Source organism: Anser anser (assembly GCF_964211835.1).
Source record: "Anser anser genome assembly, chromosome: 11".
In the NCBI taxonomy this organism is placed as follows: domain Eukaryota; kingdom Metazoa; phylum Chordata; class Aves; order Anseriformes; family Anatidae; genus Anser; species Anser anser.
The window spans coordinates 19692054-19836232 of record NC_139732.1 but is presented as its reverse complement, the minus strand read 5'-3'; the positions used below and the strand labels follow the sequence as shown (position 1 = coordinate 19836232).

General features: G+C 41.9%; 1 long non-coding RNA gene across 1 annotated transcript; it reads left to right on the top strand.

The window, feature by feature from the left end:
* The first annotated feature begins 35794 nt into the window (after positions 1-35794).
* LOC310905352 lies at positions 35795-130172 on the top strand. The gene is made up of 9 exons (XR_014588948.1): positions 35795-40755; positions 41620-64311; positions 64803-66877; positions 67078-74438; positions 104028-104170; positions 109059-116452; positions 123111-123214; positions 125184-125288; positions 127421-130172. It is a non-coding gene; the product is annotated as an uncharacterized lncRNA (long non-coding RNA).
* The last annotated feature ends 14007 nt before the right edge of the window (positions 130173-144179 follow it).

Below are 144179 nucleotides of genomic sequence, written 5' to 3'. Positions count from 1 at the left end.
ATTGGCATGTCTCAAGGACAAAAAGGGCACACCGCCAACATGAGAGCATAATACAGTCCAAGACAACTTGATCCTCATATGATCAGAAATTGCCCCTGAGGACAGGTATTGTTGAATTTCTTCTAGGGAAGATGGGTCAAGTACATAGTGGAACAGAAATTCAGTCAAGCAAATGAATTCAAGAGTAAGTTTAGCTGCAGCATATTTGACATTGACCTTATTATTAGGAAAAAACATGCTGGTTAGGGCTTTCTGAAATCCTGCTGGGTTCACTCCAAAAACTGCCAGAGAACAGAAGAAAACAAGCCTGACCTGCTGTGTCCATCAGGTTTGGCACTGCCGTGCCTACAGAGTTGCTACCACTTCCTGAGGCCAAGAAGTTGTAGTAAATATACCTGGCTAGAGCTAGACTCTGTAGCAGAAGTGAAATCCCATCTTGTGCCTGAGGTTCTCCAGCAGCAAGAAATGAAGGAACTGGCAGCAATAATTTATTCTAGAGGACAGAGATTCGGAAGGCTACAACAGAAGTGAATTAATTGAGCAGTTAAGGAATATGTTTCCAGTCACTGTGGTTTTCTGCTTGGCAGTTCTGCCAAAGTAGGTTTGGGTGGCAATCTCAGTCTAAAAGCAGCTGGAGTGTCTTTGAGAAAGCTTCACAAAAACACCAGAAGAGGAGTTTTGCAGTTTGAAAGCGAGCCCACAGCTTTTTATTGTGTACCCAGCCCAGTACCTCCATAATACCTCAAACTTCTACTGCTGTTTCTTACACCAGGGGCTTATTGGCAACAGGAAGTTTGGCATTAATGTAGCTTTCTTTAAAACCTGTGGGGCTGCTGAATGCTTTGTCTGCTGCTGTTTCCTTGCATACCAGCCCAAGCTCTAGAATAGTAAATGAGTTTTGTTTTCATAGATGCTAACAGGCAACTAGAACAGACTGATACTTCAGTGAGAAGAAATAGGGTGTGTTTCATAGTCAGGAGGGGGATAAAAACAGTTGGTGAGTCAGACAGGAATCGCACATTTTAGAGAAATCCTTAAGAGACCAGCACACCCTTTTCTCTCCAAAAATAAATAAAATAATCCCTGTTTATCATGACCATGAGAGCTATTTCTTTAGCTCTTAAAGTAGAAAGTCCTATTATTTTTTCTTTTTGCATTTCTGAGCCATTTAAGCATAAACAAAAAATCCATGTTCAACTTCTAAAATTGAGTTGCTGTAAAATGTTCTAGAGTAATAATTTGCAATGCTGTACTGTAATGCTGTATGCACCTGTAGAATATATGCTTTCATGTCTTAAACCTTTTCTTCTGGAACTAGAATTGAGTATTAAGAACTACCTGCACTGCTACTTACCCAGCTAGTACGTTTCTAACCAGGAACTGCTAGTAAAATGCCTGGTACGCTGAGCTGATAAGGGGTAGGCACATAGTTCTGCACTTTATAAAACCACTACATGAAAATTGTTATACTTCTGATTGCATATGTACATATGTGAATAAATATACATACCCAAAAGCCTTCAGGTTAGCATCCTTCAGGCTTTTCTTTCTCTTCTCTATCCCAGGCCAAAAAGAAAAATCAAATTGCTGACTTTTAAATAAAGAAAAAAATATCTAATCTAACCCTTACTTGAGAAGCAAGCCATTCCTTAATGCACCCTTCATCTGAACTAAGCTGGGTGGGAGTGAGGAGAGCTTTAGGTGTGTGTTGTGTGGGATGTTCCACAGGGTCTGCTTCATGGAAATGACTTTGTTTCTCTCACTTTCTCTCAGCTGGTCTCTGTGGGCCCAACTCACTCCTCAGCTGACATCGAGCATCTAACTCTGGCTTTTGGAGTGGTGGCAGGTATTTTCTCATATCTGATACGGACTTGTGCCTAGCAGCTGAATAATTGCAACTGAGCTTGCACTGTGACTTTGCCCCAACTGTGAAGCTCCCAGGCACTTTGGCTTAGTGGTTGTCCTATATCCATACCTCTGGACAAGTAGTTGAATTATGGCCCCCCTATTTACCTACTTTTCAGAAATAACACATTTGGAACACAACATATAGCAAATTATTCCTGCAATGCTGCTGAAGGAAAACTGAACCATGAGATGTAAAGGGACCTGATTAAGACCATAAAGGTGGTCAAAACTGGGCCACTTCCTAAACGTGTTAGGCACTGGCCATTCCATCTACTGAAAGAACCATTCAGCCTTCCTTTGGGGATCTGGGAGCTTCCTCTGTTATTGTACAAAACCAAAGCTAAAACAATTTAAAGTAAAAGTCTTCACTGGCTGGGCTATTTCCATTCCCCACTTGGGCCTCTCCCTCCTCATTTGACCACCACTCCTTTGCCCTCCCTCTGTAAGCATGTTTGTATCTGGCCTAAATACAGGTGTTCTGGAAGCAATTACAGATCTGTTGGTGCAGAATATGACGCATGGTAGCTCGTCAGTGCTTTGCCCGTACTAAGGGAATGACTCCTTGTTTCCCTTCTGACCTCACCTATTGTCTAGGAAATGAATAGGAGTGAGAAAACTTGTTTTGGCAACGGGATCTGTATTTTCCAAGTCTCTGTTATACTGAATTGTGCTCAGAATTTTTTTTTTTTAAAGGTACAAAGGAGCTTATTCTGTATTCTTTTTAGCAACTATACAAAATCAGTCATTGTTTAAAAATCCACTGTGCAATTTTGTTAGAAAAGTTACTCTTAAACACACACGCACCAAAAAAAAAAAATCCACAGGAAACACAGGAGAAAAAGCAAGTTATCATTGTCAGAGTTCTTCTAAGACATATCCAAACTCAAGATATTCATCATGAGTTATGGGAAAGTTAATATTGTAGGAATAAATTAACCACAGAATTTTAATGGCTTTATTGTGTGACAGTTTCTAAAGCCCAACCAAATATCAGCTAGGAAATTCAAATGTGAGAGATGTGCTCTTAATTCCCACAGTTATGGATTTTTTTTAAATCCCTTCTTATGATATAAGGGTCATTTTAAATATTCTACCATGAATATACGGCTTACTTATGGGTAGCACATTTCACCATTCTCATCCAGGCAGAAGCCAGCTTAATCTTTCATCTTTTCACAGAGGAACAGCAGATGCATAAGTATATTTTAGAGGGAATAATATAGTTGGGAGAGAGAGGGAAGATGTGTAAGTCTGAATATCTCTGTGCACAGGACATCAGCTGACACATAGGCCCAGAGCTGCTAAACCTCCTGACTTTGGGCATACCTGCTTTCATTGTATGTGATAAGAGATGTGCACAGCTCTGGTTCCTGGCTTTTTCAGCTACTCTGCACTGGCCAGTGCTGCTCTGTATTTCACATAACACAGCTGCAAAGCCCCTTCATCAGAATCACAATTGTATCTGCCCTGGGCAGGGCAGCAACCAAAGTGGCTTGAGTTAAAAATGGGGTCAGATACTAGGGTTCTGTGTCCTAACAACTGCTCCAGAAGAAAGACAAGGTTGTAGGAAGAGAGACATGAGCAAAACCTCGCTTATAAAATATAAAGGCATATTTATGAGGACCTCAACCTGAAAGAACACACTGGGCAGCCTGAACAAGCTTAGGGTATGCCAAAGGATATCCTTGTCCCACTGAACTCCAAATGCCAAAGATTTCAGCTGCATCAGGATTTCACCCTCCATCCTTAAACTCTTTCTTCCCCATTTATATTCACAACCTTTTCTTTATGCAACTGTCATGGCTTTTAGGCAGATAAATATCTTACATGCTTCTCAAGGGTGTCATATGCTATTTAGTATTTTCCCTCTGGTATCAGCACCTGTTAAGCATGGAAATAAAGTGATTAGTCTTACATATTTGGCTTCAAAAATCGATTTTGGATATGTCTCCATATTATTGGCAGATTTGCCAATTAAAATAATGATTTTGCCTTCAATAATAAGTTTTCTGTGTTTTGAAGAGTAGGAATTACACCGAGAAGTTTTCTGGGTTTGCCTTTCTCTTGGAATTTTCTAGATCTATCAATCCTTTTGTGACAAAGCTGTCTGATATTATGTAGCCTTAAAGGAAATTTGTAGATCTAGACATGACTTTAAAAAGTCCTTTTGATGCAGGGGAAAAATACATTTGAAAATTGAATGTTCTTTAAATAACCAGAAAGATGTATTTATTTATATATTTATTTTAAGTCTGAAAATGTTCTGTTACTTTAACCAATCTAAGAAGGCCTGATGACCAGGTTGGATAAAAAGTAGCACTATACCACTATGTAATTACTTTAGAATTAAGCTAGTGGCATCTCAAAGAGCAGCTAAAATCAGCTAGGTGCAATTTTAATAGGTCACTAGCGACCTTTAAATCAGTTGAGCGTTACATTGTAATAATGTATACAAATATAATTATTAATATAGTAATACAATTATTAGTGAACATATTAAAATGATCCTCAAGAATGCACGTTGGTCCAGAACTCAACCTAAATCACGGGATCCCTCCTGCCCTCTTGCATCCTGAAGGTGCAATGTGTCTGATGCATCTTTCAACTCCATAAGGAGCAATACCTCCCAGCCAGGCTACTCCATATACACCAAAAACATCTGATTCCTGAGCTGCTTTTTTACATGCCTTTGAAATATTGTATATTATGCATGAGTTCTTGGTTCGCAATGTATCTTGAGATCTCTTTGTATTTTGTTGTTTGTCTTCAATTTTGTATCTTTCTTATGTAAAATTCATTAAGCCTTTGTAAATATGAAGAAAAAAAACGTTCCTTTTGCTTTCCCCCTTGGGATTCTAGAAGGTTACCTTGCTTCATGTGCAGCTATAATTTCTCTCTTGGGCTTAGTTTTTAATACGTTTTTTAGTTTGTAACCCCAAGAAAGGGTCAGTCTATGGTGTTTTGCTAAGTCCAGCCCCAAAGTGAAATGAATAATTTCCTTTGAATTAAGGAATTCTCTAGCACTAGAACAGAATATACTCATATTATTTTGCCTTGGTAAGGTTGTGTCCAGAAATTTACCGTCCTTTTTGCTTAGTAAATCCCTCAAAGGAGGTAAAATTGGGTTGCTGTGGGTCATTCTGGAGATCTGAGGCATCACGCAGCTCTTGTACTGAGGTCTCTTGTCAATTAGAGCATGGGTTGGAAATGTGCTTTGGTTGATACAGGAAGAAAGCACTTAGCATTGAGAAATGGAATGCTGTGAGAATTACCCACATCCGGGTATTTAATTCCCTATTTTTTCCTACGTGTTCAGTCAAAGTAGGACTTTGGTAAATCTAAGAAAACCTACTGGTCATGCTTGATAAAAAATAGCATTACACATTCTCTTGCCTGTCATATAGCCAGTATCCGCAGGTTGACGATCTCCTGGGAGCTGCAATCAACTGGCACATATTAGAGCAGCTCTGGGCATGTTCTGCTCTAAGCTGAACCCAGCACAGACAAGGCAATAGATCAAAGAAGACACAGTCAGCTCCACAATACCTTTTTCCTTATGCTGCAGTTAACATCAGGTCAGGAAATCCCCTGGGCTGCAAATAGTTGGAAGCTGGAAAAGCTCTCAAGGGAAAGATCATATGAGAGTGACTTGTTCCTGCTTTCTTAAGCATCTGTTTATGGCCACTGTTTCCATTGATCTCCTCTGAGACACAAGCGTAAATGCATTCTTAAAAAAAAAAATAAATAAATAACTGTCTAAGAAGGTGAGGGGGCATGGTAAAAAGAAGTGAAATGTTGGGGACACTGGCGTAGTCATCTGCACAGTGATGGTGATTATAGAGGCTGTGGACTCATCATTTTGGGATGGAGAGAAGACAGGATCAGTTCTTACAGGCAGCATTCTGTCCTCATGGAAGAGTCTAGAAGTGCTCTTTAGAAATAGAGGTATTTTATAAGAAGCATTTTTTCCCCATTATGTAGGGAATAAGATATCAATCTTTCTGGCAGCAGTTTCAATCTGGTGAAAACAAAATCACTTCCTGAATGCTTACTTGCAGTGATCGCTGTCTGTTTCCAAAAAATGGCCAACATTAGGCCCCCAAACCCGTGCAACTGTGTAGTCAGTTGGTCTTGCTTCAGCCCTGGGGAAAGGAGCTTCTGTGCACCACGGTTTGGGGATGTAGCAAAGATAAGATGCTGAGAGATGGCAATTTTCCACTGTTCAGAGAGTCTCAAAGAGATTCAACAGCGTCCAGGCAACAAGAGCTCTTATGAGAAAGCTCAGGTGAATGTGTCTCAAGTACAGGAATGGCTCAGGTGGGTGGCTCAGTGTGGAGACAGCCACTGGTCTCTTCCCGGCATCTAAACTTCTCTGGGAACACAGGGAGAAAACTCTTTGTGTCCCACCCTTATTAGGAGCCCAGCATATTCAGGGTGCTGCAAAAAGGACATTTCATAATAACACATATAGCTTAAGGTATTGGCTCCATGCCTAAACACAGCCTACTCCAGAGAGATGCTAAAATTTTGTGCTATGGCAAAGGAGAAGTTGTTTTTTCAAGCTTTTTGCATCTTTTTATATCTTATTTGTATTTCTTTCTTTTAAGTAAAGAGGGATTAAAATAAAACTCCAGGCCAGAATGTACAAACTGAAATACTGCTTTATTTTTGGAAGAGACCTTGTGGGAATGCTGAGTCAGCTATTAGAGCCAGTGCTTCCCTGGTTTCCCTCTCTTTGAGACCAAAATTTAAGTAGTTAAGTGCGATACGGTGAACTGAAGGGGCACAGATGAGTTTGCTAGCCAGTGTCTAAGAGGTGCACCTGGGATAAGACAGTTCAATGTATGCAAATCAGGTTATTAACCCTTTCAATTTATTGAACCCTGATAGCCAGGGATAAAAAATAATAGCAATCAGATGTTATTAAACATGCTAAGTGCTTTAACAGATAATCATATACAGTCAAGCTCCAATAATAAGAAATAAAATTTACCTATGATTACAACCAAGTCAAAACAGTCAAAATAGATGCAAAAGGAGATGATAAACTCAGCAGGGAAAAAAAAAAAAAAAAGAAAAAAAAAGAAAAAAAATCAAATTATCTTCTTATGTCAAGATCGAATGTAGTTTACTAAATAAGTGAATTGACTGACTTTATAAAAAGTGATAAAAGCTGCTTTCTGAAGTGAGCAATCAGATTGTATGCTCTTTGGGAAACATCATTATATATCTACATAACACCTTTTCAAAGCATGTAGTTATAATGTTGCCAGGGTGCCATCAGCCTTAAAGTAGAAAACAATAGTTGTTGAAGAACTTCCAGAAAAACAGCTTTTAAGCATGGAAAGCTGAGAAGATATAGTTTTAATCACAGATCAAGTTAAGAAGGAAGAAAATAATGAAACAGAATTCCAGTGTAGACAGAATGCTGCTTCAACATTTAAAATCAGTTGCAAAGAATAGCTGCAGACAATGTTTCAGCTTTATACTTTATTCAAAAGGTGTCAGTACATAAATTAGAAGGCCTATTCTGCCATGACAGGATAGTGGCTCAGAAATACAGAAAAAGAAAATATCAATACTATTTTCTCCATAATAAACAGAAGTAAACAGAGGGGCACTTGCTGATCACTAACTTATAGCAACTCCAGGTGGGTGTTGTTTTTATGCCTCTATGCAGCCAACTAACAGGGGAGCTGATCCAGGTGTTTTGGAGCTTTGAGCTGAAGTGATGGAGAGAAAGCCATACGTTGACCCAGGCTTCTCAGAAGCCATTATTCCAACCAGTTAAAAAAAAAAAAAAAAGTTTAATTTCTCTCTGCAAACTCTGCCTCACTATGAACTCTTCCACACAATGTCATTATTTGGACTATGGTGGAAAAAGAGAGGCAGGAAAATATGTAATATAATATTTTTCTCTTTCAACGATAGCATGTAGTTCTGACCTAATATTGCTGGTGTACTGGATGGTTATAAAATACTGGGTGAGGGATTTTCCAACAGAGTATTGGCAGAAATTTGCCAATTCTGTGTGAGCTGCTGTGCCAGTGTCCAGAGCCACCGCCCCCTTCAACCATCTTTCACCAGCATAATCCAAAGCTGCAACAGAAAGCAAACTGGCTTTCGACTGCCTGCCCCTGCATTTATGCAAAACACTTGCATACTGTAAACCTATTAAGAACAATAGCCAAACTCTCTTGTACAATGAGAAAAAAGCCCTGGAGGTCTAACCGAGCCTGCTGGTGACACTAACCCTAAAGAGAAACCGTGTTTCTAATGATTAACCATGGAGCAGTCAGGAGGCAGATTGCTAATATGTCCTGAGGGCACTGATTAAAGAAATCAGTGCTGTCACATATTTATGCCAGATTTTGTTTGTTGCCATACCTCTTATTTTATCTGGGGTTTCACAAAAGCCTGCTGAGCCATTGCTGCTTCGAACACCTATTGCTGAACACGAATCTTGCCTGAGTTCATGTGGTATTATGGGTTTTAGCAGCAGTGAGTTCAGTCAAGCTTAGCTCCTTGCTCTGACAGTTTGTAGGGAATTTATCCCAAACCATTTCTTCCACACCAAGAAATGCATTAACCTTAGTCAGCAAGTAAGATACTGTCTGAGACGACAGGTTGCATTGTTTCTTACTCTTTGCAATGAAACGAATAGCATGAAAACACTTTTAGGTTGATTCATTTTTCAGGCCCTTTACAATATGTACGCAGCTGCTTCAGTTGACAGAACTACCCAAGTATTATAAAGCATCTGAACATTGCATCTTTATCTCCATGCTGGTCTAGCAGTCAAAAATATTTTTAGTCCCCACAAGAGAATTCACGCAGGTGTTATTTGTCTACAGTTATGTCACCTACAGAAGTTCCTTCTTACTTTCTGAATTTGCTTAGGCAATTCATAACTTTGGTAGATTTGGTCGGTTCACAGCACCGACCGTTATCCATGTGAGTAATGCAGACCTTCTGGTTTCATGCAATATTTTGTCTCTTTCCGCACAGAAACTGAAAAAGCTCATGGATTTCATTCCTATGAATGTAATTCTTTATCAGGGATGTTCAGGCAAGAGGCAAGCTTTAACAGTGATTTTGGGAGGAACTGTACCACAGCTGATGCTTTGCATTTCATGAGATTCCCTGGATTTCCAGATGAGCAGAACAAGACAGACAATGTACAATAGCACCATCTGGTGACTCCCAGTAATCATACTGTTGCCCCCAACTCCCAAAGACAGGATCCATTACAAAAAGAGAGAAAAATAAGTGTATATACATTTCTAAAAAGGAGCAGAATTCAGTAAGAAATTGTTTTAAGGTAGAGCCAGTCACCTCTGTGTGTTTAATTTTAATATTGCGTGAAAAGATAACAACAAAGATGGTTCCTAATGGATTTGGGGGATCTATTCTTAGTTAAATACTGTGTAATCTTCTATCTCTATTCTAGCAGATTCCAATATTTAACAAAATATTCAAAAATTGACTCAAAACCCAAGAAAAACATGCTTGGCTAGTATTTAATAACCAGGTATTCTGCACTTCCATAATTCAAATAAAGTGGATCATGCTTATAATTTCATTGGAATTTAGTTAGGCAGAGACTGTTTCCTATGCATTAATCTGCAGTCTTTGGATGGAGGAGGCAGATGTGGGAACGTTGTTTTGTGGGGCCTCTGAAAGACAGTGAAATAATCAAAAATATTTGTGAAATAATTACAAAGCTAATTCCTCCTGAGCATCACCAGGAAAGATATCCTTAATGAGTTTAATAGATCTTCCAAATTCTTTAGTTTATTTTCTTTCCTTGCTGGCCTAGCCCAGTCTGTGAGCTGAATTTTGCACTACTCAAACCCCTGGTTTCTGCTATGTGATTAGAGACATGCTATGTGATTAGAGGCTGCATGTGAGTAGAGACAACATCGAGGCAATAAGTTGATGCTTGGGTAACAGTCTGTCTTCAGAAACAGAAAAGACTGAAAGGTTTTCTCTAGAGCACGGGTGAAGCATGAAGAAGTCAAGGTGCTTCTTTGCATAGTTATGTGTTTGGTTATCATTAAAAAAAGCAGTTGCAGGAGAAATGTTGAAGAAAAAGGTTCAACTTGTTGTGACTGCAGCTGTGTTTATCTTTTTCTAACAAATATCTGGAGTAGTCAAGCACAATAAAAATTTCTGCAGAGCTAAAGCCAAAGGAGAAGGATTGGGAATTTAAGTAGCAGTCCTGGAGCTGATGAGAAGTCACTGGAGAGTGAAGACAGTAATTACAGGGTCACTGTATGTCTTATTGGTCCAACTGATACCCTTAATGTGTTTTTCTGCTGCACATGGATCCCAAAAGATTTCCATTTCTCCATTCAAGTCAGCTTGGATGTAAGTTTGGTTCTGTGCCTTGAATTCTTCACTGAAGGCACTGCATGGTTTTACTTTGGCTAGAAATGGTCTCTTCATGTGTGTTTTTCTGTATTCAGTCTTGTTGAAAGATGCATATGAAGGGACGATCTTACTGCAGAATATTTTCCATTTATGCATGTCTCGAAACCGTAAAGAAACCATTTTGAGCTGTCTTATGTGGTTAAGAATAAATTATCGTCCTTTTGATTTGCTGTATATATACCTAGTATTGAAATGACCTGCAGCCTGCAGGAGCTAAGGTTTTTACTATAACATAACATGTACTGCTTTTATTTATTCATGAAGAGGGAACAATCCACTCTCTTACTATATGTGTATGTATATTTTTTTAATGAGGATATAAATTGGAAATGTCCAGAGCATGGGACAGGAAACTATTGACTGAATGCCAAGCGTCTTTCCAAATCAAAATAAATAAGAACTAATAATCCTTGTTGTGCTTGTCAGCTGTAGCCTAGTTAATGATATGATGATAAAAATAAACAAGCTCTTTCACAAATTGGCTGTAGCACACTATGGAACTTATAATGCACCACTTGTGATTGGTCTTTCCAGCTGATTTCTCCATTTCTTGGACAACAGAGCTTCTTCCATGTTGTATGCCATCTGAAATACCAATTCCAGAGACTAACTGGGTCTTAGCACGCTCTATACAACTGGTAAATATGCATATATGTGAAAGTTGTGAACATCATTACATCCTCTGTGGGCTTGAGCCATCCAAATTTTTGGGGCTGTGCAAGTTCCATCTTTTGGAGAGAAAGGCAGATAGGAAATGCTTGTGCAGATGGAGAAGATTTCTTCAAGAAGACGGAACTTTGTTTTTGTTCTGTAATGTCGTCCTTGGTGAGCTCTTGACTTCTTGTTTGGGATCCATGAAACATCATTTTGAATACAGAGAGTCATTTCAGGATGATTTATTGCATCAAAACAATTGACACAAGCAGAGGAATATATTCTGGTTACTACTTTTTTTTCTGGTCCCATGTGTGCTCCTATCCCTCATGTTCCTTTGCTAAATACACAGGGGAATAAGTATGTAGGTGTAAATATGTATTATTTATTTGTTGAGCTGAGAGTGCGGTCTGACACATAGATGATTTGCAGCGTTTCCCACATCTTACTATAGGGAATGCATGCAATATGAGAATAAGCATTATTTTGTTCTCTTTAACAAATGGCAAGATTTTAGGAGAAAGTACGGCAAGTATTTGTGAATACAAAACACTAGCCCCTCATATTGCCTGCCTCCCTCAATATACATTCACAGTGTCATGTCAGCGTCCAGAGCATTGGGATGTTGGAAGAGAGATGCACAACCAGCAAATTACTGCTCCTCACATACAGAGAACAAGACAGGCCTGGCAATGCTGTGGTGGTTATTTCTGCAGCAATTTTTATCTTTTTTTTTTTTTTAAAGTCTTTTGAAAATCAGCTTGCATCTTTAGTTACTTAAATATTTAAACATACACAGGTTCCAGTTCCCAAGAGGGTTTTGTTCTCTCCACTTGTGAAATTCATTGTATTTTCTGTCATTTTGAAGTAGCATATTGATATCCTCAGAAATCCTAACCGTGCTTATGACTGGAAGGAGAAGCAACCTCCCAGGTATTACCGCTTTGAACACCAGGACCAAAAGTTGTGGCTGGTAAGATGCTTGTACGGACAACTCTAACAAGCTCCTGCATTGACATGCAGCTGGTCTGCAACGTGGGCTGTGCAGTGCCCACAAACGCACACAGGCATGTCAATGCCTTGTTCCGATGATTCATGGAAGGTGTTAACATCCACTGCATCTCGCAGTGAGTGCTAATGTAAGCCCTTACATTTCTATAATCACTTAACACTGGAGCAGTTCTTAATGTTTCGGTATAATACTCCTCATCAATTCAGACCAGTTTTTCAGATGTTTGTTCTTTATATCCCACTTTCTTCACCTAGTGACAGGGTTGGGAAACTGCTGTTTGCATGGGGAGAGGACTGTTTAGGAATTCAGCCCGTTACATTTGAAAATAGGGCTCTCAATTACTGTTTGTTCCAGCTCAATTTACTTTTGTGATCTTCAAATTGTAAATCATTTTTTGCCAGGTGCTTTTTAAAGAATGGAATTTTAAATGTTGGAGGAAAAAGTGAAGGAACAGAGATCAATTTATTCTTGGTATAGTTTTCTTGTCATGTCCTAAACCCCTAAAAATGAGGGTTTCAGTGTGGTCAGAGACAGAAACATATCACAAAAGGAGTTTCTCAGGCTTATGAGCCATTCACTGAAAGTCAAAAGTTTATTGAAGGGTAGGTGAAATTTAAAGTTGTTTCCTCTAAAGTGTTATTAACATTTGACGGACACTGATAGATGTTACTAAAACATCTTTGAAAGGCAAAGGAATAATTCAGCCAACAGTTCCACTGATTTTGCTTTCTGATATATCCCCTCATAAAATTAATATCCCTTTGATGGATTTTTTTCAAGAATGGAGCACTATATCTGAAGAAGAGAAGGAAAATATTTCCTGCAGTATTTCCTCGTTGATCAAGAGCTTGCAAGAAGGAAAAAGTCACTGTGCTGGGATGTAATGAAATAATACCGAAGACCTGGATTTAATTATTACAAATAGGCAAAGGTTACCTGGATGACTTTAAAAGAATGTTGACAACTGATTTTCTGATTTTGTGGTATTATGTTACTATATTTTAACTCTGTGAAACCTTTAGATCTTCCTTCTTTCCTCCTGCAATTATACAGAATGCTCTCATGCTAACTTGGAATTTTGTAATGCACTTTTCAATCCAAAATCTCAAAATGCCTTTAAAAGTTACAATATGACCTTTAACATTTTATTTTTTTTTTCCCTGAGGAACAGAGAAATTAAGTAATTTGCCAGACTGCAAACTACATTTATGTTAAACTATGAATCTAATCCCGACACTTTCCATAATAATGGTCTGTTGCCTATTGAAATGGTCATAGTAATCCCATTTGGGTACCTTTGGAAACAAATGGGATACAGCTACAGTCAAACTCCTGGTCCTTACTGAAACAAATAAATAAGCTGGATCTGACAGGGTATCTTGCCAGTTCTTTGGCTATAAACCCAGTTCAACTGCACTTCAGTCAAGTAGTCTCAATAGGGCAGAAATCACGGACAGGCTCTGCCTGAAATGCTCAGAGCCATGGCATGGGTTACTTTCCTAATTTAAACAGGAAAATTTGTGAGTTGGTTATTGAAGAACTCCATAGTTGCTTTTAAATTGTTTCCTGCTCCTGAAAAGCTATTAAGTAAAAAATTTGGTCTCTCTTTTTCCTTTGTGTTGCGTCATTTTTTATCTCAGTCTTGCTGTTGACTCTGGGCAGCTAAACTTTTGTATGAGGCCGTTCTGAAACTGCTTTTGCATGAGTATCTCCCTTAGCTTCAATCTCTGCCCTCTTTCTTCTGAATTATTTAGTAGTGCAGATAACTTATTGGCATAAATCTGTCACCTTCGTCAAGAGCTTATCTACCTCTTTTCTACGATAATCCCCCATGCCTAGCTAATCTTTCCTTTTGACTCACGTTCCCCGAACCTTTGGACCCTTATTTTTTGTTGTTGCTATATCTCTACCAACTCAATCTCTGCTGAGAGCATCTTATATTTCAAGGACCAAAATTGCTCATAAAATGTTAATGGTGTCTATCTTGTTTCCCCATAATGCTAAAATAACTATAATGTTCTGTGGGCTTGTCTACCCAGAGAAACTAGTGCACAGTAAAGCAAGGTTTGAATTTATAGCTCCTCACTTCACACATAGACATTTTAAGGGCATACTGAGTAGCGGATGAATTCTTCCACTATTCAAAGTGAAGTAAGCCACCGTGAACTTGAATGTGCATGGAACTTTAGAAAGTAGTAATTAGGGCAAAGCAAATCCATAACAGCTCACTACCTCCTGTAGCAGAGAAGCCGTGTATTCTTAGGCAGCTCTTCCCTGTCTCTGAGAAAGATTTTCTTGTGGTTGTAGTAGCGTGGAAGAGGGCTTTGTCCAAGTCCTCCACGCACCTCTGTTGGGTGGACACCAAATAACTTAATGTAAGCTGATTGAAAATTTACTTTCAAATTAAAGTTTATTTAAATTGGAAGCCTGGTTTGCAGAGAACTAATGTGCATATTAATGAATTCATGCTTATGCTTCCTTTGAAAAGGCTTTTCTTGGGAGGGCAGAGTAGGAAAAGACATGCAAGAATATTTTCATTGTGTTTTTTTTGTTGTAACCCAAAACACTGAGGTTTTAGCTGCAACTCAAAATTTCCCATGAGAACTGTGACAAAATTTGAATATTTTTCATTTTCAGCAGTATTTTTAATTAAAAGGTCACATTTTTCCAAGCAGCTCAAGCTTTACCATCTCTATGCCTCAGTTTTCTGTCTGTCATTGGGGATTATAATTCTTTTCTATCTTTTTGTTTCCCCTGTCTGTTTAGATTATAAAATGCCTCTTACTGTGTGTTGATGCAGAGCCTCACAGAATGGGATCCTGAACTTGGCTGGTATATAAAGTTGCTACTATAATGCAAATCAATATTAAGAAATGAGCATCAACCTCCCTTCCGTTTCACCTTTTACATTTCACATGTTTCAGTCAATATGCTCTTGAAATTGTTGCTGTACTTTCTCTACTCTGATAAATAACACAGTAGTTTACTATATCTTCTACAATGATCCTTAAGTCCCTACCATGATCAATGTCTCCTAAGAGTATAGCATTATAATTATTTTCTGTCCCCTGCTGCATTACCTTATACTTTCCCACTGGAAAGAGTATCACACATTTGCTTGCACATAAGCCTAATTAATTTCCTCAAATTATTTTTAATTTGTTGGCTTTGTTCCATCACATTTGTTGCCCTTCTTCCCTGATACCAATAAATTTATTCTCTTTTGAAAATACAACTGCTGCCAAGTTTACATATGTAATATAAAAAGTAGTCCCTAAATCATCCTTAATGGGACCAATCCTATTGCCTCACTTACCCTTTTGAAACATTGCTTATGACATTTCTTGTCACTCAGCAGCCTTTTTTTGGAGCCAGATGAACAGTGTTCTCCCCACTTACCAGGTACAGTGGCTTTGTAGATTAACCTTTTGTGTGGTATGGCTTCTAAATTTGCATAATTTATATCGTCTACTTCACCTCTGTCTGCGATGCGGCTAATGTACGCAGCAATTTCACACACATCCCTCATGGGAGTGAGGCAGGAGACTGCCATGTGTGCCAAGTTCAGCTGCACGGCCCCATGATCGTCCTGTGGGGCAGCCCTTAATTTCACAGGAAGATAGCAAATGGTAGAAATATTGCTTCACCTCGTTACTAGAGAAAGCAGAAAATAAAAATTCAGAAGAGGTACTGCCGATATTTAGGGAAGAGTTTGCTTTGCTTTGTTTTCCCAGGGAGAGGAGAAGGGAGGATGAACAGTTCTGTGACAGATTAAAGGAAAGAAAACAAGGCATGGCGCAAACCATGCTCCAATGCTGAGCACACTTTCAAATGGAAGATTTTAAAGATAATTTGAGAGGATTTTCATCATTGCACTAGTTGAACATTTGTCAAGATGCCACAGCAGGTTGACCTTTCCTTGCTGCCTAAGAGACCTGAACCAGAAAGACCTGGTATCTCATAAACTCATCAGCAATCTCACAGAGCTCTTGAGATTGACAGGCCTTTTTGCATCCACACAATTAAGCTGGAGCATCTTTGTTCTTCAGTGCTATCAGGTCTAGCCTTGTGAGCTTCTTCCAGCTGAAATACAGATTTTCCACAGGAGGAAACTGGAACATAGATAGGAGGCAATCTTTGAAAAAGAAGGAAAGAATCAATTAATAAACAGTCCTGAATTTGCTCCAGCTCTAGTTTTGCAGCAGCATCTTTGGAAGCACAGCCATCTATGAGCAGTCAGGACTCCCCAGACAGCACGAGATCGTTCAGCGTGTGAATTATAGACTTCAGCCTTGAGAATATAAATGATGGTCGGGAACAAGAGGGCAACTACAGAGTGGTAATCATTCCAACTTCAAAGTTAACTCAGTACTATATTGCTTCATTACAGGGCAACAAATCAGCAGAGAGATCTGATTAATCCTTGATATAACTTCCTTGACGTGCTGTCTTTCTCTAGCACCTTCATGCTGTTTTAACAACAAACATTTGAATAGCTACCACAGCACACAGACATCAGAAAAGCCAAGTGATATATATTATAAACTCATCCTTAGAAAGCAATGAGTCAAGATGACAAAATATCCTAACACACTAGGAAAATACACTTACCTAATCAGTTCATCTCCCTTTATCAATAAACTGATATGACACTACACAGAACACAGAAAACACATCTGTTCTGAATTTGGTGACTGATAACTTTTTAATGGCAACCATTTAAATGCAACTAGCTAGGTGTAGTTGTTCCTGCCTGGAACAACAGCAGATATAGGAGCTGTTCTGTTGTATCTGCTAAGACTCTGAAAATCTCTAAAAGGTAAATGCTTGTCCAGAAATTTACAAGATAAAAGCAAAATCTGCATGTGCAGTGAATACAAATCACAAAATAAATATTCTGATAGATTAGTAGGTAAGGAGACAGGCTCACAGTATATAAATGTATGCAGAACTAATATATGTACAGATATGTAGATATACAGATACAAAGATATATAGCTATATGGCTGTATAGATATACAGATGTATAAATATATAGATCTGTACATGGAATGAATTAAATGCACAATGCAGTTCCTATAAATCTGGAAGAGTAGTCAAGTAGGAGTCAATTGTAGTGTACTGACCTATAGCCCCTGCAGGTATTAACAAAAGCACAGAGGTGATTATTTGTCAGAAATGCTCTCTGGGGTTGTAAAATGTATTTTGCTTAATACAGCAATGGTGGAGCCTAGGGTCATGGGGAGAGTGAAGAGTGGGCTTTGTAATGAACTTTAAAAAGAGAAACATTCTCAGAGCTTCATCTTTGTACGTCCTGTCATGTAGATTGGTGTTTTCCCTTCATGCATTCCAACCCCAGCTGTCAAGCTGGAGTGTGTACACATGCACCCACATACACAGACACAAACAAAAACCAGCTCACTCTGAAAATCCCTTTTAACACTGTTTCTCCTTCTTAATAATCTCTCCACCTCTGTGAAAAGTCTCACTTTGGGATAATCTCATTATGGGGTATCCCCTTGACAGGTTAATCTTCTCAGCTACCTCCCGAAGATCTTGTCATCTTTTAATCTGGAATACGATCAGATAACATCTACAGATCAATATCTTCTTTGTAGTCATATTCCAAAGGCTATGAGAGCTGTTCTTCCATGCAGTTCAAATGCCTCATTAAAGATTTCTCATACTGTAAAACCCTTCCAGAGATATCATGCTTTCATTTGCTATACATCCAATATAATGTTCCTTAATTCAGTCAAGTGTTTTAATGTCTGTCACAGTGACTGTTCCTTCCTTAAAGCCCATATATTTCCTTAAAATAAACTTAACAGCTCCTACACATTTTGAAAAAGCAATATATTGATTTGAACAAGCCTTAAGTGAATTATATCAGAGCATTTCTTATGATGCACTGTCATATTTACTGCACGTTTCAGCATGAATATGCTGTCTTCTCATTAGCTTTATATCTCTTGTGACAGTAAATTAAAATGATTCGCTGAACTCTGATTTTCCCTTTTTGCATTCAGTTCCTAACATAATTGCTTTTCAACATTTTATTGTTGTTGTGTGGTTTTGGTTTTTGTTGATTTTTTTTTTGTAGTAGGGTGATTCACATATATTAAGATCTCTGATATTATATTAAGAAAAAAAATGTAAGGTTACCTGTTGACCATTTTTTTGCTTTGTGCATATTGTTAATCATTAAGATTTCTGATGCATTCTCAGAAGTTTGAATGTGATTCTTTTCTAAAAAGCACCAATAAAGGGATTATATAGGCCATTGGGTTCATAACCCTTACTGTTGCTGAGTGTTATTTTTTACATTGATGAATTCTGCTTGCCAAGAAGCAGTGAATAAATGAATTAGACATTTTCTTCTGGAGGCAAACATCCTGATGACAAAAAGAAAGAACAGAGCATCTCAGGAAGGCATGTGGAAAAAACTAGCCAAAGGTGTATGAAGAAGTAAGCCTAAAACTGAATATGCTTCAGTCACAAAGGAGAAAAGAAAAAAAAAAAAAAAAAAAAAAAAGATTCGCCATTTTGCTCTTTTGTAAGCTTCAGTGATTAAGAGTCTGAAAATATACCTGGTCTCCATTTACACAGCAAGGTGTTTATTAGTTTGTCAGATCTCACATAGGCAGAAGCTAATTTGCTTCTGTATGGTATGCTGTAATTATATCACTGAATAGTTGTTTTAAGTATTCCAGTTTTAATTTCTTCCTCTTTGATATAGTCATTTAATTACAACACAGCACGATTGATTAATTGCAATTACAGTATTTTCTTACTGAGAACTCACCTACAAAGTACAGTAGGATACTAGAGAGAGCGAGGGAAAGCTGCAGGATTTAGTTCGTAAGGCCAACAGAATATACGCAGAGATAACCTGTTTTTTTAGATAGAAATACAGCATGTGCTATACTGGTGAGGTGATGCTGCATTTAGTTCCCTGCTTCCACCTCTGTTTAATACCTGGTGGGAAAAGAATCTCTAATGTTTCTCTGTGCACACTTGTCAAAGCTCTCTTAATGGCCCTGATCCAAAACTCACAGAATTCAATGAAAAGACTTCTCTCAACTTCAGAAGCCTTTGGACCGAGCTAGTTACAAGCTCGTCTTTCTTTCTGATCTGCAAGTTACCTCAAACCTTCGAGGGCACTACAGATAGTTGCAGTAATTGAATCAGCGTGGACTCCTCACCTCTGCTCGCTGCTTGGGTTATGCTGAAGTAGCCAGCGCTCGCTCTGCCCATGAGAGCTGATGGAAGTCAGAAGCTGTCAGATGATGCCCAAATTGCCTTGCTACCTTTGTCTCAATAATTTTTCCAATAAACTCAAAGGTTAGAGACAGGCTAATAGCCAGTGAGACAATCAGTGTCAACAGAAAGCTTCTTCAGTGAGGGTCTGATAGCAGTTAAAGAAGTGCAAGAGAGACAAAAGGACACAGGCACTGCGATGCTAACTACTGCAAAGCCTGGCTTTTGGGGACCCTCAGGAATCCACACAGCCCTGTGTTTGGTCAGAGGCTGGCAGTAAGACGAGCAGGTTAGCCTGTGTGCAGTTCTGGGCTAATGCAGAGGTATTCCTGTCATTCTCCAGCTGGGGAAGAGGGGTAGGGGTTAGGTGGGGTACTGAGCTGCACTCCAAGCCCCAAGAGCATAGGCACTCCGTGCCATAAGCCCAACCACACACAATTGTTTTTGGGGAGGGGGATTGCAGAGTCAGAGTGACTCCAGGTCACCCTCGTGGGATAATGCTCAGGGGTAGATACAGCCCGCCTTGCCCTCTCCTCCTATGTATCCGTATTAGTGCACCTAAGGAGAGAGGAAGGAGAGTGGGGAGCTGCAGTCTTTAACCCAAACACTTCAATTCTGCCAGAGTCGAAGGGAGGTCTCAATACCCTTTTGAGGATCTTAGCCTTCAAGACTTAGTTTCTCAAGCAATTTACTGTGATGATCAGTAAAACAATATAGGAGTATTCTTTAACTCACCGTGAAAAGGTTGAGCTTTAAATCTAATGAAATTTAATTACAGCATTAACGTTATACAGATACTGATTTCAATTCAGAGCACCAGAGTCAGAGGGAGCATCTCAAGAATTAACTCTGTCCTAACTTACCCTGCTCTATGTGGTGGATATTCTCCGTAGACAAGAGGGGAAGTATTCTAGTGCTAAATTCATGGTTAAGATGCTGCTTTGACATATCCCTGAATAGTGCACTCAGCAGAGTTCAAACAGCTCGACATTCAAAATTAATACCATAAATATGACCCTAAAAATGTCTGGAGTTCTAAAGTAGTGGGCCATTAACTTTTATAGTGTCGACCTATTCACTCTTACATCAGTTTAATTAGTGTACAACATAAGATATAAGGGTAAATATCACATGGACAAGCACAATAATCATTGTTGGCTTCAAACAGATAAACTTTTTGATGAGCTGCAAAGCATTAATACAACCACCTACACATTGCCCACACATACCCATGGCAACAAACATACATCAACATAAAGCAGAAAAAAAGCTGCAACCTTTCAAAGTTTTAATATTCATCATCTGAGGCTAGTGTGATTACATTTGCATGCCTTTGCTGCCTTTTTTTCCCCCAAGGACAAAACGAGAGAGAGAAAAAAAAAAGCTTAGAAATGTAAGAGAAAGTGCTTTGAAGCCTCAGAAGGGTTTTGATCATACGTCCAAAATGAATCAACAGTTACTTAGTGCAAGTGTATGTTATAGGACATTGCCTATGCCCTCCGTAAATAAATCAAGATGGACATTAATCAATATGTGAATGTGCACAGAAAAGCAACTGGTGGCACTACAGCCTGCTGCCTGGGCAAGTGATCTGCCACTAAATGAAGGCAAAAAGTGTCATAAATTCAATGCAGTTGAGAATCTTTTTCACTCTCTTGAAAGAGGAAGGTCTTCGCTATTTGTGTATCTATTATTCTCCAGTGGTAAAACAAAACATCTGATAAATGGTGACTCTGAATTTCTATAAAATATTCTTTTCTTTCCATACATGTGTATTGACTTTTTTTTTCCTGGCATGGGCTCAAATCCACTTCTTGGATGCAGTAAGTTTTATATTTCCTTCTGCTTTTTCCATTCTATTTCTGTGGCATTTATCCGAGACTTTGGACCTTCTCTTCAGATTGTTTTTACAGCAGCAGAAAGGGGCTCAAACCTCCCAGAAGCCCAACCCTCCCTGCAAAACACTGAATGCTTTCTGCTCAGTGAGATGAGAGCATCCAATATTGTGCAGAACCTGTCTATGTGAATGGGTCTTCGGGGCAACATCCAAAGGGTTATGAGCTTCTGTTGTTGTGTGGTTTTTCTTTTGTAATAGGTTGTGAAATGGGTCCTGACATTGTTTCAGCTGTGACATTGTAGCTTGAATTGGAACCACTGGCCTATGAGATTCATCATTAACATCAGTTCAACAACATCCTTTCTTGCTCTCCTCTGCAAAATTTTATGAACTCGACCACCCTATCTCAGAGAAGACACAATGTGCAGATATAGGCAATAAAAGTGATTAGCAGTCTAGAGAGGCTTCTGTTTAGAGGGAGGCAGAAAAAAAGAATAGACCATTTAATCTAGAAGCAAGAGAAACCCCATGGAAGGGACCCAGCAAGATCTATTCAGTGGGATAGGAAAAATACATCTGTTACCACTGTTTATCCTCTCACTTAATGAAGTCGCAATCAATTGATCTGAAAGGCAACAAATTAACAGCTGATAAAAAATTAAAAGAAAACAGCATGATCCATAGCAGCACTAGCCAAAATGAAATATCAATCCAAAACCAGATTAGATATGCAAATAATGTGGATGTAGATAGTTACACTACAGAGAAACACAATTGATTTTATTCATATGAAGTAAAAATTACTGTGATATAGGTCATAAGTCAACTGCCACTAATAAGGTTTAGAAGAACTTTCCCTAGGATCATTTTCTTCTGGACTAGGCAGAGTAAAGAGCCAATAACTCCTATGTTCTTCTAGCAATTACAGTCGTGCTTTTCACTGTAGATATATAGTTATGCTGGAGGCCGGAACAAGGTTTGCATATACACTCAGTATACAAGACAATGTCTGGAAACAAATAGCTCTGTGTACAGTGGAACCAAAAAAAGCTTCATGCAGCTGTCTCAAATCAGAGCTGCTGTGAATTCTCTTTTAATAATGCCACTTTCCCGATCTGATACTAAAGGATTTTCTCCTTTTTTTCTCCTTCCAAAAAGTTAAATGTCTTAGGAAAATCATTCCTAGGCACTAGTCACACATGGTAACCCTATCTCAATGAGAATATTAATAAAGTCTCTCTATTCTTCCAGTTTGCCCATGGAAAACTTACAGGATCCTAATACCTATCCAAATAGCCGATATTTAAAAGAGACCAATAGATTGAAACATATACAGATCATAATTACATAAGCATTACAGTCAGAAAACAGGACAGAAACATTTATATGGGAAGTGCACTGCAGCCCAACCACTTACCTCCCTCCAACCCTACCCCCCCCCAAAAAAAAAAAAAAAAAAAGCATTCAGGAACAGCAGACTGCAAAGAGCAATCACACCAGCCACAGGTTGGCAATCACATCTTCTCTGAACAGCAAGCAATCATGGCTCCTACTGATGGACAACAACATGTGAGAAACTGTCATTTTGATATTTAAAAACTGTGGAGTGTAAAGCACTGACTGTCAGTCTCAGATGGTGGGATCTGAGTTTCTGGAGAAGGAACTACAGGAATTACTGGATCTGAAATGGATCCTACCAGTCAAAATGCTCTTTTCTTTTTTTTTTCTAACTTATTTGTCTATGCTGCAGACTGTATAGCTCATTTATTTACATGGTACAGTACTTCAGTGAACAACATTTGGACTTCAAAATTGTATTATTTTTTTTCTCCCAAGCTCTTCTTACCAGGTATTTCTTAACTCTGAAGGAACAAAAAGGTGTATTCTTGCTTTCAGTCTAAGAGTTCAAAGAAAAGTTGTCTAAGGCCACTTGTCAGGAGAGAAAGACTGTGTTAGCACCATCTTTCCTGTCCTCTTCCTATATATAGTACTGCTATAATGGTGGTAATGTGATCAGTGATGCTGAAGAAGGATTAAGGGCTTGACCTAGTCAGACTTTATGGTTTTCCAGCTGGCAGTGAGAAATTACTTCCTGTGTTCCCAGTGCCAAAGAATGACTTAACTGGAGGAATTGGATTTTATTATTTTTTTTTCTTCTTTTAAAATAGACAGAAGGAGGGAGCCCTGATGTCTTTATGAGAAGAACAGAACAGCAAAAATCTTAATGGATTGTCCAGTACAAAATGTCCATGGGATGAATGAGGCCCTTAAAACATCATGGCTTGGGCTGAAAAATTGCCAGGCTTTTGAGTCGTTTCAAGACTTTGCTTTCTATCTGAACTTTAAATCAATTGTCCCATTCATTTCAAAATCAAATTTCAAAGTATATGGGATAATGTAACCTTTTGACTTCATTGATATTTATAATTGTTGGGGAAAAATATGGCTTTTTTTTTTTAAATGCACCATTTTTAAATAGACATCTTGAAATGTCAAGAAAACTGATAACACATTGACATATCTAGTAGGGATTTTATATGAACAAACTGGGGTGCACTGTTAACACTGAGCAGCAAGAGCCTTTCTTGCCCGGAAAACAGTAAATTTTCTTACATTCTATTGCACACAACTCCAAAGAAAGTAAACTGGTGTCTATACAGAAGAAAAGTTGTCATGAAATAAAACACTGATGTTAAAATACAGCTGGGGACAACATCCAAAGATGCAGCACATTCTTGCAATGAACCAAATTCTGTTTTCTTCATTAACTGAGAACAGTGTCTGAGAATTGACCTGGTATTTCTAATGACAGAGGAGGTACAGTCATTACATGAATTGCTAAAAGCCTGATTCAGCAATTTGTGATTTAGAATAGGCTAATGGACGGATCATAAAACAAGGAAAAGGTGTTCCTTGTTAAGTGGCACCTACTTATTCCAGCTAGAGGTTCTCCATTATACTCCACAAGCTTTGAGTCAGGAGCTGTGTGCATCTACATAGTCCTCTCTGAAGCGGTTCTAAACCCATCTATCTCAAAGGACACCATTTGGCTTATTTGAAGAGACTTTAGCCATTTTTGAAACCAACATATTTTTTTGGATACTCAGCATCCAGGAGAAATCAGAGAACCTGCACATTTTCTCTGATTTGGGTATTGGTTAACACCAATGTAGCACAGCTTGTAGTAGCCTTGATAGTGCTCTAGGTCATGCTGTACCAGCACAACAACCATGGTCTAGGATACCTGGGGACACAGAGTCCTGCTTCAGCATGCTACCGATAACCAGCCGTAGGCAATGCGAAGCGAAATCGGCCTTTGCCTTCTCTGCCAGGGCGCACATGTCCAAGATGTGCCCCAGTCCTGCCACAGAGCCACAGCCGAAACCTCTGCAGAGGTGCCAGCTGCAGCCGTTGGTGCTCCAGGTTGTAGGCTATTGCTGCTAAGTCAGTGTCCTTTAGCTATCACAAACTGCTGCTATCAGCTGCTCTGATTCTCCTTTAGAGAAATATATGTACATTCTCTAACTGTATTTTGATGCTACTATCCAAAAATTTGGCTGAGGGGCTTTTCAGGGCCTTTTGTTGTTGTTGTAGTTGTTGTTCTGTTTCTCAAAGACCTACTGACAAAGCCCTTTACTGAGCACAGCACTGGTTAGTAATTCATGAGTTTCAGGGAAATCTTTCGTGTTTCCATGATGAAGAGCATTGCTGTTGTTGGAAGGAAAGCTGATCTGGAGCATAGACCCATCTGTTCCTTAATAAAGTTTAGAGGCAATATTCCATTTCTACCTGGAAGGCAAGCCTAGAGACAGAAAATAATGATTTTTGATGAGGTATTTAGATAACTATCACAGACTCCTGCTTCTTATAGTCAGCTGTATCTACTAACTGCTATTCTTTATGCTTTAGTGGTTTGGACTTGTGACAGAAAATTCATCTTTGGGAAGATATATCTGTGAGAGCCACGGCATATAAGATTGATCAACTTCAGCTGCTGCTCTGCTGTGTTCAGTTCTTTTTCTGGATATATAGTCAGTGAGATAGGCGGTCAATTTTTTCCCTTTTTTTAGAGCACAGATTACTTCCTGCTCTTAAGGCATAAAAAGACGATGATAATATACAAGGACACTGGACACTATCCAGAATTTGTACTGGAGAAGGTGGTGGAGTGCCTCCATGCATCCATTACGGGTCACCTAGGAGGAAAGCGGGCTGCCAGCTCTGCAGACTTTTCTGCATAGTAAATCTGAATTTTCAGGTTCTAAATAAATATGAAGTTCATTCCACTGAGTGACAGGAATGGAAAAGTAATCACTACAAGAAAGGGAAAAGATAAAATTCTGTCGCTCTATGGTGCCTTTCATGTGAGGATTTTACTCCCGTTAATGAGGCCTTGTAACTTTATAGTGATACCGGATTTCTTATGGAGGGTGAATTCAGGCTTTCCAGAGCTGTGCGCCATAAAGTCACAGTGCTGGGGGCAAAAGTGGAGTTTGGGCAACAGTTTAGCAGTCCAGAGATTGTGGTCTTTTAAACTAACCACTGAATCATCTTGATTTAAGGGAAGAAAAAGAAAAAAGCAACTTCCAGAGGCTCTGTCACATTGCTGTGCATGCCAGCCTCCCAGCTGCAGTGGGAATTATGCAAAAGTAGCCAAAGTGGGGAAAGGACCAAGCCTGTTTCACCTCCCTCTAATTAATCTTCTGAAGGGGCTCAGAGGTTGGGGCTGTACCGTGGTAGGGGGGTTGGTGCTCCCTGGCACATCAGATGTGGTCAGCACCCACAGGGACGGTTACCACAATTAATGTGTACTACAGACGAGCTCGGTTTTCTCTTTTCCAGCCCTATTAAGAGAGGGACACTGCAAAATATAATTGCTCAAGCCAGTACCTCTTTTGCCTGCAGTTTTCATTCATGAAGCTTTATTCTTCTCTTTGTCCTCCTCCTTCCAGCTGACAGAGCCAGGACATCCTCACTGCACCTCACAAACAGTATGAGCCTAATTATAGATTTTTTTTTCAGACTGGATCTTAGCAAGTTTAAGTGGAAGACAAAATATTTAGTTTCTACAAATTAATGAGGACAACAGAGCACACATCCTTTGTATGTCAATTAGCAACATATGGTGTAAGGCTTGCAAAACAATCAAATGATCAAACAATAACGAAATGAAAGAATGTAGTGATTTCTCCCACTCTCTTACTAGCTAAATATAGCACGAGGCCTTTTTTTTTTTTTACAGATTTTCCAAGCAGATTGTGGAACACCTGCAAGTACATAGGTATTGTTTTATCAGGATGAACAGCAGGTATTTTTTCTATATATACTATTATGTTTAATTTCTTTTAAACAGTTAAAATTGCATTAAAAAGATAATAAAGACATCAGACAGCTTGTAGTTGTTTTTCATAAAAATGATAGGATAGGCCATGGAAGAGATTTCTTAAAACCTTCTACCCAGATTTGGCGTTGGTGATGGCAGTTTTTTTGTTTTGGTTTGGTTTGGTTTGTCGTTTGTTTTTTTTGTTGTTGTTGTTTTTTTGATTTTGTGCGCCCACAAAGCATTGTGGATCTTTTTGTTGTTGTTGTTTGGATGGTTTGGGGTTTTTTTGTACACTCAGGAGCAGCAAGTAAAGATGAGAAGGGGCTGGGGTGCTCCTGTCTGTTGCAGCGCCTCTGGGAGTTCTCCATTCCCTGTAGAGGGATCATGTCCCTGGTGAACTATAGCAGTCTGTAAAGAAGAAATTTGGGTGAAACTTGACTGGAGTCTGTCTATCTCACCCTCCTTTAACAGCTAGTACAGACCAGGCTGTTGGGAGCCTAGGGGGAGTATTTGGGAGTGAGGAAATGAGGGGAAGAGGAAGAAATATTCACTTGTTGCGGTTTCTGTCTGTCTCTCAGGCAACGTGCTTCTCTTTCATATTCTCACTTCAGATTCTGGCTCATGAACCCAAAAGAGGCAAACTTTTTTGTTAACACTTCTGAAAATCTGGCCGTTTATTTAAATGTGAAATATAAATTAGGACTTGTATTGAAATCTCGCTCTAAAGCCTTGGGTAGCTTTGTTATATGAAACCTTTATTAGTCTCACACTACGAGCTATCTGTAGAAAAATCTCCCTATTACTACGTATAGCTATACTCTTTGTAGATAATATATGTACATCCTCAGATCCTGATTTTCTAAGGTTATAAATCCAATACTCAGAAGCACAGCAGCAAATCTAGTACTTGAAAACACACTTTACTGTTGATGATGATGAAAAATAGTATTCACTGGTTTCAGCAGCAGAACAGGCTTCTTGATCCATTTTACCTAGATGCCTAAATTGTAAAGTAAGATTATCTGTCTGCAGAAATACCTGCAGTACAATGTCAAGGGATTGAATAGAAGGCCAAATGGGATTACTGGGCCATGGAGATCAGGAGGATGAGAAGACAACTGAAATATAAAAGAAGGTTTGTGGGTGCACAGAACCATTCCCAACAAGAAAGGAATATTGGGTTTTTGGGTGCCAGGCAGATGATAACAAAAATTTTACATCTAAACTTTTAGAGATCTTAAGTAAAGAAAAAAGTAGAAGGGGGAAGCATTGTTACAATAAATACAGCTAACGATGGCTAATTTGCCCAGAACGGGATATCTCACCAAGCATCCCTTCCCAAACCATCTCCCTGGCCCCTGTCTCTCCCTCTGCTGAATCCTATTCAGCAGGGGCAAGAGAGGAGGTCAGAGAAACCCAGGGTATTCCTGGAGGCGTACCAGAGGGAGGGAAAGCAGAGGAGGAAGTCCAGTTTAGGAAAACAATGGAACAACTTAGTATCCTGGAAAAGTATCAGATTATAAAAATAATAAAGTGATAAATCAACTGTTCTTTTTGGGAGTTAGTTATGAAAAGCTGCAGGCTGACAGTGAGAATAGTTTGGAGTGGCAAACAGTAATAATTTCAACCATGGTTTCTATAAAATGAATCATGATGTTATCTGAACTTTATTCTTTCACACCATACACAGATTCTGAGCTAAGACAGTGCAAGAGCAAGAAGGAAAAAAAATCCCTCACTACTGAGCTATAATATAGTGCATACATTAAATTACGGAGGAGGCAGGCATGTGGCAACCACAGGAATGGCACTGCAAGGAGAAGTGAAGGAGAGGAGATGGCGGTGCCACACAGCTGCTGTCATGGGCTCTGGGGACCGTCACCACGGGTCTGCTCGGCATGGCCAGGAAGGTTCAGCATCTGTGGACCGAAGAGATGTCAGGATCAAGGGCAACGTGACCACTGATGCTGTGCCTTCATGACCAATGAGAACTATGTTTTTGATGCAAGGATATCCATCACAGAATAACTTCTTTGTGGAAAGCCAGCTAGTTTTCTTAGCTGCTCAAGGTCAAGTCCAGATAGGGAATATAATACTGCCCTTGACTGTACTGCAAAGGGAAAATTACTTTGGTGCTTTGTCATAGAGTTCAGCCATTTCCAATAAGTAATCTTGGTTTAAATAACGCATAGGTTGTGGAGTGAGGAGTGAGCCCAAGTGGGTTTTTGTGCCCTACCCATTGAAAAGTAAACTGACAGCAGCTCACTTATATAGGCCACCAACTATCTATTTAATTATAATAGCTTACATTCTTCACCTACAGAGCTGGATTTGAAACAGTGATCAAAGGATTTATAACTCATACCAATAGCATAAAACAAATATTCTGGATTGGTTTAGCTCGCAGAAGTGATTAAACATTCCTCTTTAAGCAACGTGATTTCTTCTTTCTCTTTTGTAGAATCAGAAATAAAAAAATCCTTTCCTCTTTGTTGTACCATGAAATCTCCCTTTTCTAATGAGTATATGAACCAGTCATTTCTCTCTTAATAGACCACTTACTGAATTTGATGGAGGAGATAATTAAATGTGACAGATATTCGCATACATCTATCTTAAAACTAGCACTCAAAGATTATAAAAGCCATAATATTCTCTTAATGAAATATAGCAGAACATGAGAAAAACACGTTATAATGTATCTGAAAACAATTGCAAAATTTAGAGATAAACACTGTTAACACTTGATAAGCCTTTACAGTGTTGGTATTTACACCAGACATAACAGTAGCAAACAACAACAACAAAAAAAATCCTTTTTGAAGTAGATGAAAGCTGGAGATAAATTTGTTTGGCATCCAAACAAGAGAGAATGAGTTTGTAGGTCCAAGAGAATATATGCATTATAACTACTGAAGCAAGAGAGTGGCTTTTTATACCTTATAAGGAAAATGCTGAGGAAAATACATTTAAATAAACCCTTTTAAAACTTCAGTGCTGAATTTCAGTGGCTGTTAGAGTCCGACCTCATATTCCTGGATGGTGTTAAAAGGCAAGATGCCTGGATCGATAGCTCCCGGCGCTTTCTCTATTCAGTCTTAGTCCTGCGCTATCCACCCAGCTGTGTTCTTGGTACTTACACTTAGCACACTTAACTAAAGGACAAGGAGATGTTATGGAAGGTGGAGAAATAATTATAAAAGCTTTCAGAAGCCATGAAAATTGGATGATTCTGAGAGCTCGTGAGATGACAGAAAAGCACCTGTGTGCAGATGTAATCCGAAGCCAGTGTGATGGGAAGGAAGCACCAGGGGAGGGCGGTGCTCCCGCTCCTCACTTGGCAGAGCATCAGCACCACATGAATATTGTTGAGTGGCAGCTCTAGAAATGTTTAAGCAACTAAACCCTCATGACAGGTGAAAGATACCTGAAAAGAAAATAGTCGTAGAAAAAAAAAAAGCTTTTAAAATGCCCAGCAAAATGGATGTGAAGAGGAAAGTTTCCTTACCAGGAGAGACAATGCTGAGAACCCAAGAACTCAATTTAGAATTTAGTCTGCTTGTAATATTTATTACACTGCAAAGCTGAAATGTTTCAGTGGCTGATGAGTTTCTGAATCTTTCTTTGAAAGTGTGAAACACTTCTGAGCCTGAAGCCACTCAGTTTAGGCAGCAGTGCCTGGCTAGGAGAGGCTGGCAGACTCCCTTGAGATCCAGAGAGGGAAAGTGTGGGCATAGCTGAAGTACAGCAAGGGAAAAGGAAATAACTGTTTATTGTGGGTGAACACTTCATGCTGACTGTAAATAAAGGTAGTATTACTGCTTATTATTCATATATAAATAGATGAATATTTATATTCTGGCAATATTTCCTATCCACTTCACTTGACTGTGAGTCAGAGTTGCCTACTTTGTCCTGAGACCTGTTGTGGGCAAGATGGGGGAGCAGGCAAGGGCACCAGGTAGCCTCTCTACCAAGGTCTCAGGCACAGAAAATATGGACTTCAGCCTATAGTGACCCATACATGCTAAACAGATTTGAGTAGGATAGTGTGATGCTGTGGGCTCACCTGGGACTCTGCTCCAGGATGGGAAGGGATTCCACTTCAGATTCATGCTCACTGGAAAATACATGCTTGCCTTCCCACGGGGAAGGGACAGGTTTAAGTATTGCTATGACTGCTGTCTTGTTTGACTGCATTTCATGTTGCTGACTGCCTCAATTCAGAAACCATGCTGGGATCCAAATAATCTGAAGGGGAATAACCTCCCTGTTTTGCATAGGGACAATTCTGCTCAGACAAAATTACTTTCCACCACCCCTTAACCTTATTTTCAAGAAATCCCTTGTTTACATGTGATTTGGATTTAAATTTTCCTTGGGTGGGGGAAAAAAAAAAAAATTGTTCTTGGAGAACTGTTTCTAGAGCAGATAATCTCTCCTATTCCTCCTCTGCCTCTGAGGATGTTGCCCCTTTTAGGAACCTCTCTTGTTCTAAATGGATTGATGAGCAGCTTCTGCCAGAGCCAAGTATTTGCCTCACAGCTCTGCATCGAGAGCTGAATAAGAGGTTCCAGGGCAACAGCTGAGTTCTATCATGCAAGGTGTCTGTACATGCCCTCTCGGATGATTACTGTTGTTAGAACCCAAAACTCAGCCTCATAAGCAGAAATTGGCATTTCCGAGCGAAGCGGTGCCTGGCAGTTGCAGGCCTCCTTCCAGCAGCAGAGTTCGCAGAGCTGAGAGAGATGCCTGAATTTCCTCTGGGGTGAATGGAGAGGATTAAGTGCCTCAGAATGAGATTCAAAGCAGGCAGAAAGTAAAGCAGGGAACACTTAAGCCTGCCTTAGGAAATACTAAAGAGAGGGGTGTAGTTGAAATCCTCCATATATCCTGGGTTTAGCATTGACCCACATCCAGGAGATAGGAGAGGCTGTGAAAATGGGATTCAGAGCCCATAACCCCTTTCCAGAATTAATTTGTCACTGAGTAAAAGACTTCTGTTTGCTGCTGATGCCAGGGTCAGAGGCCAGCTGGAGTGGGAAGTGGAGGCAGCAACCACAGCCACCTTTTGTAATAGCTTAGTAGCTAAAACACATTCCTGGGAAGCTGTGAACCTGCATCTGCAATCCTGCTCAGTTTTGAAGAGGTAAAAGTATATCTTTCCCTCTCCAGGAGGGTGTGTGTTAACCTCAGAGGCTGTTTTCCCTTTCTTCTTTAGGAATAACTGTACAGCAAAGATTGCAGGATTCTTGGGGCCAGAGACAGAGAAGGAAAACAAGGCCAGGCATGCCAAGGAGAAATGAGCACTGTGATCCCTCCTCCAGTGACCTGCAGTGCTTCCCAACATGTGTCATTAGGGAATATAATCCACACCCTTCTCCTCCTTGTATCTGCATCATTAATGGGAATATTCAGCAGGGCCCTTGGCAGGCATGATTTTTAGTCTCTCACCTTCCTCTCACGACTGCCTTTTGTCAGGCAAATAAGCAGGACTTCAAAGCTCCCCACTTTCTCCAGCATCCAGAACAATTTATACCAGCTGCTTTATAGACTCTGAGATAAATAAGATCAGCTGCATTTCCTCTGCTTACTTAATCTATTGCTTTTGGGTTTTTGTTTTCAAGTAAAATATCAGGATATTTTGGCATGAGCTATTTTTAGAAAGTCTTAGCTGCATGTTCTGTTCTCTGCTCTCCAGAAGGGTTTTTTCCACCACAGTTAGCTCTGAACCTTGCACAGAGGCTTTACCAGTAATGATGAACCCTTCTGGTAGATTGTGGCAAATGCATGTATTTTTTCAACACCCTGTTGTCCTCTAACTGGTGTCATCCCAAATCACTCTCCATGCCAAAACTTGCCCCTACAACCAATGATTAGCCATTGGGTTAAATAAAATGGGTTAAATAAAGATACCTATTCTTGCCTCAGTGATACTGTATTTGCTATTCCCCAGTCACACCAGTCTCATACCAGTTTCACCAGTACGTTGCTGGACCTGCAGTTTGTTTTGCCAGTTCTTTCAGAAGTCTGGGATGGAAGTTATTTAAGTCCTCTTCCTGTGGATGCATTAAGCTTTTTACTTTAAAGGAATCTTAAAAATGCAAACAAACAGTAATGGGGAAAAATAAAGCTTTTTGGTCTTCTTGAATAGAAGGGATTTTTTTTTCCTTTCAACATTCTGATATGAGGAGGTTAATGTGTCACTATAAAAGAAATGTGGCACTCTGCTTTTCTCTCACAGAATACATTACTTAAATTCTCACTATGAATTTACATCTTTTTTTCTGAAATGTAGTTTGGCACTTAGTGGGAAATGAATCTTAAATATTTTGAAAGTATAATTTAACATCTCAGCAAAACCCTGAATTGTGAATTGTGCTTTATAGAAACTTTAAGGGCTAGCTGAAGCTGACATTAAAAAGAATAGAGAATTACATCTTTACGTGGTGCTTTAGCTACAGATGAGTCTCCTACAGTTATTACACACTTTGTTTATCCAATTATATAGCTGGGCTATAGCCTTTATAGATTTTTTTTAGGGTGATTTTTATTTTGAATGACTTTTCATTCTTTGTTTAAATATACATTTACGTATATGAAAAGTTGTATGCTATACAAATAATTTTTAACTAAATCACAGCAAAAATCCAGTAACTAATCTCAGTACCACACTCTAGAAAGACAGATATGTATGATGCATAATTGTTCTTCTATATGATTTATTATTTCTGGATGCACATGTAAACCATGGAGGCCAACTCCATGAGACTTGAAACAGAACTGGTGTTGGACTTATCATTCTCTGCTGCTCCCATCCAATTTGTTAGAAATAAATCTGCCCTTCTGCTTATATCAATTTTACATCAGTGTAAATTTATGCTCAAATCAATCAATCAATTCTATTTCACTTGAATTTAAGTCAGAAATTAGGGACGCTCTGAGTATACATTTGGAAAGCCCAAAACATTCAGAGAAAAAAAAAAAAAAAGAAAAAAAAAAAGGCACTTTTGCTCGGTAGAGAGCCATTACTGGATGTCTTCAAGCCATTGTTCCAATGCATGAAAAAGCCCCCTGCAAAACCACTCATTCATCTTGTATTTCTTTTTACAGTGAAAGAATATCAGCTTGTCCTGGGGCTCTACCTCTTCAGACAGACTTGAATGCAGTGCAAAAGCACAGCTCTTGTTAACACTTCAGGAGCCCGGAGAAGTGGGCACACTGGGGCACATTGAGCTTGGCAGCGTACCTGAATGGAGCGCTCGCCCGAACCTCGTGCTTCCTTGATGGTCGGTGCTTGGCATTAAGTGCGATCATTATGTTTCCTCCTGAAGGCCTGATCCAATATCTATTAAGTCAATGGGAATCTTTCTTCCAGCCTCAATGAATGTTGCTCTTGGACTGGTGCCCGTTTTAAACCCTGGTTTTGACAGTGTGTTGTGCATGCACTGGAAGAGATTGTGTTTTAGCGACCTTCCCTCCGGACTAATCCTTCCCTCTGGACTAATCCATTGTCTTACTCTTTGATTCATTAACATCTTAATGGTCATCCTGGTCTTGTTTGCAAACAAGGAAAAAAAAAAAAAAACTGAAAAATTACATGAATGCTCATTTTTTAAAACTGGGAAATTGATGTGTACGCATAACTGCTCAGAATACCAACATGCATTTCCCCTTAAATCCAGTTAGAATATGCTACATGCTAATTACACATTGTACACAGAAAAAATCAAAAATCCTATTATTTTTCATTATGTTCAGTATCATCTTGTTCTTGTTCTGAGAAATAGTGAATAGGATAATATGACTGGCCTTCTAGCATCTTTTATTCAGTAAGTTAACTTCATCTTGTTTTTCTATTATAAAAATGAATGATTTTTGAATGTCTCCTTTTATTTAAACTCCACCTACTTTCATCCCCCCCCCCCCTTTTTTTTTTTTTGGCTTTTCCTTGGATTCAATCTATATTTGAAGTTTCTTTTTTTGAAACAAGAATGCCAAAATTAAATGCATGACATATACAAGGTCACTGGGAGTCTTGTACTTCTCTATCATAGTCTTGCCCCTGGGTTGGTCTGAGTATGCTGACTCAGGACATTTTCCTTTCACAGGCTGGCTGTGTCCCTGTTTATTTCCTCTAATCAGACTGAGCCAAGCATATGCTCTTCATGCTCCCTTCTGCTGGAACTCTTTCCTCTCTAGGATTGTTTTGGCTGAGGCTTTATTAAGTTTTTAGATCTATGTTTCTTGCCCTCTTGTTCAAATCTGCTTTTGGGCTTTTGTTTTTTATGCTTGTCTCCCATCAGTCCTTTTAAAATGAGTAAGTGTCAGAGCTCTGTGATTTATTTTTATTCTTGCCATTGGTTTCTGCTAACAGAATGACCTACTCAATAACATGGTCCTTTGCCTGACTTTCTTTCTTTCCCACCATAAGAAATAAATGCTCTAGAGAATGTTTGGAGATTGGGCAGTAAGAGCAAGAGGGAAGTAGGGAATCCAAGAGCCCCCAGAATGGAAGAGGAAATATCCAAAAGAAGTGAATTTCAGTGGCAGACTGATTTCTGAGGATCCTATTTTGCAGCTAAATAAACAAAAGAAAACTAGAGGCAGAGGGAAGGAAAGGGTGTTGAGGGAAATGAGAGGAGTCCTGGAGGGGAAGAGAAGTCCTTGTGCTCAGGATACTTCTGAGCTTATGTTAAATATTAATTGGGAGCAGGAGACAATGAGGAGAAGCAGATCATGAGAAAATAGAACAAAAAACTGACCAGGTTAAATGTGAAGAAATGCAAATGAACAAGTTATTCTAAAAATGAAAAGCAGAGATGGCATGCACTTTAAAATGCCCTTCTGCTGGCCATCCTAGTAGATTAAAAAAAAATGTTTAAAATCAGACCATATGCAATTTCCTATCAGAAGAAAAATCCCAGATAAATTAATCTGGATAGATCACACCGCATTAAAGCCAGCCACCTGGCTGTAGGAAGCAATTTGAGCTCATGGTGGGAGATGGACCAAGAAGTGTAGCAACCCAGGGCTGAGCTGAGGCACCCAGCATTTGTAGGCTCAAAATCTCAGGCTCCCAGAGGACCCATCTTACAGGTATCTTTTCTGGGTCCAAGTCATGCAGTCCTGGACAGGGCTTTTTTCAGACAGGGGTCTGCTCCTGTGGGTGCCTCAGTACCTCAGCACGCAGCCAAGGAGCTGCCAGGAGGCTGGGGAAAACACATCTGCGCTCTGGCAGAAAGGAGCCAAACCCATGTGCATATTTATGAAACCTTGTTCATTTTGGCAAATAGGGTTTTTTTCTGATGGAAAAAACAAAAAAAAAAAAAAAAAAAAACAGTCCAAATAATTTTCAAGCAAAATCTTTACTTATCATAATTCATTTTCTTCTGACCAGCACAGTAAGAAGCAGGAAGGTGAGAAAGGGGCGAGAAAGGCTATGGTAATATGTGTTGCTCTTCCTCATCATCTCCAGACCATGACAATTAATGAATTGCACTTTCTTATTCTGTGAAAAGATAATGGGCGTTTATGAATCTTGAGCTCAAAACAGCAGGCAGTAGAGAACGAGTTTATTGCAAAGCCAGAACTCAGACATATCTGTCTTCCCTACCCAACTTTTGTAAGATGTGTGTACTTGAGATCTGGAAGAATTTTGTTATACCAAGGGGGCAGTTGTCAAAGACAGAAGATCAGTTTACCACACCATCTGCATGAACAAATGTCTGTGTATGGTCTTTGATGCCCATATACAAGTAGTAGCTATTCGCGTGCAAGACATCTGAGTAAAACACTCCAAAATACTCAGAAATTAAAGCTATAATTCAATTTATCTTGTCCAAGCTATGGGCAGCTTTGATGATTTCTCCATTGATACCGGTGGACATACTCACATGCTGAATACTCACTAATCTGAGCTGAAGTTATACACTCAGACTCATGGAGAGAAAACACATCAAAAAGCTGTTTGCCTTCCCTAGGGTTTAATTTTGCTGTCATGGATGTCCTGACTTCTGAAGCACATCACAGCATGTCGAGAAACAGCCGAGGTACAAGTATGGAATCCAGGTAGACAGCAATACCCTGGACTGCTGTTTTCGTATGCAGTTTACGAGCCAAATCTGGCCACCTGCATTTTGCTCAGCATTTTAGCTTGTGAATAGAGAATATTTGCAGCTGGGTAATTAAATCTATTTGTACTTATATGCATATGCATGTTTTGCAGGTAGAAGTTACACATCTATTTTGCAAAATGTAACCTCTGATGTAAAAAGGAGATGGCAGTAGTTATAAAAGAAAATGTTATTTCCATATCAAAATGCAGTTTTATTCAAAACTTTCACTTTGAGGAGATTTGGCCCCAAATATTTTCAGCAAAAGCATAAGTAACCAGTGACTATTAGCACAGACCTTTTAAATGTGTTTGTGAAGACACACAGCGATATGTCTCACATCTACTGTTTCCACAGTACTGGGGACTTAGCATTCAGCAATAGACAAAGTGTGGTGTTCTCCTGGCATTTTCTTCTGAATCCCTAGCCAATTATAATTTTTCGTTCTTTTCTTTTTTTTTTCTTTTTTTTTTCTTTTTTTTTCTTTTTTTTTTTTTTAATGTAATGGATATAAAATTCAGACAGCATTCACAACGGCACAACTACAAAGAACCTATTCTGTTCTGTGACTCTAAGATGCGTACCACAGAGGAAATCAGCTACAATGATCTAATGAACCTAAAATCTGTAAATCTATTAAACTGTGAACAACAGAAAACTCAGCGCAGGGTATCTGTTTGCCTGGTCTGCTATATAAAAGTACCTCTGTTAATGGGCATCATTCTCAAATGGGAAACACACTTGTTAGCAATGCAGGAAATTCAATTGTGAAACCAATCATGGTATATTGTACTATCTATAACAACAGTGGCAACCAGAAGAGCCATTTTATCCCAGGTTTTGACATAGTTTTAATTCACAGTTGATTTATAACATGATCATGAAGACCTGAAAGTCCATGCACCAGGTTTCAGCCTGGGGAGAACTTTGCTTTTAATACTTTACATTAAATATTGTTTATTGTTGATCTATTCTAAAGTTATAGAGTAGCAAGGACAAAATAAAACAAAAGTTGGTGTCTCTTGGCAGTTTTGTGGCAGTTCTGAGCACCTTCTGAGCAGAGACAACAAATTACCTCCTACTGACAAGCTGAAATACCCTAACCTATAAATGAAATGAGGGAAGATTTGGCTTTGTCTTTGTTTTTCAAGGTATGTTTTTTTTAAAGGATTTACAGTTTAAACCCATGAGTAGTGCTTATGCCTCTTTTGAAGTCCAGAATGTGTCAGCTGAACACAGGCAATAATTTATAACACAATCCCACCACTTCTGTACCTTTGCACCCCTTTATCCCCTACAGCCCAGATGCTGGCATTACAGCGAGCAGCACCTTGGTGTCCCTCAGGCTGTCCTATGTCCACCAGGAGCACATGTGATTAGAAAGGCACCATGCCAGCCGACAGCATCCAGGAAGCCTCCAGAAATTAGAGCCTACTGAGCAGGTCCCCTGCGCACCCCACTAATTCCTCTCTTTCTTTTATCCCAGCACCCCTAAAGCAGCACACCAGCTGTGAGATGCCTTCTCACCACCCATCTCTTGATGGTCACCTCCTGTCACCGATGGCAGCATGTCAACAGCCCTTTGCTGAGGAGCTGGAGGTGTGCACAAACCTTTTTGTGCTTTTCCTGGCATCTGGGAAGAGCACGATGTCAGGTCCACGGAGCACAGGGATTAATCACGTATCTGCCCAAAAGACATCAGGTGCTGCCTGAGATGTACAGCTTTCAGCCTGTAACAGGCTGGTAACAAGGAGGGAGAGATAATTAATGCCTGTTTTCACCCATGCTATCTGGCCAAAGTGAGTGAAACGGTACTGTCCATCACACATCCTGCTTTGCTACACACCCTTTACCCTCTTACTGGAAACAAAAAGATCTGGGAGCTAAAACTCAGTAAGTCGAGCCCGTTTGCATCCCTGGTGATCCACAGGGCTCTGATTTTTATATTTATGACCAACTGCTTAAAGTCCATTCCTGTTTTGTTATTAGTGCCTGACCATGGTTTGTTTACCCATTACTGAGGCAATCACTTGGTTCTTTGTATTCAGCAAGCAGCACGGGTTAGAAGATGAAGAGATTGCTTTTCACATTTACCAGTTGTGAAGTTTCTCCACATTAAATACTTGACTTTAAAGTAAATTTATAATCTTCATTCCTTCACCACCACAAATAAGAATTCTACACATTTTCCCCATTAATTACTGTTTTTCATTTTTTGATGTAGATCTAAACATTTAGAATATCACTTATGAAAGCCCAAGGAATGAGTATGAATGGATGACTAATTCTTGTAAACATGCAGTTTGCATGTTGTATCAGCAAATGCAAGTTAGGCAGCCCAACCTACTACCTGAGCCAGAAAATACTGTCATTGCACCCTCCCAGCATGGCCACGAGCAAATTGTGGACTCACAGATCCAAAAAGCTGAGACAGAGGTTTCAGCAGCATGGAAAGGGTCAAAGGTTGAGAGCTTTGCCAATTCTCTGTGTAAAGGGTAAATTCAAGCCCAGACCATACCCTTCATATAAGGTGCAATGGGAGCTGCAGGGAAGATCCCAAGCACTGAATTTTAGTTTTTCACCCTTTGCTATATTGATGTTTTCTTCCAGCCTTTCTCCACTGATGTAGAGATGCATCGATTAATCAGCTGAAGGATGGAAGATTTGGGTTTAAACCTCAACATAGTGGTTGCAACAGCATAGCTGGTAAGGAGGGGACAGCAATGGTTATTTGTATACAATGGGTGTTATAAAAGGTAGGACATCCCAGTCCAAGAACCTTTCTGGAGCTGACCCCCATGCTCCTCCGTCCTTGGTCCATCAGTCTGCAGGAGGGGGAGAGCATCACAGATCTGGTCTTTGGCTACATGGCCAAAAACTGGCTTCTCACTTTGCTCATGTTTCACTCCCTAGAGCCGTGTAGAAGGATTTAGAGCTGCCTGAGTAGCCTGTGATATTCTCACTGTAGCTTGAAATTCAACTAAATATTGACTCTTTCAGAGGTTTGACAGAGAAAGGTAGTATCTTGGACCAGAGTATTTGCACTAAAACCCTTGAAGATCAATGAGCCAGAGTGATCAGACAGTTCCAGTTGTTTTGGGGAACTGCATTTATCTTCCAAGTCAGCCTTAAAATTTGGATTTCATACATTATTCAAAGTCCAGCTGCACCCAGTCTTTATGTATTTCTTCTTGCATGTAAAGTCTCCTCATTGCTTTTATTGCCACTGTAGTAGTAAAGTAAGATTTTTTACATGCACAGTAGGAACTCCAAAGCTGTACATATTAAGCAAACACTTTGGATCAAGTCAGTTCTGCATAAACCAGACACTGATGTGTCCAAATGGAAACGTCTCTCCTGCAGGAGCTCCCAGGAGGCAGGAAATCAGACATATAGGCTGCCCTGTGCCTAGTGCAGACGGGCATTGTAACACTGGGGACACATTTTCATGGTTGTGTTCCTATGCATGTAGCAACAAATATTTCCTGTAACAAAATGGTGGTTTACAAACTGTCAGGATGTGTGTATGTACAACATGGGGCTCTGGGATTATTTTCCTCTGCTTGGCAGCTCTGTTGGATCAAGGCTTTAGGGCAAATGTATAAAATTATTGTTATTCATAGTTATATAATGCATGCAGATGAATGTTTATATTTAAATGCATACACACACATATTTTAGTTAGTATTCAATGTCAATAATTCACCTTTCTAAGCTGTGAGGTGTACTCTAAGCAGACCACAGTGTTGAGGATGTATGCCTGCTCACAAGCATACTGCAGGAACCAAAACTTCCTCAACTGCTGGAGCAAAAACTTCCAAAGGCAGCAGCACAGAAATGAGAGAATTTTGCAACTCATTTGCAGAATTGAGAACTTGGAGGTAAGTTGCTCTCACTGCAGCAAATTTTGGTGCCATTTGAGCTGGGACAGGTATTACACTGAGGACAAGGCTCTGCAGGAGCGTGATGTCTGTGGCCTGTGCAGCTGCTTTCTGCAGTGTCCCCACCTGTGCCTTGGCCACTCGTTGGCTCTGACCACCTCCCACCCCGCAGCTTCCCCTGTCCCAGCACATAGTGTTGCTCTCACAGAGAAGCTGTTTGCCTCCCTCTGACTAAGGCAGGACATACAGCTTTCATCTCTTCTAAGAGTTGCATCCTTTTGGTGGAAAAAAGTCTGCAATGCCCATTTTGGTGCCAGCAAAGCAGTGTGGAGGTAACAACAACCACGCGTGGGTGCTGGGAGCGGAGTGGCAAAAGGGGCTAGCTTTTCTCTCTTCTTAATGATGATAACTGTGCTTTGGTCCATTTCTCGCAGTAAATATATTGCCCTAGTGTTCCTCATGCCTTTGCTTTGCTTTATGTTCCTTCTGGAGTAATGCAGTCCCAAAGGTTTTTGAAAGCTTGAGCCTGAGCTATCAATATCTGTGCTACACGTAACCAGAGAAAGAAGGAGATGGATGGGAAAACCAGCTGTGCTGGCTCTCAGGTGTGGTTTTGTGAGCTCAGAGTAACTCAGGCTTCTGAGAGGGTTTCTCTGGCTTTATACTGGTATAACTAAGAATGCTGCATGGTTTGCTGTGGTAAGGGGAGTAAAAAGATGTGACTTGTTAAATGAGGCTACGGTACTTCTGTGGCTGTGTTTTATTCATTTGCTGTTAGCTTGCAATGATTCTTCTTTTGTGTGTGTTTTCTTTGTTTTCTCCCTGCAGCTTGTTTACTTGCCAACACTTGGGAATTTTGTTTTTACAAGGTGTTTATGGTGTTAGCTTTAAGGCATATATTTAAGCATCTGAAATGTTTCAGGTTTTTAAAGTTTGAGGTAAATACAATATTACTCTGCCATGTACAACATGTAAATATCTACACTATGAGCACTTTTAAGTACTCAGAGCTCAAGTCCCATTCATCCAAACAAATGTATTACTTTCAGTATGAATAGATTAGGACTAAATATAAAATGGCTGCATAAATGAACATGGGGGTTTAAAAACTCACTCCTTCCTAGGCAGCCACTTAAGGCTGATGTTCAGGTGGGTTGGTTCAAGCGCTGTGCTGTAGCTGTGGTGCATATTTGCAGGGTGCAGGACAAATTGGAGTCTCAAGAGGCTGACATTGAATTCTTTGCTCTGCCACAATCTGCTTTAATTCTCTGTGTGCCTCAGTTCAGCCAAAAGGACTTCACTGTTGCTGATGGAAGTTGAGATAAAGGCACTGGAAACTGTGAAAACCTCGAATCGGAGGTACCAGGCTGTCAGCGGAGGTGTGTGCTGTTCTGCTAATCGTTTGCCTGTAAAGCCCGCAGAGGAGAGGGAAGCTTTACACTGAATGAGCGTGACAGGGTCACGCAGGACTTTGTGCACCTCGGGGACCAAGTTTCAGAAAAGAGTTTCAGGTTTTTATCAGCAGTCTCTGCGGCTGAAATGCAAACAAAATTGTTTAAAGAGCTCCAACAGAGCCATACAGATGACTGTCCTGGGGGAACAGGCTAGTCGTTAGACCATCACCAGTGTAAGCTTATTGACCACAAAGTTGTGTAGACAATAAGCACAGAAAATGTAAGTCTGAAACTGAAAAACCTCTGGAAAGTGTCTTTGTGAACATGTAGGTTCTCAGAGGATGTTTGCCACCTCTCTATCGATCTGTCGATGTAAGTCACAATGACCGTCCTGCTTATAAGAAAAGGATTGCTTCCCTTGGAACTTGTATGTGATAAAGATTGTAATCATCGCTTCCTAACAGCGCCAAAAACCATACACAGCGTCTCCCCATGCAGCAGGTCTGAAAGCCCTGGATGGGCGGGATGTGTCCTCAGTTAATTGTTGCTGTCTGGATTATTAAAGTATTCGCTGTGTGTCAAGCTTCACCTCGCTTGCTGGTCTCAGCTTGCCTTCTAGGCAGAGTTTGATATAGGCAGGAACAGGGTGCTCAGCATTGTGGAGGAGACAGCAGCCTCCAGAAAGGTGCTTGGTACAAGGGGAGATGCTCAGCTGCAGCCCATTTTTCCCATTCAGCTCCTTGCCAGGCCTCTGCTGTATTTACAGCTGCTGTCCTTGTGAAGTAGTGGTTTTGTCCTGGTGAGCTGCTGCCCTCGGTGCTCTGCTCCGGCTCACGTCATGGCTCCAGGAAGGCAAGAACCCAACTGCAAAACCATCCGGACTTCATTATTTATTAAAGCTGGGAAAAAAAAAAAAGATACCCAAGTCATAAATACATGGGTAACATCGCTTAATCCTGCAAAGGCAGTGCTCTTATCACAAAAGGTGTTCAAGCACAAATAAATTGTTTCTGGGCCCAGTAACACATTTACAAAGTTGACCAAAACTACCAGCAGCATTAAGATGAAGATGCAGTGTTTTTAGAGCATGAAATAGTGTTGCTGAGGGTAGTCTTGAAACTGGCACTGTTATTCTTGATACTAAGTATGCTTAACAGATACAGCAAGGCACAGACCATGAAACGTCACAAATGAAAACCAAAAGTATGCGCTGCCTGATAGTGATATATTGCATGCGATGAGTTGAATGAATCTTTTGTACTGCAGTTGTGCATCTGATTGCATGCCCCGAGGGGTTGTTTTCCCAGCTCCTGTTGGGAAATGATTCATCCCCTTGAAACTGGGAGTTAGTATTCCCTTCTCTGGATGGCTGCACCAGTTGGTTTGCTTCTGTGCAAGCAAATCATTAAGATCACTGATATAAGAGTGGAGATTAGGATTACTCGAAACCAGGATGGTGTTCTAAGATTAATGTACTGCCCTTGTAATGACTGTTTGCAGCAGACGTATGTTAGTATATTGCCTTCCTGTTACCGGCACTGTAGTCACCGTTTGATGGATTGTTACCTGTCTATTGTACGCTGCAAAACAATGAGAAAGCTTGCGCAGATTTGAGTTTAATTGCTTCTCGCACTGGTGGGTTTGTTTCCTTTTATTTCTAAGGGATAAGGGTCAGAAACCCATATGTAGGTAGGTTTAAAAACCTCTTGGGGAAAAAAAAGTAATCTGCATCTCTTCTTTTAGATCACACTCTAATCCCTTTGCCTGTTATGATTACAGCAGACTTCAGAAGGTTTTCCACCAATTATAGTCTTATTTCTGGATACTATCCGTACAGCTTAGAATGGTACTTTTTTGTCTTCCTCTCTCCCACAATACAGCAGCTGCACAGAAAACAGATGGCACAGAGTCAATCCAGTTGAAATTAATGGAGTCAGGCTATCCACACAAATCTTTGCAATGAAAAAGAAGAGATAATTTCTTCTGTGAGTTGTGTACAAGATGTATGTTGTTTGTAAAGGAACTTAGTTCACAGAAGGACAAACTGTAACCAGTGAAGACGAAAGCCTGCTTTTTAAAACAAAACTCAAATATCAGGATGTTGAGAGTGGTTTCACTGTCTTAATGAAAATACCCTATCTGTAGTTAAGGATGGAATAATATTTCTGCTCATGCAAAGTTTTGCTTAAACAATAACTGCATGCAATGATACACCATGTAGCTCAGCTTTATATGCAGATTAGTAATGAATTTGCAACTGGACTTGTTTGAACCCCTGAATCTTAAAAAAAAAAAAAAAAAAATCAAAATTGCATGAATAAGCATTTGTACATAGGTGTTTATAGTCTGTGTCCATAAAAACCCAGTTGCACAGGGGAGCAGATTTACAAAGGTCTTCTGATGTCTACTGGGAGTTTCAAAACCACTTAAGCAATTAGGCTCTGAATACCTTTACGGCTGGTACAAATTAGGTGACTAACTTCTGCAGGTGTTTTTGCAAATCCCACTAGGCTCATATATGCATAAATAGGTGCCTAAACAATGTTTGTATGTTTGCTCCATAGTCCCTAAACCTTTCGGTGACATATTTTGTTCCTTCCTCTGAGTAACCAAATTGTCTCCTTGTTGTGAGTAATCCACTTGTCAGGAGTTAATGCCATGTCTTGCAGCTGCTCTGTGCAGGTGGGGTCACGGCTGGTGTTGAGCCAAGCGAGCTCATTCTCCTTCTTCTGTTGCTGCTTCTTGGGAAGAGTCCAGGAAGGCACTGCACGTACAGAAGGAACAAGCATGTTTGCTGCAGCACACCTGTGTTTGGCACCAGGGAATGGTAGCCTGAGTTTCTAGGAATGGTTTGTTAAATCTGTGATCGTAGAGCGTGGTGGCTGTGTGCTAGCCAGCTTGGTTAACGCTGTGTCAGGAGGAGTGCTGGGTGGATGTGTTAGAGACTCCTTAATGAAGGAATGTGTCACAATCTGGTTGTATTAAATATATCTGTGTTGAGGCTGGAGTCTTACGCTGTTGTGATAAGACAAAATGACAAGTGTACTCTAAGCAACAATTTTACATATTTTCAACAATTGTAGGTTTTTTTATTCTTCACAATAATCAGACAGTTGGAAGAAGAAATGGCAAATAGGGTATGATGAGGATTTAAAAGCATTGCAAGAAGAATATCAGAAGATACTGATTAGCAATGAGATGTGGCAGGTTATGTATGAATAAAACAAGCTGCCTAGGATTACAGCAGAATCCTGTTGTCAAAGGTGTAAGCTCTTTACAAACAAAGCATCAGCAAGCCTAACCTTGCTCCTGAAGTGATGGGGAGAAGCACCGGGGTCGCAAGCAGCCGTCAGACTTGTATTTTCTGCCTCTTTGACTGGGGTGACATTACATGGCATGTGGCCTTTATTTGTGTTATGTTTGGGCTTATGCACTGACATTCCTGTTTCTGCGAAAGGCACGTCTAGTTAAGTATTGCCATTTCATGTATAAGTGTCAGCTGGAGAGGAGGGAGGAAAAGAAACTTCCTAAAACTGAGCCCATTAGCAGAAAACAGGAAACTACTATCAGCTAATACCAGGGTGAAGTCTTAAGATTGCCAGCCATCAGGTGTTTTACACATACCTTTTCCTGGATGAAACACTTTATTCTCCTCTACTTCAAGGCTCAAACAGCCTTTTGGGGTTTATAGCATTTATTTAAAAACAGCAAACATTTCATTATTTCCACACTGTTCAGGGACTATAATTTACTTAATGCTAGGAACAATCACATTTCTCAGGGACTTCTGTGAAATGTCACCTCTAAAGGATGGCTCCCTTGTTGGTAGAAGTGAAAGCCCCATTTGTAGTTTTCATTTTTATTTTGATTTAATTCTCAACCGATTCAACTTTCACACCATGCATGAGTGACTAAATTCATTTCACTTGTCAGAAGAGAAAAATTTTCATAATTAAAATCTAAAACAAGGATGGCCTTTTGCTTGCTGACCACGTACTCTACATCTGTTTTATTTCCTTCTTTTGTGGTTGGTTCCATTGGCTTTTGGTCTGGACATAGTCTGGGGCTGGGTATTTTCTTCCTTCCTGAGCTGTTATCAATGGACAACCTTCAATAATTTGTCAGAGCTTTGGAAGAATACCAGTTGAGGGTACAGATGTGCCTTGGATAAAAATCCTCCCTGTCCACATGAAGACAGCCCACTCTTGTTTATAAGGCTAGTGCACTGCGAGGTGATACCATGTGTAGGTCTCAAAGGTGAGATAATGTGCAGCTGTTCCCCCAGTATTACCCTGGCATGAAAACCTGTGCAAACATTTTTGTAATTCTACCTAAAACCAGAGTTTTTGTAGCAAGGTGGTCCTGATGTGTTTTGTTCCTCTTTGGTTGATCTCCACCAGTCCTGCAGGGGGACCTCTGCCATGCACATCTGTCCCCTAATTGAGCTATCAAGCCATTTTGCACAAGCCAGCAATCAGCTACTGCATGGTAATAACTTCAGCTTCTTTCCTGTGCTGTGGACGGTCACCAGGCCGAGAAAACAAAGGTGAAAAATTCTATTCCAACCAACCAGCTAGAGAGCAAAGACTAATTCAGTTGCTGTTTAAATTGGCCTAGGGTCCAGGGCTAGTGCAAGGCAGCACACAAGTCTGGTAGTGGGAGGAGCAGCAAAATGGTTGTGGTTCCACCACCTGCTTTGTCCATGGAAAGCAGAGCTTGTTGCCTTCCTTCTCCATGCAGGCAATCTCTGGTGGGGAGGGTCTGTCATTTCAAAATGTACCTGGAAAAAGCATACTGAGCTCTTCTTCCGAAAGTTGGGCTGGTTTTCATTAAGAATCTATGCACTATTATTCTCTAAACGTACTTGCCACTAAAACCTTATGCAAATAATTATTACAGCTAAGCCGTGGTCATAATTTCCATTTCACTGAGGTCAGTTGTGCTACATTTTTAGGATTAGTTGCTAGTGGTATAAATGTCTTACATTCATCTTTGAGGGTGCTGGCTTTAAATTAAATATAGAGCTGGGGTATGTGTATCTGCTTTAGGCTTGCTAGTTGCTAATGTGCTCCTTTTAATCAAAATCCATTACCTTTCATGTGGCGCAAAGGATTAACCCTTAAGTTGCTCTGGGGACACCATTCAGTTAAAATAGCACTGATAAAGTCAGTGTTATATAGCATTTATGCTTTCCTGTTGAAATAAATGGTCCCTGGGAAGTTCTGAACCGGGCAAGCCAACAAGCATAGCATTTCACAGGTTAATTATATTCAGTCTTTTCCAAATGTGGCTTTAAAAATATTACTTTTTTTTTTTTTCCAGCCTGTTTGAAACTTTTCTTAATGCTGGATCTACCCTGTGTACTACCTGGTAATGTTTTCCCTGCTGCCAGGTATACTTGTCTTTTTAAAGACATTAAAACACATGAGGGTGGGCTTATGTTAACAAAAATTTATCTTACAGTTTTCCAAGATAGAAAAAAGCTTGAGAAAATCAAAAGTTTCAGTTGCTGCAGAAAGTGAAGGAGAAACCAGATCTAATTTTAAACTGGGTATAGTGCATACTGGAAAAGAATTGTACTTTTAATTAAGTTTGTCAGCAAGTTATGCACGGCTGAAGCCTAAGGAAATGTTATGGGAGTATGGAAATGTAGGTCTGCAGTAGGTAGTATTTTACCTGGGACATCTGAGAGGAGAAATGTGGTATGTGATCAACCATTATGTAATGAACCTAGAGTTATCAAAACAATATCCACTGGTCTAATTAAAGAATTCTCCCCACCAACCTTTCTTTACTAATAGCCATCAGTCTCTTTTTTTTAAATAAACTGCTGCGGTAACTCCAGCACTTCCAGGATGTAGAAAATGTGTATAGTTGCAAATTTACCAGCAAACTTAGATTAATTTATGTAACAGATTTATGAGACTTGTGCTACTAAATTAGTTGCCTGGGACTACTAAATCCAAATTACCATCCAAGGAAGCCCTATGTGGTGACTGTTAGACCGATAGCCTCTCTGGTCATGAATTATATATGTCTTTTTGTCCTGGTGATTTCCCATGTGTTGGCAGGTTTTATTCTGTCTGTACCAAAATCAGACCTGGTATGAGCAGTCAGCTGGTGGCTTTGAAAGCCAAAGTGAAGTAGTACTGAAGTGCTTTCAGGACTCGAAACAGGCTGAGATTGGATTCAGTGAGCTTGGAGAGGAGGAGGGGGGGAACAATGAAACTACAGTGAATGATGGGTAATCCACTTAGTAATAATCTAAATATTTGAGTAAATATTGAGGAAGGAAGTGAAACACCTGCTTTTGTACCTTCCTCAGCCTCAAAATTCCAGTCCTTCTTTACGAAGAAATCTCCCCATATAGTGGGCTGTGAGGTGGTCTGGGCAAAGGGCAGCTTCCACCTTGGTTTCAGCAGCTGAGTGGCTGCTTGGCCCCCCTGACCTAAAAAGGTCACGCTTTTACCTAGTTCTAGTTTAGGGATTCTTATTTGTGTTCTGAACTTGAGCATGCTGTTTCTTCTGTGTGCATGAACAAATGGGAACTTTTGTCTTGCTCATGGTAAATCTGCTTAAGCATTGATTCCTCTCCATCAAAGAGAACTGAAGCAATTCATTGTTCTGACAAGCATCTCCTTACCAATTTTTCAAGGAGTTTCCCTGCTTGCTCTTAAGATTACCCTCTTCCCTCAATATTTCTTTAATCATGATACTTTCTATCTCCCCTCCACAAAAGTTAGAGAACACAGGGTCCTGTCCGTGTCACACACCCCCCCCCCCCCCTTTTCATATCCTATCAGCCAAGTAGACCTCTGGGATTGAGGTAGGTTGAACAGTTCTCTGGACCACCTTCAGGACACAATTTCTGGGTGTTATTAACCCTGCTGGAGTGGGACAGGAGATGTGGCAGTCAGGTCTTGTCTTGGTGCTCTCCCTTGCTGAGACAGGGTTTCCATATCTGAAGACTTTGCTTTATTAATGTTGGCTCCTCATCGGGGAAACATGCAGATGTCCAACCTGAAAAGCAGTGAAATTCTAGTGTTCTTGCAACCAGAAGAGGTTTGCTGGAGTTTTTCCCAAGGAGTAGAATTTTATTTGAGATTTTTGCTGTTGCTGACAATTAACAGAATCCTGAAATCTTCTTTTACTTGATCAGTTGGCTTGCAAACATTTATTTTCTGTGTACCATCCTCAATATGCCACAGGAGTCATTAACCTACATAAATTAACTGCATCCTCAAAATGTATAAACAAGCTAATTTTAAGCATCCTCTACATCTGTATGAAATGCATTTTGTGTGCTAAAACATTAAAATATGTAATGGTGAGAAGAATGGTGTTTAACATTGAGTGCTTTTAATCTTCAAAGAGTTTGACAAATATTAGTTGATTTAGTAATTTAATAAGTGATATTAACATGCAAATGCAAGATTCACCGTATATTTTGATTTGGCTTCAGTGATTCAGGATTTTCATTTCTTTTCTCCAAATGTCAGTGTAAAGATTAATTATTTGAGCAGCTAAACTGGTTTGTACACTCACTTGTGATTTCAACTCTGTGTTGCAAATGTTATTACAATAATAAAAAAAAATCAAAGTATTTCAAAATGAAGAGTTGTTTACTTTTTAATTTCTGGATTGGATGGTCAACAAATAAGATGGCTGATAAACAATTGTTAAAGAAGTCCTGTGCTGGAGTGTTACACTAGCTGTCATGCTAAATTACATTTCCAAATGACACATCTTCCATTTGATGCTTATGGAACAAATTAGGCAGAAAAGCACTTCATATTCCTAAATACTTTTAGCCACTGGGCTTTTCAAGGTTAAATAGACAACATACATGATCTTTGAAGTAGCAAATGGTCCTACTAAAAATTCATTAATATGCACATTAGCAAAAATTTGACAGGACCTCATGGCAGTTCTTGGTGACAACTAACAAGGGATGTTTCACAGGACCAATCAGACTTCCACGAGGTTCACTTTGTTAATTATTTGTAACTTTGAGTGCAGTGATAAAAGCATGCTAATAGGCCGTAGAAGCCTTTTTCTTTCCCCTGGCCTAATTAAGGACAAATTCATCTTTTTTGGCAAGACAGTACAGTGGCATGTCTTCAAAAAGGTCCTTTTAACTTCTTTTTCTTTTCACTCTGATTCACCTAATAATAATTATCAATGAAGAAGCAAGCCACTGATTGTGAAGAGTTGAATAACATTAGATGTCAAATCAATAAATATTATCTTTATTTGCAACAGCCAGCAAAAATGCAAGCATTGTGAGACTCTTAAATATCTAGCAAATGGATCGTGATCTGCCATAAGCTGTCATTGGACTACTGGCCTCATTGGCCTACAGAAGCTTATGCTGGCAATGGGTTTGCCCGCTGATTTTGTGGGCCGAGCATACAGTGAGTACTTCTGCATAATCATCTTTTAAAAAAAAAAAATTGGCTGTTTATGTAGAGCTTTGATGTTTGGTTTTGGCTTGAGGAAACACCTGAGCTGATGTGTTCTGGCTCCTAAATAGACTGGATGCTCACTACAGCTGAGGTTTCCTGTAAGCTTTGCTTCTGTTCAGAAAAGCACTTCAACATATGCTCAGGTTTAAGCTTCAGGATGATGTTTCTGTCCTACAAAGCACTTAAGCAAATAAGTAAATTTCAGGATAACAGTAGCCTTGCAGTGAGTAGTTGCATGCCTTTAAAGAGGCAGGCCAATATTTTTGTTATTATTTCCTTTGGCTTTTAGTTGTAGATCACCTAACACTTCAATCATAACAGGAGCAATGCTGTTTCAACCTCTTGCAAACTCCTTGAGGATTTATCCCATTACTGCCCTTCCCATGAGGTTTCACTGAAAAAAAATAGTCCGGAGGTGGCTACCTATGTAGATCTGGAGTAGAACACAGTAATTTTGCAGATGTGAGTCATAAAGCTTTAATTTCCATCATGTGTTTAGCACTGGTGGCTCCTGTCAGTCCTGAAGCAGTATGCAGGGGTTCATACTGGGGGTTCATACTGGATCAGAACGATCTACCTCTGAGCTGCTCATTCCTTAACCAGGCTGGTGCTCAGGACACCCTGGGATATCTTTCTTTTTCCTCCAGTTCTTTGTACAATGCTCCCATCCACCCTCCAGCATCCCTAGGTGAATATTTCCCATATGCATAGCAATTTCAGTCACTAAAATCTTCAGGGCATTTTGAACAATCTGAAAGTTGCTTTCGCTACCAGAAGTGTTAGTGCTACTCTTAACTTAACAAGCGCTTCGGATGTTTAGCAGCTCTGCTGCTGCCTGCTTCTCAGAGTCATTCTTCCTCTTTGCCATCTTCACAAGAAGGTGCTTCGTCATGTTTGCTCTGTGGCACCATCCCCTTAAGGACCTTCAATTGTGTACTTGACTGTCACATCACTCAGAAGAGAACAGGCTTTTTATTGTGCCTCTCACAAGGCTTTCTGGGGCATCGTGTTACCCCACTTTATACATCAGTTTAGCCTCTGCTCTTCCCTCATTAAACATTGCATGAGCACATCTTCACTGAAGAACATAATGGCTCTTTTAAACGGTCGTTTCCTTCTCCTTCAGAATTACATTTAAGTCTATTTGGGTTCTTGTCCGCTTACTTTGCCTGAATGCTGAAAGGTTTTCTTTTTTTCCTTCACATAGTCGCTATGGAGCATCATTAGAAATTTTAGCATTGCTTAAACTTGAAGGAAAAAAAGAGAGATTCGTGATTGTGCTTCTGCACAACAGGCCACGACATTCTACGTAATCAGCCTCTTTCAATATGTACAAAAAATAATTTCCATTATGCCTTAAAAACAGCACCTCCTTGAATCAAACTGAGACAGTGAAATTACTATAAATGGAAATATGATATTAAATGTCTGAAAACCACCTTCACAGGTTATTCAGGTTTCAAAGAGATAAAAATAAGAGGAACAATAGAGTATTGATGGGGAAATTATTAATAATGGCTTAAAAATATAATCAACTCCAGAGCTTGTCTTGAAATAGGACAGTGTCAGTACCTTACTTAGGTGTGAGTGGAGTGTGGATCCATTGGGCACACAAAGGACTAGAAGTGCTGTTTTTGTGCCAGCTTCTGTCACCAACCTGCTGTCTGAGTTTAGCAGCCTTTTGGCTCTGCTTTCCCAGGGCACGAAGACAAGTTGCAGACATCCAGATTCATGGGGATGATCATTTACAACCAAGCTACCATTTGCAAGTTTGCAGCTTGGTTGCAAGTGTTCTCACATAGCTGGCTGTATGTGTGGCATACTTTACCGTTGCTTGTAAAAACCTCACAACCTTAAGTGTATTTTTTCCTGAAATGAGGAGCTGTTTCCACCTGCCCTGTTGTTTTGATAGACCGCTGAGGCATTCATGGACTGTGGAGCACCCAAGAAGACTTTAGCAGAATAAGGAAACAAACCCCTGTTGCTGTCCCAAGGGTAAACCACGTGAGCTGTTTTAGCAAAGGAAGAGAATCTTGGAGAGGAAAGTCTGCACCTGCTAAAAATGGCAGGTTGGTTGTATGAGCCATCCTTTGTCACCCACCCACATAATCAGCTGGATTCCTTCTCTCTTTGAAGCTGGCTAATGTAGTTTATCGTATAAAACCCATTTACTCAGGCTATATGCGGGAGGAAGAAGGGTGAACTTCCCCATAATGCTCATGAAACACTTTGATATCTTAGCCTGGAAGGCACCATAGAAGTGCAATGGATTATTATTAATGAATTAACTAAATGATTAATTTAGTTAAAAGCTAAATTATTTAATTATTCATTAAATTAGCCCCAGATGTGACAGCAGCAATGAGACAAGCACTCAGTCTGCAAAGCAATAACACAACTCACATTAAAAAGTTGTTTTCTCCATTATTTAATGAATTAAAGCTTTGGTTATAAACAAGTCATCCAACAGCCTTTTCGGTCATGGTACAACTGATGCCTCTCTGGTGCGTCGTTACAGATGATAGCAGTGAGATTGGAGACAAGATGAGGTCGTTCCTAATGAAGAAGAACTTAACCTTTTTGATAGTAGGATGTCTAAAACTAATTAATCCTATTCTTAGAAACTCTGAGGTGAATAAAGGCGTGTCATTTCACAGAAACTTCCCTCTGGAGAACAACTGTGGGCTTACCAGAACTGTAGAGGTTTTCCAGAACTTGAGCAAATTTTTTAACATCACACGTGTGTGAGAAAACGAAGCCAGATTCATTTCCAATGAGTGGCTTCACTGAAATCAAATACACCAAAAAGGAATTTTGGATTGCTTATTTTTCACCTGCACAACTAATATGACCTTTTAGCATGTCACTCCCCACCCGACCAGATCTATTTGAAAGGCAAAATGAGGATGGGATATTTTTTACTGTTCTGGTTTTACTTCTCTGGAGTAAGAGACGTTTTCAAAATGCTGGCATACCAAATGAATGCCTTCAGTGCCTATATAGGTTGGATTACACAGTAGGTCCAGCAGCAACCAGTGGGACTGTAGAATGTGCAAAACCTGTGACACCAAAATTCATTGAGGAATTTTCTATGAAATATGTTCATTTTTTATTTGCAATGGCTTAGGGATATTTCTGAATGAAGACACTCCACCAAAATTTAATGAGTACTTAATTGAACTAGCTTACCTACATCTTTGAGCCTCCCAAACACCTCTAGTCTGTCCTTAAACGCTGCTCTTTTTTCTCAGAGACTGCACGGGCTGGCCCAGGTAGGTGTCTGATCTTGACCTGGGCAGTCAGAAATATTGAGACAGCCAGTCTGGACAGAGTAATATATCCTCACCTTTGGTAGCATCCAAGCTCCTTCCAATGCAGTGATTTATTTTATTTTTTTTTCTGCTTAGCCTTGCCTGCCTTTTCCTTTTTCATTCTCTTTTGCAGACACATGAATGCTAGCAGACACTGCCGTTATCATCTTACAAGGCAGAAGTCAAGCTGCATTTGGGAACAGCTGTTTAGCAAGTTTTGTGAACTCTTGCAATTTAGATTATCAATCAACCACTGGAGTCTTAGGCCTCAATTCAGCAATGTCCCAGGCATACAATTAAATCTATCATGCTAACTTGGCCTATTGAAGTCTGCTGGCAGGAACGAGGTTTAAGTTATGTATGTCCTTGAAGAATTAGACCTCTTATTCTCTTCTAGCACTTCAGATAGAATAGTCGGAAGCCAAATTTCTTGTCAGGTTCACTGTATCTCCACCTGCAGAACAGCTGTCTGCAAAAGGCCTTGTATTTTATGATTATTAATAATTCTAGCTTGTGCTACAAAAATATAAGGAACTTCAGCATTTTTTTCAGCTCAGTACTTAAATTCTTGAATTAAACTTTGAGACATCTTGTTTCACACATACTGCAGAGGCGGAGAGTGGAGACAAGTTGTCATGCATGAATGAAGATGCTGGGAATTAGATGAAAGAGATTTTCCCACCTACTAATAAAAGTCAAAAATGACTCATCTGAAATAGAGGAGATTAACAGTGGCCAGTAATATGAGTACTGCTTTGCTGATGTTTGATGTTGGCTATTCTTATGAAAAATATGACCCAAGAAATCCATGTGAAATACCAGACAGCCAAAGAGACTTGATGAGAGCCATTTTTTTAGGCCAAAACTTTGATACAGAAGTCTCTCTGTTCTTCTCTTCCTCAGATCCACAATTCCTTAACTTTAAAAAAGTGTTCAAAAAGATTTTTCTCAGACTGTTCCTAAAACAAGAGTTGACAGATTTCAGAACATGTATTTTGTAAAATAAGAAAGAAAAGTGAGCTCAGGTTAGTGGCCATTAACATGTCAGCTAGATAAATCAGAAGGCTTCTACTAAGGATCTTAATAATAATAATAAAAATTCCACTTGGGACAATGAAAAGTGGGAAAATAATCACCAGTAGGATTTTATTTCCCCCAGGTTCCAGGGGGGAACTATGAAAATGTTAATTCACAGAGGCACTTAGAAAGGCATTGCCTAAATTTATCTATTTTGGCTGACAAAAACTTACTTTAAACTAATTTACACTATCCATCATGAAGTATCACTTCAAATGAAAAGATTTAGATTTTAACGTAGGACCATAAACTCCCAAGGACTTTTGGACAGTGAACAATGAGTTCAACCATCCTATTGAGAAGCTGGTGTGATCTGCAGTCTCCAGAGGACACTTATCTCACTAGTTATTGCTGCAGGGAGGTCTTGTAAGACCAGTGGGTTTGATAAAGTACAGATCTCAAATGGTGGTAAGAGGAGTTGACTTGGGACCAGGAAGCAGACAGATTCTGTAAAGGTTTTATTAGTGTCTTGTGGTAGAAAACAAGTTGTCCCTCTTCCCTTTTAAGAAGGAAGAGGTCACGAGGTTTGTATTTCAGTGGCCATAGCAGGGTAGGTCTCACGGCTTATTCAGGTACAATTTGTCAGTGAAACTCCACTGAAGGAAGCAATGAGCTTCCTACCTAACCTGCTTCCTAAACCATTGTTGTCCTGTAGATCAAGAGGAGAGTACCAGTAGCAGGGTGTTCTCTTCCCCCCTTCTGCAGAAGATTTACGATGTAATGAAGAATTCCTGTTCTGATGCCTTTTAAATAGATTCCTGCAAAAGAGTTGCAGAACATTTTCCCTGTGAATCCCCATTCAGCTCATCTTACAATTGAGCTGCTTTACAAATGGGGAAAGAAGTTCCCAACTTCATTTGAAGTTGGGAATTTTCAGGCTTGTAGGCTTCGGTCTCTTTAGTGGAGAGAGTTAAAAGATGATATAATCATATATTAACGACAATAAGCTACTTACTGTCTCTGTGACACTGGAACTTGGCTCTGGGGAGGCAGTCAAAGCATCATCTATTTGAAGGGGCAAAGGTGAGGCATTGCACTGGTGTTTTTATGAATATTTCATAGCTTAGAGCAGTAACCTGTCTATTCCCATTGCAGATGCCTACTTACACTTTAAACAAAACAGAGTGTAGCTATAAGCAGATGTACATTGGTTTAAATTTTCCTTTGTACATCAGTAAATTTGCTGAAATTGCGTGGGCAGAATGTGAAAATAATGTGTGGTGTAGAGGAAGAAGGGCAGAGATGAGACCTCAAGGGTTTAAGAGCAATTTTTGCGTGCTCCCCACAGAAGATAGGAAACCACACAAAGAACTAAATTAAAAAAAAAAAAAAAACTCATGCTGTCCATGCCTTGCACCTGGGCTATGCTGGCTGCATCAGTGGGACTGATCTTGCAATGCCCTGCCGCAGGATGCACGGCTCCCACACAATGCTGGAGGAGAAGAGTTGTCCTCATGTGCTGTCTGTGATACACAAGCAGCTTTGATTCAACACGTCAAAATCAATGGTAGTGTGTGTGCCTGTAACAGCAATTGCCCTTTCTGTGACTCTTGCTGTTTCATTTACTCAGCAGTTTCAAGGCCAGACTGTTTCTTTGGAAGATATCACTGGGGAAAAAAAAAAAAAAATCCCAAATCTTTTTCAATGGCATTTTACTTCTCATATACTGGTGTTAACCTCTAGCAGAGTTCCCAGAATTATCATTGATAGCGGCCTATGGATCAACTTTAAATTTTGTTCCCTGGCATTTCCTGGACTTTTTCTACAGTATCAAGTGGTGGTGGCTTTGCAGTAAAAGTGAAAATTGCTTGTAGTTTTTTAGTATTAAGGTAATGACAACTTTCAGCAAAATTTTTATTTCACAAACTTTCACAGCCAACGACCTCCAAAAGTAACAATATCCCAGCATATTATTCTATGTGCTTGTACTGCAAGAGGAACGTAGGTAGCTCTGAGGAGAAGCATCTAAATGCCGTGTGTAGTAATTTGACACACAACTGCCATTAGCAATAATGGGAATTGTATGTCTGATGATCCATCACACAGAGCAAAGAAAATTCAGCCCTGGGGGTTTGCTCTGCAGTGTTCAAAAGTGCAACACAGAATATAGAGACAAGACTAAGAGGCTTGTTTCTCATCTCATGCCCATAAAGAGATGCGAAGGACATTTTTTTTTAAGAAAAATCCAAATCCCTTCTTTTTTTAATTGATAGCATAAAGTAAGGCATTTATAAGCTTGACTATTTAAGCACACACTTTGAACCCAGCTGCTTGTAGCTGGGTGATTAAGGACCCTTCTTGCTCTCAACCTCAGGACTAGACACTTAAAGGGTCAAGAGCTCTGCTTGCTGGCTTGCTTCCCTCTTGAAATCAGCAGGCAAAGCTGTGTAAATGGCATGAAGGCCCAGAAGAGCTTTGGCCATGCTTGTCTCCCATGTGTTATTTGAAGAGCTACCTCAGCGTTGGAGCTGATCTAAAAACTAAAACTAAAACCAAAACACAGTTTTTATTGAAGTTTATCCAACTATTTTTAATTATTAATTTATTAAAATCACAAAAGTATAAGTTTTCTGTAATAATTTTGATGTTTTAATTTATTTTCATGGATTTCTTTTAAAGAATAAGTTTCCTAGCCCAATCTAAGAAAGACCTATCTTGTAAAATTTATCACATATACATCGGAGAGGCATAAACGGAGAGGCAGCAAATTCCTCAAGAGAGATGACTCCAATGGGAAAACAAGGCAGTGCCAAGTGAATGAGGACAAAATCTGGGCCAAAATGATTCATTAGACTGCTAAAGCCAGCTGGGACACTAGATCAATTTCTCTGGCTTCCCATGTAGCATAGGATGTAGAAGTGTATATCATTCTTGCATATTGACCCACGAGGACATTGCATAGTGAAAACTTTTTCCTCAGTTCCTCATTCTTATTTAAGGCATTTCCCCAGAAAAGACAAATTCAGGGCAAAAAGGTCAGCCTCTTCACTCCAGGATCTGTCTGTCCATGTCAGCAACAAGATTGTTTCATCCTCCTTATGAGCAATCAGTGATGGAAATCAAGAATAAGTACAGCGTAAGTGTTGGACCCTAGCTTTCAGTCTTGTCTCTCTCACAATAACGTGAGCTGAAACGAGTTAAATTTGTAGGAGTCAGCTTAAAAAAATGGTGAATTGATGATCTGGGAACCTTGTTTGACCTAAAATTCCTTTGCTATTTGTAAATGTGAAAAGAGACAAAAGGGGAGAAGAAAAGAGGAGAAATCAATGTGAGTTTTGGATCCAAAGTGGAGTCTGCAGATCTGACACACAAAGATGCTTTTGAGTTGGAAATGGGGCACATCTGATATCAAGGTTTGAGGGAGTTAAAAGTGACACATAGGAGACAAGTATTGCCTTTGTTTCATGCTACCTATTTCACCTTTCCTGAAGTTTTTTCCCTTCCAGCTTTCTTCTCTCCTCTTGCGACTACCTGCAGAAATAAGTTACGTGAAAGATGAGCTGAAGAACTGTTCTTAGGTATAAAGTTTCTTACAGTTTGCTGTAGCTCCTCACCACGTCCATCTGAAGGCACCTATGTAGTGTGACATTTCAAAAGGAATAGAAGAGCAGCCATGGGATGCTGGCAGAAGAGATTTGGCTTGTTAAAGCTCCTTCTCTTGCCTTCCCCTCCCCCCAGAGAGTAGAAATGTCTTCCGAAGTGGGAAGAATTGTGTTTGGTGCATTTAAGAACAGTGGAAAAAAGCATTAAAAATGCATGATCTGGTTCAGCACTAATGGTTTTGGTTGGATTAGAAGCAAAGTATGGACAAAGTAGCCTGATAGCTTTTTTCAGCTGCAGTTTCCATGGTCCTAAAAATACATTTCATGTAAATAATTCACTGCCCTGTATTCACAGTCAGTTCCCATCTCTCCCTCTTATAGCACACACCTGTACCTTTTTAATAAGTGAGGTTAGCTAAGTCATTGTACCTCCAACTCATCTTTCTTTATTTTTTATATTTTTTGTGATCCAAGAAAGTCCTTTAAAAAAAAATCTTGCTTAATCTTTTAGTTATGCATGTCCCGCTGTTTTATAGCCACACCAGACAATGGAAGGATAGATATTTTTAGTATAAATGCAGAATCCTGTGCTCAGTGATACACCTAATGTGAAGATGCAATGATGGAGGCTACATGCAAGTAACACAATTACAGGCTCTGCAATGAAGTACTCATTTGTCCGTACAAGTTCCTCACTTTCATACACAGTGCACATGTGCAATATAATACACCATACTTTATGCTCTAGCTAAGAAAAATAGAGTTCAGATGTTAAAATATGAAATCTGCATTTTTTTTTTTACTTTCTGTGCCACTTTCTGATTGACAGCTCCGCAGGAAAGTGTTTCTCTGGGCTGTGTTTGTTTGTATTTTCCAGATAGAAGTGTATACTGTATCTCTTAAGACCTTGTATTGTCTGTCACTTCCATTTTACTCAATCATGTACCTGTCGCTTTTGCTAAAACATGACTCTCATTTTTATGTGGGCTGTTTTTCTCTCTTCCAACATGCCTTGAAAGTTAGCTTTTCTGAAATCATAGACTGCATCTCCAGAACCAGGCTTAAATCTGCTCCAGCAATCAACTGCAGGTGCAATTTTGTGAGTACAACCAATTGCAGGAGGAAATTATAGAACTTAAAGATCAAGCATCTCCCTGATTTGTAAGCACAAATAGCAAGTATAAATGAAGTCGATGGGAACTGTAAGTGCACAAAGCTTTTCAGTGTAAGGCTGTTGTTTGCACCCACAAATTAGATGATAAGAAATCAAATCCTACTATTCGCACTGTCAGTTGATTGCAGGATTGATGCGGGAGCCTGAGATTAAGTCCCTCTAAAAATGTGACCCCTCAAGTTGCTTGTGCTTTTTCCAATAAATACAAGATTTGTCATGCACTGTTGGATAACGTCTGATCTGGATGGTATTCAGTGGATGGTATCTCTTGCTTCAGATTTAAAAATAATAATAATTGAAAAATGGGGAAACATAAGGATGTGGAGATACAAAGAAGCTGCTAGAAGGAAGGGACGTTTTTATAGGGTTCAGCCCTATGTACGCTGTTATGCTCTGGAAAATCTCAGTTATGAGAGTAAGATCACAGGTTCTGGGATGAGAACTGGGCAAGAAATATACCCTGTCCAACTCACTTTCCTTTCCTTAGGTGCTAGGTATTGTTTCTTGGGCAAAGCCTCTCTCCTGTTACATTTCTGTACATGTAGAAGCCCCATCTATGTGTGGCCAGGTGGCAACAGAAATCATAGTGGATACAAACTGTAAGTCATTGCACAATCTCTGTGCCTTCTCCTGTATGTTTCTTTAAAAAAAATAAAAAAAATAAAATAAAATGTAAAATGACTTGTATAGTCCTGCTGTTGGGTTATAGGTTAAGCTCAAACCCAGTCATATGTCTTGTACCACTACAGCCTCTTACACTTTGGACTAAAAGGTAATCATTTACTACTGGCTATCCAGAATTTTATATCCATATATCTCGGGGGTTTCCTAATATACACTTAGTAGTTTGAACTCGACCATAATTACACCCTTATTATCTTCATAAGCTTTACTTATCTCATTATCAACTCCTTCCTATGTTGGAGGTCAGTAGCATATCCCTTTTATTAGCCATTTAATCTTTTTACCCAGTAGCTCTATTCTCTTTGATTCATTTACTATATTTCTCTGAGGCTAATATTTCTGACATTTCAGACTAACCTCTCCCCTTGGCTTTTACTCTGTCCAAAGTAATCTGTACCCCTATAGATTTTGAGTTCATTACTGTCCACTTTAGGAGTCCTGGAGGTCGCCATTAAAATCTTTATGGTTTTGCCTTTAAAGCCATGCACTGTCACATCACTGCAGTTTGCTGGTGCTGCCCGTTCCTAGCGCAGGACATAACTGGGGAAGGCTATCATAATACTGTTTGCAAAGAGATGGGCAAAATGCCGTGGTGATGACAATAAATAAAAGGAATCCATTCCCATTACAGTAGCAAAACTACTCTGAAATTGCCATTCTTATAAAACAATATTTTTGCTCACTTATTTCACCTATATTTGCTGTTGTGTACCAGTTTTTTTAGAAATAGCATTTATTGATTTTACTTTCGCTTTGAGATATAATTAACATTTTGGAGGCTTAGGTTTCTTATTCCCTTTCCATCATGTTGTCATTAGCACGTGATCCCTTTCAACAAGAGTTCTGCTTCATGTTTCTGACCAGGTTTGTCTCTGCAAATTTGAATTTCTGTGGGGGAAAGGAAAGATTTGTCAGAAACGTACTCCAACTGCTTTCCTGAAGAAATTATTTCTTGCTTGCTAACTTTTCTTAATGACCCTCTTTGGATTTAAAGAAAACTATTTTTTTTTTTAACAAGGTGACACTTAAGCATTCTGAATGTACTCCAGCTCTTGGCAGTCTTAAGCGTACAGCTGAATGCATGCTAAGTCTAGCAAGGATAATTACACCAGCTGTGACCTTTTTGAACAAGTATTTGGACCAAAGCAGATTTCAGTCACTTCTGATTGACTTAGAGCTTACTTGAATTTGCATTCTATAAACTTCAAATATCACCTTCCAGGTACCGTGGTTAAACTCTGCAGGGTGTGTGTATGTTATCAGAGGTGTTATCATCTGATATTTGTTCCTCTTTATGATGTGTGGTGACTCTGGGGAAGTTTTACAGCAGACTGGACTACGTGTTCGTTGCGGCTTTGGGCTCGTGTGGCCGTGACAGGCTGTGAAGAGTGTCCCAGAGGTGAGTGCTCAGTTCCTGCCCTTGGGCTGGGGAGGGATGGAGTCAACATGTGGCACTTCAGCAGTGCGGCAATTCTCCATTTAATGCCTTGTGCTATGTGACTCAGCTCTTAGGAGAATAAAGGAAAGAGAAAAATGAATACAGACTAATAATTACTGGCTTTGGCATGGATTTTCAAATATATATATTCTCTGTTGAAAAGCTCTCACTTCGCTTTAGAAAATCAGAATATCATTGGTTTGCTGAGATTCTCCTGTAATCTGGAGTAGAATTTTAAATTTTCTTAGTGTTGCTCTTATATTTTTTTTTCCGTCTGTAATGTTACATTTGACCTCCATTTATTATTAGAGGACAGATGTTTAAGGTAGCTTGTATGATGATGTCCTGCATCATATTTAACAAAACTTTCATGTCTGTTTTAGGGGATATACCCCTGAGCCTGCCTGCTGAATAGTAGGATCGGTTAATGCAGCTTTATTTCTAATTACATCCATTGAGTGATCAGCGCAGACTTCTCAGAGAGTGCATATGAATAATTTTTAGTTATTTATTTAGGAGTAGCTCCTTTTTTATATAATTGTTATGCTTGCATGAGGTATAGTTGTATTCTATTATTTTCACCTTTTAGAATTCCTTGCTTGCACTGGATAACCTTTTTGGCTTCTGTGCCATGGGGCGGACAGAGCTGACAGCATTCCTTTGCCTGGATTGGTTGTTTTCCACCAGACAATTTCACTGTTGACCAAACAATATGCTCATTTAGATCCGAAAGGCACTTTTATTGTGAAAGCTAAATAACTGTCATAGTGGAGACGCATAACTTCAGGCTGCTGCAAAGATTCTGGCTGTCAAAGGGGCTCTGTAGGCTCTCAGTAGCCTTTCTGGAAGGGTATGGGCAAGCCCGGGAGGCAGTGTCCAGCGCTGTTGCTTTTGCGTGGAATAGAAACAGATTATGCAAGAATCAGCATCTTGCAAAAGAAGCTCATCAGGGGCAGCACTGTGGCTGGGTAAGCCATATCCGAGAGGATTAAAGAGGTGAAACCTCTACCAGCTCTCTGATTATCTGCCATTGGTTAAGACAAGGATGGTACATTCAAGGTAATATAGTCCCATGTCTAACACCTATGTCTAACCGGGACCGGGCAAGCAAGCTGCTTCCCTTCAGAAGTCCTTTTTTGGGCCATCCATGATAGGCAGACTCTCTTGCAATACCAGCACGGCTCGGTTACATCAGGAGATAGTGCAGCCCACTAGGAGCAAATTGTATTACAGAGTAAAGCACTTGTTGCTCAGGACCTGCCATCCACACAGTACTAATTTCAAGGGATTTTGCTCCCAGTTAGCTCTAATTTGTCCATGTTGACTGCCTGCCTGTTAGCGCTGGGAGTACACCGTGTGCCTCTGGGTCACATCATCCAGCATTGTTTCAGCCCAGCGTTTACATCCTCGGGGCTGCTCCATGATGTGAACCAAACCCCAGTGGGGATGATCGAGAGGTGCAGTTCAACAGTGCACTGCTGATCTGCCATAGAACACTAGCACAGAGGTACCCTCTCTGTTTAGTAGTGGAAGCAAAGTATTGAAAGTGCTTTTAAAAGAACCTACAGCCTATACGCATCCGTCTCATCTGAACCCTTCTTTTTGTCTCTGATTAGTCACTTGTGTTCAGATTCAGCCTATCAAATACTGGGGCTTCCTGTATGCTGTTAAGCTTTGCTGATGTTTTTCTGCTTTTCCTGGCTGTGAGCTTGGCCAGAGCTGGTTCTGCTGCTCAGCAGGGGCTCAACGTGGAGTCTCCCATCCAATTACCCAGAGCTTGTCTCCTAACAGCCCTTAAGTGCTTGCTGAAGGATGGTTCATCTTAAATCATTCTTTCTGTTGGCTCTTTGCTCTGCACCAGTCTCTTGTTTGTTTAAACCAATATAGCCACATATAAAATACTGACAGCACATGCTCAATGTACTGGTAATAGAGTGCATCCTTTCAACAGCTTGTCCTCTTCAACAATCCTTATTTTTGTGTGCTGCTGTTTCTGGTGATATCTTGCAGATAGGGATTTTGCTCACAGGGAGACATTAGGCTGAGCGTTCCTGTAAATCCCACCCTAACTATGCATTTGGCATAATCATGTTATTTTAAAAGAAGGTAAAAGCAAATAGATGGGATGTAATATCCCATTAGCTAATAATGCATGCTCCACTGAGCTGGATTCATTTTCCACACAGGTTATACACAGTGCTGTAAGCATTTTGGCCAAGTTCTTCCCTGGTGCTACTGTTTTAACACAGCAATGTGCTGTACTCGATCCAGTCTGCGGAGGTGGGACAAGAAGATGTGGCAATTCCCAGATGTGTGAACCCTGCAGCGGCTGTCCCACTGCAGGTGGTTTGACCCAGCAACACCACGTGTGAAATAACCACATGTTAAAGGCTCCGAGCAAAACTGCTTTTTGCTTTTGAGCAAAACAAATGCCCAGCATGAAACAAATTGCTTCAGGAACATGGATGCAGACAGGTTTGCACCTAGGAGACTGCAGCACAAAGGCCAAACACATCATTGATTCAGAGGCTCTGGAAGCAAAGGAGAATGTTTTTTTTTCCTTCTTCCCTGTTAGCAGCAATTTCAGCATCTGTACTGAGTCATGAGTGTGACCAATGTGTGGAGTGTTTTGGGGTCTCCCTGTATGGGAAAATAGAGAGAAGACAGCACCAGCTCAGAGCCCCTGGGTGCTGTGTTGCCTCTCCCTCCCACGCAATGGGAGCCCAACCCCTCTGAGGACCTGGGACACCAAGCCTTTATGTCACCTGCCATCTAGACATCTCAGATGATCACACAAGTATAGGTGGGCTAATAATATCTTCCTCTTTTTCATCTTTGAGGGGAATAGACATACTCATGGAGCATTCTGCTCATGCAAGGGAAATTAGAAGAGTGGGAAGAAGATCCAGGTTGGCTATCACTCCTATGTATTTGATGCTATTCCCTTATTGACAGTGTCATATGGGCCCCATCCAGGTATTGTCACTAGAAGGGCTTTGGCTGTGGTGGGAGAGTTTTCTAGATATTAGTGTTATCGATAGAATATCCTGAAAAACTCTCTTGCAAATATATCTTCAAACCGTGGAGTGTTGTTTTGTTGTTTGTTTTTTTTTTCTTGGATAAAACCCAGGGCTCATTCTTCTAAGCTATAAATTCTTCAGTGCAAGGATTTTTGTTTTCTTTTATGTCTAAAATGTACTTTGTGCCACTGAATGCTCAGTCCAAACCAAGTAATATATTACCATACAAAAGCATCATTTACATTCGATCAAGATTCCTTTTATTCTCTCTCAGAAAATTCAGATATCTGAAAACCAGACTGGGGTACATCACACAGTGCTGATGGTCTGAAGGCTGCTGGCCCAGCCCAGCCAGAGCCCAGTGCTCTGCCCCCGACATCCCACCTACCAACACGTCATGATCCTTGAGTGACACAAAGGTGCTGTGGAGTCAGTCCATATCAGTTAGATGTTAGCTGCAGAATATGACCAGTGTGAAAAATCAAGGCAAAATCATGCAGAAAAACATCCAGTGAGGAAAAAAAGGACAGCGAGGAAATCTCTAAGGTACAAGTCCTGATGATCTTTTGAATTCCTGCAGTCTGCATGGTATTAAGGATCATTAAAATGAAAACACTCTGCCATTACAGCCAGGAAAGGAATCTGTACCGCTTTTATGATAATACTACGAAGCTACATAGAAGTTCATGAAATATGGATGTGCTTATATGCAACATGCTCTAACTTAAATTTGTAATGCTAAGTAAAGTAACTATCTGCAAAACACACATTCATTCAAAACAGTCAAGTGGTGAAGTCTTAATTTGATTTACCACAGGTTAGCACTGTATTATTTTCTTGTTGTTGTGGCATTTTTCTCTTGTTCTGCACAAAGTCTTGATAGATTGGAGGTCACTGAGGCTCAGTCCTGGGTCATTCTCTGTTTCTCCCTTTTCTTAACAGCTATCTTTTGTGTTAGGTTTCTGTTTAAATCTTGAATTCTCTACTTTAGAAGCTGCAGCTAAGTTATACATGCATATTCTATATTTGAACATGCAGATTACATGAGATTATTACTCTGATTATTTTATATACTCATATTTTTACATTTTAAAAATTTTGCATGCTCAGACATCAACAACCACAGGTACAACACTGTTTAAATACACAGAAAATTAGTTTCCATTGCAAAGAGTTTACAAAATAAGGCTACACATTTAGCTTTGCACACAGTAGACTTCAGTGAAACTCCTTCCAACATGTGAACTTCAGCATGCCTATAAACATTTGTGGGACTGCAGCCTATAGACTAGATGTGCTAAATGAAGGAGATCACTGTGGCAAAAAAAAAAAAAAAAATCCTGAACTCATAGAGGGTTAGGACAAGGATTAAGAGACTCTGGATTTAACTTTTTAATACACATTTATATGGATGAATTATGGCTTCAGGTTGCAACCGTTGTGAATTGTCAAGTGTACAAATTCACTAAAACAACACAGAGTATAAGGAGGCACATTATGGGAAAAAAATGAACTGTAGGAGATTTAATAAAAATAATGGAGCTGTAGCTATATAAGACTTCTCTATTGCTCATTATTGCTATATAATTGCTTTAAAGTGTCATGTTTTTGGAAAGGCAAGAAATAGCAACTATTCAAATGACCAAGAGAGAACCAGACAGATCCTGCTGCGTCGGTGAACCTGACCCAAGGCATGCTGAGCGCTGCCGTTGGCATTCCCAGCATTTGGCTCACTTCCCTCAGCAGCAGGAACTGCAGCTTAAAGATGCATTTGCAATCCAACCACTGCTTGGTTAAACAAGTCGACATCACAAACATTTAATACAGAATGCTGCGTGTCCACCTGAGTGGCTGGAGCATGGGGTGTTGCCCAGGCTGATAGCTGCGTTTGGTGGGGATTCGAAGTATTTTTAGGAATTGTATGTCAGTACTATGTCACAACATTTCCCTAGCAGAGGCTCTCTGCAGCACAGCTTGCAGTCATTGTGCAGCCCCATGGATTGGGGGATGCTTAAAAAGGTTATGGTGGACCCTGTGGCTCTTCCAGTTGCTGGGGGATTTAGCGCATGGGGAGTTACTAACAGATAAACCGCATGGGGTGCTCAGCTTTGCTTCTGCTGATGTTTCTTTTCATTGTCAATAGGAGATATATTAAAGCTTTAAAATGTAGTGTCGTTCTCACTGCAGAGATTCTGATGGAGGTTTCTCTTGAAGGGCTTAAACCCACATCTCTTCTTTGCTCCACCAGGACCCTGGGGCCAAGTCTTACCCTAGCAGAGGATGGTGCGTCATTACACAAACAGGAGCTGACGAGGGCAAATCAAAGATAAACTCTGTTCCTGCAGTGTGGTACATTTATAAACACTTCTTTTCCTTGCAGCATTTAGGACAAGTGTCGAACAGTCTATTTTTTCTTGTGTTTATTTTTTGAAGTCTGTTTCTCCCCAGGAAGTTGAATGTATGAGCAAGAGTTTGATATTATCTGCCCCTTGCTGTGGAAAATGTCAAAGACATGTCATGACAAATGCCACTGCTCTCCTGTTTCATAGGCAGAAGCATCAGTTGCCAGTCACACAAACTGGTGGTGTATATTACCAAGGAAGTACAGCTGGCTTTTACCCAAATCCGTATTTGTGGAAGAAAAAATGCCTGTGCGTTCCCTTTGTGGCAGAAATGAAAACCAAGATCAATGACTTACTCTTTTTAAGTCTTATGTGCAAGGTAAAACTAATCTTTCACTCTGTGATAATGTCAAATAGAGAGAAATATACACCTAGTGAGGTCATGGTCAGTTCAGGAAAAATACGTTAAAGAATATATCGCCTGCATTTTCTCTGTGTGTGGTGGGGGCGGTGGTGTTTTTTAAAAGAAATTAAATGGCTGATTATTGTGCTTGGATTACATATAATGAAGATGAAAAAAGATGAAAATTTTATTTATTTTTAATCAATGTGGTATTTCTATTCTTTGCTTACTGGTTGTTCCAGTTCTTTGAAAACAAGCTACTTCTGGCTTGTTCAACACATTGATTTAAATTTTGTCAGCTACATTTTGCAGTACAGCCCCATAGGTTTCCTGGTATTTACAGCAGTGTGAGGATGAAATATTCATGGAGCTGCTCTGGAGAAAATGGAAACAGGGGTTACTGTGCTCTCAAGTGTAGGAGAGGAGTTTCTCAGATCAGGTATCTGCTGGTTGACAAATGCAGTTGACCACAGATTACAAAAGGTACTCTAAGGAGTTTATCAGAAAAATTGGGAAGCCATGCTGAAGGAGCAAATTACTGGTGCTGGATGAGAGATGGATCTTCCAGAGCTTTAACTACAGCAAACAGCTTGTGGAGAAGCACAAGATGCAGCTCTTAACTACGGAGTCAAGGTCAGGGGCAGAGTCAAGCACTGTTGCTGTCATCCATGATAGAGATGACCATGGTGCAAGGTATAGGGCTGCCTCAGGCCGTGTTTGCCCCATAGTGGCCCCATCAGAGGCAGTGAGGACACTGCTGAGCAGATGCACATAAGTAATATAGTGGGATAAGTATTCCCTGTATTTAATTGAGGCTTTTAAGTAATTTCTTAAGATTGTCGTTGGGCAAGATCTCCTTTCTTGGTCCTAGTAAATAGCACAACATATTCATTTGGGTGTCCTAAATCAACAAAATCCTGATTTTGTTGCTGAAAAATACGTCATGAAAAGTAATAGGTGGCTGAAATGAACACTTTGCTTTCTGTGTGTAGATCTGTTCTTCCAGGCTTGTGCACCCAAGGTTGAAATCTGGATCCCTCAGAGAGGACATTTGCCAAACCATTGTTAGCTTGATTGGCTCTTTATTAAAATTACAAAACTGGTCATTAGAGGAAAAGCAGTACTTACAATCCATCTACATTTTATAACAGGCTGACTCCAGAGCCTCTCAAAATCCTACTTGGAAAAGATGAGCAAAGGAAGCTGGCTGCAAGCATGATCACATGGAGTCCATGCTGGCTGAAGGACAAACAGTGGTGTATCAGTTTGGAGAGGGAGATTCATTAGAAGTACTTTGGGGATTGGTGTTAAGCCTTGTTCTGTTTAATGAACTGGAAGATGGGGTAAGCAGCAGATTAATGCAAGGTTTTGCTAAATCATGAAGGTTTGCATCACTGTGGAAAATAGAATAAATGGTAAATAGAAATGGGGGAGGAAGAAGCTTGGACAACAAGGTAAAATTCTGGTCTTCATTGTATGCAGTTAAAACAATCACAAAATAAATAATCTGAGAAGTAAATAAACAGCATGGGGGAAAAGGGGACTTAGAAAGTAGGAATGGCCTCAGGCAATCACAGAAAGTGTGATATTGCCATGCAGAGTGGGAGCACAGAAAAGCCAGCCCTGTTTAGTGCTGTTTGCGCAGGTGCATCAAGTCCCATCACAGGTAGATGATTTTCTAAAGCCACAAAAGAGGCCACCATTAAAATATTTAGGACACTGTCCTGAAGGCTGGAATTCTCATAAACACACTGTACTTGCCAAAACCTGCTTCCAGTGAGGATCCTGGGAGCTTTGCCATTGATTTCAATGGAAGTAGATTTTGGGCCATTGCTGAGACCTTTCTAAAATTGACCTTTAAGATACAAAAGACGTTGACAAGTTAATTTGGCTTCAGAGGTAGGCAGACAGAATGATTAGAGTGATTCATTTAGAAGACAATATTAAAATAATTGACTACATGTTGGCTGCACGGATGTTTGGCTAGATAATTGCCTAAGCATCAGTTATCTGTGGGTAGCACCAAAAACTGGAATTAAACACAGATCAGGAAGGTTGAGGGTGGGGGGCAGCATAAAAACTGGAGTGAAAAGCAACTAGGTGAAATGAAGGTTGAAATTCAAAGTCCTTTCTCAGGATGAAGGTCGACTGAGAAATATTCTTCAAAAAGAAGTGATAGGTCTAAAATACTGTGAACACAGTACATGAGATAATGCAGAGGTGCCTAAGTGGACTCTTTCTGGTCTCAAGTATTCTATAGAAATTGATTGTAAATATATTTGGGACCAGACATTAGAATGTATTTTGTTTGAGACATGACAAACATTTTTCTTCCTCGGAAACAAAGGAATAATTTCACTTTCTTACATCTTTCTGTTTACTCTTCTCTAAATCACTGCTGTTATTCTGCCATGATAGAGACAGAAGGCAGACGCAGTTTCTTTTGTGAAGTGGAGACGTTTGAGGACAAGAATGTGCAGAGACATCCTCACGTGTTTGAGAATTTGGGACTGATTTCTCTCCAACAGATTTCCTCTAAAGAGATATCATTCCTCATGGAAAATAACTAGGTGTTATTTGTCAGTACAGCAGGAAATGCTGTTTAGGAGGATCTGAATGCAGGTGTTTAATTTAGCTTTCATCTGGGGGTCTGCTAATGGACACGTTGTTAAATATGGCATTTTACATTTCCCTGCAAACCGCACTGCACTGCTGAAAACTTTTCTGGGCTGATTGTCATTAATGCCTACCGGTATGAAAGGGCTCTGGAGTAGATGATGCTCTTCCTGACATATGATAAATGGTGTAAAGCTATGTCAGACGTTGCTTCCATCAAACCCATCATATAAAGGTTATTTGAGTACATCAGAGGGTAATTTCCTGAGTTTCATTAGGAACCAAACTAGGGTGGTATGACGCTAAGACATTGAAAATATTTAAATCTATTCAAGGGGAATTCTAGATGTCTTGTTCCTCCGATACCTACTTTCAGTATATTATATATCCTTATTTGATGTTACATATTTCATATCCTCACCCCAACCCAAATACAAGGAAATTTGCAATGCAAAAAAGGTCACTGTGTTACTACAAATGAAAAAATAACTACTGCATTTGTTAGCCCTAATCTATGATCTCGCCTGTGAAATATTTTATTCATAAATGTGTATCTGCAAACCTAAAGGTAGCATCTACATAAAATAGAATAATTAACAGCTATACAAAAATATTGGAGGATAAAGAGGTGAAATAAATCTTTTCACCGATATTCTGAATTATAGAAAACATTTTTCAATCAGCTCTTATAAATAAATTTCTTGGCAGTGAGGTGAGCAGTAGATTTAATGGGCTTGCTGTATTTCTGTTGAGATACAGTAAGTCTGGGAATGAAGAAGAGGGAGGAAGAGTAAACAATTCAGTGATGCCACCTTCAAGCACTCCAAGAATTTTTGATTCCACTCTAAAATAAACAAAGTTTTAACATTTCTTTGCAGCTTCTCTTTTCAAAAATGAATATAAAGAAGTAGACAATGTTATTTACCTAACAGGAAAGTGTTCAACAACATTTTTCCTTTTTTTTGTGATATTCACCAAACATTAATATTTTTTCCCTAATCCTAACGTGCTTCCCTTTTTCATTCAATGTTGGACACTGGAGAGGAAAATATCTTGAATATTGTCAGATCTGTACTGTTGCTGGAAAGCTGACAAAATGGAAGACCGACAGGAAAATGTGAAAATTGACACTAAGGAAAAATCATTCATACACCATGAAAGAAGACAGCAGGGACAGACCTCAGACTGTGGAGATATTTGGCCTATGAACTGTTTTGTGCTGCTGGGGAGGGGAGGGATTTGTATTGCTCCGGGTGAAATCCACACTGCATTTGGGCCATAGAAGACTGGAGAAATTACAGGTTTAACATTGTATCATTAATATAATTCTAAGCAGTTTTCTCTGAACAATTACAAAACAATTACAAATAGGAATTGCATTCCTATGCAGTCATAAAATCCTAAATTGGCTGGATTTTAACCTATAATCCCATGACTCCAAGAGCAAAGACTTCATTTAAAAAAAAAAAAAAAAAAAACCACACTTCAATTGTCATAAGACTTGAAATAAAATCCTTAAAGCTGATGGAAGAGGTTGGGCAATACTAAGCAGAGGTTATTGTCCTTTTTTCTCAATTAAACTCATCTTATGTTTTTTAAAGTGTGACCTCTACTATGTTTCCAAGACCCTTTGGTGCATGCAACAGAAACTTCTGGTCCATGGATCCTTTGCCCATGTTCTGAGCTGACTACCAGTTATGGGACAATGCTAGCCCAGGGCAAATCCGAGCTTAATAATCTCAGAATCACAGAATAAATGTGTGGGGGCAAAATATAGCTTTGTGCTCACATAGCTGCAAATAACCTGTATAGGAAATATCTTGTGTGGTGTGGTCAAAGCAAAACTTCACTATGTACTCCTGCAATATTCCATGTATGTACATATATGTATAGGTAAACATATGGATGATGGTGAAATCTAAATGAACTGTCAGTAAAACATTTTAAAATAATTAAATGGTTTAGATATTTCTCAAATATTTTTGGAGACATTCCCGTGCACATGTGCCAGAGGCAGTACCCCATCTCCTCCCATACCCCTTCTATGCCAGAAAGTTTATAATGCAACATATTTATTCCAAAATCAAATTCACAGCTTGCTAAATTTCCTTTGTGTTCAGAATGCGCCCAAAGAATGAATTTATCAGAAATAATTAATGTTTTTATAGACAAGACTGATTGCTGCAGCGTTGCGTTTCAGCACTAGTGTATATAATTGTGAACCATTTCCTAGAGGTATCATGCAGAAGTACAAGATGCCGTTTTGAGTAGGGTAGTGCCCATTGAATGTAAGATTAATGCTTGTATAGTACAAGAATACATGTAAGGACTCACTATCTTTTTTTCTTTTCTAACCTTGTTGATGTCATGAATATCAATTTACATCTCTCCCCCCCTTCTCTTTTTTTTTTTTTTTTTGAGATAATTTAACACTCCATTTAGTCATCCTTGGTAATGCAAATCATAGTAATTCTGCTGCCAGACTACAAGGTGATCTCCATTGTATCTCTTGGAAATGAGAGATCAATTTTTCTTCATTTATTTTTATTAAAAGAAGAATTTTCTTTTTAAGCCCTTTGATAAGAAACAACTGAGAATTCCAGGAATTTCAATCAGAGAGTGAAGTTGTAACCATGTGAAAGCATTACCCTTTACTCCTCAGTTTTTCTGTCTGCTTTCTTTCCATCCTTCTCTCTCAGGGTATCTGCATAATGTGACTAAGGACTCGGTAATCATTACAGCTGCACCCAAGGAACATACAGAGCAGCACAGGTTCCTTGTAGGGAGCAGCAATGCTCTTCTTTTCAATGTGAGTGAAGGAGCAGCTGGTGTCTAGGCTAACTCCCAGATCTATATGAAATGTCCTAAAATCTACTCATGGGTCGGGCATGGGCAGCCCTCTCCCGCCTGCCATGGAGCTGTCTGGTTTCTCAGATCATCATCCAAATCCACAGAGGCATTAGCATCCTCTGGGCAACTTGTCCCCCAGTGTTTCACTCTCCTAAGCCATAGCTCATGTTAAAGCAAAGCTGTAAGGTGTTAGGCACTATAAGAGGAATGTTTTTCAAATGGAAAAAGATAAGAAGCTATGAAGTTGTTTTGGTCATGTAGTTTTTATTTTTTTTTCATAGTTGTGATTCTTGTTGATAACAGTTGCAGCTATTTTGTGTGCTTGTGTGTATTCAGTTCATGCCTCAGGCTTGTCTTACCGTTAAAGCACACCATGTCTCAGAACCAGGAAATTCAAAATGGAATTTCAATATTGTATTATACCGCTGGTAATCAGGATCAGCCAATTCAATAATCACCATTGCTTAAAGCCTCTGAGGTCCTTTGTGGGCTCCGAGCAGCCCCATGAGATGGGGAAGTATTGGGGCAGGGCTCGCTAATCAAAGCACCAAAGCTGCTTCTGCCTGGCGGAGCTGTGGTGCATACTTTGATTCGTGTCTTCCCCTCCTTCTGACTACACACCTGTGCATCCTAAACTGGTCTTGGCAAAGGAAAAAATATATCTCTGATTTATTTTTATTTTCATCACGCAAGTGCAAAAAGGAGAGATGATAGATCCTGTAAATGAGGAAACATCTCAAGGACTTGCACCTTTATGGCATGCATCTGATAAAAACGCCTGCAGTGTTTCAGAGAGGGCAATCCATGGCAATGTAGGGTTTTTTTTATCTTGTATATGTCCAGGTGCAAAAAGAACCACAAAGCTATTTGACCGTGCATTCAAGCCAAATGTTTTTTCTTCTAGAAAAGATCATCTATTCCAGTCTGTCTGGGGTGGGCTTGCACCCAGATAAGGTATACAGACAGACACAAGTGGGGTGCCCGATAACATACGGACTTTTCTGCCTGACGTGGAAGGCAGGTTGCACTTGTGAAAATAAATACATAAAATCCAGAAGGAAATTACAGCATATCGGAGCTGAGTAATGAACAGTTTCTCCTGCTGCTTCAGGAAAGCTCAGAGGAGACAGACTGCTGGGGACTACCCTGAAAGCCACCCATCCCATGCTGCATGGCCGCAGTTGAGCTGCAAGCCAGGGTGGTCCAGGTCCCTAGCACTGTGCTGGGGCAGCAGAAAAGCAAGGCCAGAGACCTACTTCATAAAGCAGGAATCTTGGCTTCTTGTGGTAGCTGCTGGTTTTTAAAGCAAATAAATCAATGATTTTTTGGTAGTTTTATTTATTTTTGTTTATTTTTGGTAGGCTTTTTTTATTCTTCAGAGGTTCACTAGTTGATCACTACTGCATAAAGACAGGTCAGTTTAATTTGCTGAATGAAACGCTTACAATGGGAAATTGTCTTTCCTGGAAAATTAATATCCTTTGATTCCTGTGTGAGTATTTTACTGAGAAACTCGTTGTGCAGGGCTGTCCATCCAATTTTTTCCCTTTGAAGGAAGTTTCATGGGGACTTGTACCTGGGAGCACAATTCTGCATAAGAAAGGGAACATGCAGAGGGAGAGGGCAGCTGCCACCACCACCTGGGAACAGATCTTGTCAGTCTGTGAAGAACGCCTGGCCAGGGCCTCACGTGAAAGCAGTAAGGGCAAAAGCTACCATTTTCAAGGATAAAGGGACTAAAAGAAAACAGGGTTGCCATTCAGTGAATTTACACCAAAATACAAAGTCGGATCGTGTACTGAGGCGTTAGCAGAACTTGCTTGCCAGGGACGTTTCAGTGGGGGGGGTTAATTTGGGGATGCAGTTTTGTTGCAAAGCTCCAGCAGAAAGCCCTTGCCCCAGCTTTGCAGAGCAAAAGCTGCCAGCCTTGTTCTTGCACCATGAGAGGCGGAGGGCACCCGTGCACGGAGGGTGGGCTTTGATGTCCTGCTGGTGGTGGTCTTCAAGGTCTCAGAGGCACTCCTGGTCCTTCGTGCCCCTGGATTTATCACTCATTTTTGTAAAATAACAGCACTCCTGATTTTCCAGTAGCAAATTCTGGTTTCGCTCAGACACAAATGGCTGAGAAATTTTTGCTCTGAAGGAAAAGATACCAAAAATATTCATGTAAAATTCTTGTTTCCATGGTTAAAAAGCTGTAATTATTTTAAATGCTTAATGGTAGCTCAGTGTCTACATTGGTGACTGTTCACTTCTGTTTGCCCTGTAAATTTATCCTGTTAGTACGTGTGTGTTTGAGTGAATTTATAAGTGTTTAAAATATATATATGTTGGAAAATATATATATTTATCTATTAGAAGTTACTTGTTCTTCTGTCTTTTCAAATGTCTTGCTGCCAGCTGCCTGCATCAAAGGAAGCGAACAGCTGAAACATTACAGCAGTCTAATTTTATGTCTGTTTATTAGACGCTGCTTCTTTGCTGTGTATTTTCTAAAAGAGTTTATTGTCCACAAGGGCTCTTTTAAAGGGAGGCTTGGATACTGGGGACCTTAAAAGTGATGAAACTTAAATGCAAATCCATTTACCTTTTTTTCCATGCAGTATATCCTACTACCTGCACTCTAAAATGCAGAAGGTAACTGTTATGGTACCCTATTTTTTAATCCAGTGTTGATTCCTTTGCATTAACTTTCTTGTATTTACCATTTCCAAATAAGATGTAAATTGCAGGTTACAGAAATCACCCAAAGGCAGTTGTTTCTTCCAGGTAGAGTAGGATTTAGCGTGCTTGGTCAGTGCTGTGTTGGTAATTTTGCTTTCATTTCATCTTTGCTCAAGGGCCTGTTCCTGAAAAATGATGATGTCCCTGGATTTGAAAACATAACTATGGGAGGGGAGGTGCTGATAGGAAAATCGAGGATGGGTGTGTGGTGCTATGATGGGAAAAATATTTCCTCTCCAGAGCAGCAGGGTAACGAATGTGTTTTGGGTATGTCTTTTGACTCTTCGTGACTAATCTCTACAATTAGAAATAAACACTGCATCCGCGTGAAGAGATTCAGTCCTTGATTCAGAGAAATGCCTTTAACAGCCTGGGCTTAGCTCTAAGCATGTGCTTAGCTCCAAGCTTGCCCTCGCTGCTGCTGGGATCATGGCAAGCCACCTTCTTAAGTGCTTTGACTGATGGCAGAAATAATCATTCCGTGATGCTCAGTCTTGTTGGCAAAAACTTCTACCCGTTTGGGGGATTTGCATAATCAATTCGTAAGGCCATCTTTTCAGTTTCAACAACGTTAATTAGGAGAAGGCACATCAATAGTAGAGCTTATCTGCATTTGTGGTGATTGGTCGGGCCATTCACATTGAGGGTGGTCTTTAGGCTTGGGCAGGTAGGAAGCAATATCTGCTCAGCTCTTTCCAGGTGCATTTTGCAAATGATTTTCCATGTCTTGCATCACCTCCATGGTGTTTTAATCACAAGCCCCATCAAGGCAACCTTCTTGTGCGGTCATGGGAATGTGCTGAGGCAAGCAAAACACTGTATATCTACCCAAAGCGCTGTTCTTTTCATACCAGGTAGCTGCAAGTGTAGTGTTGATGCTTCATAAAATTCTGACATCCTGGAAGGGGAGTCCTAGATCTGTTTTATATGCTGTAGTAAAGGTGATCTTTGGAAATTGTTTGTTGAATAACTCTGCAATCTGCCGTACATCATTTTTATCGATGATAAGGAAGATGTCATCAGTATGGCTTGCCTTGGAGAAGAAGGTGGTGAGATGTTGAGTTGGCTGGAAAGTTATATTCTGCATTACAGACCTCACTGGCTATTGCAGAAAGAAATGCTCGTGCTGATACCCCTGGGTATTGTGTCTGCAGAGTTTATCGACATCCCCCAGTGCTGCGCAGGCTGGTGGCACATAACTCTGCAAGATCCAGGAGGCCCCTGCTCTCACGCTAGGGCTTCTTATTTTTCAGTGCCATTTGGTGGTAGTTTGCTGTGAATTACTGACTTCTGTTAGCAGTCCGGCTACAGGGATGGATGTGTGCAGGTCTTCAACCTTCAAGCTCAGAATTGTGCCGCTGCCTACTAAATATGGTTAGGGTGTTTTTATGATAGCTGCAAATTGTAGACTATTAGGGGAGAATGATTGGTTTTATGAGCGAAGCAGGATCTCTCTCATCTGGTGTATGTGCTGTGTCATAAAGGGGTCACCTATCTCGTGCGGGATTTACGTGGGCAACTGCCCGCTACATTACTGAGAGGGGAAAGCCATTACAGGATATTATGAGAAGCATTTTACAGATTAAAATGTGAAGTGTATGCTGCTACTAACCAGGAGTACTTTGCAAACTGTCTCTTTCCCTAATCAGTTTGTGTCCATTGAAATCACACAAAACAATTAAAAATGAATCATTGTCAAGGCAAATGTCTTCTTTCCCCTTCAGATAAGTCTTTGTGGCTTTTTATAGAGTTTTTTCTCCTGGAGTTTTCCACCTTGGACTAAAAAGTATTCTTTCAGCCCTGGACATAAGGAATATACATACATACCAGATTTGTCATGTTTCTATAGATCTCTGGGGTTACAAATTGAGTGCCAACACCTAAATACAGCTGTTTTATGCTTGCAAAAGGAATTGAAAGATGAGATCATCTGCCACTAGGAAAATAAGGACTTAATGACTCTGAAGATCATTTAAAAATCTGTCTTGTTCAGTACTTGGGCTCATAACTGCACTTCCTGGCTACCTCAGGCTGTATGCTCTGTACTGTTAAATGCTGAAGTTTTCTCCCTTTAGTTATTATGTGATAGAGGCATCGCTGTGACTGGAGCCTTTTAGAAGCTCCTGTTACAGGGCAGCTGCCATAACCTCACTTCTAACACATCTCAGCTATTTTCATCTTTTTCTTTGGATAACCCTGGAAAGAGAGCATACTTGAATCTTGAGGGCCCACAGCATTTGTCATGCTTGCATTTCATTTAATACCTAGTACTTTCTCGAGACATTTGCTTTCAGAGACATTTTCTTCCTATTTGTAGGTTTGATGGATTTCCAGCTTTTCCCATCCATTACAGAAAATGTGAATTAACCTTGAGTTTGAAGATTCATAGTTTGGTCGTTACAATATCCACAGCTTAGAGATCAGTCTTGTGTGAGCAGGTGAACGCAGCTGCCTACATCCCAATTCGTGGTAGTGTTTTCCTTTACCTGTTGCCACTGACTATCTCCTTCGTGACAAAATAGGTTGGATGGGCATGTGCCCTCTATGCCTTTTCTTCCAGTTCCAATAAGGGTTGAATTGATGGTAGCTTCCAGCAGTTTGGGGCTTTATTATTCTGTCTGCTTTGTGACACTGGCTGTTTCAGTCTTTCCTTGGATGTTGGCTCTGCTGCCACCACAAGTAAATAATGAACTGTCGTTAGACCACACAGTGCCCGTCCAGCCCCTTACATAGAACTGAATAAAAATACATCCTCTAGCTTTACTCCTTAAACCCCTGCTAAAAGAAGTCAGGTGTTTCTCCCCACCCAACATGTCAGCAGAGGAGAGAGAATGAAGTGAAATTTTATATTCAAATTTTCCAAAGTCCAGCAAAGGATCGGTGACCACTTGGGTGAGACAGTGTGGCTTTTTTTGAGATCCTGTGTGTGTGAGCCTTAACTAGAAGGCAGCACCCAGAAATGGGAGTTGTTCCCCTGGGGGAAGAGAGGAGCACCCACTTGTTGATGGACCTGCTGCAGCCAGGGTAGAGCTGCCATAGCCGGCTGCCCATCGCTGTCAGAAGCCATTTGAAAAGTTAAAAAGGCAAAAACTTATGGCAGTGCTTAGTAAGTCCCAGGTTATTTTCTTGGCGTATTAAGAGACCTGTGTGTCAGATTTTATATTGTTGTGAGCACCACAAGCATATTTAATGTGCTGCACACAAAGTGGTGATATTCTGTATTTAATAAATGTGTGTATGCATCTGAGTATTGATGTACGGCACCCGGCGGTGCGAGGAGCAGCCTTTTTTTGCAAATGAGGCCACCTGTTCCTCCTTTCCTGATTTGACAGGTTTTAGTCTCTTCACTGCAAGTGGGCGGACAGTTGGGTTTGATTTACTGAGTACTCTCCTCTGGTGTGATTGCAGCATAATTATATTGATAATCAGCCCCATTTGTGGTCAAAATGTTTTCCGGCACACGCGCGCACACATCTACTGACACACACGTGCACGCATCCTAGATTGTAACACATTTAAAAAATGTGTCCCACTTTTTGTTCAGAATGGTTAGGTTACGTGATAAATATAGATTGATTTTTAAGAGCATGTAGCTGTTACTCAATTGACCCAAGTGTGTGTGGTATATGACAAAATTTACAGTTATGCTGTGCAGGTATTTTGTCACGTAAGACTGATCCTTGTTAGAGAAGTGGGAAAAAAAATGGATAATTGATTTTTTTTTTCTTATTTTGATTTGCAGGTTCACTTGAAAAATGAGAAGGAGATAAAATGGGGGTGGGGGTGGGGGAATGCTACGTGAGTGAAGAATATAAATTTTACCACCAAAAGACTAATCAAAAATCATTCTGGAGCAAATACAGTTTTTCACTCAGCTGAAAACAAATTCTTCTATTTGTTTAGGCTTTGGCTGTTCTTGTTATTTTTGAGCTCCAAAAAAGTGTAAACATATAGTTGGAAATACCATTTTGTTTTTAGTATGTATCATTTACAATATTTTTAAGTTTTTTTTTTTAATAGGCTTTTTCTTTCTATAAATGTACTACATTTGACAAACTCATAGATTATCAATTGACTAGGTATTTTTACTGGGGAAAAAAATTGTTCCAAGCACTTAGTCTAGTTTTAAAATAGACATAGTAGCTTGCCATCGATGTCCAAATAATGTGTGTCTTTTCAAGTGTACTTAAAACAACATGAGTGCTTAATGCCTTGAAAATTGGGAGGAATCAGGACAGTGTGTGTGTGCTGGATTATTCACACCTTTAACAAATGCAAAAATGCAGGGAGACAGATGTGCACTGGGGCCTGAAGCCCCAGTAGCTGGGGGGTATGCAATGGTACATTGCTGGTGGTTTCACTCAGAATGAGCATTAAGCATCTTTTTGCCTCCCTGCTGAGGAGCACTTCCTCTGCTCCAAAGACATAGCTTGTGGGTGAAGGTGAGGACCAGTGGTGGTTCCCGTAGCTGCTTCTAAGTGGGCTAAACTGGCCCAGACGCCTTATCCTTCTGGGGGTATGGCTAGACCTGCCAGTAGTGGAGGCAGCACCTTCCTTCCTTCTTGTGCGTAGCTTTGGGCTAACACCTCTGAACCTTCAGCAACACCAGTGCCAAATTTTCTGGTACGTGTGTTGTAACTTCATCAGGACTGACGGTTTCTCTGGGATCATAGTATTTCTCTGTCTACCCAGCTTCTGTAAAAGCTCATTACTGCAAAGCATCCCTTGCCCTCACAGTGCTTGAAGATGACCACGCCGTGCCAAGCTGAGCCAGCGGGCTCCAGGGGTTACCCTGCAGTCTGCCAGACTAGGACAGCCCGATGGCTGTTTTATCCTGACAGCCTTGAAAAAACAGAAATCTCTCTCCCTAAATTAATTGTTGTAGCAAAGGCTCCCTCTGCCTTCAGCTCTGCAGTTCTCTCTGTGAGGAAATGCCAGGAGGAAGGGGAGGGGGGGACTTTCTCACCAAGAAAGTCTTCATGAGCCTCCTTGGCTCGTTCCCACAGCCTGGCAGATCGGGAGCCAAGGCAAGTTACGATTGCCTTTTTTCTTTTTCTTTTTCCTTTTTTTTTTTTTTTCTTCAGACTGAAAAGAGTGGCCTAACAAAAATAAACAGAAGGAAGTAACAAGGAAAAATGGTGAGGTTTGCGGTAGGTGGCCAAAGCCAGGGTACCAGGAGCTGCTCCAGAGAAAGTTGTGTCTTTGCCTGCGTCCTGTACTGGGGGTTAGCCATGGGTAAATTTCTTACATGATGCCTTGGGTTAGTGTATTTAATAGAGAAAATAAATCCCAGTTAGCCTGAGTTTTTACTGCCTTTCTACCATCTTTTCCCACTCCTTTTTCTTCCCACTTCATTGGTGATATCCCAAAATACCTGCCTCGGTGACGTGATAGCATCAATTTCTGTGACATCTCTGAACCTTGTGACGTCACTACCTAGAACATTTTCAGCAAGAGAGGCAGGGCTAGGATGATTTGCCAAAGTGTAAAATTTAATTTTATTGTTGACTACACTGAAACCTGGATGTTCTAGAATTCTAGTTTTGCCTTTACTTTGTTTCTCTGAAGATAATTGTATGTTGTGCATTGCAGTACACCAGCAAACACCACTGATAATAACAGACCTGACACCTGTAATTAATGTCCTAACTGGTACTGTCTTGTATGTGATCCTGCCCAACTTGACAGAGGGCTAATTCATCAGAACAGCAGGAAAAGCTAGTTTCATTATTTACTTACAAAAGAGGGCAAGCAATAACTAGAGAGAAAGGGCAGAAAGGAAACTTGGCAGGGAGAAATACCTACTGTCTTGTTCAGAAGTGATCTTAAAGATGACATATATCAATAATAAAATAAAAATAGCCATTTCGTATTGATTTTCTGGCAGTTGTGTATTCTTAAGTAGCCCTAGCAAATATGTATATATATATAAATTAGTTTGGGTATTTTGTTTGTTTGTTTTTTGTAAACAGAAAGGTAAAAAATTTGTTTCAGCTCAAAAAAAAGTTTTTCTTCCCTTATCTGTAAAGAAGATTTTTCAAGAACTTAAAAGTATCTTTAAATAAAATGCATTGTGAAAGACAGCAGTTCAAATAAGCTCAGCGTTTTTAACGTATAAACTGCTAAAAGCTGTTTGCAGAAACAGATTTGTCTGACTTGAGGTCACATTTTCAGTGGTGAGGGAACCAAAATTCATCAAAGTCTCGTTATAAGTCAAGTCTTCAATTAGTGTTTCGTTATCCTAAAATGAAAGGAAAACTCTGGGAAGGCTGGAGAGTATTCAGTGTGTGCATGCATTTGTGTGTATTTATGTGGATGTTTAATAGGGTAGGTCTTTATCTTTAAAATTCCTATTTGAGCTGAAATTTAACTAGACCTTTGGCTTCTTCATGCTGTGAAAAAGAAGTGTGTTAAGGTTTTATTGGTGAAACGTGTGCATTCAAAGCAGAGCATGGCATTTTAAAATCCCTTGGGAACCTTGTTTGATCGGTTTCTCCCTGATAATGTTTGTGTTGCTCTTCTGTAGCTCTCTTGTTGTTTCCTTGCTTTGACTGTCATTTTATCTACTCACCAAAAAAATTTTATCTATTTATTTTTACGAACCTGTGCCAGCAAATTTATTTATTAGGATAATTGGACTAGAGAATGAAAGAGCAGGAGATTTCCACTCTAGGCAATTGAACTTTAGTTAAACTTAGGTGAAATTATGGAAAGGAACAGGCTTCTTTCTGGCTTTTGTGCTGTGTGAGCTGGAGGTGGGCATCATTTCTTGCCTTCGTCAGCCTTGCTTCTGTGTGTGTCACCCTTCCTGGTGCAACCCAGCTGGCACACTGCAGGGCAACAGCTCCAGGAAGCAGCGAGTGTCTGCAGTGGGTGGAAGAGGATGGGCACTGGCAATGGTAGAGCTGCAAGGATGGACTAGATTCATAGTCCATGCTGTTTTGTTTCATCATAGCAGCGATAAATGAATGACTAAAAGTGTTTGCTTCCCTTCACGTAAAGAAGGATAACTTTAACCCATCCACCTCCACCCACGGAGATTCATCCATCATTGGTGACTTCAGTTGGGTATGATCAGTTCAGACTGTGCAGTCTTGGAGAGCTGATGTTTGTTCAGATAAGGGCAGAGCTCCTCGAGAAGCAGCTTGTCGCCCTCACCTCCTTTGCTCCTGTTTCTCACCAAGTACATCCAGTTCAAAATCTCCCAGCTGTCATTCTAAGCTGTGCGGCAAAATGGGCTTTTACTTTGCCTGGGAGATGTCCTCTCCCTTTGCTGTCACAGATGGTTTCTTCTGAAGGGAGGCAGCTGCCAAGTAGATGTCACAAATGCCTGGAAGAGCCCCAGAGTGCCCCTTTTTGGGAGCCATCCTCCAGCTGCTGAAATTTGCCCCGGAGGAGGGGGTGAAAACCAGCTACATCTTTTCAGAACTACGCTGGTTTCTTTTGCTTTCTCTCACCTGCAAACACTCACAGATACACTCAGACTCAACGCATATTTTCACACACACAAACCACTGGCATACATCAAGCCCTGCTCTTTTCACCACTAGCTCTCTATCATATTCTTCATTCCCCTTTTAAAGATGAAACGTATATATTTTTAATATGAAAAAAAATATTTTGTCCTGAGTTTGGAGGAAAGGCAAAGGTTGTTATTTCCAATTAGTTGTGGTTTGCCCATTAGCAAGTCCTACTTGGATAAGCTCTTATGTGTGGTACCATGTGAAGTGTAATATCTAAGCAGAAGAGGCTCAGATAAGAAAAAAGCTGCAGAACTTAGATGTTTTCCTGTCACTGTTGTTTTAGAGTGTTATATTATTCCTGTTGTGTTATGTATAACATGGATCAGAAGAACAGATCGTGGGAAACTTTTCCTTCCAGCTGTAACTCAGCGAACAAATTGCCAAAAGCAATACCTATGCTCTGAGCTTAATGTTAAAGAAGAAGTTATTTTTAGAAGTTTTACCCAGCAAAAGCAAACTTTAGCAGTGCAGTGTTGCACTGGTGAGCTGACGGCATACTTTGGGAAGCCTTTTCATAGCAAGTGCAACTGAGCGTGCCCTTGCTGAACCTCCCTGCCCAGCTAAGACCTCTGCCACTGGAGTTGGTCAGCAAGGAGCAGCTCCGTTCTGCTCACAAATCTCTTTGTAGTGTTAAAGGAACTGTGGATCTTATGGAGAAAATCTATGGAAATGTTGTTCTGTCTAGGGATCATGCTAAGTTCTCCATTTTTCTATTTGCTGCTTGTCTCAGCACAGCCAAGGTGGAGCACCTGTAATTTTTACTGTGGCACAGACAGCACGATGGGCCACAGCAGAAGCGTGGTGGGAAGTGCAACCGCAACACCTCCGGGTGTGCTTATCTCAGGTCATATTCAGGGGTCCCTCGTAGTTGTGGTTTAACCCAGCAGGCAGCTGGACACCACCCAACCACTTGCTCACTCTCCCCATGTGGGATGGGGGAGAGAATCAGAAAGGTAAAAGTGTGAGAGCTCATGGGTTGAGGTAAAGACAGTTTACTAAGTAAAGCAAAAACCGCGCATGCCAGCAAAGCAAACCAAGGAATTCATTCACTGCTTCCCATCGGCAGGTGGGTGCTCAGCCATGTCCAGGAAAGCAGAGCTCATCACACTTAATGGTTTCCTGGGAAGAAATCCACCATCACTCCGAACATTGTCTTCTCCTCCTTCTTTACCCCAGCTTTTATTTTTCAGAGTGATACTACGTGCTGTGGGACATCCCTTTGGCCAGCCTGGGCCAGCTGTCCTGGCTGTGTCCCCTCCCAGCTGCTGGTGCACCCCCAGCCCCCTCGCTGGCAGGGCAGCATGAGAGGCAGGTATGTCCTTGGTTCTGCATCACCTGAAAACATCGGTGTGTTACCAACACTACTTTCATCAAAAACCCAAAGCACAGCATTGTGTGAGCCTCTACAAAGAAAACCAACTCTATCCCAGCCAAAACCATAACAGTTGTATAGACTGTCATTTTGGGTTCTGCACCTGGGATGCAGCTGGGGAAGGTAAGTTGGGATTTGGGAAAAGCACTAGCAAGAAGGAGACAGCAAAACTAGAAGTGTGTTTCATAGGTTTCTGTAATGCCTATCAGCACAACAGTGGGCTGATAAATAGCTTGTAAGAAAAGAAAAAAAAATACAAAAATGTCAAAGAGTGTGTGTGTATCCATACAGCACCTGTTTCTTCCTGCTGTTGCAGACAGTCTAATAGAAGCTGGTGCGTCTCCTTCCACCTCTGTCTCTAGTAAGCAAACAGAGATGCTAGCTGTGCTGAAACACGGAGCTGGGTCCTGATCTCACTTCAGTGGCAGCCGGTGGTGTGTGACGTCGGCCTTTGCAGGCTGAACGCAGATGAATATGAGTCCATCAGATTTAGACATTGGGTTCAAAAACTAAGAGCTGCTGGCTGCTTCAGAATTGAAGTTCATATTCACGGTCATATTGACGTCAACCTAGCAATCTTCCCTAGCAAAAAATAGATACCATCACAAAATAAAGTTCTTTACTGATAAATTAAACCAGATTTTCAAGTGATTTTGGCAAAATATATGAGGATTTTTATACACTGCTGTTATGTTAGAAGGTGTGATTTTTAGTTTTTTTCCCTTCATGCTCCTAAGTGTCAGAGCTGGGCTAGCAAAAATTGAAATATAGATGAAGCTTAAGCATGCAAGTTGTACTTTACCATTATTCCTGAGACTGTGAGTATGGCAGATACAAGAGCACTTCACTTCCACAAGTAGCAGACAAAATGAAACATCCATTTACTTTTCATGCACAGAAATGGTAATAGCAGTTGGAGAAAGGAGATGACAATTTATTTTGAACACCAGTCATTGCAGGGTGGTTATAACAGTTAGGACTGCTCCACAGCTGTGCTGCAGCCAGCAGGTTTTAGAGTGGAAATTTTGCCTCTCTGTATGCCTTAGGCTTGACTCTAGGTTTGTGAAATACATCAAAAAATGGTCTCGGGACGGTTTCTGGGCCAGGTCCTCAAGCATGAAATGTCTTTACTCTAACCCGCTACTGTTCCTCTTCTGGAGCTGCAGGTTACAAGAGCCACGCTTTTCCATTGCTAACTGGAACCAGTTCAGTGTTAAATTGTTCAGCCTGCATGTCCATCAGGTTCCTCTCCTTTGTTTTTGAAGGTTGTGATTCAGCAAGATATTGGCATATATTTGAATTCAACCAGGTGATTATTTTGACTGAAATATAATAATAATAATTACACTTTCCATCCTAAAATGAAGCCTGTATTTTATTGCTGTATCAGATTCCAACCTGAATTCTGATCTCCGATGCGTACAGCAAAATCTTTGAATGGAGCCAGAAGCTTAATCTTAACTGTTTAGCTCTCTTATTATAAGTCAGTTCTTGAGTGTCTTGTTTAGTCTCGAGTCAGACAAAGCCCTCCCTGAGCTCTGCTGGAGCTTTGTCCAAACTTGAGGATCTGCTCATGAGGATTTCCCATTTCTTTCCCTCATCTTCCCCTGTTACACCCCGTGTTTCCTGCGCTTCTCTCTGCAGCCCAGGCTGGGAGCTGCCATCCTCACATGCCAACCATCTTCCCTGTCTTCAAAACCTCTTCTCTGCACACATTGCTGCTGGGAAGCTTGGCAGCTCTGACCAGTCCTTGAGGGGAGGAAAAAAATGTGAGAGAAGGTAAAGGGAACAAGGCAGAGCTATATATTGTATGATCTTTGGCAACCCTGGGGACTTTTGCCCCTGCTTCGTGGCTTGTCTCCTCTTGCTGGAAGATGCTCTGGGCAGGGACTAGGTCTCCCTAGACTAGGTCTTCCTCTCCTCACAGCAAGGACGAATCTAAATTCCAGGTGTCATCCTGCCTCTGGAGGGACTTCCAAAGCTTTTCAGTTTGTTGCTAAACTTGCTGCAGCCTTAACCCCTGAATGAAGGGAGGTCCCCGTGCCGCTGCCGAGACAGAAAGCTGTGGATGACCCTGGCCAGGCCCCTCTGCTTTTGCTGGGCTTCTGTACTACCTGGGCTGATTTAGGTATTTGGGATGCAGACACCTCCCAGCTGGGGAAGTGTCTTCCCACCCTGTGCATCCACACAGTGCCAAGCAGACCGAAGTGACTCTGTGTTTCCAGGCACTCGGTAGGAAAAAACTAATGAGGTCCTGAGTTAATACAGGAAGATCAGGTGCTATAGTCGATGTAAAAAGAGAATACAGCTTGTCTAGAATAACTCTACGTGGAAGTCCTATTTATTTATTTTTTATGTCTGCAAGAGCCGTAAGCCACAGCTGAAAAACAGTCACTTCTGTGGGAAAATAAATAAATAAAAATAGCTATTTTTATAGCACATGGCTGTTTTGGACAGGATATGAAGAATATTGCATCTGATTGAAAATATAACAGCAGCAGAGGTGGGAAGGATGTAATTACTCAAATTGTATCTTGGCCAGGACACCACAAATATCTCGGATAAAGTGCCACCAGGTTGTCAGTTCCTTTCAGTGCCCGGGACATGTATCTAACAGCTCGTCTGGAGACAGCACCTCCCCCAGCACAGCTAGTTCTCCTCCAAAGGACAAGTGTAATCACCTCAATTGCTTAGCCCGTTTCATGCAATACTTTCCTTTTTCCTTAATAGCCTCCTTTCCCAAAGCTGTCTAAACCCAAGCCTATTACCTTACAAAAGCTGCCCAAAACAGTGTGACTGGAGGGATCAATAACACCCTTAAATTCCTGTGACACACATGGGTCTTATACCCTCATTTGTTCCATTGGGTGGAAACATTCTCCAGAAGAGGTGAGCGGTAGCGACGTGCACATACTAATGTTACAAAAGTGCCTCCAAGGAGACACCTGTGCAACCAGCAAAAGAGCCACAAGGCTTTCCTCTCCCATCTGGCTGTGCTAGGGCTGAGGAACTCCAGTATTTGGGCACTAGTTAGGAGATGTTTCTTCAGTCAGGCAACCAGTCCTGAGGCTATGAACAGTAATCAGAGGAGGATGAGTGAGGGAAAGCACTAAGGGGAAAAAAGAAGAAAGTTTCTTACTACTATTTCTCACTCCTGTCATCATACGGATTCTGGAGGGGTCTTCTTAACAATCCCTGGACCACGGGGTGGATGCACCTCCATTTTCTCCCTTAGAGATTGGAAGGTGTTCTGCAATAAGAAATAATCCTTTGAACTCCATAGACTACTTTTCACACACCTAGTCTTTGTACAGCTAGTTCTCCCTGGCTTCTCCTTCTGGTGGTGTATTCATGTCAACAGGCCCTCTTTGAGGGAGTAAGGGTTTGCAGGAGTAAGCTGACAAACCCATTCCTGGGGAAAAAAAAAAAAAAGAAAAAAAAAGAAAAAAAAACTTTTTCCTTCTTTTCTCACTAGAAGTAATTTGTGGCTCTATATTTGAAAGCTGCTTTTTGCTGAATATATAATTACTGTAATCCAGAAATGGTCTCCAAAGCGCCACAAAGCTGTATTTAAAATATATGTTAATCTTTACATCGCATATGGCCTCCTTGTTTCCTGCTTTTACAATTCCTTTCACTTCTAAGGATCTCTTAATTTACACGTCTGTGAAAACAGAATCAATTCCCCCATACACACTGTTGCATATTCTTTGGAGAGAATATATTGATTGAAAAACCTTCTACCAGTTTTATTAATCTCAAGCAATATTAACTACGTACAGTTGTAGGTACCAGTTGTACATGTGGAAACCTCACAAAATAACAATATCAATAATGTTTTGCAACAGAAACAATCGTTTTATAAATAATGAATGTGTCATATTGAATTCTACAGGTATCTGGGGCACTTTTTTTTTTTACTTTTACAGGTCCTGTGTCCAATGTTGTTGACACCAATATAAATAAAAAATAAATCCATTGCATTCGATGCAGTTACATTCATGCTAGAGCCAATATAAGAGTCTTAGAGTAGTCATTTGTCAAATGAAAAAGTAGGACATAGCATAAGTACCATCTGTGGCGAGTGATTCATAAGACAAGAATGCAGCATAATCAGTTAAATAAATACTACCCTTGTGTTTTGTACTCTAAATGGACCTTACTCTAGCACAAATCATAGTGCAAGGTCAAAGCAATTGCAGGGACATGTGGAATTTTTTATTCTGATTCTTAGAACTATGTGGAATTAACTCTGCTTTAAGCTGGAGCAAAGCCAGAGGCTTGCAACTATTCTTTTCCACATACGACAGGAACTTAATTTCTGCCTGGAGGGACAGGACACAAGAAGCTGGAGCAGGTCTTAACAAATCAGTTGAACTGAAGCTGTGAGTTTTTGAGGGAAGACACCTAGCAGCTAGTGCTAACTTGTATCTTGGCCATGCCAGGTCACCACAGGGCCTTGGTGAGCGCACAGTGGAGAGGTTGGCTCCTTGTGGATGGCCAACGGGACAATTCCCCATGACGTGGGATGAGCAGTGGGGATGTGTAAAGTCTTCTGTGCAAACATAGCTTAAACCCGGTCCGAGCTCTTGGAGCAAACCTGCCCAGGTTTGTGAGACACGTGAACCACGCACCTGCAGCCACTTTCCCACCTGCTGGGCAGAGATATGACCATAACACGTGCATTCAGCAGGCAACGACGTGGGCAAGAAAAAAAAGCAGTGCTCGAAATGTTATATAGCAAATGAAGAGGACTTGTGGGTAAAAATATTTCACCCATGTTCCCCCTTTTCCTTAAAACTCGGATTTCGTAAGGAGTTTGTTTTCGTGTTCTCTGTTTAAGAGGAGAAATTTATACTTCTCGCAATCATGACTCCAACAGAGGCATGCTATCCTTCACAGGCAGAACAAAAACTAAAGCAATAAATACTTTAGCAATGAGTCAGTCATTTAAACTGTTGCTTTAAAAGCTATGGGATTGTTATGTTGAAAGACAGCACATACCACATATATTTTATTTTTTCCTCACTTTATTATTTGAATCATCTTAGGCCATAAAGGTCACTGCCAAGATTAGTATTCAGCATCACCAAACTCTAGTGAAACAAAGACCCTGCTCAAAAGAGGACCAAAATGTCAAGTAATGAGAATGAAAAAAGGATCGGTAGGAAAAAGGTGCCATGACTTGTCCCAGGGTTGTGAAGTGAGTGGGCAGCAGAGCGAGGAAGAGACCTGGTGTCCTGTGGCTGATAGCTGTGATTTTTCTTCCAGATTACATGGCCTCTCAGTTGTTTTCTACTCAGATCGGTTTCTTTGCCCTTTAGCTATTGTCACACTCAGACCCAGCACCATTTCTGACGGCAGTGAACTTGAGCCAGAAGGAAAGTGCTCTTTAGTTATTAGTGTCAGATGAAAATCTGAAGACAGGGTGCTTTAGTTCAGCACCCCTGAGCTTCAAATCCTTCAGCAGTGCCTTGGTTTGGGTGTGCCACTTTGGACCAGCTCCATCCTCATTTTGATGTGGTTAATCACAGCTAAAATGATTCAGGCTCATACGTGCAAACAGGGCTGGGACCCAATGGATCTCCCCCTGAATTTCTAGAACTCCTTGTTCTTGCTTGTTCCAATAATAATAAAGGAAAAAGCCTTTCTTTGGTGGCATTTTGGCTTTCTGCTGCTGTGAATCATTGAGAGGTATGTAATAACAAGAGGAAACTTTTCAAAACTTATTGGCACCGGAAAGAGGCAAGTGTTTATTTTAATCCAGCTTGCTTACATTTTCCCCTTTCTTTTACAATTCCATTTGTAAAAAGCAATGTAAATTAGTGACATAGTCTTAAGCATGCAAAGAAGATGAGCTTTTAGAAACTCTATAGAATGTACAGTTTTACTAAAATGTGAAATACTAACTCAAATTCTAGTATTTGAGCACTGTGTGAAGGACAAAGGATGTTAAAAACATTACAAATGCGCTAGCTTAATTTTTCAGTTTGTGATGGATTAGCTTTAACATGCATTTTAATTTGTAGCTGGATTTTATCAGCTGTAGACAAAGTTTGATAATCTCTTCTTGTTTAATTAGCACAATCCTCTTAGGAGGGAGAAATGCACAGACAATAATAATTCTGTATATTTTATGACAATTTCACACTGACAACCTGAAATATCTTCCTTTAAAACAAACTGATGTGGAATTCTTTCACACATCTTTGCCCTAACTTCTCTGTTTGTAGTAGATGTATGTGTGTATATGGAAGGAAAAAGAGCGAGGGAGCTCACACGATAAAATGTTTCCTCTGTGTAAAGAGCCAAGAGAACGTGTAAATAGACTGCATAAATAACAGCCGGTTCCTTAGAAACCAAGAGGCACGCTTGTATAGAGGCTTGGCTCTTGTTACACTCCTTGAAATACGAAGCAACTCATTAACGTTGAGGTTTTACTCTGGCTTTTCCCCACCATCACCCCTGGATGAGATCTGAATCTGGCCCTTCGTTTCCATGCAGAGCTGGGCATTTGCTGTTTTTCCAGAGACTCAAATCCTCTCTCTGGGATGGGGCCTGGCTTTTTCTGCTGGTTAAAAGGCAAGGCATTTTCTTGCCTCTTCTAAAATTTCACCCACTAGATCCATCCTTTTCACACTGTCTGCTCTGGTTTGCCATGCTTTCTGCAGGGCCCTTTGAGCTGCTCGTGAATGTCTGTGGGGCTGTTTCCATCAGCACCTGGGGGAGATGAGTTCCCTCCAAACCAGGGGTGTACACATCTATTCTGGCACAAGGACAGAGTGAAGTTCATATCAGCGGGTTCACGAGGTTAGCTTGAGCCTGTGGAAAGCTGGGGTGCTGTAGGGAAGGGAACCACCCTGTCCCCAGAGGAGCTGGTGCACCTCCGGAGTTCAGACAGCAACATCCCCAGAGTGTGCTGGAGAGCAGAGGAGATGCCTGGAACTCTCTTCTCCACACCAGCCAAATCCCACCAAGGCTGGGGCAGTGGCCCGGTAGCCGTACTGTCCCACTGGGCTCCCAGCACCGTAACACAGCCTCTGCTGGCCGTGGTTAGCCCTTCCCCTCCCACTAGGAAGCGCTCCTTGAGTCACACGGTGTGTAAGGCCAGCAGGAGCAAGGGCGAGTTTGCTGTCGTATACGTACACACATGAACCTTAGACACCTGACATAAATATTTCAGTGTATATTTTACACCGCAAGGTTTTTTAGGTCAGACTTTAAAAGGACTGAATATATTTTTTTTTCACTTGTGCTTTCCTTTGACTCTGCTTTTAAAAATCAAAGTCTTCTTCTCTGATTCCAGCAAGCCCTAATGGCAAATTAATGTTGTTGTGATAACTTGGACTGTGCTTTTGGAACATATCAGAATACTCTTTTGTTACAGCTCAATCCAAAAAGGGTTCTCCATCCCCAGCCCCGTGGCTGTTTTCTGAAACACTGAGGCTGTTTTCCCATTCTGCCCTGCCAGTTTCCAGGCTGGAATTGGTGAGTTCTGCTACAAAGACGTTGCTGGCAAAGATATCATTTTGGAGTATGACTTCAGCATGCTGTCCTGACCTTTGTGGGAAGCAACAGTGCACTGACGTTTGTGTTGGTTTATGTCTCCTGCAATCAAATTTCAATTAAAATTCATATATATAGGGCTCCATCTGAGCACCCTGCCACAAATTATGACAAATTCTTGATGAACCAGCACTGAATGGACCAGACTGTGCTTTCACCTGGCTTCCAGGCTGCCCTGACAATCAGGAATCTCCTTGATTTGACCCTCCCTGAATGTATTATTTTGGTCATGAAAATCCCAGAGCTGCCTTAAAAAGCTGCTGTGTTTCAGAGAGGGTCTGTGTGGGAATATTCAAGACTTCAGTGATGCAAAGCAAGAAGGCTGCTCTCCATGTTGATGAGACCGCTGGTGTTCCCCGTGGGGAGCTTGGCTCTTAATGATGTGTAAGAGTGGCTGCTGGATTGAGAGAGGCTTGAGAGCAGCCAGCCACGGAGATGCCTCCGTCCTCCTCCTCCTTGCAGCAGGATGCCCCATGTCGCCGTGAGCTGCTGTGCTGGAAATATCATGAAGAAATTCTCTTGATTAATTAGCTGTTAAGGCCTGGTTCCCCTATATTATCTGATTCACACCAATTCCTCTACCTTCTGTTCTCCAGAATTTTACCTTTGAAGTAACTTTTTGTAAAGCCATATTCTGTGTGCTTAGTCTCATTGGACTAGGATCACACTTCTTCAGCTCCTCGCATCTCATGATTATTCTTTTCAGAATAAATATATACATATATTGCTGCATTTCCATGCTTAATCTCAGCAGGAAACTTCACATTAAAGCATCTTCAGGTAATTACTACCCAGTCCTTCCTGCAGCAGCATTTCTGACATGGGACACATCTTCCCGCATGACAGTACCCAGATGAAAGAGCACTGCAGTATTGTTTTATCTTTTGGTGATGTGCGCACTAATGCTGCATCGGGCCAACGCCTGAAGGAAGATCTTACCCCGTGTTCAGAGACCCCAAATCAGAGTATAATTTGCCACTTGAAGTGGTAATATATCACTGCCCATGGGTGGCTGAGAGGCCAAAGTAAGGGTCTCCCTGTAGGAATCTCAGCTGAAGGGGCTGAAGCTGAGGAGGGAGGGTTGCAGTAAAATATAAATGATAGCAAGTGAACTCTCTTTTATTGGGCAGAATGGAGTTTATTCGCTTCTTGTACATACGAAACAAAAGAGTTTGCCCTCTCTTTTTTTATTCCTCTCTATTCTGCTGCTTTCCTGCTTCATGCAGGATGTTTGCAATATTGACTTCTTAAGGCTCCCTGGGCTGTTTTTAGGCAGCTTGCTGTTGTTTTACCTGTTTTGCTGCTGGCTGTAGTAGCAAAAGGAGTTCAGGGCTTTATTTGTAGAAGTGGAATGAACCTGTGTGCAAGCTAGATAGAAAACCCAAGATTTCTGCTCCCGTTAAACCACATCCTACCTTGCCCGTCAGTAAATATTATTACTATTTCTATTATTATTATTATTAAAATGTTGAGGCTATCAAGCAGTGTTTTGCAGTGCAAGCATTAGGAGGCACAGCTGAGCTCGTCTGACATGATCCAGCAGAGGCAATGCATGCATACTAATGATTTCATTGTCTTATTTGTCTCCCAATGTATTTTAAAAGGTAAATTAATGTTCTTCTACCTGATCTTTAACAGACACCTTACATCCTCCATTAGGAACTCATCCACTTTCCTAAACTATTGCATACATCAGTCACTAGGAATGGATAGAAATTTGCTGGTGCAGGAAACCGTAGACTTCAGAGCTGCAGATTACTTTGATAATGGGGATTCTTCTCTTTTCACGCCTATGCGTGCAGCTAGGGTAGTATTTATATTCAGCTGATGAGCTTCGGTTGAAATATTTCTGGAATAATTAAGAATTCAAACAAAAATAGTTGCACACCCCCCTTTTTATTTGTCAGCACTCATATAGAAGGCTCTGTCTTTTACTAGTGTAAATAAAGTGAATGATTGATGCTCCCTTGACATTTAGGGGCTGTCTTAAATGCAGTGCTAACATTTTCTCAATATAGCAACTTTTCAGAGAGAGATTTTATTTTGCACAACAAAAATATTTTTCCTGCTTTGCCTTGTGCACCCTCTCATCTCCACAGGCACTGTAACCACCTTCCCCAGGAGGAACAGCCAACTGCAGCAGCTGCAACTTTCAGACACAGCTGTGATAGAATACCCAATCTACACTGTTCAGAATAAAGATCTCTGTTTTTGTGGGTGGTAAATCGTAAGAAAACACCACGTAAGGACAGCTTTGGGGTCCATCAAATCCATTACTTGCTCCAGCAGTGGCCAGCACCAGCTGATGCTGAGAGCCCTCCAGATGTGCATTTCTGTAGCACGTCTCCAAGGAGCTGTTCTGTCCTGTTGCTCTCACGGTCTGACGGCAGGTATGTCCTTTTTCAAATGGTCCAAGACCACAAAGACTTCTGCTTTGTGCTGTGGTTCCCCATGTCTTGTGCCTCAGGAGTGAAAGTGGGAGGAAGGGCTGCAGGCTGGTTAGCTGCCACGTTGGCTACTTACTGCCGGGCTGCTTTACGTGTACTGATAAGCCACTGGTCTGTCAAGTCACAGCCATTGCCTAGATTAATACGGGATGCATGTTTTTAGCAGAAAAGTCTTGCCCTACCTGTCTTCACTTTCACATCCACATTCAGAAAATGAAGATAAGAATCCCCAATTCCCTCTGGAGAGAAGAGCGCGAGGTGTTTGTTTATGTGTCAAGTCTGGGAAACACAGACTAGCAAATATTTGTTGTAATGTTGCTCAGGAGGAAGGAAGGGGACCTGAGGTGGTGACAAGAGGAAAGCGCTGCTTCCAGCCCAGCTAATGAATGCCAAAGTCCAAGTCCCTGTCAGTTGCTGCTGCTCCATGGCAAGTTTTATTGCTCCTTTATTTAATGTTCCAGAAATCTGAGCTTTGAAAGGGCAGGGTTAGAGATGGCCCATGCCAGAAAGAGCTTGCAGCTTAACTGAGCAAGAGATGGAAAGCCAAAGGGCAAGAGAAGGCAGGTGGGATGGCGTGCCTGCAATGCAAAGCCCGCATCTCCTGCACTTTTTGCCAACTGTGCCGTGCACTGGGCCAGGCTCTTCCCCCAGAAACACACTGTGCAAGTGAAATGATGGCCAGAGACACGTGGCGTGGGATTGTCCTGGTCAGTGCATTGAGGGCGATTCTGTGCTGTTGCTGGGAAAGCTGAATCCCAGTTGCTGTTCTTAGGGCCCAACCCAGAGCCCTTTGGTGCCAAGGAGGGCTTTCACACAGATTTTAAATGGCACTCCATCCAGCCCTCACTGGATAATTTCACTGACTAATTTAGTCATTTAACATTTTCAAATTAAGTATAAATGAAAAAGAAAAAGTCAAAGCAGGAGGAAAAAAAATGGTTAGTTGTCAACTACCACTTTTAGAGTGTAATATTTCTGACAGTAAGTGTAAGTTTCTCCATGGACAAAAGATTTCATGATTTATTGAGCCATTTATTAATTAGAAGATTACAGCAAGTCTGCTTCCCAGTAGCAAAAAAAGAGACTTCGGAGTTAATTATAAATGCTGTAAAAGGGTGTAAGAAGATTCATAATCCAGCTCACTCTTTCTTCCACTTCAAGTTATCTACAAAAACATTTAATATAAGTTGAACTTTAAACCTGCTAAATCCTCTTCTGCAAAAAGACCTTAAATGTATGTAAAGGCTACTGTGACCTTTCTTGGCCAGGTCAGATCTGAATGTGTGCAATACCATCCAAGCATTAAAATCTCTCTGCATCTCAGCTGCCCTCCTCCGCCTTCGCTGTACCTGAGCGGGGCACCTCGCAGAGACCTTTCCATCCTCGTGCCTGCAGAAGCTCTTCTATCCATTCTCCGTGACATGTCCTCCATGATTCACATCTGTTTCTCTTTGCTCTTTAAGGACCCGCTGCCTGACCTTACAGCCTTGTTAGGCGGCTTTGCAATTCCTGATACCTATCCCTCCAACATACTTACTTTTGTGAAACAAGAAAATCTGATTCTTATCTTTTGCTAAGAGTTTTGTTTCTATTTCCCACAGGACTTTTTTTTTTTTTTTTATCAGCTTAATAGCCACAAGCTCTCTCTTTGCACTTGATAATCCCTTTGATCTTCTTCACTCATTGCTCAGCAGAGTGCCATAAGGATGGTACTACCTTTAATCTTTCTTGCCATTGATCAGCAATATTTCTGTCCTCTGCTTCCCTGTGATTCCTTTGCTGAAATTGCTATTGCATTCCCTCTACGTTTTCTTGGAGGAAGCGTCATAACATAGGTGGTGCTTCAGGAGAAGATCACAGTTGTTGGAAGGAGCAGAGTGTTCAAGGAGAAAGGTTAGGGCCAGTAGTAAATATGTGGGATGTTTTGCATATATGTGCTGTGGTATTTTTTCTAGACAGTGAAAAAAATTAGTCTGATCTGTCTCTCAAGGGCTTGTGGCTGAAGCTATATCCTATTACAAGGCAAGTATGATGTTTCCAAGAGCAGATCCTAACAAATTCAACTTGAGATCTGAGAACACCTAGCTTTCCTTCCGCTTCTTGAAGTAAGTCATTGCCAAGAACAGATTAGCTGATGATGTTCACTGGCAATAACAGGGGCAAAGTAAAACCAAACCTTTTTTCCACACTTATATCATTTAACACCACCAGTAAAAATTAAAAAATAAATAAATAAATAAACATAAAAAACATATGCTGTGAAGAAAGTGAGATTCACAAAAGGCAGGCACTAGATCAAGGAGGAATCTTTTGCATATGTTCATTATTCTGGATATAATTGCACTTCACTACAAATGTGCTTCACCCACCACATACTGCATATAGATTTTCGGTCTTCTAGGTAGGAAGAAGACAGATTTGGTTTTGCCCATTGTAAGTATCAGGAGTCCTTCCAAAACTGTAATTCAAATGTGAGTCAGAATTTTGAGCGCTCCAAGGAACGAACTACAATTACAGACTTTTATGAAACTAAGATTGTATTCCAGCAGTGGGACAAATGACTTTATGTTAATCTGATAATTGTTAACAAAAGCTATAGTCTGGGGCAGTGGATTCAGCACGCAGCTGGTTACAATGGCATGCTGTACTCTGCAGGAGATGGGAAAGGGGGGACTCCCAGACCCCATTTAAATAAATAAAATATCTTTCTGCTTATTTGGATTCCAAGCGAGCAGGAGCCATTGCTGCTCCATTTACATGACTGAAGGTCTTGCTTTCCCAGAGGAAGGAGTCTCTTCCTTGCAGCCTTGTGTTTGGACTTATTTTGTAACCAGCAGCAAAGCCACGTTCCTCTATTAGATCAGAGGCTGCTGGTGCTGATGTGCCAGGTTTTGTGATGTATAGCAGAGTGTCATCTGCACGGAGAGAAATTCTGCTCTCCACTCCCTCTGTATTTATACCTTGTATCTGTGAGTTATTGCATATTTTCCTGGCCAAGGTCTCGATTGCCTGAGAAAAGAGTAATGGGCATAAAGGAAAATCCCCATCCGGCTTCTGTCCGGGATTTGGAAGGTGGCTATTCAAAACATCCATTCAGGTCATGCAGAAGAGAAGTGAGAACAGATCTTAATATACTACATAAATTCACCTCTTAATCCTAGATGGTGCAGATCTGTGAAGCTGGGAAGCCTTCTTACTCCTGACCCTCTCCCCGGCGTGATTGTCACTGCTGTCGCCCTAGACTTCTGTGAAAGAGCCACCCCTAGCCTAAAGGGAAGGGCGAGGGGGATCTGCTGAGGTCGTTCCAAAATGGGAAACGTGCCGAGTCCCAGTGCAGCACCATCACTGCTGGTTTATGTAACAGTTCTGTGTTTTCACATAATATTGCATAATATCAAATGCCTAATTATGTAAAATGTGAGAATGTAGATGGTAGCTCGATACAGGGATCCTGTAAGGTGAGGTTTGCCGTGAAGCATGGGCAGAGCACAGCCAGAAATGGTTGGGAGGAACCAGAGAAACAATTGAAAGGGGAACATCTTTCCGTCCTGATAAGTAAAGTTTAACGTCCTCTGATCTCACAGTTTATCTTCTCTGGCCTGGAGCACTGCTGGGAGGTATGGCCAGGACACCTTATCAGGAAGGGGCCAAAGGCAGAGGTGGTACAGGAGCAACTCTGGACTTCTGTATGTTCCTCAGCTTGGAGAAAATCGGGGGGGTTAAGGGAGCCCAGAAGCCCAGCTGGGACCTGAAAAGCGCAATCCTACCACATTTACAGACTATATACACGGTGTCAGAGGCTGTCCAGCTGCCAGCAGCCCCATTTGATCACTGTCAGCCCCATGGGGATCCACTGTGCTGCCCACTGTGGCAGGCAGCCCCGCTGCAGGCAGGAGTGCGATCGGCTGTTTTGCGAAGCTGCAGGGTTCACTTTTAGCATCATTTGCTGTTTCTTGAATTATTTACTGCAATTACGCTGCTGATCCACAGAGGCATTGCTGCTGCGCATCATATCCAGATGTCTGCAAATGCACTCCCAGGGCCAGATCCCAATTTTAGCTACATCTGCAAAATATTCTCCTCTGGACTGAGGCCCTATTTCTGTTCCTGCAACTAAGCACACCACTGGCTTGTGGAGCTAAGTACTGTTCCTCTGAAAAAAAAAAGCTCAGTGAGGGGCCAGATTTTACCTGTACAAGCTGAAAACAAGGCAGGCTTCCTCAACATCTCCAAAAAAATACAGGAGTCAGAGACCTGGAGCCAGGACAGAGACAAGGGTGAAGCTCCTTTGCATCAAGGACACTGCAGCTGTGCGGCTCTGCCCCATCCTTCCCCTGTGTGCGTGGGAAAGCCCTAATACTGCAAATCCTGAACAAGCCTTTGGGAGCACATGGGAGCTGCAAACGGTCTTTGCAGTGTGGAAAATTCGAGTCACCTAGTGGCAATCTATTAAAGGGCAGAAACCTGGAGTTTTAGTAAAAGCAGAGCAGTGACACTCATGAAGACTAACCCATCACCAGGACGTGTTGTAATCCAGCCTGCGGTTCCTCATCTAAATTATGATTATTTAGGTAAGCACACCTAAAATGATGGATCTGTTTAGTGGCAACTATAAGCTGATTACTAGGAGCCCGGTGCCAGGCTTGCTTTGTGCTGGTTATTGCCACTCCGACCAGGCTGAGGGATGGAGCTGTCTCCCTTAGCCGAAAGCCGCTCCCCAGGCAAACTGACCTCCCAGCATATGCCAGAGGAGGTTTTGATTTATTTGGCAGTTGTGAGTTGTTTATAACCTGGTTTTGTTAAGATTTTTAGGCTGATGTTTATTTCCCTGTTCTCCCAATAATTTGGCTCATAGGCCAATTTCACCTGTAGGTGGGAAAGGAGTAAATATCAGAAAATCCATAAAACACGAGAGATGGGGAACCAGTCCTGCTTCTTCTCATAGCCGTCTTTGCTTCCCAGATTAAGCAACCAATGTGTTATGAAGCTGTGCCTGTAGGAGCACAGTCGGTTTTGCTGGCATGAGGGAGTTTTTGCGACAGGCTCACATCTCTATTTATTGCCGGTGTTATTACTGACACCGGTAGCAGTTTTATGTATACAGCACCTCCCAGCAGAGCGTTTGGGGCCCGGTGCAACTTGTTGTCAGAGCAATGCAGGAGGTTTAACAACATGGGATTCAAATCCATGCTGCTTGTAAAAGGTATAATTATGGTATGGTGTGTTTATTAATAATAAAAGTCGTGGTGGGTAGCTTTCTGGCTGAACTGCTGTGAGAAACGGGATGCTTCCACTATGTCTCAGCGGGTCTTCCCATCCCAGACAGCAATACTCTAATTAACTTTTGTCAAGTGGTTCATTGAATCTAGCAAAATGGAGCGATCCAGAGGTGCCTACAGATCTGTCAGCTGCTACCTGAAAAATGGCTTTCTGTTCTCCACAAGGAAGGGCTTGGAAAACACTTGCTAATGATCAGTTTTCTAAATTCAGTGTGTCCTGGGACAACAGAGGCGCAGGAACTGATGGATAACTTGGAGGAATGGAGCAAAACCCAGGGCTCTGTCAGCATCCATAAATGAAAGAGCCAGAGGGGAGTAAGGGAAAAAAAGAAGAAAAAAAAAAAAAAAAAGGAAAGTCTTCCCCAAATTGCAATTCTCTGTGTGCCTGAATAAGGAACATTTATGCAGAAGGTGGTAATAGAGTTTTTCTTGAGGTGGGAAATAATGACAAAATCTGGGGGCTGAAATATTTAGTGTCCATTTGAGGAAGAGTAAAAAACCAGCATTACAGCTTTCCTGGAGCCTGCATGCATGTGTAAAATCAAAACCCTTCTGCTTGAATCATAAATTCCTATCTCCCTCATCTCTCCTCTCTCCCAAATTCAGAGATTTTAATACAAGAAGAGACTGTTATGATCCTTTTCTCTGACTCGGAGCAGGATCTGAAGGGAGCTAATTTCCAGACGAGGGTCCTGCTGTGCCCTTCCCACCCCTGCAGGCTCTCCCCAAGCTGGGATCTGCCTGTCCCCGCGTGTGGCAGCCCCCTGCTCGTGGCGAGGGATACCTGTGCATCCAGCTGCCGGACCGATGCCTTGGATTGCAGGCTTGTCAGGACAGGAGGCATGATGTTTTCTCATCCGTGAACTGCCCGGCACATTTTTAGCACAGTAAGGATAATAATCACATTTCTGAAGCATGTTCTCCAGACACAAAATGATTTTGGTGCCTAAAGTGGGGCCTGGCTGTTTCCAGCCACACTTTCGATCTTGAAGACCCCACGTAGGGATTGTTTTCAGCCCTAAAGGTGCTGGAACTACTAAATATTTTCCAACACCAAATCATTAGGCAGAAACTTGGCATTTCTATGCTGAGGCTCAACCCAGTAAATGTCCTCAGAGCCTCCCCTTTGGGGTCCAGACACACCTCAGCATCTGCGATTGCATCCCTTCACTGCACCCCGGGGCGTTTCTGCATGCCTGTCTGTAACACAGCACCTCCCCTCTACAAAAGAGGTAAGATTTCAGCTCTCCTCTGTCTGATTCCCAAATCTGTGTGTTTTTTTTTTTTTTCTTTTTCTAGGAAAGAATGAGGTCTCAGTCAGCTCTATTTCCATGCAGTGGAAAACTTCTATATCATTGCATGCAAATACATTTTTTATATTGGCAGGTGTCCCACTGGCTGTGTATGCAAGTATGTGTGTGTATATATATATATATATAAATTGCATTTCTTTGTATATGTGTGCATATATAGGAATATGAAATGCAAATTTACTTTCAGCTTTCCATCTTGTTATTAGCTCCACAAAATGCACCCGTAACAGCACACGTAAAACTGCGTAATTTGGTCGTGCTGAATACTTTTGACTTCATTTCAATCTGGGATTCTGGGCTACAATGCAGAAGTTCATGAGATCATAAAATCTGACTCCTAAAATTGTGCCAGACAGTGAAACTACTAACTACTCAGTTTACACATGCAAGCATCATAATTACAGGTTCTGTAAGGTAAATTTGAACATGAATGCTTGCTTACATTTTAAATACAGAGACATGTAAACATTAATTACATGGTTTTTAAAGGTAGCCATTTATTTTCTTAACTTACAAACTAAAGGGGCAGATTTGGAAAGTCGCTCTGCCTAAAAACTTGAGCTGCTGTTGACATAATATAGTTTTTGCTACATATTGTATTTTCCAGTGATAACATAATCAGCATAAATTTGATCCACCGTAAATGTACAGCTGAAGATAGAATTTAAAATTGTTGTCTGTTTGGGAGGATGCACATGTTATTTGATTTTTGGACATTTCATGTATAGCTTAGAACAGGTGCTTTCTTTTTGTTTAATTTAAGCCTAAGTCTTTGAACAGTATTTCAAGAATCGTTGTCGACTTTTGAACTATATTGCCTTGTGGAATCATAATATTAATTTATACAAACTGTAAACCTGTGTTGTTTCCAAATTTGCAATTCATCATTCAACTCTGCTTGAATAAATCATACAGGTTTTAATATGTAAAAATGCCTTTTGCTGTCATGCTCCATTGCAACTTCTTGTTTAACCTGGTTATTTCTCAGGGTGGATTTTTATTCCTGCCATAATTGTTTCTAATTGGATGTGATTTGCTGCCACTGTTCTGCACAGGGTGGCTGCCCATCAGCACAAGTTATATATTTTTCATTGCTGACCTGAAAAAATGAGGCTGAATTTGATATATCCATGCAACAGAGTCATGAGGGTTTGTGCACCCTGAATTGTGTGGTGACACGAATGTGATCCAGCTCAGACGTGTGAAGATGTCTGTCCCTCTGCTTATCTAGCTAAACCATACCACGAGGTCTTCACCAACATTGGAGGGCTCCCAAGGTGCTTGATCAGGCCTGTGCTTCCTCTGCAAGGACAGGCAACACATCCCTCGGTGAGGCTTATGTGGATGAGCTGCTGCTCTGCTCTGCTCGCCTTGACTCTGCTCTAGTCGTGTTACAAAGGCAGGATTAGAGGAGGAAAATGAACCACAAATGCTGCATTATTAAAGCAAACCACTGGGTTTGCTCTTCCCCCTGCAGAACTGAAATTCCTCTGGGGGATTTCATGGACTTAACATTTCTCATGAGTTTTTCAGAGGTGTCCCTTGGCTGCTCTGTCCCTTGGGATGTGACCTCTGCCTGGCTGGCTGGAGAGCCACAGACCCCCAGCCTTATGCTGGCAGCTGGAGATGAAGGATTTGAATTCCTCAGCTGCCAGAATTTGCCTTTCTTTCCTCCTTTGCTTTGTGGGATGCTCTCATGCTAATGTTTTGGAGATCTGGAGCATTCTCCCTGCAATGCCAGCAGCTTCTGTGCCTGCGGTATGTAAATTTGTTGCCTCCAGAACTGATTCTGTGTGAAGTTGTGGCTCAGGACTATTATCATTATTTAATGTCACTTTTGCAGTAGCGTAATAGTAAAGCTTTTTATAAAAATATATTATCATTCTAAACTTTGTTGTTAGCAAGACAAAGCAGAAATAACAGTACGCTGGGTTCAGCCATCAATATAAAGGGTATATCATCAATCAAATCCATAAAGCTTTTAAGCTGTCTGGTTTTAAATTAAGGTTTACAATGCATTACAATGGGATATTTAAAACTGTGTACACGTTTTATCAGCTTCTCGTGACTCTATAAATGCTTTCTGATTAGTAGGTCTAAACACAGTGGACTTGATTCAAAGCTGACTTTCACAATTAATTCCATTTATTTTGCAGGACATTACTTCTATTGTATAGGGAGGACTCAAGGCTCTGTTTTCAGTTCTAGTCAAAGTCAAAATTAAATTGGAACTGACTTCAACACTCAGTAAAATCTAACAAGACTCAGTAAAACTGATAAATTAGAAGTCTGCCATTATATGAAGACTTTGGGCAGGATGTGGCATTGTGGTGGTGAAAGGGAAATAAGTAAAAAGGAGCGATATCTATAAGTGAATGCATGGCTAGTGCGTGTGTCATCCATTACAGCAGTGCTTATATGTCTCAAACAGGGTCGTGACTGCACAGTGTTAAATGCCATTTGGGTACATCAGGGAGACATTAATGTGCTGTAAAGATCTCGCAATCATAGACAACACAGAAAAGGATGGAAAGGGAAACAGATGCAAAATGACTTGTCTGCATTCAGACAGCCATTCAGCAGGAGAACTGTGATTACAACCAAGTCTCCTCATTTACAGTCTGGTACTCTGAATTCAACCACCCAAAATCCCCATTCCTTTCCTTATCATACCTGCACCACCTGGCTGACAGCCATCTAGGAGAAGCCCTGATTTGTTTGTAAGAGTAGATGCATCATTGTCAGTGGCAGGAGGGGCTTCGTCTGTGGTGGGAGAAGGTCCTATCTAATCCTGCTCCCACGCTGCTAAGCATCTCCTTTGGACCGAAGTGTTTAACGTGCGAAGAAGGTAGGTTTAACATGTAAGAAGAGTTCGGTTTCCAGCCCTAGGCTTTCCCAGTAAGCCTGTCAAGAAGGATGTCTACCAGTGAAGTCTGGTGATCTACACAAAGACAAGAAAAAAGAGATGAAGCAGGATGCAGAGTCTGTAGCTACCAACATAACTGGCATAGAAATTAAATCTGTTGCATGAAAAATAGCTTTTCTTCTTCCATTTTCCTTTCAGAACTTGATACCCCACTGACGAGCCTGTCTAGGACTCAGCAGAAGGACTGCAGACAAAAAAGAGCAGAGGAGTAAAGAGGAACACGCAGAGGGATGAGGATGGAAGGGAGGCTCGGTGTGGAAGAGGAGTGCGGACACAGACAGGTGACGTGAGAGAAGCCCTGATGGGAATGGAGTAGATGAGTGGTTTTGGGTTGCAACATGACCGTATTGCCTCTGAAGTCTTCTTTGGCACTGTCAGACTTTAAAAAAACTTCAAAATTTCATATTCAACCCACATAATATTAATGGTTATTTGAGTCATTCTCACAATATGCACAACGGCAGGAGAAATCAGAGACATAGATCAAAAGCTCAGATCAAACCTACATATTCTCTGTCTTCACAATCTTAATAAAGGTTGTGGTCAAGTCAGGAGCTGGCTTTTAACTGTAACTATACGACACTGACAACTAAATGAACGGGAAATGAAAAGCCAGCTTAATTGTTGCCTGTTGTTATTGTCAAAATGACCGGCTAATTAAATATTTATTGTTTACTGGTTTCAAGCATACATTTGGCATGTTGGGATACTGTGTAATCAGTAGATCATACATTTCCCCAGAACAAAATAGTAGCCTCACAAAAGCCTGTTGTGAGGATTAGCTGGCTAATGGGCTCGACTCACCCCCCTGAGCACCGAGGGTGCAATTTGCAATTGCAGCTCTGCGCTCCCAGCTGGAAGTGCTTCATGCTCCCAGCACATCTCCCAGCGGGGGGACGCAGCTCCACGTCTCCCGCCTGGGCTCTCTCGGAGCCCTGCCAGCGAATGCTGCCCGCAAGGAACTCTGATTCAGTACATCTGGCCCCATCCACCCTTCCTTTCTCTGCCCTCTCCTCCTGCCCAGCCACATCCAGCTCCTGCACTGGTGGTTCATGGAGTGCCCGGAGGGATGGGGTGCTGCTCATCTCCCCTCCCTTGCAGGGCCCTGGGAAACCTTTCCAGGAATGAGGGATATCTGAGACTCCAGAGAGCAGAATGTTTTCTGCTTCAGCTACAAACCATTGCCTTTTTCCATCAGCAGGGAAAAAGAGATCCTGCAGGAGCTCACACTGCTGCCAAGCCTTAGATGAATAGCGGTCCTTTGGGGTACAACACTGAGGTGTGAAAAACGAGGGGAAGGCAAAGACCTGCAAAGATGCCCAAAGTCTTAAGATCCTCCTGGTGCTGCCCAGCTGCAACTGTAGCTTTCCATGAGTGGTATTTTAATGTTGGAGGAGTAAAGAACATCTGTACCACAGCGCGCCCCAAATGGATGGCCGTGGTCAGGTGTCCAACAGGAGAGATGCTCCTGGGAGCCCCTCCGTGGCTGCAACACCGCCAGCTGCTGTGGGGAGGGGGCGAGCATGCTCATGGACTGCACAGTGAAAAACACCCCATGCCCAGGCTCTCAACAGAGCTTTTTCTTCTGATTTCCACCCCCGGGTGACACGGCTGTGTCTCAGCAGGCTGTCAGCCTCGCTGGCACCTGCCTAACGGCAAGGAGACGAGGGGCAGCGGGCAAAGGGAGAGCCAGGCCACCCGCTCCCAGCCGGCAAATGTTGCAGGGATGGCTGCCAGGCTGCAAGCAAACGAGGCTCCTGAGCACCCGTGGGCCTGGAGATATCTCTGTTAGGAAGGAGGAGGAGAATCGCAGCAAGCAGAGCCAGAAGGAAGGAGGGAAAGTTTGCAAAAAAGAGAGCAGACTCGTTGCAGGGAGCATCAGTCAGCTCTTCCACCAGCAACCAGGCCTTTTTAGTAGCAAAATACAAACAAACAAACAAAAAAAACAAAAAAAAAAAAAAAAAAAGAAGAAGCAAAAGCTGGCATTCACAATTTCTCAATTAAAATGTAATTTACACCCTGCACTGTCTCTCTGATAAAAGCATGCTTTGCTTACCCAAGTGTGAAACAGTATTTACAGAAACATTTTGTGGCTTAATATGCTGTTCTGATGTTACAGGCGTCAGTATGTGCCTGGCCACAAGCACTGGTTTGTTACCAAAGGGAGCTGCCCTTCATCAGCTCCAGCCTGGCATCTGGGCACCATTAGGAGCAGAACTGCCCCAAAACCAAGCTTGCCACCCAGGGCTCCCTTGGCATCCAAGGAAATAAAAATACACTGCTATAAAATGCTCCCAAGTTAGGGCTGAGTTCACTGGGTAGGCTGAGAGCTCCTCTAGGAGCTTTACCTTTCAGCAGCAGCCTCTGGAGGTACTCAGTTCTGAGGGCTTTTTCTGAGTGCAGAGAGGGTTTGAGTCTGAAATGGAGTTTTACTGGGCTGGTGGGACTGAGCAGAGGCCAGAGCTGGGATGCTCGCATAGAGGTCTGTGTTAGGAGGATGAGGTCTGTGTTGAGGGATGCTTTATTCTCCAGCAGCTATTTAAGGTGAGGAAAGACGTGCAGCAAGGGGGTAGCACTTTGCTCAGATCCTTCTGATTTGCTTGTCCGGCTCTGTCAATCCCAGATAGCTCTAGGGAGCTTTTTGTATAAATAGGACTGGAACAGCTTTCTGATGCTTACCTTTTTAGCATGAGGTCTTTCAATGCAAGGATTTGATTTCCTGCACAGAATCACATATGCCTTGCAATAGCTTCATTAGAGGATTCTGGTTGTATTAACCCTCTCCATTTTTTTCCAAGATACCAAGATGCGTTCAAGGGCAATGAAGATGCACTCTGTGTTTAGGACAAATATCTGCATGGAAGTTAAGGGAAATCTTATAACAAGAACCCCACTTCCATTAATTGGTTCCCTAATCCAGTGAAGCATTAGTCTTATGTCTAATTTGAAACATTTGATCTCTACAATCAAAATTGCTGGCTCCGATCCGAAGACAATCAAACCATCAGCAGCCTTGCCATTGATTTCCATGGATGAGATCCAAAGAAGCTATGCACATGTTAAAATTAAACACATCCTTAATTGACTGGCTAGGGGTTGTATTTAGATCTCCTTAAATCACCTGTGCCAAACAGACCCCCACAAATACTTGTAACAAAAGTGAGAGCAAAAAGGTAGTGATCTCCCCCAAAAATGTTACCTATCGCATACAAACTGACCATGTCTTCCCGCCTGTTGGCTCCTCTTCCTAATCCATTTCCTAAATTAGAAAACTCTAGCCACTGTGACCTGGGCTGTGTCAGACTGAGAAATATTTGGGACCAAAACCTCTCCTTAGCTCCCATGGTCTTGGGAGGTCAACAGCCTCTCCTTGCCACAGCAACAACGTGGTGGTGAACTTCTGCAGGACTACAGCAACCACAAGATATGTCGCTGCAGTTGGTGGTGAAGTCAGGGGGATTTGCGGGTCGTTCTGCACAATAGGGTCTGCTGGCATAAAGCTTCTGTCTGGAACATCTGGTACAAATCTTGCCCTAAATTTATCATCGGAATTCAGAGCAGGAACTCCAGACTGAGCTCATCCTTCTTATTTTTAAGCAATTCACACATAGTTATTGTAGGACTTTTGCTCTAAACGCACCTCTCAGTCCCAGGGAAAAGCAGAGTTCCTCGGGACCTGCACAGGGGATTCAGCCCTGACCCAGAATATCTCTAATTCCTCAAGAGCAATATGTCACAACAGCTGCCTAAAAATTATTCCAGACTAGAAAAAAAAACAGATTAGGCAATTAAACTGGCAAAATACCTCCAGTCATGAAGAAATTTAATGATCGTTGAGTTGGGGGCTCTTTGTGCTTTTTTCTCTATTTTTTTTAAATTATTATTATTATTATCAGAATGGATTAGCTCTACATACTCTTATCTTATTTGCAAGCTGAAGAATTATAGATAGTAATTGGATAATCTCTCAATTATCCCCAGTGACTTAATTATCATCATTAACTGCATTTATTTCACTAATTTGGAGGATTTCTTTGGGGGTTTCATTCTCCAGGCCTATTAGTTTGACTGATAATGGGGAATACTGGCAATACTAAGGCAGAATTCTACAATTATTTAAAAGATAATGGGTCATTTCTTACAAAACACAAGAAAAAAAAGAAAATCCCATTCTATTTCAGGAATATGTCTAAAATCAGAACTTTCAGCTATTGCTCGGTACATTTCCGATTATGTAAATTACAAAGTTTCATCTCTATTGCATTGAGTTTCTGAATTTGCAGTGAAATTTGTGTTATACTACAGCAAGAAATGGCTATTGTAAATTGAAAGTCAATGCAAACAGCAAACATAATGCCTGAAGGAGAGAGTGTCACGATCTGAAATTTAGGAGGTAATGCAACATCTTTGTCTGGCTGGTGCACTTATATTTGAGCATAATTAAAAAGCCCTGGAAGTGAAACTAATTCCTGCAGCTTTATACCAGCAGATGGATCTCCCAACTAATGAAAGGATCTCATCCACGTCTCATCCACGTAGTCTCCATAGCGATGGCAAGTGCAGGGGGCTTTGAGCCCGGTCTTGCTGCTGTTGAGTTACAGAGGATGGCTTGGCCTTGGTATCCAGTGCTGCTGTCCTTAATATTTACGTACACACATGACAGCTGATCCAGCACTGGCAAACAATCGATAACATTCCCTATTTCTTTCCACCCCAATTTTCCTTTTTTTTTTTTTTAATGAGCCTGAAGCAGAAGAATATAACTGTTGGAAATTGCTTTACATTAGTTGATTATCTCTGGCTAAGTTGAGAGCATTTGGCCTCGCTTATTTGAAATAATTGAACAGGAGAACCCCATGGAGGGTGGTAATTTACAGGGGATAGTCTCAATTGTGATATGTACATATTGCGAGCAAAGGGTGGGGGAGCTGCCAAATATATTTAGATAAATCTTTGAACTGCTGCTTGTTATTCCAGGCCATATCTCATTTCAGCAGATCAAATGCTGTTAAAATCGCCAGCACTCTCATATTAGAAACAAAATCATTCAATGCACTTTGTCTAGTCAGAGCCATGCAACCTAAATTTTCAATGTAGCCTACAAATGAATTGAAATGTGCTATATATGCATATGTATTTGCACAGCTTATGTGAGGTGCTCTATCGTAGGTGCGGAGGGCTGTTCTTTCCCTGCAAGTTCTCCAGGCAATTTCCTGATGCTCTCTCTTCATGCTGCCCTGTGCTGTCAGTCACCATGCCACCACCTCCCATCCCCAGCACCATCAGGTGCCTTCGCTGTCTGCTCCAGGAGCCCTGCAAGAGAGGCACGGCAGGTTACGAGCACTTGCTACTGATGCAGCTTTTGATTACCTGAAGGATTATCTTGAGTTTCGATTATTTTTCTTTTAAATTATAATCGGTGCAGTGCTATGCTATTTCAAGAACCAGATACCCGTTTTATGCCTAAATATTGCCTTTTGGGTATGACGCAGGAGAATACTCACACTTCTGCCAATATCATTCTCATATGCAAGTAATTGGTTTTCCCAGGGTTATTTATTTAGACTACTATTTGATACCAGACTGCAATTTTGTTGTCTTCAGTACATGTAAGACTATTTTTCTCTGTTAATTGTCCTTTGAATTCTATTCTTTCACTTAAACTAGAGCCAGAAGACCAAGACCAGTCATAGATCAAATGGCAATATCTACTGTAAACCCATGTAAGCCAATGGATTATACAAGCAGAGAATCTGGGTTCAAATATATTAGAGAAGGAGAGAAATAAATCTTACCTGTGCTGAGAGACTGCATTAGCTTATTGTGCTTGTAAGACTTTGAAAAAACCTAATATAGATTCCTGTAGTGGATGAGCACAGGGAGCTCCATCATTTCCTATGCGCATTTGGCAAGCCCAACCGCTACAAAGTCAAGCTTCTTTGTGCTTTTATTTTTCTGCCTTACTAGGCGGTGAGTTTGCTCACATGGAAGTTAACTTGTTAAACCAAGCTTCATCTCAAAGCGAAGGGAGCTCAAAGGAAAGCAGCCTGATTTCAATGTGGAACAGTGATGTAAAAATTTAATGTAGTTTAGCTAGTGGGCTTTTAAATCAAATCTCTGTTTAACACTCTTCCTGAGTGTCCCCTGAATAGATAGGGGACAAATGTAGACAAAACTTGCTGTATTTTCTCTCATTCAATAGAAAACACAAGGCATGAGGTATGAAATGAGGTAGAATTTTAGCTGGGGGCACTAGGAGATGCCCACCCATGCTGCAGCTCATCATTTCAGCTCATTTCAATGTTTCCAGAACAAAATTTTCCCCATAGGCAGACCTGCAGATATCCCTGCTCAGTCTCCTGACACCCAGCTTCTCACTCAGACCTGGAGCAATTTGATAAGGTGAGAAGCTCAGCTCTCCGCTAAGATGCTTCTGGCTTTTCTCATTGCAGAGAAAAGCCTGAAGGCATGAAGTGGGGATATCTGGGAGGCTCAAAAGCCAGATAGCAAAATAAACCTCTTGCCTCCAATATTAACACTCAAAGCCTTTTCTCACAATACTGAGGAGTGAGGGTGGTGTCATGATTTGTGGGGAGACCTGAGCACTTGTAATTAACCGTGCTGCTCATCCCTAAAGAAGGAGGCACTGAATCCCATAAGGTTTAGTAGCCACAGTGGGAAATCAGAGGTAGAAAGCAGGAGGAACAAGGATAGCATATTCCAGCCATTTCCTTGCTGTTGCTGCTACATGGGGTTACAGCACTGGAGGATTGTATTTAAATCCCCAAAAAGGTTTTCAATTTAAAAAATAAAAAAATAAAAATATTCAGGTTTTGTAAAGTTCAGCCTCAGTGTAATCTTCCAGTGAATTAGAAATGTAATTATAAAGCCAATTGACAGCGCCCTTTAAGATATGTCATGTAGGAAAATTAATTTTAGGATATTTTTTTTTTCTAATTTCACTGTCACATCTTGGGCAAGAGCAAAGCTTCTGAAGACCCAGGGTACTGCTCTATAGGGAGAGGGAATAGCGGGGCAAGGACACGCAATCTCCTTGTGTTCCTCTCTTTCTGCACCTCACTTTGACATGGTGCTGGATCACAGGTTGGGTGTTCTGTCTTCCCAGGCCTTGCAGGCAGCACTGAACATGGAGTGGGACTAACCTGCTCCGTTTATCACACCAGAGAGGTGGTGTCTAGGTGACAGCACACAAGCCCTTTGGGATGAGGGGATGCCCGGGGTGGAGGCAGGGATGTGCAGGTCTCCTGCGTGCTCCTCCCTGCAGCCTCACCTGCTTCCTGTGACCCAAGCGCAGCCTGAATTAAGTTGCTGCAATGTGAGTTGCACAAACACAGACTAATATAATTTGTCACAATTAGGGGTTGATTGGATGTTTTCATTCAGGGTGATCCGGGCCAAACGGTTACAAATGACCTCTTCGCCACAGAGCACAGAAGAGCTTTGCAGGGAATATCTGCTATAAATACTGGGAAATGCTCGCCGGGTCATGGCTGGGAGCCCTCTCCCCAACCAAGGCAGATGCCCTAAAATACATGTCCCCTTCAAATCTCCCACAGCAGCAGACACTGCCCACCCAGGCAGCCCCTCAGCCCTTCCTCCCCTTCTCACGGCTGGAGAAATCCACCAGTCCCCAAAGCACGCTGCAGCACGTGGGGCAATCAAAGCTCAGGAAAGAACAAAGAAATGGGGCTGGAGGCAGGGCTAGGTGCCACAAAACATAGCTAAGCTTTCAGGTTGCCTTGCTGTTTTGGTGGCCAGGGCAGGAAGCATCTCTCTCACCTTGGCACTCTGCATCACGCGCGAAACAAGTGCTGATAATGACGGGATGACCGCTCGGCTTTCCTCCACTTGCAAACAGTTGGTGGTAATGATGTTCATTATGCATTCAATAGGCTATTTTACAATATGAAGTCATTTAGAAAAGGATAATTAGTCCACAGCTTGCTTTTCATTTTATTTAATTTTCTTTACTTCTGTTTGGAAAAAAAAAATGTATGTAGGGATGGTGTTATTTTTGCAGCAAGCAAAATGGAGCTGTTAGATTTATGCTCACTCACAAGAGATATTGTGAAAATGGTGCCTTGTTTTTTGCTGAATGATTTCTCGCAATTGAGCATCCAAAAGCGCATTTTAATCTCAATGTATGCTTTGCTATTGTATCAAATTATGAAAAGCAGGCATGGGAGGCTGCTCAGTGAAGAATCTTCTTTTCCATTAATTTGGATGTGTTAAGTGCACTATCAGAAGCCAAAAATATTCTTGTAAAAATAAGACTGTGCAATGGGGTTTCTTCCTAGGGCATCAGTCAGCTACCAGTGTTGCTAAAATTAAACAGGGGTGAAAGAGTAATATCTCCAGTTAACAGCTTGTTTTGGTTGTGTCTGTTCGTTTGATCTTATGGGGCAAGAACCTTACAGACCTACCGGAGCAGAAGATTCGGGGCTCTGAATCCTTTCTTGCACTCCCAAATTCCTTTGCTTCTGTTACAACAGCCCAAAACAGAGCAGTCCCTGTTAAAAAGGCATTCAGGCACAAACCGACTTTTCAGTGAGCCAGCCCGTGAAATGACAATCATTATGCTCCAAGATGATATAAATATATTAACTTACATATTGGCAGCTGCAGTGCAATGAGCTGATTGCCCAGGAAAGATGCTTCGTTATGTTCTTCTGCTGTTGGGGAATAATGCATGCACCCCGGCTGCATCACGCAGGGCAGCCTGTGGTGCCATCCCCGGAGATGTCGCTGCTCCCCGCATTGCTGCAGCCCCCATTTGGAGCCAGAGCCCCCCTGCAGTGGGCTCCTCACCCCCTTTTTTGTGGGATGTGCTTCACGGCCGGGCAGTGGAGGGCTCTGAAGGTAACTGGAGCCGACGGTTTTCTGTTTCTGTTTAAGGGAAATGAAATTCGTATGTTTGGGAAAAGATAACTGGAACTGCTTTGGTGCACGGAATCGCTTTCAGGTGACTGACCTATTTATTGAGAGCCCAAATGTGATTTTAGATAAGTAGTCCCTTGTGTCTCTGGCCAACCACCACATTAGGAACTTCCTAAAGGTGATGTCTCCTGTACAGTTAGAGTCAATAAGGCATGAAAGAAATAAGATGTGAAACACTGTAATGTATGAAATACGAATTACACAGCAGCCTTGGATTACAGCAGGTCCAGCCGAAACGCCTGGTTCTCCCCTTTACTTTTATTTCAATTAATATTCCTCAAGCAACAGCAAAGATCGATTTGAAGTAGAGAGCACAGAGAGTCATGGGAGCTTCATTAGCATGCAAATCTGAGTGAATTCATTAGCCCTGCAACTGATGCTGATGCTCCTGGAAACTAGTAAAAGAGTAAAGTCTGCAGAAGTAAATCAGGCCGTGCTAATGAGCCTGTTAATAAAGCTTTTGTAAGCCTTTTCCAGAGCCAAAGTGACAAAGCACACTGTCAACATTAAACCTCTGGTACTGTGCCTTAGATGAGGGACACTTTTTTTTTTCTCTAGTGCTGGGGAAGAAAGCAGAGAACCGTAGCAAAGGTAGAGAATGAGACAAAAGCAGTTACAATATTTCCTCATCAGAGATAAAAGTATTGTGTGGTTGCAGAAAAGAGACAGCATGACAAATGCAAGTGTGCAAATAAGATCCATTTGACTGAAATTATATTTTAAAGAAAAACAGGAGACCAAATTTTTCATAATGGGCCTTTCACCTTCCGGCTGTATGTTCTCATTTTCCTTGCGCCTTATTAGGCATAATTTCAGGATTGCATTTTGTCTCATCTCCTGCTAATCACGCAGCAATGTTTACAGCACGAATGCGGTGCCATTGCAGCACCTCCTCGCTGTGCAGGTGCTTTGTGTCAAAAAACATTGCCTCTGGCCAGCTCTGGGGCTCTGCCACCTTCCTTACAGGTCTGAAAACACCCACTCCAGGACAGCCTCTGGTCATGGCCCCCACCTGTGAGATATGCTGAACTGGGGCCGATCTGAGGGGCTCGGACAGACCCAGACCCCTAAATTATGGGTTGTGTGCTGCAGGGAAGGGCTGGGGCCCAACTGGCTGCTGGTGCAAAAGGGAAGGGGAGCGGACAGCTATGAGCAGTACATGGTCTCAGGACGGTGCTCTTCTTTCTTCTAATAGAAGCAGCGCCCAGGAGGGGAGCTCTTTGTCATTAACGGTCTGAAAAACCCATTTCAGTCCATACGGCGTGATGTGCACCCCTTCCCTGCACACGTATTGCTGGTTTTAGACCCTCGTGGTCACAGCTGTGGTTTGGATACATAACATAGTCGGCTATGTTTAATCTGAAGATCTAAGCTTCACGTTTGTACCGAAGCATCTCCTCCTCTACCTCCCATTTTGCAACCGCTTCGGGCCGGGCAAAGTTAAAGATCTCTTTTCCCTGTGATCGTACCAAGGCTGTAAGTTCTCCAGGTGGGAAATACATCGCGGTGCCCCAGCCAAGGGACCTGCCATGACCTGCCAGGCACCGAGCGATGCGAGCAGCCACCTCCCCCTCGCCCTTGCATCAGCTTCACGTGGCGTCAACAACCGCAGCACACAAAAAGGCTGCCGGTTCACTGGGCTCCGAGGCAGAGATAAGCGGGAGGCTGGTTAGAAATCTACTTGGTTTCTTTTTGCAGCAACCTCTTTGTGTAAAAGAGCTTGATACAGGGGGGAACCGCTCGCTGCTTTCTCATCAAGTGGGAGAAGAAGTGCTTTTATACGCAGACTGATGGAAAACTACCGGAATGCTTTTCTGTTTCCCTCTCTAACCTTTAGTGCTTTCTGGTGCCTTAAAGGGAACAAAGCATCAGTCTGGAAAAAGGGGGAAAATATATCAAAATGTATTTGGAGATAATGGCAAGTAATACAATAGACAATGCAGCTGGGCAATAAAAAGAGAGGCAAGGGGAAAGCATCAAAAATACCGCGAGAGAGTGGAAGGAAAAAATATGGCAGAGAGGAAAGGTAAAAGCAAGGAAATTAAGAAAAAAGAAGAAAAAAAAAAGGCACCTGCATAATGGGGTGACAAAGGACAAAGAGGGAAGGAAGGGAAGATAGAGCAAGACTGGTGGAAGAAGAATGACGAGGAGGCACACAGTGAATGATGGAGCAGGGTCGCGGGCAGGCACGAGCAGGGAGGAGAAATGGGGTGGAAAGGAAGTGAAGGGAAGTGTGGAGTAGCAGCGATGCTGCTGACCTGTTTTTCTTTTAGCTGAAGAGAGGTGGCAAATGTTTGCATTAATAATGCTAATGCTTGGTTACCCGAGGGGAGACGGAGCGGGGCAGCCGGTGTCGGGATGTTGTTTGATCAGCACCACAGGCTGAGCTGTGCTGAGCCTCTCGCACAGCCTCCTCGGACCCAAGGGGAGGGAAGGCACTGAGAAGTAAAGGATGCCAAGCTCTGGGGTAGGAGCCACTGGGCTGGCAGCACACCTGGGGCTTGCACTGCCTCCTTCAGTGCTCATCACCTGCCCACCTGGCTTATTGCCCTTCACCTCCTGGTGGCTGAATTTGATTTGGTATAAAATAGGAGATCTTTCTGCCCTGTTTTCACACACAAGTTCACCCAGGTAGCTCATCCTGCCTGTAATCTCATAAGCACAGTGTCATAACGCTTGCGCTCAGCCACATTTCTCATAGCCTGCTGCATTTTTACATTGCACAGCAATCGCAGCTCTCAGTGTGCCACGTTTTAGGTGCAATCTCACTGGTGTCTTACATACCAACTGCACCATCTGTTTTGATTCCTCTTTCTTTTGTATTACATCACAGCATCATGTTTTCTTTCTTTCTTTTTTTTTTTTTTTATTTTTCTTTTTCCTGCAGCTGCAAAAGCTTTGGGAGTGTTCCTATAATAACTCCCTACAGCTTGGTTTAGCAGATATTTGGGTTCTTTCATTCTTAGCTGCCAAATTACATTTGGTTATCAACATGCATTATATCTGCTGTCAATTAGCTGTTATCTAACACTGTGAAATGACTTAACTCCTTCGGTGTGTTGTGAGATCTGTCCCCAACCAGCACACCACTCAGCTTGCATCAGCTTGCAAAGATCCAGGTAATTTTGTCACACTTATATTTTTACTAGCACTCATTACGGCTAAAGGTCAGTTGTGTTTCCACTGTAAGCCTAGGGATAACGGCATGATCTAGCAAACTCTTTCTCGTGTAAAGTTAACAGGACTATTTGCATAAAAATCCTTACTCGAGGAGTAATTTGCAGGATCACACCTTTAAAACCCTAGCCTTAGGAGTAAGGCAAAAGCTGGAACCTGGAACAGCAATCTTCCAAAGCTGTATTTTATCAGAGAAAACGATGAAAATTTAATGAGGAGAAAAAAGATACTTAATGGCTGTAGGTAGTGTAATTTCAGCCATAAAAATGGGATCGTCTTGTAAGGCACCGTGCTGTGGCCTTTCAAATCAATGCTAACAGTGATAACAGCCTCAGTGGTAGGAGGGTGAAGATCTACAAGCTGTCGAGCAGAAGTCCCAGCCTGGTGGCATGTGGCAGGTCCGTAACTCAGCCTGATGGACTGCTTAGGTGAGTGACTGGGGCGTCGTCCTCCACAAAATCTGTGCTTGGCTGCAAAGTCTTTGCCTGATTGTCTTTCACAAACGAACGCAGTGAAACCCAACTAAAATGCGTGATGGCCTTGGAAGCAGGGCCAAAGCTCCTTGCATCTCACGAGGGTTTTCATCTGCTCTCACAGCAAACACTTCAAGTGTCTCACCAGCTCGGTTGTTTATAATTCAGGAGACTCCCTGGGCTCAAAGCTGCTAGCCTTGAAGATCTATTTACATTTTAAAATATATTCTAAAGTTGAAGCTGTGGGACAATTAAGAGAAGTTAGGTAGGCCAAACAACAAAAAAGGAATCAAAAAAGTTCTTTAGTAAGTCTTGGGCGAATATTTCCACATATTTTCTTGAACGGCCCAAGTGACACATTCTAGCCTTCATACCCCAGGTTATACCTGAGAAAGGCAACAGCACTTTCCATCCACAGATGGATTTGGCCCTTGGAGAGGAAATATTATTCCTGGACAAAAGCATTGCTTTATTTTCCCAGTGTACCAAAATTAGAGAACCCCCTAGTGCTAAATAATTTTGTTCTGCCTCGCTGTGAAAATTCCCAGTGTTCAATAACCCTCCACAAGTTCTCATTTTATCCCCGTAGTGCAGGGCTCCTGTGGTTATATGTCAGCTGCAGCAGTGGTAAACATGTACACACTACTCATTTAAGAGCTTTTAAAAGACTTCTTACTGTGCCCAGAAATTACACCTGTGCTTTCTTACTTACCCATGCTGTCGCCTTTGTTTCTCGGGCTATATTAAGCCTTTTTTTTTCCTCCCCTTTGAAAGAGTGGGAGAGTATAAACATCTTTAAGTTCTGGCTTTCTCTCCACCAAAAAAGTTGTGCAGAGGGACAGAGCCGTTCAATCTGAACAGAAGGAAAAAGGAGGGTGAAGTAGGGCTGGCAGAAGACATCTGCCCCTCCTGAAGACACTTGACTTTTCAGGAGCTCCGTGCTGCTAGCTGAAATCCTTGGCAGCTGCAGTGCTTAACTTCTCCGACACAGAGACCTGTGATATTCAGACTGCGCCTTCTATATCTAGAGACGATGGAGAGAGACAGAGCACAGGGCACTCTGCAGAGCTGCAGTGGCTGCAGGGAAGGTATATGCAAGGGTGCAATGAGGCATTGGCCTCTAATGAACTTTTCCATCATAGGGGAATCTTTTAATGTTAAAGATGATTAGTTAGAAACACGAATGAGAGGAGATGTGGTAAGTAGCATAAAATGCCACATCTGAAAGACTTTTCGATCTGTTTGCATTACACTGCTAGAATAAGGGAACTGCAATAGAGGTTCTGCTAACAGCAGTGGTCGAATTCTCCACTGGTCTCATTTGTCCAAGATTTTATGTGGGAACTCTAACTGAAACAAAAGGACAAAAAAAAAAAAAATTATACTAAAATATCTCCGATAAGATAATTGTACTTGGAATGATGTGAAGTTGATCTGTGAAGCTCTCTAATGAGTATGATTAAAAAAAAAAAAAAAAAAAAGGCTCTTGAAGTAAAGCGGTGGTGTAGGGCAAATTTGGCACCTCTTGTCTTATAGTGACAAAAGTGCTAATAGTGAATTTTCACTCCCCCATCAGACCCAACTCGTCCTTGATGACATGAATACATTTTTCTTCATGCTGCCACTAAGGCTCACACATAGCTGTTCTCTATAACCCTAACTGGATCCTCGTAAGATCCTTCAAGACAAAAATGCCCATTATTAATTAAAGAAATGTTCCTATTTTTTTCTAGCACTGCTTGGATACTTGGTTCAGAGCATGATTTAACATACTTTGGGCAGGAAAACTTGTGACTGAACTTTAAAGTTCACTGAGTTAATCTGATCCAGCCCATCCCAGTGGCTCTCCTGTAAGAGTCCCTGAACATATGTGGTGGTGGTGTTTGCTGTCTGTTCTAGATCCCAGCCTCAGCAAGCTACCATCTTCCATAGATTTTTATGTATTTTTTTTAATGGGGATGGATCTAACTTTTTCCCACTGTGTGCCCAGTTTGCAAAGGCTTCCTTGGGTTTTACTGTTAAACATTTTTTACATGCCTTTGTCAAGAACCTACTCCAATACAATTAAAAATAATAAAGCTCTTGATCTGTATTTCACAAATATTAGAATAATGCCTTGAAAACAGCTGCAATAATTATGTTTATTTGTTAAGAAATGCCTTCTGAACCCCACCTCCATCCATTGCAGCTTTCGAACCTCTGACTGCTCATGCTGGGAGTTATCGGCACATCTCCTCTTGAGCTCAGATCCTGCTTCTCCACGCTGCAAGCGAAATTATCTCTGTATGTCTGCACCCATAAAGTGAAGTGCACTTGTGCTTCCAGCTTCCACAGAGTGTCAGACAGTTAGTTGTGGTACTGCTCCTATTAACGCCTGCAATTAGCATTGACAAAAGTGCTGTTCCACGGCTCCCTGAAACTGCTCTTCTTTGATTGGTATTTTAGAAAATCCCAGTGCAGTTTAATATCTCCCTGGTAGTCGTGTTTCAACAGAACAGTGAAGTTAGTGAGGCATGACAGTGCTCTTTTTTTCTAAACCTATACTGAACATCCTTAATCAAGCTTTGCTTTTTTAAAAATAATGGGTCTAATTCTCTTTAGGCGTACGGTGTATTCATGCTTGTGTAATTCCATCAGGCCATATCCTCAGCTCCTGTAAGTTGGCAGAGCTCGTTTGATTTCACTTAAATTCCAGGAAGATTGGTAATAGTTGAAGATTTGGGCTGCTGATTTCCAAGCTATTCCTGATACATTCCAGTTTGAGAAGATAATGTGTCCCAAGTTTTGTTTTTTCTGTGTGTGTGTTTTGTTTTGTTCTGTTTTTGCCATTAGATCCATTAAAATAATTCCACACTCTCTACCTCATTTACAGCAAACATTGCACAAAACACATCCAAGCTACTGTCTGTGGGGTTTTGTTTGTTTGTTTGTTTGTTTGTTTTTTATTTCTGGGGTGTTGAGCTCTCTCCATTCCTGTTAATCCTGATATAAAGCTCTATAAACTCACACACTCAGCAGCTCTTGGAAGCATCGACTCGTCTCCCTAAAGGACCATTAGGAGAGCCAGGCCAATTTTTTGTTTTGTGTTGGTTGTTTTTGTTTGTTTTCTATGTTTTGTTGTAGTTTTCTAAATTAGATATCGTCTGCCAATCTGGAGACATATGATGACATGCAGCCATGACTAGATTACTATGTCTGGAGAATTTCCAGGAGGAACACATGTAGATGCTTCAGCATCTCTCTGCCACAGCCCAACAGAGACAGCATCCTCAGCCTCTTCACTTACAGGGTCCTGAAATGAAGTAGCTGTGTTGTGTTTTTCTCTTTTCCTTCATTCATTCCTGTGTTCAGTAATCATACGTCTGCAGGTAGCAGCCAGCATCTATGGCTCTGGGGATAGCAACAGGCAGGTAACAAAAGTGAAGAGGACAGAGTCAGCTTGTTCATTCTTGGTGTTGTCAAATTTGTCTTTAGTAAGATCCTGGTCAATCTGAAATGCAAGAAAGATGTGAACCAAGAAAGAAATGTGTTGAAGGGCTGCTGGTTGCAAGTCTGTTCCCAGGATCAGAGAGCACATATTTATACTGTTGGTGCAGTAGCTTGTCTGATATTGGACTGACGTTTAAATTAGGTACAGACTTGGTGATAACTCTGGTTCCACCTGGAACTTCTGAGTGCAGTGCAGGGCAAAAAAATAATGATGTCTGTAGCAGTAGATAGAGATGTTGTTACTAACTTTGGTACAGCAATGGGTAAAACATTACACAGGCTGACAGATGAGAGATTTTGTTGGCTTCAGATGCAAGAATAAGGAAAACAAGACTTGAAATTAACTTCTTTTGATACAAGCTGTCACACAGGAAGCTTCCAAACACCTGTAAAATCAGTGTGATTCCCACTGGTGGCTGCACCCGGTACTTCAACATAGAGATATGAACTGTGGCAGCTGAGCTGTAGCTCTTCAATAAGCTTTTGATAAACTTGGATTTGTACAGATCATGAATTTATAGTGTGCAAACTTTTTCAGAAGGAACTCACCTAATTGTTGGTCTTGCATTCAGAGACGTAACTTGTGGTCTATATTGTACCACGCTGGCCATACATTCCTGCAAAAAGTACCAAGATACCGGCCAATATATCTCTGGGACTTCCACATAATGATCTTCCACAGAGGGAATCACTTCAGCACTCTGACACTCTGAAAGCTGTAAAATCAGTTGCCACAAAATGCTTCATTCTTCCCAGTTGTGCTTTGATGTCTTCATTGTCCAGAGCCTCCAGAAACAGGATATTTCTCTGATTCAATTAAAGCACACTTAGCTTTCTAAGCTCTTCATTTCTGTATTGTGTTTGGGGCTTGGCTGCACAAGTCAGAAGAATTTCATTTCATCCCGTTTGGAGGACATACCCTGGCATTTCAAATGTCTCCCTTCCTGTAGGATTATTGCCGTCATTTATCATCCGGTATAGGCTGTACATTTGATGGTATGAATCCTTGCTCCTGACCCTGCCAATGACATTAATAGAGAGAACACCACACTTTTGTGCAGTTGTTTCCTCTCGAATGCTATTCAGCCTCTGATAATGATTCGGATGAGTAAATCGGCACAATTTTGTGGAGGGCTGGACTTCTGCCAGTTGTGACTTGCTGATTTTTCAAGCATTTACAATACTGATGTTTTTCTCCCCCAGCACTAAGCCTTTCCCAGGATGACTCCAGCCCTGGAGAGGACAGCTGAGTCCTTGCTGACACCCCCACCCTGCCATTCCCCTCTTTGGGGACAGTATGAGAGAGAGAAGGGCTCAAACTGACACCTATCAACTGTGGAAAAGCTGACACAGCATCCTCCCTCCATCCTCTTCCCAAAGCTTTCGTTTCCCCATAATGTTAAGAGATGGTTTTGCTATTATTTTCAATGTGGTTGCTAACTTACATAAGAGCAGGACCAACTATGACTATAAACTCATGACCACTTTTTAGTTAGCTTCAGCTCGATTCAGATATTACATCCTGAGGTGTAAATCAGAACTGAGTTACACTGAAATAAAACTAGCTTGTGTTAGAGGGGGAAAAAAAAGAAAAAAAAAAAAGGCTCAGATAGGTCTAAATTGCCCTGCTGCTCACCAAAGTGCTCATCAGTGCTCCTTTCCAGCAGGGCAGGAATTCTCCAGGGCATTAACTGTTTTCTGTTGTGAATAGGATATATCCGCTGAAATTTGGAGGATTTCAATATGCTGGTTCATGAAATCAAGTGCAGAAGGACAGTGCCCTCCCTCTGCCCACAGCACATGGCGGTTGAACTCATAGAAATAAGAGTTCTTGAAAAACGCATGGTGAATCTACATAATTAAAAATCTTTCCTGCTGGGGGTTAATGATTTGGGTAGATTAACTTGATAATGTAATGTGAAATGTCGAAATCAAGAGTGTGCATCCTGAATACTGGTGCAGTTCTGCAATGGGAGACAATTCTAAGTAAATAACCAGAGAAAGTATTTTGCAATTAAATTAAAGATGTTTCCAAACTACTGTACTTTGCTATAAAAAACCATCATCTTGAAAAGTCAAGTTTCATTTATTTTAATTAGTGCTGTCATGAAGTATTCCATTTGGCACACACTGACTAACAAGCCCTTTTCCAGACACCAGTTTGAAATGTGTGCATCAGAAAAATCATCGCAGCTCGTTCGTGTGGCGTCTTCTGGGCCAGTCCTCAGGTAGCTGGGATCAGCCTCACCCCACCCAGGTCATTGCAGCACCGTGACTGGAATCAGGTGGAAGCAGAGGCTTTCTTCCCCTGGATCTGCCTTCCGAGGGGTGATGGAAAGGCTGCTGACATCAGTTGGAGGATTCCTGCTGTCTTCAAAAAAAAATCCAGGCTCAAAACTGTGTGTGCTGGGCTGAATCTCCACTCCCCGTCACTGTTCTCATGCTCGAGTTGTTTAACAGGAGAGGGATTGGTATCAAATTGATGGGAAGCCAAAGTGGTCTTGATCCTCCTCGGAGACTTACTGTTGAATTGCATTATATATAAGCAGAGAAGCTTTTTTTATTATTAATGGGATAGAAAATCAGAACCACCAAGGAAAATTATATAACTTCTATTAAGATGGACGAGTTGGGGCTAAGTCCACATATTTGCAACAAGAATGTTCTCTGCAACTCCTGGAAAAGTGCTTTGTCCTCCCTAGGGAAGACCTCGCCTGGGAAAAATGTCAAGGGAAATGCCACGAACCCCTCCTGGGGCAGCATCCCATCCTGGCGGGCTGTTGGGTGGGCAATGGCCACATACCTGTGGGCACCAGGCTGCCGTGGGGGGTGGTCTGCACCAGGGTGGTCAATGTGGGGCTGCCAGGAGCTGACCTCCCCTGTGGTCCTTTGCTTAAATTCCCCTCTCTGTTGTCTGACTTGTTTTCAGATCTGCCAAGTATTGCAGTTACTTCCGCATGTCCAATGAGGGGATTATTTCGCAGGCTTAAATCTCACTCGTAAAAAAAAAAGAAAGTACACTGATAAATACCTGTTGTCTACATGGGGAGGCTGGTAAGGAATAAGCCAAAGCGTTAGTGTGAAGGGCACTGTCAATTCTGTAGCAATGCCTCTTATTTCACAGGGCTAACGTCACATCCAGAGTGCTCAAAGCAGTCTTTGTGCGGCACAAGGTATCCTCTGGGGAGCGAGAGAGGAGTAGCTATTCTGAGCTGTCCCCTTATTTAGGTAAGCCACATACATAAAATCTGGTTATTCCCTTTTAATTTCATCCTATTGCTCATAGCTAAAGCCCCTTGTTCCGCCTTAATTTATCCCTTCTCTCCGTTAACACCCTTCAAATATTTCCAGGCTCTTTCCCCTTCCTCACCGTTTAGCCACGCTTTAATCTCACCTATTTATTCATTCATCATAAATCAATCTCTCCTGCCCCCTAATCAGCTCAGCACCACTGCTCTGCTCGGAGCTTCCTCTGGTTTGCAGGCTGCTGGTGAGCAGGACGGGGAGCCCAGCAGCAGCACCACGCAGGATGGTGCTGAGCATCCACCCCACAGTGCTTGCTCTCCCCTTGCTGCCCCTCCTGCACTCCTGTCACCTCCGAATGCAAAACCCAGGGTTGTTTTCTTCCTGCTGGCAGCCTCACATATCTTTTCCCCATTACTGTCATTTCGGAAGGAATACGGGCATCACAGAATGGCTTTGTCTGGATAATAATAATTTTAATTTCCTCATTCAGAAGCTCCTCTTATCTTCTACCTGCGCGTAACTGATTGAGCGATAAGGACATTCCCTCTTTCCTTCTCACCTTATAATAAGCACCAGTACATCTCTGCCAGTTTGAAACTCAGCAAGTGTGCACTCTGCACCTTCAAGTGGGTCCTAATCCAAACATTATATGGCTGAAAGCATTCGAGTGCTTAAAGGATGCTCAGCTTTTTCCCTGCTCCCCAGGGGTAACACACACAGACGTACTCGGCAGCAGGTCCCTCCCCTGCATCTTGTACAGCAGCAGCATGACCTCTAAACAGTCTCCATCTACACAGACTCCTGCGTCTGATTTCCTCTCCACTGTTAATCTGAGGTCTTTGTGAAAACTATTGCTGTTAGGTTGTCTTTTGCTGGTGTTATTCCCATGCTGAATGTTTCTAACACTCTCAGCAACTTTCATCTTGGCACCCCAGAGTCAGCTCTGTAGCCCCTTTACTTTGAATTATGCCAACCTACAAAATCATCCCTTCAGGTATGTCTGTATCTTTCTTTGTGTTGGCATTCAGTAGAGGTGATGGGTGGGCTGGCGCCCGGCTTAGGCACCCAGGAGCAGACAGTGTCAGATTTGAAGCCCAGAGGTTTACTTTGCCAGCAGGCAATGGGGAGCGCGTGGCTGGAGGCAGGGGTCCGTGTTGCAGGGACTGCTCTGAACAGAGCTTCAAGCACTCGACCACCCGCAGAGGTGGCAAGCTGTCCTGGGTGATTGCTCTGGTCTGTCCTAGTCCTGTGTTTTTACCCTTTTCCACCTTGATTTGCTTATGTTTTGCCCCATTATGACTCTCCCACACATCAGAGCTCACATCACGGCGGTGCTCCTGCCCAGGTTCTCCCTGCCCTCTGCCTCCAGCGCCCGCCCTCCCGGCCCCGTTAGCTCAGCTCCCTCCCTGCCCACCTCACTTTCCGCTTAGTTTAACGGAGTGAGATCCTGATGAAGTCAGAAACAACTACTGCAGCTGATATCTGAAAATTGGATGGGATCGGAGGCTCCTACCCTGCACTTAAAATGAGCCTTTTCTCCGGGTGTTAGTATCGCTGTCTTCTTCCGCACCAGGGTTGCGTGAGCTGATTTAGTTTTTTCCTCAGCAAAGATGGACTGAACTATTCATGGCAATGTCAGAGATCAGAAGGAGAAGGAAAGAGCTAAAACGAGTGGGCAGCAGAACTGGGGCAGTGGGAAGGAGGCTTGGCGATAAAAGAAATTGGTGGAGATGACAGCGAGACGAGCTGTGATCTAAGCCCTCCCCATACCTTATGTTTTTATATGTACACTCGAAACATATTTCAGGGATTGAGAGTGTTTTCTCCTTTCTGGAGATCTATTTTGTCATTACTTTAGCTGACGGCAGCTGGGGAGAATGAAACACTTTGGTTAGCCTCAAACACCTGGCTAAGTTTCCCTAGGTTGAAGCACAGCGATGTTTTATTACAGCTGACACCAATCGAGGCAAATGGACAAAAGTGAGCATTTTGATTTGGGATCCATGAAAGAAGGGGATAAGTGAAGTGAATTTGGACTCGCCGGACGAAGGAAGGGGTAGGTAACTTTCATGAAGAGGTTTATCTTATCAACACCATTTGCTTTGGGGGTGACGCTTTTTACAAGCAATTCTGTAGCTTCTACAAAGCTGTTGTGCCAGGGTCAGTGTTTGGTACTGCCTCTGCCCCTGGGGTTTCACAATGCAGCCAAGGTCATGGGAAACTGGGGTTACGGGGTGGGGGGGGGGGGGGTAAGAAACAGAGAAGCTGTCCATCACAGATGATTGAGCACTTGTGAGTCTGGCCCCAAAAAGATTAAATTATGGTATGTTTGCTCTGAGAAGGCACCACAACAGGTCATTGTCCCATCACACTAACTAGCACACAGCGTCAGAAAATCACCATGAATATACTGTCCAAAGGTAAGAGAAATAAACCCTGTCCATTCAGCAGGTCCTACCCCAGCCCCTGTTGCTCTAAATCACCTCAAAACATCCTTGCGAGGCATTGAGCCCCAGGAAAACATTACAAAGCATCAATGATCAGCCTCGACGGACAGCCACAACAGCACGATAACAGCCCTTCAGCCATCGAGGCATCCTTCAAGGCATCGCTGGGCAGGGGATTTTTAAAGCAAGATGTGATGTGTTAGAGGCTGAACTCAGTTTTACGGCAGCAAAGCCCCTGCCATCAGAGGAGCAACCCCAGATTAACATCAGTGGGAATCAGCCCTGCAGCACCGACAGGGAGCTACAGTGGGGCTGGAGCAAGCATCTGTGTTGACTTGCTCGTGTGAAGAGGAGCGGGAAATGTTTGCAATGAAATGTGAAACTGTTTGAAATTCACAGTTTGTCACAGCCCATTGTGAATTCAAGAACAGGCCTTTTTTTCAAAGGAATTTTTTTGTGATGGCATATTAAGAAAAAACAGGCCACTTTCTAGTAAAAATGGCGAGGGAAGCAAGCCTGCTCCTGAGCGATGCTTTGATAATATGAGCCCATTTTCCATGGCTTTGGCATTAAAAATACAGAGAAGTACACACTGTCCAAAATCTGCACAGAAAACAACCGTGTTGTCAAAGCTGTGAACAAAGAGAAATGGGAGAAAAGAGGAGAAACACATTTATATCCTTATTTAGGAGAACGCTACCTAGATATATGCTTGTGTTCAGGGGTATCTCAGGACCCGATCCACATATCTGTGCACTGGGGAAGAAAAGTCCTGCGGGCTACACCCAGGTCACTGTAGGATTCACTGCTCTGACCTAGCACTAAACTGGTTGATTTGTGGCAATGAATTACACAGCTTTTCCTGTTCACTCCCATGGCATTAATAGCAGCAAAATCAAGTTGCCAGCAATCCCCACGCCTTGTGCATCCGGACCAACCCCACATTGCTGTCCTGTGGTGATTGGAGTACAGGGATTTGTTTGGGAGGATAAAGCAAAACCTTGCTTTGTTTTCCTGCTGTCCTAAATTTCGCCCAAGTAGCTTTGCCTCAGCGCTTTGAACTTTGCATAACTCTTTAAAATGATGGGGGGTGGGGGGGGGGTGGAATAAAGGGGAGAAAAAGAAAAAAAAAAGCTTTTTTTTTTTTTTTTTTTTTTGTCCCAAAAGCAGGAGAGGGCTTTGCTGGAGCTTACCCCCTGAGCCCCCCGGGCAGTGTGGGGCAGGGGATGCGGGAGGCACAGGGGCACCCCTCGGGTCATGCCGGTGTTTGCGTGACTTAACAGTGACATCCAGCGGTCACCGAGCTCCGCTGCCTTGTCCCGGTGCAAGCCCAGCCAGACCTCGGAGCACCAAATCATCTCCAAACCCCCCCGGTTTTTCGTCGGTTTTATAACCCCCACGTGTTTGCAGTATCGAGAATATTGTTCATAATTAAGCTGCGATAAACGTAAACATAAATCAAAACCCTGTTAAACACTGAATCACAGAAACTTTTCCTTCTAGTGGTTATTGCCCTAAACAGAAAAATAAGCAGTTTTCATCTCAAGTTTAACATTGCAGACATATTTTCACATGATAATTTGGTTTTCAAAAAAAGTCTAACTGTGAAGTTTAATGATACCACATGAAGCAGCTTGTCAGTTCATATTTATATTCAAATCTGAGCCTTCACAGTTCCCAGTGTGTTTCTTTAGTATTTTGTTGAAGATATTCTGACAGTCTTTCTCAAAACTGTCTCTAGGAGAAGCAGCATGAAAACCTGCAAGGAAACAAAAAGCTTCCTACACTTCTGGCTCAGGATTTTGATGCTCGAGGAGGAGACTTCTATCTGCCACCCACGCGCGAGGCTGAGGCTCGGAGGCTCAGACGCTTGGCTGCCGCAGCGCAGCCCTTCTGGCTGTGCCTTTCATGTCCTACGAGCGATGGGCAAAGGACCAGAGGAATCTCCTGAGGTTAAATAAATGGAAATTTGCAGCACGGGAAGCTGCAGCCACCAGCACCTCTGAATCCTCCCGTAGAGGTCAGGTGCCAGGCCGGGGGCTCCCCTCTGCCCTTTCGGTCCCCCCTTCCTGGCTGCAAGCCCGGCTGCCTGTGCATAGGCAGAGGAAGAGGAATTTGGCTGCGGGTTTCCTCGTGCTGCTCTCAGCACTGAGATGGATGCATTCTCCAGCCTCCTGCTTTCCAGGACCTGCCTTAGCACAGGTAGCAGAGCCTGAGCCATTACTCATCATCTGCTGCTCGGCGGTGAAGAATGGAGGTCACTTCCCCGCTGACAGGGCTCGGAGAGAGGAGGTCTTTCTCCTGCCCTCGTCCTGGGTGGGGGCACGTCACCCAGCCCAGCCTGGCTGCTTTGTTTAAAGGATTTCTGCCTGCCCAAAAGCCACACACACTCCGAATGGCTCCCCTGTTGCTCTCCAAACCCCTTCACCTCCTCAGCTGGTGCAGAAGGAAAAGAGCCAGGTGGAAGCGGTGGAGGTGCCTGATAGGACAGGGGCATCCCAACACATGGCTGTGTGAGACACTGAGGGATGGGAAGGAAAAAGCCGGGGCTGAGCCCTGCCTTTCGTACACAGATCCTCCTGCCTAGAGCCTCCATGTGAACCCCATGGTTTGTTGGGGAGCTCGGGAGCCTCCTTAGCCCACCCTGCCTGCAGAGGAGCTCGCCCCATGTCCCTCTGGTGCTAGCAAAAGCGCCACTGCCAGGAGCCAGATGTATTTCTTTGTAATATAAGTCATGGAGGTTCTAAAATGACTGCAGCTGCTAATGCATTAAAAAAAAAATGCTTGCTACCTCTGGGGTTTTGACATTAGATGTTCTTTTCAGTCTCTCCTTAGCTGACAGCTGTGTTTCACGATCTCATGTCCACTGCAGAAACAAAAGCAACCTTTAATCCTGGTAAGCCAGCCTGAGCAACCTCCCTCCCAGCCCCTCCTGGTCTGTGGGTGTTCATTTGTCCTGGTTTTCCTCTTTGTCCATGACCTTGGGCAATCCCTTTGCTCCCTCCTGCACTTTGCTGTGTAACAGCGGGTTGGAACTCGCAGAGGTGCAAGCAGTGACACCATGGGAACTGTGCGTGGGGGTCTGGGCACCAATCCTCCCCTGCACCCCATGTCCTTGGGCCCACCAGAGCCACCCACCCCTGGGCTGCACGAGCATAGCTGCTGCATCCTGCAGCCCCAACCGCAGGTGCCACGCACTAATTCCTGATCAGCTTTTAATGATCCCAAACCCCTGCACTGACTCAGGCGACAGCTAAATTTATCCCAAGGTTAGGGTGACTCTGCTGTACCAAAATCTATTTAAAGTCAAAGCAAGCACCTCATAATAACAAGTTATTATACAACTCTAGAGACTAGGCAGCTTCCCATATTCTTTTTTTTCTTTTTTTTTAATGTAAAAGGTAACATATTTTCATATTTTGTGTGTGCTAATTGTTGGGAACGCTGTCAGATGGTTCAGCAAATTGAAAATGACAACATCAACCTGTTCAATCCATTAAAATCTCTCCAGGATCGTAAGGGACATTGTCAGCCAAGTAATGCTGGCATCCCCGTGGTAAAGCCATCTTGCTCCTTATTAATGACTGGCTTCAAAAATGAGCAGATTTTCTCATCGTGCACAGCTCCATCACGATATTCAGGAGGGGTACAGGCACAAGGTGAGGAAACCCAGAGGTTAAAAGAGAAGACTTTCATCCCAGTGCAGACTTAATGAAGAGAATGGATGAATAAAATTTAAATAGGTCCCAGGCCACCCAGCCAAAATAAAAAGTTGGGAATAGCTTTCTCCTTGTCCAAGGACCAGTGCGGGAGTTTAGAGGGACTATGGTGCCAAATCTGGACCAGCCTTTTAAATAAGAGAAGTAATAATCTTTTGAAAAACTCCTGAGTCACATCTTCAGGAGAAGGTAAGGAAAACATCCACCCCAAGCCCACAGTTATTCAGATGTGGGCAGTCCTCTTGGGGAGTCAGGTGTTTAATACCTTGACCTGGACCTTAGCTTCTTTGTGCAGAAACACAAGCCAAAGAGCTGTAGAGATAAGTTAGTGCAGTTCTATGCCCAAGCCAATATACCATGGTATTTATTTCCACTAGTATTTATTACCTTGGCCGTGGTATTTCCCAAAAGCAGAAAGCAACTGTGTAAAACTTCCAGACCAGAATTTCTGCCTAGCTGGGACTGAAGGCAGAGAAAACTTGCATCTGTTTTCATCCATCCTGACAGACACTTACAAAATCATTTTGTTTTTGAATATATTGCCACAAAGCTGTTAGTTCGCGGTTAGTTCGTGTGAGCCTTTCAAGCCACCCAAAATCTAAGCACAAGGGTCCCGGGATCCTGCCCAGCTCATGGTAAGCAAGGTCCAATTCTCCTAGAAGGACAGCAGCACCAGCTGAATGTCACAGAACAAGTGACAGATCATTGTCCTGGTACTGACTTACCTCTAATACTAAAATAATAATTATTTTCACCTCCCTGGTATTTGCTGCACTCTTTTTCTCTAAGATGGTCTTGTGGGTATAAAAATCTACCGGGATGGATCGTTGATGGAGAGAGAACATTAATTTTAAATCATTGTGGAATAATGGCTACAACACAGGAGAGGAACACAGGGTTGTTATTTAAGAGCAAAATTACCATTGTTCTGTGGTTTAGGGCTGCGGAATATGCCCCAGGAATTGCACTTTTTCTCCTTCAGTATCTCAGCCACTTCATGCTAGTGGCTCACAAGCTAAGCTGCTGCTCTGGGAGCATCGCAGACTATTAGTATTTCTTTATCTTTCATTTATGCCATCTTGTTTGCTCTCCTGGGCTGCTCTAAAGCAGGCTGACATTGCCAAAGAGATTTACTGCGTGTACTTTGTATACACTTTAATTAGGTCTCCATTCATGTCTCTCACCTGACACTTACATAAGAAATCACTCATAAAGTACTAACATGGTACGGAAATCGATACGTGTCTTAAACGCGCGGTGACTTTCAGGGAAATTAAGTGCCTCCAGTTACTCAGGTGGTGTCCACCTCTGCTCCATGACATGGAGACATATGGGTTTGCTTCGAGGGTTTTAATGCAGGTGGGCTCGGTGTCTTTTGGTTAAACAGAGGCACAAGTAGCCTCACGCGCAGGGTCTCAGCTCAGCACATCCCATTCAGACTCACAGCACCCAAAGCCAAGGAGGTGTACAGAAATTAAAGCTTTGGCACAGGGTTGTTTCTTTTTGTCGCTTCAATCTTGTTTTTATTAGACGTCCTGACAGTGCCAAGCTTCAGACATCAATGTCACTAGTGGCTGAAATATACCACGGTTATATTGCTGTCACTTCAATTTTTGCTTGTGTTTCTAATGGAAATCTAAATGATGAGGCATTTAACTTTCGTGCACCAACAACATGAGGAGGAAAAGAGCACAACCGCCTATAACAACTGGAACTCTGGAAATGGCAGTTTTTGAGAAGGGATTTTCTTTTGACCGTTAGCTTATACCACATTGTTTGTGGGTTTTATGTGTGTGTGTTGGTTATTTTTTTTCCTGGGCGAGAAGGGCCTCCCATTTGCTGGGAAGATTACCTCCAGAGAGCAGGAGGGATTATTGTTTTGTCCAGGGGTGAACACTGCTTGTGGCAGCTTTGGAGCTGTTTGCCCTCGTGCATACTCTCCGAGATCATTGCTGCCAGCAAGGCTAAGAGGCAATGCATGCCTCTGAGAGAGTTTTCAGCCTAATGCCTGCTTTCTTATTCATCTTGAAAAGTATATAAATATATGGCCTATCTAAACACATACTTGCAATACATGGACCCTACAGGAGTATACCTGACAGCTATTTATTTATTTATTTATTTAATACAGCAGGGGCCAAATTTGAGAATGTAAATCCTAAAATCTGGAGGACGTTGGGAGATTCCCATTCTTACAGTTCAAAAGGAAGAAATCCTTTTGCACACAAGCACATCCCATAGATAATCTCATGCTGGAAATTAATTTGTAGGCAGTGTAATCGTTCCATTAATAAGATTAATGCCAGGTACAGCTCTATAGATTATTGAAAAGACAAAGCAGCCTGATCCATGCAATTAGAATGAGATACCTGCATTAATTAGGACCCTCACCCGACAATAATGGTTACATCAAACAACTCAAGGAACTGAATCTCCTCTTCCAGTCTCATAATTCTTCCTGGTTTGTGCTGTCAATAGCTTTGTCAGTTTTCCTTTATCAAAGGCATGCAGGAAGAATAATAGTATTGTTCTGACATGCAAGTGTAAAATCCGTCCTTTCTCTACCCTGGTTCTGATACAAGCGAAAATCCAATATTCGGCATCAGTTTTTGTGTTGGTCTACTTGAATTATGGAACACTCCAGCTGTGTGGTTGGTGTGAAATAGGGCAGCGCTGGCTCGTCTTGATCGGACACTGCCCACTTGTCCTCTTCAGCTGAAAGCAGAAACCACAAAGGCAGATTTCATCACAGGATCTGCACTTTTTCCTCCATTTGGTAAAAAAGGAGGTCAGGAGACAGCATACTTCCATAATCCAGAATTTCTCCTAAAATATTACAAGGCAAACCAAATAACACACCATGAAAGCATAGGATGTCGGTCGGGCCCACGTCATGCTGATGCTCAGAGCTTTATCCTGCAGCAGGGCATCCTGCCTGCCCCGCAGCAGCCACTTGTTCCCCCACTTAGTGCCAACGCTCTGCAAAGGTCTGCATTCTGCTGATGCAGAGCCCAGTGCACGAGTATAGACAACACCACTGGCAACCAGACAGTGTTAGCTTGCTTGTGTACCTCCGGGACATGTCACCTTTTCCCCATGGAGCTGGCAGTCATGCACAAGTCTTTGTTTGCCCTAGTCGGTGACATTAATAGGAGGGTTTCTGTTGTGCAGCTAAGTTAAGCACCAGAGTGCCACGTCACCCTACCTACCATCCTTGGGAAAGGAAATCACTCTGTTCTGCTCTGTTATACTCATCCCCAATTACAAGCCAAGTATCTCAGTCATGAATGTCAAAACAGATACTATCTGGTTAAATGATACAAGATAGGTGCAGTTAAGCCATAAGCTGTCATGCACCCAGAAGTGATTGGCAGGAAAGCTGTCTCCTGATGGTACAGGGGAATTAGCTTAATACTTAAGGTGAAGTGCTGTCTGCTTAGCAGAGCCCCTGTTGTTCCCCATTGGGAATAATGCTGGCAGTGGTACTGCTACCACGCACTTTTTTTTTTCTTTATTTTAAGAAAAATTACCATGCTTATGTGTCTTTCTAAAAATGTGTTGGACCTTCTAACCTGCTGTGATTAATTTCCGAAAACCAAAGCTACATTAAGACATGCAATTTTTTTTGTTGTTTTGTTTTGTTTTGTTTTTTATCTCTGCATCTCATTAAGCACCTTGTGTTCAAAATCACCCGTGCCTTTTAGGGGACCCGTGCCCTGGGTTGCCTTGAACAGCACAACCCACAAACAGTGCAATGCTCCTTCGATTCCCTCATGCACGGAGTTTTGGCCATTGGTGGCTACGCCCAGCTGTGAGATTAACGTGTCATTCTCGTTATGCCAGGATTACTGGCATGCTGTTCTGATCGTTTTGCTGAGCTACGGGAGCTGCTGGGCAGAGCTGGATCATCTCCAATAGAGATGAAAGGAAGTATCGGGCGAGCTGGGGTTGGGGATCTGTGCTTGAGATTTCACTGCTGAAGCCCTCAGAGTCACCTGCTTCGTTTTGCCAGGTGCTGGAATCATTTCTGCCTCGTCCTCCACTGTGAAGGAACAAAGCCTTTGGGTCCTCATTCAGGTAAAAAGCCTTCACCCTGATCCTCAGCTCAACTTTGTGCTCCAGAGTTTTCTTGAGTGATAATGAACTTAAAAGCATTTTCCAAGCTTGTCCAGCTATGAGCAAGGTGTTTCTGGACATGAGGCAGCTTCAGGACCAGAGAAAACCCTGTGAGTCCCACCAGCACGTGGGGGAGCACACCGATCACTCGGGAGGGGACCGTGGCGCAGATGAGCCTGGGATTTGCAGGCTTAAGCACCGTTAACTGATCCCGTTCACAAAGGCTGCAAAGGAGGGGATGTACTTTTTTTTTTAAGTACGTTTTACATTTGCATTAACGTTTTTGAAATGTTCTAGCTCTGCATAAATTTGTCATGACTGAAGATTATGTTAAACATAAGCACAGCGAAATCGCACAGCCAGGCTTCCCTCCGCCTTGCACGCTCCACCAGACTTGCTTGCTGCGTGCGCCAGCCAGGAGCCCTTTCAGCCCGAGTCTGTGATCAGTGAACCAACCCTGAAATGCAATTCCAGGCCTGAAAGGGGGAGATGCTCTCATTTCACTCCCATATCTACAGAGTTTTACTTCTTTCTCTTTTTTTCCCCTGGTGTTTTACTCCAATGGGGTTGTTTTTATTGCAAAGAATTATATACTTGATAAAAGGAAATCTTGGGGCAGTCTGAAAGATATCTGAGGAAGTCTTGAATGTTGCCAGAAGGCCTGAGAAGGAACAATTTAGCTGGCAGATAAATTGGTGCAATAAGTGACCTGACATTTCTTTCTTGTTCGACCATGTTGTACAGTGAAAATTGACAAAATCTTGTTCCAATTGAAAATATTTTATCCTGGTTGTGTAGATGGTTAATCCTGAAAACGACCCAGATTTTCCATCCCATAGCAGAAGAGCTCAGCTGTGGCTGTGTGCTCGTTATTCCCAGCTGGCTGGTGTTATTATTCGGCTACTCTCATTTTGGGCTATTGTTCTAGTTCACCTTAAAACAGCTGCATTAAAAACATCTTTGGGAATGGCAGGGGCACCATTTTCTGGGCAGTTGAGGACTTCAAAGCATGACAGCCAAATAGGCAGATGGAGTCAATCTGCAGAAGTCAGCTCAAAATCAATAAGATGATACATTTCAGGTGAGAAGATGCTGAACAGTTATTTTAAAATGCCTTGGGACTAGACAAAACGTACTTCCCGTCCTGTTCATGTATAATAAGTCATTGGCACTTTCTGCATGATTAATTTCATTTCCATCTGTGTTGTATACTAACGTTCACCTGTACTTGTTTTTCTGGAGAGTGGGGTGTGTTTTTTTTTCAGTCTGCACATGATTTTGAAGGGTTTTAAAAGTAAAACCATAACAGCACACAGAGGGCAACTGGAGCAAATAGTACCCTGGGATGTGCATCCTATTAAAGAGCTTTGCTCGCAAAGAGAACTGTCCTTTCGGGGAAGATGGACACAATGCACCATGCCAGAGGGAAGCCACAGAAGTTTGCTGTGGGATGTAGGTGGTCTGAAATCCTGCCAGCTCACCTGAGGGTGCAGGAGTGAACCCAGCTGGTGCCATCACTGGATACTCCAGTAAGGTGTGCTCTGTAAGCACCTGCATAAACCTGCATTATTTTGGAGGAAAAAATAATGTCAGCTCACTCCCACAGTAACTTAGCTATTTCCAATATCAATGATTAATGAAGAAAACACTAACAAGCTAAGTAAAGAGAAAATGCATAGACTTCTTTAAGCTCGTTCCAGTTCATTTGTCAAAAATATATATGTCTGCTTGCCCCCGCTGCATGACTGAAGTTATAGGTTTTTTTGCTAGGTCTTTGGCAGACCCTGAATCAAGCCTGGTGCACCCAGGGTCTCCTTTAGGAGCTAATTGCAATGGTGTGAAGCAGAAGGGCTGCCAGGGTGCAGGCTTGGAAAGCTCGGTGTCAGGGCATCACAAAGACAATGACAGGCTTTATTCTCCTCGGGAAAGGGCATGGACTGAGCAGGACCCTGTAACTCCCACGGGTCATCCTACACAACCAGCACGTGAGGTTCATGGCTCTGGTCTGAGCTCAAGAGATGGGCAAGCTCTCGGGTCTCATCTCATGCTGCATGTTTCCAATCCAAACACCTTCATCTTTTCCAAGCTCTCTGCTCTCTGGGCTGCAGACCTGATTTCCTTGTTTATTATCAGCTTTTACTTTGCTAACAACAAAAGTCAGCCCATGACTGGCAACCCCCTACCACCTGCATCTGTTAGTCCCACGCTTTTCCAGTGGCACCCTCCGCTACACATAAATCTGTCAGTCTCCAAGTTCACTAATAATTTCAATGCATGATTAGTATTACAATGAAGGGAAAAAAAAGTAGCACGAGGATATACATTTTGCCTCCAGGAATTCCTCCATCTGTTGATAGGCCTAGCAGGGTGTGATGCTCAGCCTCTACAGATTTCAAATTACGGGTTTGCCAAGATACTTAACTGAGTTAAAGGCAAATCAAACACAACAGCTTTAGGAAATTACAGCAACCACCCCATTGTTTGACTTCCACAGTCTCTATTTCAAGCCTCCTGATTCTTAAGCAAAGCAAGATTCAGCTCATTATTTTAACAGTGTGAGAATCAGAGCACTGGTTACAGGTGGGACGACTGGTCTTTTGAGATCTGAGGGGCCACACTGCATCTGTGCATGCCCAGCATACTCTCATGTAATCAGCTAGGTGTGTTCAAGCACTTTTTAACCAGCACATGGATCCCACTTATGGAAATTACATTTTTTGAAACATTCCAGCTGATACAAATCAACAGTAATAAAATAATTTACATTGTGTTGCATGTCATAAATACAAGGTGACATAAGTTGTCCAAGAGTGATGAAGAGAAAGTAATGCCTTTTCCTACATAGTTAATAACACGAGAAATAGTGTATGGATGAATTAGTAGTCACAAACATGCAGGTAGGTGAGCAATTTCCTAAATACAATATTGATTTTACAGATTAACAACATTTTCAGAGCTTGTGTGTGGCCAAGAGTTTTTGCCAGATGTCCAAATACCTAGCTGTGTAGCCAGAATAAAAACTTAAATAAGAATCTGAGTTGAAATAAATGTCCTATTTCCTACCCTCTAATCCTGTTTGAAGCTCTGGGAGTCCCGCCGTCCTCAGCACTGGTTGGTAGTCAACAAGCAAATAAAGCCTATGTTGGATTAGTGGATTTCGTTCCCCCCTTAGGACCTGACATTTTTTCTTTTCTTTAATGTTCAGACTGAAACACTTACTGCATAATAACAACAACCTGAGTCAGATGCAAGATGCATAACTGTGAAAAATATGTTCATTGCTTCTCGTGAAGCCTGCCAGTTTGGGAAAGAGAGAGCCTGGCTTACGCTCAAGGTTTTGGGATTGTATCATAATTTTCAATGGAGCCCAGGATGCAGCTGAAATGGGAGAGTCAAAGAGCCAGAGGACTTTCTGATATTAAAAGCACTACTGGAAAAATATGAAATGGACAAAGAAAAAATCAATCAGATGAAAGCTGTAATTAGCCCACGTGTGCTCCTTGCAAGAACGGCTGCACTGCGCTCTTGGTGCACACAGGACAGAACTAATGCCAGCTCTGCTTGCTCTCCTCACACTGCCTTGCTCAGCAGCTTCCCTGTTCAAGAGGGGTAACACTGGTGAAATCAAGCCTATAGCCAATCCTTTTTTATAATCTCTCTTTTGAATGACAGACCCCTGACTTGGATCAGTATGTCCAAAGACATCATTGTGGTTTTGCTTCCGAGTTGGCTGATGGGAACAAATGCTTCATTTCTGTACTCCGTGGGTGGTTCGAGCCAAGCTCATCTTGATGGCAAGCAATATGCAATTCTGAAATAAATGTCCCTTCATTCAATTATATAGGAAATAATTACAGATGTGTAAAACCATTTAATGGAGACATGCAGAGATCAGCATATATTAATGCAAACTCTGTCTCTATCCTGACACGGGAGGAAAGTTCACCCAAGCTCCACCTCTCTTGCCACCTTGCCTCTAACTGTGCCCAAAAGCATGTTTCCAGGACAGAGTACAAATGGGAAAGAATCAGTGATATTGTCCAGATGTAAACTCATGACCCCCAGCAGTCTTTCATCACATTCAGTGATGGAGCCAGACTGAGGGACTGGCAAGCCCAGAGCCTTCTCCCTAGGGAGTTCTGTTACAGATTCAGTGCTCTCTGGACTTGCCCTGTTTTTTCTTGATGAGGAAAGACCTTTTCCTGATGACCAGGAAATGGTTGCTTATTTACACCTACCTGCCCATTATGTTCTCCATAGGTCTGTTCTATTTGAGCCATTTCTCCAGCTGTGCAAATTTTTCATTATTATTTTTCTATTCCTCCTCGCACTTGATGGGTCAGCAGCACTTTAAAATGGTAATGCTGGCCTGTCCTTGAGTTTGCAAAGTGCTGCAGTCAGCAGGATGCTCCAGCAGAAACCTCTTCTGCTCCCCACCAAGCAGCAGTGCCCTACAGTTTGAACCAGCCTTTGGATATCAGAGATGTGAAAGTCCTAAGGCTGGATGCTAGCCCAAGTCTCTTCAATAGCAGCCCAGCGTGAGCCCAGATGAGCTGTCAAGCTGGCTGATGATACTGTTTTAAATACACGATAATATATTTTTCTAATTTAATCTCTGAAATGGAAGTGCACATTTCAGCTCATGATTTCCAACTTATCTTCTATTTCCTTTCAGCTTTTCAATGTTTCTGAAATGCCTTATGCTACAGGCAAAACACGCTGATTATGATGGGGCTTTTCTTTTAGCAGCTGCCACTGAGCAATGTCACACATGGAGAAAATGGGATGTCGACTCTGCCCAGTTGTGTCAAACATTTAGAAAGAAGAGAGGAAAAAGACTGCATGGTAAGAAACAGGTGGCAACTGTTGCTGTTGAATCCAGCTCTATGGAAGGACATGGGAGGGATTTTTTTTAAGAATTTAGACATAGTGAAGCTCTGCAAGGTAAATAATCCAATAAAAATCAGCCCATCAAAAAGGCATGATGAGTTAGGCACAACGATTAACTGAGCTTTGCCTTTATGTTATCCATGCAAATGTATCTCTGTATCTTCAAGAAAGAGGGGGAAGACAGGAAGAAATTAATTTCCATAACGTGTCTGGAAGATGTATGGCCAAATCCTTGTTTGTGTGAATGTAGCCAATTCCACCCCCTCCTTTTCTGGTCCAAAGTGCAAGTGAGGCACTGGAATTTACAGTAGAGACACTGAAATTGAAGTAAGTTCATATACTTGCCCATTTGCACAACGTAGCCTTCCAAAAACACTGCTGACATATACATTTGCTAGTCCCATTATAACACCCAGACAGATGATTGCTATTGGTATGAGAGCTGGGGGGACTTAATAATGATGTAAATGTGTTGTTCGAGGGATAATAACAGATGCAAGGGATGCAAGGCTTTCTGTTCAAGTGTGTTGTCTGCCTATAGACGTACAAGATATTGTAATTGTATCCACACTGGGGAAAAACAGAGCAAGACATGTAGTTACGTGTTGCTTCCAAGTAACAGCTGTTCTGAGCAGTGCCTCGCTGCCTTTTTGCTACAGAGGGACATTGCACTCTGTGAGGGCAACCCTGATTAGAAGGAGCTTGTTGTGACAGCCCAGGGAAAAGCCTCCATCAGACCCAAACCTCACTTTTTCGAGGTAACCCTCTCTTTACCATCACTCTGTGCTCTCGCCTCTGTTATGGAGAAAACCCTTTCCCCTTAATGGGGGTCTGAGCCCAGCAGGTGAATGGCCAGGGAAGAGGGAGCCATCAAAGCCAGCAGCCGTGAGTGACCTTCTTCCTGCAACAACAATTTCACTGCTGATAGGGGGCATTGATTTTCAATGGATTCATTACCCTCAGCCTGTTCAGGAGCGGGGAGCTGGAATTTCTCGGTCTAATCACGTGGCCAGAGGTTTGACATTTCTCATCTGCAAAGGATAGGGCTGGGAAAATCATGAAAGACAGCACTGCTGGTGGAAGCGAAGCCAGGGAGAAAGGCTAACCAGAGGCTCTCGGGGCCGCCTGGTGGAGCTGGGCACCTCCGTCAGTGGCCACAGAGACCCAGATGGCACCACGATGTGGGCTGGCACTCCTGCAAATGCTGCCAGAGCCATGGCTTCCAGCTCACTCCTGCCCTCCATAAGGGCACTGCCACCTGGCAGAGCCAGGACGCAGCTGCTTTCCCGCAGCCATTGCTCTCTCTTGGCCACCACTCTGCCAGACCCTGCCTGTTTGGTCCTCTGAGCCCAAAAATGCTGCTGGCTTACAGGGAAGAGCACTGAGAGGCAGCTTTTGAACCAGCACAGCTGCACTCTTTGCCCGTGCAGCACATTTTGGAGGAGCGAGAGGCAATGTGTGCTCCCAAAATGTCATACTCCACAGATATATTTTTCCCTGCAACCCTTTTTCACAGCAAATCAGACATTTCCAGTTGGGGGGCTGGAAAAACAATAGCTGGAGGACAAATCCTGCAGGACGGCCACCCACCAACCTCTGCCCACCATGTGTCCCCATCCCCTCTGTCCTGCTTTAACCACGGCGTGAGCTGAAGTTCAAATCAGTGCCATGCACCTCAGAAACATGAGGGATTGCTTTCGTTCCCTGAAACATTGCTGCCTCCCAAAGCACACAGCAGCTCTCATTTAGTGCTGGTGCTCTGTGCACAGGTTTTCATGTTTGCTGCGGGGAAGCAGGGATTATTTCTATTCCGAGCAAGAAAGGGGGGGGTTCAGCTGACGCAGAGCAGACAAAAGGCACGATGAAAACGCGATGTAGTGCTGGGGAGGGAGGGGGGCAAGGAAGCGCTAGCTTTCAATTAGGTGCCCCGTTTTGTTCACGGGGTGGGCAGACATTGTAGTCTGAACTGTTTGGTGGGAAAACGGTGATTGTGCAGGACCAGAGCCCTCTGCGAGGATGATCGTATCTCGGCACGAAAGCAGAAGAGAGGGGTACTTTCAAGCAGCTGTTGAACAATGAAATCCTATTAACGGCTGGCAGAGCACCACTGCATCCGTGCACCAACAGACAGCCACACTTTCAAGTTGGCTTCATTGTCTGGGAGATGTTCGTCATGCGTGTGGCTCAGACCTTCCCCCAGACTCCTCTTGCATTAGCGAGAGCCAGGGATGAGGCTTCCTCGCTTGTTTTCAGGGATGTGGAGTGGGTTCGGCCCGTAGGGTGGGATTTAAGAGTCTGTTCTTACAAATCTGGTTGAAATCCTAATAGCATGTTCACTGGCAGAGTTCGTGTCTTCTTTGAGTTGTTGAAGACAGTTCTTGAGATGTGCAAATGTATTTCTTATGCTTTTCTACTCGTAGTTCCTCCATTGCGGTATTTTTTGGGATTGAATTTCCACTGTAGGATGCCCATGGACACCACACCTGTACGGTTTGTTGGGCTATACAATGGGTCTTGTCACTCACATCACTTCAGCAGTGCATCTCCTATTGGCTGTGCTGCAACACTGCACTCTGAGGATGGGGCTTACCTTCCCTAACTTTAAATGTCTGCAGTGATTCTTCTCTTCCCAAAGTTGCTCAGATGAACTATACCTGAGAAGTAACCCCCACTCCCTATTTACTGTAGAGGGATTCTGGCCAAGGGCTCTGTGGTGGAGCACTGGCAAACACACTCAGTTAGGCTGGATGAGTCCACGCTGCCCAGTTCAGCTTGGGAATGCTCTGCCAATACAGTAATTTCCACTGACTAAAGTTAGGTTTTCATCAGACATACCCTTGTGGCAAAAGCATCTAACCGTAAGGATGCACAAATCAATTTGGAGCAGCATAACCCATAAAAACTACTTACCAGTGTCATGTCATCTTGAATTTGAGCCCTTTTGTGAATTTTCCGATGCCTTACAAGAGCTACACTAACACTGAAATGGTTTTGTCTGTAAGTTTGTCCAAAAAATTTGTGGAAACTAAATACCTCCAAAACTGTACCCCCAGTCAAATTTGACTGATGTCAGCCACAAGGTCCAGAATGTGTACGAGTATGCAAAGTGCAGCAGCCTTGGTGTGATTTCTGGTGGAACCAAACTGAAATGAGATTCTGCCTCCACTGAAGTCAATCACGCCTCGGTGTCCAGGAGTTCCCTGAGATGATTTCTTTACACAGCGAGTGGACATTGCCAGCTGAGCTCTTTGAAAATGTAAACTCTTCCCCATCCTGCTTTATTTCCTGATTATCTTGAGTGCCTGTAAACCTATTGCCTTAATTTTAATAAGATTTCACAGAGTTCAGTATAAATACCTTCTATCCATCACCATATTAGAAGAAAGAGAAACAATAATAACTTAATTATCTCTTATGCAGAAACTAATTATAACTCTCTGGATTCATAATCAATACTTTAAAGCTGTTCTATCTCAGAGAACAGTTTGTCAATATTTTATATACTGTTAATAATTCATGGTTTTATTACATAAGCAAACAGGAATCTAACTCCAGAAGGACTCAGCACAGGAGAAAACAGCACAAGATTAAAAAAAATGAAGTGCAAGAATGCAAAGCCTTGAGGAATTAAGAGAAGCGGAGATGGACAGCCACACCACCAGCCTGCTTCTCATACTGACCTGTGAGGGTGGGTGCGTTCACAGGACAGAGCTGGTTAGAGGAAAGGAAGGACATGACAAAAAGCTACATCAAGAGAATCGGTTAGAAGATAGATTGGCTTTTTCCAAGCAGCAAGGTTAAATCAGTGTCGTTTATTAATATCCCTCTTTTGTAAAAGTGAAACGCTCATCCCTTGTTGCTGCCATGCTGCTCCATTGCCCCTGTGCCTGAACCCAAGTCACCCAGGATAACAACCAGGGATAAAATGCAGTTTACAAGTAACCCCCTACAGTGATCAGCTCTGGAGATACAAAACCTGCCTAAAATCAATGGGACATGTGAAAGCACAACCTCTATGACATTTAAAAAAAAAAAGGGGGGGGGGGGGGATGATTTATGATGACACAAATGGCATTTGAAAGAGCTCATCATCACCTTCTGAAGAGGAGAGAACCCAAGGGAAATGTAGGGAAAGAGTGCTCTTTAGGTCAGCCTGACATTTGTTGTCCCATGCATAGGAAAACATTTTTTCCCTGAAAATAGGATGTTACAGTCATGAGGACTTGGAAGCAAAATGGGGAAACTGTTGGCTGTGATCCTGAGCAATTGGGGACAGCTGCCTCTGCTAGTGAGCTAGTGCACATGCTGTAGGAGAACAGAGAGCCCACTGCAGAGACATATTCTTGTAGACCATGTACAGAGACATGATAAAGTATGGCTTCTGCCACCAAAAGAGCAAAGTCTAAGCAGATGCAGCAGGAAATCAAGGCTTAGCATTACTTCTTTATCGAAGAGAAACCACATCAGAGAAGCTGTACATGTTCTTATTGGCACGGGAAGCGTGCAGCTCTCAGCTCATAAATGCCACCGCAGCTTCTTGCACACAAAAGCATCCTTTCTGTCAGTTTTTTTTACTCTAATGAGTGCAGAATGGGAGTGCTCTCCACTTTCTCTTTCTCTTTGAATTTGTATTGCACTTCACTAGGAACAGGTTTTGTATGTCTGTAGTGCATCCATGGACAAAGTGGTTCTTGCTGTACGCTTGTCATTTTTTGATTATGTTATTCTTTTTATATCATTATCAACTTTTATAAGTGTCTGTAAAAATAGTTGTAGGGAAGCGAAAGTCTTCAGAGTAAGTAAATGGACATTGTGCTAAATGAGTTATGCCTTTGATGCTATTATCTCTAAATCAGCATAGATTATTCAGGCTGGGGGCTTTTAGAATCGTAAGTGGCTGAGATCATTTCTCAGTTCATCATCCTATTACATGTAATGAGAAAATACTTCTAAATATGAAGATTACTCTGCCAAAAGATCCCTTGTGAGTGATTCCCCAAGCACTAACAGTATTTATTAACTCTTTTCTTTCTGCATGGGAAGGACTGAGAGAAACTCAAAGTCCTCAAGGATTACCCTGAAACATTCAGCAACTCTGAATTTGCTATCACTCTCCTGGGACTCTTTTGGCTCTGTGTTCCCGTCTCTAACAGCATTTTCTTGGTTTCCACCTCCGCAGTTGCTTTTCTGCAATATGTAAATTCAGCTGCTGGTGCTGAACCTGGAATGCGATAAAGCCTTTTAAACTCCATTTCATTATTTTTGAGTGGTTCTGTTTATGCCGGTTTTGAGTTTCCATTCCATCAAACACAAGTTTTACTGTTTCTCCAGCCAATGATTTCTACATGCAACTTGACAAAATGACGGGCCCCCTTCTGCTCCCCGAGTGGGGAAGATCCTCAGCATACACATGATTAACTGCCCTCTCCTTCCTTTATTTTTCCACACTGCCACTGACTCGTTTCCTTATTGCATGGGTAGAGTTATTAGTTTTACTTATTGAGCTACGTGTATCTAAGAACCCATTTAATGCACAGTTTCATGAGGCAGTTTTCATGGAATATAAAATCCATATTCCAGCTCTCAAAGGATTGCTTTTACCTCGCACCAAGTAATACACAGCTCTGTAAAATACACCTTTTTTTTCTGCAGGGCAAGGTGAGATTTCAGCATACCCCACCTGTCAGCTAATCCCACCTGCAGAATGACGTTGCCCTGGCTGAGTTGGGTCCCAATCGCACATAAAACATCTTTAACAACTAAGGCTAAAGCAAA